Source organism: Meles meles, chromosome 2 (assembly GCF_922984935.1).
Source record: "Meles meles chromosome 2, mMelMel3.1 paternal haplotype, whole genome shotgun sequence".
In the NCBI taxonomy this organism is placed as follows: domain Eukaryota; kingdom Metazoa; phylum Chordata; class Mammalia; order Carnivora; family Mustelidae; genus Meles; species Meles meles.
The window spans coordinates 12,188,015-12,325,566 of NC_060067.1; the positions used below are offsets into that span (position 1 = coordinate 12,188,015).

At 36.1% G+C, this 137,552-nt stretch overlaps 2 protein-coding genes across 6 annotated transcripts; one reads left to right on the plus strand and one right to left on the minus strand.

Moving 5' to 3' along the window:
- Window positions 1–31,834: 31,834 nt before the first annotated feature.
- On the minus strand, window positions 31,835–33,057 carry LOC123935118 (glyceraldehyde-3-phosphate dehydrogenase-like). Its single transcript, XM_045995588.1, has one exon. The coding sequence runs from the start codon at window positions 33,040–33,042 to the stop codon at window positions 32,110–32,112; it is 933 nt and encodes a 310-aa protein (XP_045851544.1). The 5' UTR covers window positions 33,043–33,057; the 3' UTR covers window positions 31,835–32,109.
- A 16,346-nt stretch (window positions 33,058–49,403) lies between these two features.
- On the plus strand, window positions 49,404–116,464 carry LOC123936298 (UDP-glucuronosyltransferase 2A1). Of its 5 annotated transcripts, XM_045996930.1 has the most exons (7): window positions 49,404–50,119; window positions 63,094–63,725; window positions 103,027–103,175; window positions 105,638–105,769; window positions 107,517–107,604; window positions 108,878–109,097; window positions 114,824–116,464. In XM_045996930.1, the coding sequence occupies exons 1-7, from the start codon at window positions 49,404–49,406 to the stop codon at window positions 115,101–115,103; spliced, it is 2,217 nt and encodes a 738-aa protein (XP_045852886.1). In that variant the 3' UTR covers window positions 115,104–116,464. The 5 variants fall into 5 exon arrangements, with proteins under 5 accessions (XP_045852886.1, XP_045852900.1, XP_045852890.1 ...); XM_045996944.1 differs by lacking the exon at window positions 63,094–63,725 and having other exon boundaries at window positions 49,404–50,121; XM_045996934.1 differs by lacking the exon at window positions 105,638–105,769.
- The last annotated feature ends 21,088 nt before the right edge of the window (window positions 116,465–137,552 follow it).

Consider the following 137,552-nt stretch of genomic DNA (forward strand, 5'->3'; position numbering starts at 1 on the left):
GCCCCAATTCCCTTTAGTGAAAACTTGACCCAGGACTCTCTGTTCCACTGTTGTCTTCCGGGTCTCAAATTGCTCCCTGAGTCATCGCTTGTCTTATCACAGTGCCACTATTTGGATAACACAGCTCGTGTCCTAGATAATGGGATTCAGGTTTTGGAAATGTTGTTCCTATACCTAATTTCTTTGCATCCAAAATTTAAATTTCTGAGCATCTAATTTCTGGGTCTCCCCAGATGAAAGGTCTATCTATATTGGTCTCCCTAAGTTTCTTCCATGGGAACTGCAATTCTGCTCTGAGAGCCTGGACTGAGGCTGCGACTTGCTTCCTGTGGAGTATCCTCCCTAATCTCAACAGCCTCTTCTCAATTGCCCTGGGATTGTCCCCATCTGGGAACTTCAGTTACCTCGTTTTGTGAATTTTTTTGGTGGAATTTCCCAAACTGGTACCTCAGGGGGGGTGTCTGGGCTAAATCTCCACTTTGCCCTTCAGACCCCATATCCCTTCTGTGTACCATCCCACACATAATGGCTATCAACTCGGGCTCTTTGATAAATGCTTCCTGGGAACATTTGTTTCTCAGTTCCAGCTCTGCTTTAGATGTAGTGATCTATACGTCCATGTGCAGCAAGTTCTTTTGCCTGCAGGAACTACCGACATGTGCCAACCTGTAAGCCACACCCACACCCCCAGACTCAAGCTTGGTTTGAGCCCCCTGGGCCTAACTTGTTCTGGAGAAGAGTTCTGACACATGATAGACCCCCTGAGCCATAACCGAGAGAGGTAGGATAAAATCGGTGACAGTATTTTGCCTTCACAGGTGAATTTGCAGATGGAATAGTGCCTCAAGCACGTATCTTCTCTCTTCCCTAGCTCCAGCAGGGGATTCATCTAATGCCAGCTGCAAACCTCTGGGAGTGAGATACACAAATATATTAAAATATATATATATATGTGTATATATATATATATGATTTTGGAGACAGTTGTTTTGATAGGTTTATTATAATATGTATTATAAATTATTTCAGAGTATGAAATTTATTTTTAAGTTCCTTAGAAATATGTTTAGTGGTAGTTAATCTTGAATACCTAAGGGTATTGTGAACTAGTTCCAGTTTTCCGAATGCTCTTGACAACAAGGAAGTAAAGCCAATCATGGATGTATTTGCCTTATTTATTTTGATTATTAAGTTACTGTGACACAAACTTCTGATTATATGGTTTACTTTTGAAAAATAAAAAAGTGTCTGTCTGAACCAGTCTTTAATCTGGGTGATAGATAGGCTGCACTAACTGCCTTCCCTAGTAGGATAGGATAATTTCTATTTTCCCTAATTTTCCATTGTGGAAATAGTTTCTGTAACTAGACTTTATTCAAAAAAAATTGAGTAAGTTTTAACTATGCCCCAGGTATTTTTCTAGGCATTGTACATAGAGTAGAAAAACAAATAGAATTTAGATTTTCCATTATGTTTCTTATAGGTTGTTGCCAAATGCCAACATACTTTTTGCTCTCATCAACTCATGTTTCACACCACATGGTAGCACTCCTACTAGAATTCCAGTTTCAAAAGTATGTGATATCCTTTAAAACCATTTTTAAAAACTGCAACCAAATTAATTTTCCTAAAATAATGTTTTATCATTATTTTTCCTATTCAACAATCATCTATATAATTTTCAAACAAACAAATCACAATAATCTCATTCTATTTTTCTCTTACCAAAGCAATACTGTAAGGATAGTAATAGCAAATATCTATGATGAAATTACTCCCACATCCATGGCCCGTCACTAACTCAAAAACTATCTTCCAAGAAATCAAAATGTGTCTTAAAAAATTGTTTCACAAAACAAACTGGGGGTTGCTGGGGGGAGGTGGGATTGGGAGAGGGGGAGGGGGCTATGGACATTGGGGAGGGTAAGTGCTATCGTGAGTGCTGTGAAGTGTGTAAACCTGGCGATTCACAGACCTGTACCCCTGGGGATAAAAATACATTATATGTTTATTAAAAAAAAAAATTGGAAGGGGAGGTGAACCATAAGAGACTATGGACTCTGAAAAACAACCTGAGGGTTTTGAAGGGTCAGGGGTGGGAGGTTGGGGGAACAGGTGGTGGGTAATGGGGAGGGCACGTTTTGCATGGAGCACTGGGTGTTGTGCAAAAAGAATGAATACCGTTACGCTGAAAAAATAAATAAAATGGAAAAAAAAAATTGTTTCACATCAGGGCATTGGAAGCAAGTACTAGCACTTGTTCAGAGTAAGTGCCATTATTGATAAAAGGAAAAGAGCCACAAAACTCCCAAGGGAAAGGCATTTTAAACATGGATTTTTTTCCTTTCGTCAAATGCTTAAACTTTGGAAAACCAAGCAAATCAGATTTTAGTTTTCATCTGTAATATAATGTAATTGGTTCATGCTTCCTCCATATTCTAAAACTCAATGGCTATACTTACCTCCTGCTTCCATAACCAAACTGTTTTAATCAGCGTCTGAATGTTGTTTGTGTTTCCTGTACCAGCGCTTCTGTTCACATCAGGACTTTTTCCTTCCAACCTCATTCTCACAAACACCCAGAATTCCACATTTCCACTTCTTTAGAGTAAAAGCCCAAATCTGATTTCACTTCAGCCAAGAGTTCTCTTACCACCCTTTCACAAAGAAACTTCTTCCTTCTGAGTCTTTGGTATTTGTCCCCTGGATAGTTTATCCAAAAGTTACTAACTAAAGTGGTATTATCCTAAAGCACCATTATTTCTTTGGAGCGACCTACCTATCAGCAAATTAAGCTTTGTTCATTGAAGAAAAGGATGGGCTTTTACCTATAGTGCTTCCACAATGCTTGGCTCCATGTTCTGAATGATGACATTTAGAGTCACTTGAATTCATCTAATAAAGTTCATTTGTAAACCTCTTTTTTGCAAATTCATAAACTATTCTAATACACATCAAATGACATGAATAAAACAAACATAGCATATATGTATTGCATTAAAGATCAAGGCACTTTTCCATGCTAGATTAAATTATAGCCTCAGACTCCTTCTTAACACAACACTATATTGATACATTAATTCACTGAGGTTGGTATATGTGATAATCAGTTTTATACGTCAAGATGTCTAGGCTATGCTACCCAGCTATTTCACCAAACTTGGATATAGGTGTTCTTGTATAGGCATTTTGTAGACATGGTTAATATCTACCATTAGTTGACTTTATATAGGAACTTATCATTGATAATCTGTGTGGGCTTGATCCAATCAGTAGGAACTGAGATATCCTGAGGAAGAAGAAATTCAGAAATTCCATTTAAGGAATGCAGTATCAGCTCCTGTCTTAAGGTCTGAAGGTCTGCCTTACAGATTGCAGACTTGCCTAACTAGATCCTATACAAACCAACTCTTTGCAATAAATCTCTTAATATATACATATATGTGTATGTGCATGTATGTATATACACACATATGTGTATAACACACATACGTAATGTATGTATTTCTCTCTGTTTGTGTATATATATCCCAATTGGTTCTGATTTATGTGACAAAAATGAAACGTCAAAAATCATCAAAAGAATAAAAAGTGTTAACAATTTATTGGATGACAACTCTGTTAGGTCTTCCTTCCTTGTTATTTGTTCCAAGCAAAGAACTGAAGTCCATCTGATGTTGAAATCATTTTCTTCCCAAGAATTACAATACTTTGTCTTAATTTCTAAGAAGGATGAAAGATCTCTATGCTAAAAACCATAATATTCTGATGAAAAAAAATCAAAGAGAACACAAATAAATGAAAAGGCATCCCATGTTCCTGGATTTTAAGAATTAATATTGTTAAAATGTTAATACTACCAAAAGCCATCTATAGATTCAATGCAATCTCTATTAAGATCTCTGTCACGATTCCAATGGTATTTTTTACAGAAGTAGAAAAAAAAATGCTCAAAGATTTATATGGAATGACAAAAAATCCCAAACAGCCAAAGCAACCCTGAGAAAGAAGAACAAAGCAGGGGATATCACTCTTTTTAATTTCAGGTTATACTATAAAGCTATAGTCATCAAAACAGTATGATACTGGCATAGAAACAGACCAATAGACCAAAGGGACAGAATTGCAAGCCCAGAAATAAACCCAAGCATATATAGTCAACTAATACTTAACAAAGGAGCCAAGTACATTCACTGGAGAAAAGATGTCTTTTCAACAAGTGGTGCTGGGATAGATATTCATATGTAAAAGAACGAAACCAGACCTATGTTTTACACCACTCATGAAATTAACTTGAAGTGAATTAAATCTTAAATGTAAGACCTGAGATCATGAAACTCTTAGAAGAGAATATAGGAACAATTCTCCTTGCCATGGGTCTTGGTAATGAATTTTTGGAGATGACACCTAAAGCAGAAGTAATAAAGCAAAAATAAATAAGTGGGAAGACAGAAAATTAAAAAGCTTCTACACAACAAAAGAAGCCATCAGTAAAGAGAACAGACAACCTACAGAATAGGAAAACATATTTATTAACCATATATCTGATAAAGGATCAATATCCAAAATACATAAAGAACTCGTACAACTCAACAGCAGAATAACAACAACAACAACAACCAAGAAACTAAAAAATAATCCAAATAACAGATGGGGAAAGCACCTGAATAGACATTTCTCCAAAGAAGATATACAAAAGGCCAAGGAAATATACTCAACATCATTAGTCCTTAAGGAAATGGAAATTAATTTAATGGAAATTAATATAAGAATAAGATCACCTCATGTCTGTTAGCATAGCCATCATCAAAAAGATAAGAGATAACAAATGCTGTTGTAGATGTGGAGAAAAGGGAAACTGTGCACTCTTGGTGGGAATGTAAATTGGTACAGCCACTATGGAAAACAGTAAGGGAAATCCTCAAAAAATTAAAAATAGAACTATTATATATGATCCAACAATTCCACTTCAGGTAATATATCCAAAGGTAACAAAAACACTTACTTGATAAGATATCTGTACAGCATTATTTACAATGCACAAAATATGGGGACAACCTAAGGGTCCATTGCTTATGTATATAAAGTAAACATTTTTTTACAATATTTACAATAGGCAAGACATGGAAAAACCTAGGTGTCCGTCAACAGATGACTGCATAATGAAAACGTGATACACACACACACACACACACACACACACACATATATACATACATACACTGTATAGCCATAAAATATAAGGAAATTTTACCTTTTGCAAAAACATGGATAGAATTTGAAGGCATTATGCTCAGTGAAATAAGTCAGACAGAGGAAGACAAATACTTATGATCTCACTTATATAAGGAATCCAAGGGAAAAAAACAAACAAACAAACTCATAGCAAAAGAAATGAGATTTGTGGTTACCAGAGGCAGAGAATGGTGGGAGAGGGAATTATAGGAAGGTGCTTATAGGTACAAACTTATAGTTATAAGATAACTAAGTACTAGAGATGTAATGTGCAACATGATAACTCAGCTAACACTGCTTATTATAAATAGGAAAGTTGTTAGGAAAGTATATCCCAAGAATTTTCATCAGAGGAGAATTTTTTTCCCTTTCTTCTTTTTATTTTCCTTTCTTCTTTTCTTTCTACTGTATGTATATGAGAATATGGATCTTAACTGGACCCACTGGACTTATTTACATGATATGTAAATCAAACCAGCATGCTGTATGCCTTGAACTTATGCAGGGATATATATCAATTATTGCTTAATAAAACTAGAAGAAGATAAAGTGAGAAAACTGAAACTTAAATTTAGGACTCAATCTAAGTCTGTTTTACTCCAAAATGTCATCCTTAGCAATTCTGAAAATACATAGAATTATATATAAATAATCTCATTTGGATATTAGATATAGATTGACTCTCAAAATACTATCATAAACATATTCATGTAAAGATGCCCAAGCTGACAATGTAAACATTCCAAGCTCTTTCCCCTTTCAGAGACCTACTGTTGCAGAGACACTGCCTGCAAACCTGTGAAAGATTAGATTTGTGAGAATGTCTTCCCCATATAAGCTATGGTATAATTGGTATTTACCAGTTTTTAAAATTTTTTAAAAATCATTTTTAAAAAGATGGCACAGTTCAAGCTCATCTAAATTAATGTATGTTTTGAAAGTTGATTTAAAAACTCGTTAATTAGAAAGGAATGTTTCTGGTACAATGCATAGAGTCCAAATACATGACTAATAACATAGTTTTTGTAATGCAGCCTATTCATAAGATGAGGACTGACTGTACTCTGTCCTGTTCTCTCCTATTCAGGGAGGAAGAGAACATGCTGTCATAAATCTTGTTGAGAAACTTCTAATGCAAATTTGAATAGGGGAGGAAAAAGACAAAATATTTCCTTGTAACTTGTATCCCTTATATCTCCTCTCTTTCTCTAGTCCTAAGAACAGGAGTATCAAATTTCTTGAGTATATTGAAAACATTTATAAAGAAAGTAAAAATTCTTGTGGTTCTCCTTAGAGATTCTAAGGTAGCCTAGACAGTGAGCTCGGACTATGAATTTTATTTAAATACCAAAGGTAATTCCACTGAATTACCTATATTACCTGTTGCATTTTCCAAGTGATGAAGGCAAGCTATTGTTTTCCAAGTAACTACCAGATGGATAGATGATAGATAGGCAGATAGGATGATAAATGATAGATAAATAGATAATAGATGATATAGATAATAGATTAGGTGATAGATGGATAGACAGATAATAGATGGGTCATACATACAGATAGATTATAGAGATAGATAATGATAGATGGATGATGCATAGAAATACATAGATATAGATAGACGACAGATGATAGAAAGATAGATAGATGATAGATTGATAGATGTAACAGCTATCAAGACATTCTTGTACTGACTGGATTTATATTCGGAAATGTAAAAAAAATTAATAAAACTTAAAACTGGTGATTTAATATAATTTGAAAGGAAGAAGCTTAGTGAATTTTTTTTTGAAGTTTAGTGAATTATACAGCTCTACCACAGGCCTTTAGTCAACTGTATACTACATATCAAAATAAACGAAATTAGTAACTTTTCCTGCACAGTTTGCTCAATGTGTGACCTATACACTAGCTTAAAAAACAGGTGCAAATTCCATTTCATTAGCATTTTTGTTTATTTCCTGTGTATTATTCCTTCCATGGAATAAAAGCTAAATTTCTTTTTTCTTTTCTTTTTTTTTAAGATTTTATTTATTTATTTGACAGACAGTGATCACAAGTAGACAGAGAGGCAGGCAGAGAGAGGAGGAAGCAGGCTCCCTGCTGAGCAGAGAGCCTGATGCGGGGCTCGATCCCAGGACCCTGGGATCATGACCGGAGCTGAAGGCAGAGGCTTTAACCCACTGAGCCACTCAGGCGCCCCTGGTCCTCACATTCTTTACGGCTTTTTTCCCTATATGGAACTTTTAGCCACATTTCGAATCCATGTGACTTTTCAGAGCAAATGAGCTAGCTAAATAGTTCTCTCAATACCACTTAATTGATCAGATCACCCTTCCCTCATTGATTTAACAACCTCATCTTTTTCATGTCACGTATTTTACACATGCACATTTCTGGATAGATAGAAGGAAATGTAAAGGAAAGTCACAGTCTTAAGTATGAAAATTTCTATATACATGTATGTATCAAGTGTTTATGTTGTCCTTTCTTGTTGAAACATAGAGCACATTTTTTAACCTCTTGTATTTCTTACCACTCTGGATTATGCATTGATACATAAGTAATTTGTTTTAATTGTCTATAAATGACTATCTCTTATCTATTTCTATTTTTCCCCCAGTTCCTAGCACAGTAAAGTCACAAGCTAAGCATTCACTAAAGGGTTGTGGAATATATTTATTTAAACTGCAAAGATATTTATAAATATAAATTGGAAAAGTGATTATGGTACTATTCATATATTTTGTTGATTCTAGAATATAAGACAATTGTCTTGTTGTTTTGTTAAACTTTGAGATAAATATATTTCCAAATTTTTGTTGATAAGAGTCATAAATGGGTTGACTTTAACTTCTAAGTTGGAAGCTTTGTCTCCTGGGTTTTATTGGTAGAGGTTTTGAGAAAAGATGATGCTGGCAAATACCCCCCCAAAATCTTTCTGCTATAATGAACCTCTAATATATGGTTATACAGATAGTGAGTTTAGACTTACCTGCAAGTTGCATAGTTATGTTTGTAGTGGCATTAAAGATTTAAATATGCTTACTCAATAGCAAAAGAAAGTCTAAGCCCAAGCTTTGGCTCATAGAAGGTGGACCAGAGTATGAGGGGTGGAGTAATTCTTTGTGCTGCATGGGAACTATCATTTGGATTTCCCTGTATCCCTGTCATTCAGAATTTCACACCACAAAGTCAGATACAATTAAAAAACTTCTTCTTCTTAGTTTTATCCAAATACTGATCATGTCAGGAATCATGGCCTTTAGATGGGCACTGTCAATGATTGCAATGATTACAATGACAATCAGAGGAGATATACCTCCATGAGTGGGGAAGAAAGAGAGGAAATCAGAAACTACAACAGGAGCCTGGGACCAGAAAAATCCTGGAGGAATGTAAGAGCAACTATAGTTCTTGCAAAGTAGATGAAATGAATAGAGAAGAAATAGTGTTCTCATAACGTGTGTTTAACACTTTCTTTACCCCTATGTTATTGTGGCATAAAATAGGTATAATCTATATTTATAAGCATAATCTATATCTATGTTTCATTGTGATGATTTTCACTTGAATCAAAATGGTTATCAACTTTTAATATAATGGGAAGCAGCAGACCCTCCCTAGTTCATAGGAGATATGTAGTTATTTAAACAAATTGGTGTTCCTTTCATTACATTGAAGAATTATATACAAAATGTTTAATTTTTAGGTATAAAAAGTCTTTTTGTCTCATTTTTGCATCCTTAATATAATAATTCACTTTTTAAAATGGGACTAATTATTGTCTGCAATGAAGTGGAAAACTTGAATTTCATGTCTGGAATTTTACTTTCAAAGTATTTTGTTTAGCCAGCAGAATTCTTGGTGTTGTCATTAGTGCTGGGGTTTTGTTTCTTTGATCCTTGTTTTTTGAGGAATTTGAATATCTGTAGTTGGAGCATATAGTCTCCAGTTCAGCTCAAGCCCCATTACTCCCTCTTGTTGCTTTACACATATCATTTTGGCTTTTTGCTTATCTACAAACATCTCATCTAGATTTTTCTCTAAGAAAACAAAAATATGATTGACTTGGTATAAATGTACCTAAGAACACATTCAAAAAGAAGAAGAAGAAGAAGAAGAAGAAGAAGAAGAAGAAGAAGAAGAAGAAGAAGAAGAAGAAGAAGGAGGAAAGAAAGAGAAAGAAAACAAAAAGGAAAAAGAAAAGAAAGATGACAAACACAGGCATGCTTTCGACTTCGAACTGGGAGGCATTTCTGAATTGCCTTAGGCAAAGTCTTGTTTTGTAGCTGGGCTGAATCTGTCCCATTCAACTACCAAGGTGTGTTTGGTTGAAAGCATTTCTCCCGTGAAATTTCCCAGATAGTGAGAACGTCCTGACATAATTAATGAGATATTTTGTGATGTGATTGCCAAAAAACAATGATATAGCAGCAAACTTTTAATACTCCCCATCTTCTGAAGAGTAAGTGAAACCGCTAAAATAAACACATGTCAAATTTTATGTTTTGTGACTTACTTTTAGAAACAAAAGAACCTGGGATTCTGAATGCCAGTATGATGAGTTTCTGAAGTGAAAATATAATGAAACACTACAGAGGTATGAATGATTTTTAAACTGAATTAATGCAGATTGTCTCTTTTTGACTTGATAATCAAATGCCATGTGAAATAATTAACAAAGTCATGATACAGATGAATAAGGGCTGTTTGTAAAAATTCTAAATGGAAGAAAGTTTCTTCTTTTTTTTTTCCTTTTCAATTTTTTTTTTTGTCCCACAGTATTAGTGCTGGTGCCTTCCTGTCCCTTCCATCTCACTAAACATACATTTGACTCTATAATCTAGTTATAAATAGTTGAATTATTTATTGCAATAGTTGACATATATTCATACATATTTAGAACACATACATACACTGAGGCAATTGTTGTCTATTACCTATTCTTATGTAACAAGCTATTAAAAATGTACTGGTGGAAAACAGAACTATATTATCCTCAAAGTTGCTGTGGATCAGGGATGCAGACAAAAATAGAGTATGGCTTCTTTCTACTCTGTGATGTTAGGACATTCAACTGGGAAGACTCAGATCTCAAGTAGCTGGGTGCTGAAATTTCCTTAGGGCATTTTTAATCTCAGATTGGGAGCCTAGGTTGTGTTGACTTGAAGACTAAACTCAACTTGTAAGGAAAACCAGGGAGCTACATGTTCTTTCCTTGTAGCTTGGGCTTCCTCACAGCATGGCAGCCTCATTGTAGCTTTGATGAAGTTCTAGAACATAGGTGAAGTTCGGTGGGGTGAGGTTCAGAGCCAATGACCAAGAAAGAATTCTTGAGACATCCTTGGTGCAAAATGGTGGTTTATTAAAACAAGGGGACAGGACCCATGGGTGGGAAGAGCTGCTGCCCCAGGGATGTGAGGAGTGCTCTATTATATACTGGTAAGTTGGGGAGGGGGTTAGGGATGGTGTAAGTCTCTAAGGAATTTTGGAAGCAAGGTTTCTAGGACCTTGAGGGGCTCTCTCTTGCCTGGGGAAAAGGTTATTCATTACCAGTAATAAAACCTTCTTGTGAGTCCCTTTATATGTATATCAGTGGGCCATATGCTTGGGAATGATTGTCGACACCATCTTGGAGGTTTAGAGATAAAGTTTCCAAAGGAATTGTTAAAGTAAACTTACAGGATCCTGGATGGGGATGGGGGTTGGTCAGGCTAGGATTGTCCTTTGCCCTTAGCCAAGCCTTAAGGTGGGGATAGTTGAGTCCCTAGAGGAGAGTCACTCTGCCTGTTTTAAGGGCTTAACAGTAGGTAAGGAAATTTAATAAATTTTCTTCTGCCTCTGTTTCCCATATCAGCTTGACTTCTGACAGATGACACTGCACATGACAGTGCAGAGCTCTAAGAGCAAGTATTCTGGCAAACAAGGTAGCAGTTATATAGGATTTTATGTTTTGGCATCCAAAGTGAAAATGTCAGGTGCCTGGGGGGTCAGTTGGTTAAATGTCTGCCTTCAGCTCAGGGCATGACCCTATGGTCCTGGGATTGAGCCCCACATCTGGCTCTCTGCTCAGCAGGGAGCTTGCTCTTCCCTCTCTTGGTACCCCTGCTTATGCTCTCTCTCTTTCTCTCTCTCTCTGTGTCAAATAAATAAATAAATAAATCTTCAAAAAAAGTTAAATAGTCTCATTTCCAATGTCTCTTTTTGGTTAAAAAGTCACAAGCCTACTAATACTCAAGGGGAGGTAAAGAATACCACTCTTACTGAAATGAATATTAAATGTTCACATCCACCTTCTCTAAAATCACCACAATAGTGTCAAAGATAAATATTGAAACAAAATTTCCTATTATAGGTGAAATCTTGATTTCCCTTTATTTCATTCATTGGGAAAAAAAATCCTTAGATTTTAAAAATTATGATGCTTTTTTCTATTGATTCTAAGTAAAAGAAGAACAACTGACTCTTTAGGAAGGATTATTGATTATTCCCCTGTATTTTCTCTTCAGTTTTGAAATCACAGCAAACAGTGGTGTGAGCTCTCCTTAGGAATAAAAATTTACAGGTAAGTGGTAAGGCAGCTGATTTTTGCTGTGAGGGAAGGAAGAGCAAAGTTCTGCTCTCCTAGACTGGGATTTCATGGAGCAACAGTTCCCTTCCTTTCATCTTCTCATATATTTCATCCTCCAAAATCTTCATCCTTTTAGTCAGTCATACGTTAGTTGGAAGAAATATATTCTTGGCCATTACTTGCTCATAAGCTTTAGAGAGCCATACTCTTGGCCTTTTTCTGGCTGCACCTTTCTCTATGTAGCAAGGAGTCTGGGGAGACAAGGAATCCGTCCCTCCTTCCAGACCATGTCTTAGGAGTCTTAAATCCTGGAATTCCCTGCCCATATAGTCCTCACTTACTCTCAGATCTATAAAAGTTCTTCCCAGGTCAGTCCTCCCCAAGGTATTGCAGTCTGTTGCAGGTATGTACACCCCTAGGCTTAGAAGTTGCCCAAGTGGTAGCTTTTTGCTAAGAGGGAGGGTTGTGGACAGAGCTTGAACTTGTGGCTTAGTTGGTCCAAATACATTTATATGAGGCCTTCTGGTTGGCAAATGGAGATAGGTGGAGCTGTGGGCCAGGGATCCTACTTGTGCTCTTGTTCTGGCCTCACAAAATGTTAGCAGTAGGCCAATTTCAGACTTCTTCTTCTTCTTTTTTTTTTTTTTTGTAAAAACTCAGAAATAGTAATTTATAAAATGGTTCTTCTTTCCTACTTTGTCTTCACATTGGTGTATTAATTTATTTTCCTGACATATAAGTTGGTAGAGATGGAAATGTTAATATATTTCAGCCTGTGTTGTTGTTTGTCCAAATAAAAAGTACAGGGTGTACAGTCACCAATAGAGACATCCACAATGCTTGGCACTTTCAAGTTGGAACTCTGAGCATACATTCCAGAGAGTTACTGTTGCACAGTGATTAAGACATATAGAATCATTTGTTATGTACAGTATTTCATGAAGATAATAATTCCTAGGAAAAGTGTTTTGTTTAGGCTGGGTGAGAACTATAGAAGAGGGAAGACCAGAAAATATGCTCTAACATACTTGATTTACAAATGAATTTCTTGGCTACAACTGATTTATACATGGTCGCTTATGCTGAAATAGATAGCAAAACAAGTTTATCACTTAAAATTTTTCTGATTAAAATAATACAATTTGGGGTGCCTGAGTGGCTCAGTGGGTTAAAGCCTCTGCCTTCCATTCAGGTCGTGACCCCAGAGTCGTGGGATCCAGCCCCACATCAGGCTCTCTGCTCAGCAGGGAGCCTGCTTCCTCCTCTCTCTCTGCCTGCTTCTCTGCCTATTTGTGATCTCTGTCTGTCAAATAAATAAATAAAATCTTAAAAAAAATACAATTTAACTTGAATTCATCTATATATACACAAACTTTTCAGAAGACTACAGTCTAAAACCAGAGAAATGGTGGTATTCCGGTTAAGTCAGCCAGTTTAAGTCTGGTTCCAGATGCTTCTGAGCTCCATGGGGGCCCTCTGAGTCAGAATCCTAACAGCTGAATACTTAAGGCTTTCAACATTTTTGTTGTCAATGATTACTTGTGTTTATGAGATTGTTGACTTATATTTGTGTCATCCTAAATCATATACTTCCTGCAAAATGCTAAAGCTAAATTTGAGATTTAAAAGCGTAGTGATAAAATCCAGTGCCCCCTTGATTAAACGTGAAGAAAGAAGAAAGGTATTTTCATACCTGGAAGTTTGCTGATCTGTTGGACACCTAGTTACTTTTCAGAACAATGTTCACTTGAAAAAAGAAAGGGCTTTCTCCTTATCTACACTGAAAGCAATAAGGAGAAGTATGCATGTCCATTATTGTTACAGGAGGCGTGATGTAAATTTTCACTTTTATAATGATTTTATTTTTTACTGTTCTCTTCAGGAATCTGAAGCTTATTCGAAGGCCTGGGGCTAGAGATCTAACCAAGGACTGCAAAAATAAGTTCTCTTCAACAGTCCCCTGAGGATCCTCAGTAAACTGGTGTGTCCCTAATGGATAAGAAGTCTTACTCAAAGTATTGACAAACAGCCCCAATATGTACAATCATTTTACATCAACATGAAGCCCTCACAAAATTGAACCTTGGTATACTTGCTGTAAAGGTCATGCAAATATAGTTGCCACATGTCCAAGTTGATTAAATATATTGCTTAATGTACCTTTCCCACCATACTGAATAACCTGAGTTAAAACATTTTTTTTAAATATTTTATTTATTTATTTGACAGAGAGAGAGGTCACAAGTAGGCAGAGAGGCAGGCAGAGAGAGAGGGAGAAACAGGCTCCCCACTGAGCAGAGAGCCTGATGCGGGGTTCGATCCCAGGACCCTGAGATCATGACCTGAGCCGAAGGCAGAGGCTTAAACCACTGAGCCACCCAGGTGCCCCGAGTTAAAACATTTTAACAAAAAAGAATACAAGGAGTGGGGGCTTAAAAAATAAAATGGAGAATAGAGCACAAGAAAACAGCAAAAGAGATGTGAAATCTCTAGAAGATTTTACCTGCCACAAGAGTGGCAGGTAGGGAAATAGAAGAAAACTGCTGCAGGCATGGTCATGGCCTTAACTTAAAATAAGACCAGTTACCATGGTAGTGTGTTTTTTCTTTAGTCTTGTTTGGGCACAAAGTAGGTGGAATGTCAAACTTAATCAGGGTTGGAATTTTGCAAAACAAGTAGGATGAAGGGTGAGAGAAGCAACAAAGATGAATGAATAAAAGGAGAGGGGGTTGGGAGCACCTGTGCGGCTCAGTTGGTTAAGCGTCTGCCTTCATCTGCTTTCCGCTCAGGTCAAGATCCCAGGGTCCTGAGATGGAGCCCCACCTTGGGCTCTTGGCTCAGTGACAAATCTGCTTCTCCCTCTTCCTCTGTGATCGCTCTCACTTTCTCAAATAAATAAATAAAATCTAAAAACAAACAAACAAAAAACAAGGGGGAGATTAGATGAGCTATCAGGAAGTGTTTAGTAACTGAAGTCTTTAGGATATGCTTATTAAAATCTTAAGTATAACAATATTATAACTAGTTTGGATTACTTTCTATATGACACGCACTGGACAGACCTTGTATCATTTCATTTAACCTTTAAAAAAACCTTTTTAAATAGGTTCATTATTAGGTCCATTTTATAAATGGAGAGATAAGCAATTAAACACTAAATCAGATAGCTCATTCACTTAGCGATTAAGTATAACATAGTCATAAAAACCAATAAGGAATCGAACTAGGATAAAATTAAAACTGTAAAATTTTAAAACAAGAAACAAACTAATAATATTTTGGGGATTGGAAAAACAAATCTGTAAGAAATATAGAAAATAAGAAATACATGTAAGTAGTTCTTAGAGTTCACAACTAAAATAGAGCAAAACATTTTGGAACCAGTTAGCCAGTGATTATTGAGAGTGAGACAAGAAAATGGGCAGCCTGACCAGCATAAGTAAGTTGTCATGAAAGAACACTTTTAGAGATTTAGTCCCTGCAAGCAGGAAGGCCACCTGAAAATACACCAACAAGAAGGTCTTCTCTTCCTTAAGTAATACTGAAGGAACCCACAGAACAAGATCCTACTTAAACAGACTTGATGGGGAAGACAAAACAAAAAACAAAACAGGAGATTTTAAAATATAATGAAAAAATTCTTAGAAATGTGACAAAGAACAATTAAAGAAATCATAGTTTCCTAATTTAAAAATTCAACAGTGAACAGAAATAGACACCCATAAATATCAAATTATCTTAAAAGTTAAATGAAAGAACTCTCCTATGAATAAAAATACCAAAGGAAAATATAAGTGACAAGATAAGGTATTGGAAAAAAAAAAAAAAAAAAAGATAAGGTATTGGAGAGATGGAGAAGAGATAAAGAGCACTCTGTAAGGAAAAATAAGGGAGTCACAAAGGCAAAAATAAACATGAAAAACAAAATCAGTAATCAAAAAATTATTTTAAAGATATTTTACTGTGTTGAAAATGAATTAAAATTTCAGATAAAATATTACAGTGAATTTAAGGTGGATTTAGGAAACAAAGGCTCACACTGGAAAGATTTCAAAAATTGAAGAAAAAAGCTTATGTCCTGTCAGAATAAATTGGTTGCTTTGATTCCAAAGGAAGGAAAATGAAACCACTTATGGATTTTTCATCTGTAACACTGGAAACTATAATGTTTACAGTTTAAAAAAAAAAAAAAGTATTTGTGCCCTAAGAATCTTAGCCCTTGCCAAAACACTATTCATGTAGTAAGATCAAAGTAAAATATTTGGGGAACATTTTTTTTTCTTTTAAAGATTTTATTTATTTATTTGACAGAGAGAGAGATCACAAGTAGGCAGAGAGGCAGGCAGAGAGAGAGGAGGAAGCAGGCTCCTTGCGGAGCAGAGAGCCCAATGCGGGCCTCAATCCCAGGACCCTGAGATCATGACCTGAGCCTAAGGCAGTGGCTTAATCCACTGAGCCACCCCATTTAATGGTTCAAATAGTGTTCCATTCATTTACATTTTGAGAAAATTATTAGAAGTAGGTATAATCAAAAAAAACCCAACCAGTATAAAGATCTCAAAATAAGAGAGGATGAAATGAGCAATGCTAAGCAGAAACTAGTAAAATGAATGATAAAGTTTACATGTTATCGTGCTTCGAAAGGATTCTTAAAATAGAAAAGATAAATGTAATATATTAATCAAAATATCTGTAACACATATGAATGTTAGAAGACTATTACTCAAAATATAAAAATTGACAAAACAAATCTTAAAAAGTGGGAAAAATATGACTAGGAAATTTTGGGGAAGGAGATATCCAAATGTTCCTTAAACTCACTCTAGTATAATTTCAGTGATCTTTGAACACGCTGGGATAAACAATCCATTGATTTTGCCTCTCATCAGTGTCGATCAGGTCCTCTCACATCCTTTTTATTTACCTAGCAGAGGTTTCATGGACCATTATATTAATCACTCTGTTGTACTGATCATATGCTCATAAGCTCGTCTAACCTCTCTGCACATTGCTCTGGCAAACGTCGACTGCTGACAGATCAGTGTGGTGGCTGCTGAATACTGAGGTGGCAGTGGTAATTTATTAAAATAAGATGACAGTCAAATTTTCCTCAGTGATTGACTCTTGCTTTCACTTGAACACATAGAGGCCATTGTAGGATTTTTAATTGGCCTACTTTCAGTATTGTTGTGTCTTAGGGAACAGGGGGGCTTGAGGAGACGGAGAGTCATGGTGGAATAGCTGGTTGATGGAGTCATCAGAACTCATATGAAATTTATCAGTTAAGTTCACTGTCTTGTATGAGCGTGGTTTGTGGCACCCCAACACAGTTAGAATAGTAACACCATAGATCACTGATCACAGATCGCAATGGTAAATAAAACAATAATGAAAAACTTTGAAATATTGCAAGAATGATCAAAATATGGCACAGAACAGATGCTACTGGAAAAGTGGTGTTAATAGACTTGATGATAGGGCCGCCTGAGTGGCTAAGTGGGTTATGTCTCCGCCTTCGGCTCAGGTCATGGTCCCAGGGTCCTGCACAATAAAGCAAGATACAATACAAGAAGGTATGCCTATTTTCCCAGTTGGTTCTTTTACCTCACTGCTTTCTCCCTCTCCATCTCCTTTGCTGATTTCCCCTCATCTTGACAACCTCTAAATACTGGAGTCTTCCAGAACTCAGTTCTAGGATTGCTTCTCTATCAACTCTTAACCCTGTAGATGAGCTCATCTGATTTCATTGCTTCAAAAATCATCTGCAAACAGATGACTTCTGAGTTTACATTTCATTCTGGACTTTTTCTTCGAACTTAAAACTTCTTTCTCCAAAAGTATATCTAGTATGTCTACCTGAGTGTTTAATAAGCATGTCAAATGTAATGTGTCCCAAACTCAACTTTTGAGTCCAACCTCCAAACCTGCATCCACCTCATCCTGCCTCATTTCAGTAAATGTTAACTCTGTCATGAGACTTGTTCAAGTAAAATTAATCATTCCCAGCTTTTCCCCAAGATTTGCAGCACTGCCTTCAAAATATATCCCAAATCTGATCTCTTTTCCCCACATCTCCCTCTAATACTTTTCTCCAAACTTCTGGTACTAATGGCTTTCATTGTAGCAACAATTTCCTAAGTGGTCTCTATGCTTCAGCCCTGCACTCTACACTCAACCCTCAGCTACACCCACCCAAAAGCTGAAAGCTCCCAGAAAGTCATGAATCCAATATTGCCACCCCCCAGCTTAAAATCTTCCTGTAACGTTGCATGCATCAGAGTAGAAACTAATGTTGTAATGGCCTTCAGCGATCCATCTATCTTTCCTTTGATCTCTCTGATCTCCTTGACTCTCCTCTCCAGTCTTGTCTGACCTCTTAAGATTCTTTTTTTTTTAAAGATTTTATTTATTTGACAGAGAGAAATCACAAGTAGGCAGAGAGGTAAGCAGAGAGATTGGAAGGGAAGCAGGCTCCCTGCTGAGCAAAGAACCCGATGTGGGGCTCGATCCCAGGGCCCTGGGATCATGACCTGAGCCGAAAGCAGAGGCTTTAACCTACTGAGCCACCCAGGCACCCTGACCTCTTAAGATTCTTAGAGCATTTTAAGCATTATCCTGCCTCAGGGTAGAGCTCTTCTCTGTAGTTGTAACCTGCTTGCCTCAGACGTCCAGATGACCCACTCCCTCAGTTGTCTCAAATGTTATTTTATGAGAGGACCTCTCTGAACACCCTATAAATCTAAGAGCTCACTCTCCAGGCCTTTTTCCTTGACCAAGCTTAATTTTTTCCACATCACCTATCATCATCTAATGTATGCTAATTTCATTATTTGTTTAGAGTCTGTCTTTCCCCCAAACAGTATAAACTCCAAAAGGGTAGGAACTTTATCTGCTTATATACTACTACATGCTCAGCATGTAGAAAAATAAGTAGCAGGTACTAAATAATATTAACTAAATAAACAAATGGACACAGAAAAGATGTTCAAGCACACTAATAGAAAACTGCTTAGTAAGAGAGTACAAGATCGTTTCACCTAATATCTTTATAATGAGAAAGAAATTTTTGTGGCATCTACTTATGAAGATAGAATACAACTATAACAGGCTTTTTTCAAAAAAGTTTATTATGATTAAAAATTAAAAATTAAAAATATGCCATATTTTTAACTCAGCAATGTCATTATAGGGAAATCTCTTTTAAAGAAATAGAAGCAAGAGTAACATTTGCATTGTTTGCATTGGTAACAAAAATTGCATTTTTGTCCACTGGTATGGATTTGGTACAAAATTGTAGTAAGCCTAAAGTATAGAATAGGTCAATTATATTGACTTTGAGGAAGCTCATGATGTATAGCAAATGAAAAAAGCAAATTGTAGAGCAGTAAGAGCCCCCTGTCAAAAAGGTGAGATCTGTTGGGGCGCCTGGCTTTCTCAGTTGGTAGAGAATTGAACTCTTGATCTTGGGGTTGTGAATTTGAGCCCTACACTGTGTGTAGGCATTACTTTTCTAAAAAGTGAGATTTGTTATTTCGAGAAGCTGGTTGGGTTTGTTTTAAGTGAATCGGAAAGGGGTCAGAAAGCAGGGGTTTGTTCTGTACTGGGCCAGTTAGAAGACTGAAGTGATTCTGTGATGAATATTTTGACATTTAATTTAGGTGGTAGGAGGGATGGAGTGAGGCTAAAGCTGACATTGATAGAGAATTACCAGTCATCCATGTTAGCTGAGAGAGAAGGATATTTAATTTTTCCTCCACGGTATTCTTGTTTTTGTCTGGGCTTAGATTACAGAGTGGTCACAGTTTTGTCTCACTTATCCAGTCACAGACAGACCCCATCTGATTTTGGTCTTCTGTGAAATCTTGTGTGTTCAATAGGAAACATGGCCAAGGTGATAGTAATAGGACAGACCAGCCGGCAGTTGTCAAAGCTACATTCTCAAGATTAATGGGCATAATGCGATACCTCTTTAATAAAAACATGTTATAGACAGCAAAACATGAACAAATCATGTATATATAAGTATGTGTGTGTGTATATATATATATATATGGACAGCATCTGCACACATACTTGTCCCTACACACATATACATATTAGAGTTGTGTGGGTACATAACAGTAGGAGTGTGTAAATAGTCAGAAAAAATACACAACAAACGATTAACATCAGCCATGGAATGCGGGAGTACAGAAAGCTTGAGAAGAAGAAAAAATTATCAAATTTTTCATTAAATAACTTTGAAATCCTTCACTGATTGCCATGATCATGTGTGTGTGATAGTTGTAAATCTGAATGGAAAGCTAATACAATTTGAAGACAAAGGGAAAGAACAATATAGAGGCCTAGAGAATGAGAAATACGTAATTGGTGGTAATTAGCTATAATTTAAAGTTTTCAGTTGCCAGGAAACTCTTAATTTCTCTGACCTTGATTTCTTCATCTATGAAATAAAGATCACAGAAATTTGTGACAATTCAGCAAAAAACTGTAAAGCACCTTTGGAACTATAATCTACAATTGTGTATCCCGTGGCAGCTGCGACTATTAGGCCTTAGGTTAAATTTGGATCCCGCTCGGATCCCACTTTTCCTTCCACTTGTCCATCTAGCTTTAGGATCTGCTGCCACCACGTGGGCAGTAGTGGGTAATGTTGACCCCGTGACCAGTCTGATTTATTAGGATTTTCCCAAGTTTGTTAATGGGATAAAAATAAAGTTCATTGAGATGTATTTATGTATATAATAGATTTGTTGTGTTTATATAAACATATAACACAAATATTCTTGTATATAACACAAATATATGATATCAAAAAATGTGTGTATGCCTGTAAATGTACCTAGATACATAAAACCAATATGAACATACACAACATATTTAATAGAAAATTTCATGGCTGTCCTCTCATCACTGGTTTCCTTGCTCTCTAGCAAGAAAGGCCTTTTTAGATTAGGGCCACTGCAATTTATAAGTCACAATAACACGTATATTAAAAGCTTAAGCAGATTTCATTAGCAACATAAAGGACTAACTGACATGTTAGATAAAATAATTTAAAGCAGTAAAATTATATAAATTATTACTTATTATTAGCTACTAACATTTCTAAAGATAACTTCATTACAATTTAACAAATACCTAAGATTGTCTAATGTAATTTTTGAGACTTTTGAAATAAAATTTAGTTTCAAAATTCATTTCACTGGTAGATTTTCACTCCCTAGTTCCATTAGATATCTAAAAGTCCAACAACAGTATTGAGAGCAAAGCAATGATAAACAAGGTGTCATTGTCCTAAATTATTCTGTTTCAATATGGCTTTTGGAAATCATTTACATTTGCAATTTTAATAAAAGAGAACATTTTCCAGGCCTTAGAAATTTGTTATTTCAAAACTGTTTCATTAAGAGTCTAAACAGATTCAAATTGCAAAAAAAAAAAAAAAAATGGTTTGGATATTCTCATAAATAAATTTAATATACATCTTACATAATCTTCACAATTCTATGACAAAATACTATTTCACATGCAAGGAAACTAAAGTTCTCATGTTAAAACTTGTTTAAGACTCTGTGTGTGTGTGTGTGTGTGTGTGTGTGTGTGTGTGTGTGTGTATAAGAATAATAGTAGTAGCAGTAAAGCTAAAATTTGAATATTTGTGAACTGACTACATATATTCCTTTGTTCTTTCTATTACATTGTGGTATGGCCAGAATTAAATGGAAGATTCTCTATTCATACTGGACAGCTACGTAGATAGAAAAATGGGTCTGCAGGGTAGTGTGTTTGTATGGGTGTTTGAGGGAAAGGGAATATGCATTGAATTTGAATTTGAATTTGACTGGAGTGGTTATATTTTCTCTTGAAAATATTTTGGGACAGGAAAATAAGGAGAGCAGAAATTCAGGAAGTCAGATTAATCAGTCTGGTGGGAGATTCCATTGTAAAGGAAAGCAAAGGACATTGTCACAGAACAGACTGATAAAGATCGATAATTTCTCCAACATTTAAATGATAATTCTAAAGTGCACACCAATGTAACCATCCTTCATTTTAGAACTGGAACACTTCTGGTAATTTTCAAAAACCTTTCATCACCAATCACTTCCTCCTCTTTTTCTTTCAGAGGTTACTATTACCTTCACTTTTTGATCATAAATCTTTTTGTTTTCATAATTTTATCAGATTAAAAATTCATCACTACACCTATTTGGCTTAATTTTGCTTGTTTTATCATCTTTAAGAACTATTTAGAAGAGTCTGCTTTTTGTAGATACCCTTTATCAGGTTAAAGAAATTCCCTTGAATCTTAGTAGTCTACATTTTTTTCAAATCATGAATAGATGATGAATTTTACTAATGGCTTTTTCTACATCTATAAAACTTCCCCTATTATTTTTCCTCCTTTAATCTGTTAATGTTGTGGATTTTATTATTTGATTTTTAAGTGTTAAATTTGAGTTCTTGGAATAATCCTGACTTGTACTTGAAGATTATTACACATAATTTAAAAAGTTTTGCTAATATTTGTGTTTTTAATTGCCTTATTGGTGTGATTTTCCTGTCATTTTTCTTTTTGTACTATATGTAACGTTTTGGTATCATGATTACCTACCCTCAGAGGGGAAATTTAAAATGACCCGTTCTTTGAGTATTTGGTAACGCTTGCTCAGAAATCTGGTCTGGAACTGAAATGTTTTTGGAATTTATTTAATTACTGATTGAATTTCTTATATGGTTCTTGGGACAAATTCATTTACTCTTCCTTATTATATCAGTTTTGATTAATTTATTTCTTCATTTTTAAACTTTCTTATTAAATTTATCAATGCATAAAATTAATCAGTATTTCCATTTTTCTCTGGAACAATAAATTATCCTATGGCACTTGAACTCCATTTGCCCTTCATGACTCACATGCCATTAGTCATTAAATATTTCATTTCTTTTCCCTTTATGTTTTTCAACTTCATGAGGGTTTTTCTAATATTTTATTCAATTAATGGTTAGCTCTAACCATATGTTAACAATTTTCTTTGCTCTACATATAAAACACATGTATGCATATATGCACACACATATCAAAAGTAACAATATTTAAAGATTTTTAAAATATAAAATAACACTATATGTTATTTAATAATAAGAACAAAAATAATAGTAGTACAAAGAAATTCAAGAGAATGCAAAGAACTGAATTCACGGTCATAAGAGCAAATAACAAGAAATGAGATTGTGCTGTCTTCTTGATAAATTAACACTTTAAATTATAAAGTGAACCTCTTCGTCCCTAATAATATTCTTTACCCTGAAAATCTACTTTATCTAATATTAAGATAGCCACTCCAGCTTTTACTATATTAACATAATCATGGTGCATGTATTCAACATTTTTCTTTGTAAAGTGGGTGTGTGTTGATAGCATACAGTTTTATCTTCCTTTTTAAAAAATCCAATCTGATAATATCTAACTTATAATTAGGAAGGGTAAATGATTAATGTTTAATGCCATTATAGATGATTAATTATATATTAGATTACAGATAATTAGTCACATTAAGTGTGATTATCTATATGTTGAGTTCAAATTTGCCATTTTGCTATTTATATTCTTTTTATTTTATCTCTTCTTTTTCCTTCTTATTTCATTTGGACTAATAGAGTATTCTTTATGATTCTGTGTTATCATTTTTATTGGCTTATTAGCTATATCAATTTTGTTTTGAGTGGCCACTCTGAAGTATATAATAAGTATCATCTTTAGTATAATAACATTAAGCAGTGTACTTCCTGTACCCCTTCACAGAGTTTGTACTATTTTGTAATACAATTTATTTCTACATGCTACAAATTTCACCATACTTTGTTATTATTTTAGTTTTAAATAGTCATTTAACTTTTAGAGATATTAAATAAAATAAGAAAAAAAAGTCTTTCATATTCACCCATATATTTACTATTTCCAGTATTCTTCATTTATATAGAAATAAATTTCCAGTGGGGATAATTTTCCCTCTCGAACATTTCTTAATTCTTGTAGCTACAAAAAAAAGCCTTTAATTAGTCCTTATTTTAAAAAGTGAAAAAAAAGTATTTGCTATAAAATATGTTTTTCTAATTTTTATTTTTATTTCATTTATTATATATTATATATTTGATAGATAATATACCTATAATTAATATATAATTATATCACACAATTAATATATTAATATAATTAATATTATACAATCAATAAATATATTTATCATATATCACATATATTATATAATATATAATTAATAGTATAATCATACATAATATAGAATTGGTATGATTATATTATATTAATATAGTACCAATATCTTATTATAACAATATAATTAATTCCTAATTAATTAATAATAAAACAATAAATTTTATGATAAAATAATTCATAAAATATTGATAGAGAATTAATTATATATTATTATATAAAATTATCATATGATTGATTATTAATGTGTAGTAATATATAAAACTTTTAAAATGCAGAAGTTTTAATTTCTTTTACTTCTTTATAGACATCACTCTACTGTTTTTTAACTTATATTGCTTATAATAAGAAATGTGTTTTAATTCTTTTCTTTGTTCCTTTGTTAGATAATTTTTTAAATTTTTCCTGATTTGGGGATTTTTTTTTAGTCACTAATGGTCAACATATTAATTATGAGGCATTAGAGGTGATTTTTTTTCTTTTTTTTTAAATTTGATTAATTGACCTCTTGGATCTATGTGTGTATGTGATTTTTCAAACTTGAAAAAAGATTGGCAATATTTATTTCTATATCCACTTCTTCCTTCAGGACCATAATTCCATAATTATCTGTATGGCAGGCTGCTGTGTTTTCTTTTACTTTTTCTTTTTTTTAATGGAGAATAGTTAATTTTATTTGCATTTCATTTTGTGTAATTTCTATTACTATGTCTTTGCATTCATTTTATTTTCTATACTGTGTCTAATCTTCTATTAATCCATCCAATGTATTTTTATTTTTCTTAAATATTTTATTTATTTATTTTAAAGAGAGATAATAGGGAGAGCACAAGTGGGAAGAAGGGTAGAGGGAGAGAGAGAATTTCAAGCTGCCACACCAAGCCATGGAGTTTGATAGGGAGCTGGATTCCACGACATTGAGATCATGACCTGAACGGAAGTCAAGAGTCGACTACTCAACTGATTGAGCCACCCAGGTGCCCTCCATCCAATGCGTTTTTCATTTTAGATGTTGTATTTTTCATCTCTAGAACTTTAATATGGGTCTCTTTAGCTTTTGTACTCTCTCTTCACTCGGTTATGTTTATCTTTATATTTTTGGCCATGTGCCAAAATATATAGTATTAGTAGTTGTGTTAGTTTAGTCCTTGTCAACCAATTCTATCATCTGACTTTATCTACTGAATGGGAGACTATACAGTATATGCTGTAAGTCATATATTTATACTTGGTTAAGTGTTTCATAACTTTTTATTGTGAATTTACCTTTTTAGGTGATGGAATTTTATTTTCATTATTTGTTTCTTTTTTTTTTTGATATACAGGGTTTTTGTTCTAGAAGAGAGACACTGGGAATTTGAGCCATTAGAAGCTTGCTATGAAGTTAATTAATTCATCTTCAGAACATATTTATTTTAGAGTAAAATTTACCCCACCACTGAGGTAACACAATTTTAAGGACTCTGCTTGAAGTGTTTGCAGGTTTTCCCAGTCTGGTGGAGGAAATAGGGACTACTACCATACCACCTGCTGTTTCTCCAGTCCTTCCCCAGTCTCAGGAGGCTTGTCACATGCATGTGAAGATCCGTATTCAGCCAAAGATATGAGAGGACTCTTATTTTTATTATTATTTGTAATTTTAAGAGGCTCTTCAGAGGCAATGTGTCTCATATTTATTATAAAAATAATTTCATTGAATGTTTAATATGTCCCAGTAATCCTGTTTATTATCATTCATTTTGTCTTAATATCATGCTGCACTATGTCATTGAAACTTCTGTCATATTTTATCATGACTCTCAAGTATCTTTTGCTTAAATTTTTAGCAATTCAAATAAAATAAGTTTTTATGAAAAAATCTTTCAATTCTAGAGAGAAATTGAGCTATTATAACTAATTGCTATGGTACTTTAGAGCATTATTTTTTTATTTTATTTTTTTAAATTTATTTGACAGAGAGAGATCAGAAGTAGGCAGAGAGGCAGACAGAGAGAGAGGAGGAACCAAGGCTCCCTGCTGAGCAGAGAGCCCGATGTGGGACTCGATCCTAGGACCCTGAGATCATGACCTGAGCTGAAGGCAGAGGCTTAACCCACTGAGCCACCCAGGTGCCCCACTTTAGAGCATTATTATACCTTATCAGAATGTAATGCCAAATAAATTGCATTGCCTATCAAATTACATTGTTCTTCCTTGCTGGAATTTTTAATATAGATTTTTTAACTTCAAAGATTTTGTTTAAATTCAAATTAGTTAACATATGTGTAGTAATAGTTTCAAGAGTAGCATTTGGTGATTCATCACTTATATAAAACAGAGCTCACCCCAATAAGTGTCCTTCTTAATGCCCATTACCCATTTAGCAGTCCCCAACCTCCCCTCCTCAGTTTGTTTTCTATACTTAAGAGTCTCTTATGGTTTGCTTCCCTCTCTGTTTTTTCATATTTTATTTTTCCTTCCCTTCCCCTATGTTCAGCTGTTTTGTTTCTTAAATTGCACATATGGGTGAAATCATATGGTGTTTGTCTTTCTCTGACTCACTTATTTCACTTAGCATAATATACTCTAGCTCCATCCACATCATTGCAAATGACACAATTTTATTCTTTTTGACGTCTGAGTAATATTTCATTACAGCTGTATATATACCACCTCTTCTTTATCCATTCATCATTTGATGGACATTTGGGCTTTTTCCATAAATTGACTATTGTTGATAGGACAGCTATATACATTGGGGTGCATAAGAGCCTTTAAATCAGTATTTTTGTATCCCTGTATAAATACCTATAGTGTAATTGCTGGGTTATGGGGCAGCTCTATTTTTAACTTTTTGAGGAACCTCCATACTGTTTTCAAGAATGGCTTCCCCAGTTTGCATTCTCACTAACAGTGTAAGAGGGTTCCACTTTCTCCACACTTTTGCCAATATCTATTGTTTCCCGAGTCATTAATTTTAGTCATTCTGACAGGTGTGAGGAGGTATCTCATTGTAGTTTTGATTTATATTTCCCTGATAATGAGTGATATTGAGTATTTTTCATGTGTCAGTAGGCCATTTGTATGTCTTCTTTGGAGAACTGTCTGTTCATGTCTTCGGCCCATTTCTTAACTAGATTATTTTTGGGGGGGTTGATTTGTAAAGTTATTTATAGATTTTGGATACTAACCCTTTATCCAATGTGTCATTTGCAAATACCTTCCATTCCGTAGGTTGTCTTTTAATTTTGTTGATTGTTTCCTTCATTAGGCAGATTTTTATCTTGGTAAAGTCCCAGTTGTTCATTTTTGCTTTTGTTTCCCTTGCCCCTGGAGATATGTCTAGTAGGTAGTTGTTATAGAAGAGAACAAAGAGGTTGCTGTCTGTGTTCTCTTCTCGGATTTTTATGGTTTCCTGTTTCACTTTTAGTTCTTTCATCAATTTTTAATTTATTTTTGTGTATAATGGAAGAAAGTGGTCAGTTTAATTCATCTGCATGTTTCTGTCTAATTTTCCCAGCATCATTTGTTGAAGAGACTCTCTTTTTTCCATTGGACATTCTTTCTTGCTTTGTTGGCTGTCAGTTGACCATATAGTTGTGGGTCTGTTTCTGGGTTCTTTATTCTATTTCATTGATTTATGTGTCTGTTTTTGTGCCAGAATCATAGTGTCTTGATAATTATAGCTTTGTAATGTAGCTTGAAGTCCAGAATTGTGATGGCTCCAGGTTTGGTTTTCTTTTTCAACATTATTTTGGCTATTCAGTGTCTTTTCTGCTTCCATACAAATTTTAGAATTGTTTGATCGAGTCTGTGAAAAACACTGGTGTTATTTTACATTTTTTTTTCCAGCTCTGTGAAAATACTGATGAAAAACATTGGTGTTATTTTGTTTGGTGTTATTTTGTTTACATTGAATGTGTAGATTGCTTTAGGTGGCATAGACATTTTAATAGTATTTGTTCTTCCAATCATAAGTATGGAATTTTTTCCATTTCTTGTTATCTTCAATTTTTTTCATAAGTGTCTATAGTTTTCAGAGTATAGATCTTTGGTAATGTTATTTGCTCTTTGGTAATGTTATTCTTAGGTCTTTTATGGGTTTTGGCATAGTTGTAAATGGAATAAATTCCTTGATTTCTAATTTTTCTGCTTCATTTTTGGTGTATAGAAAAGCAACAGATTTCTGTATGTTGATTTTTATATCTTGAAATTTTGCTGAATTCATGTATCAGTTTTAACAATTTTTGGTGGAGTCATTTGGGTTTTTAACATGCAGTATCATGTCATCTGTGAATAGTGATAGTTTGACATCTTTCTTGCTTTTTTAGTTGCCTTTTCTTTTTGTTGACCAATTGCTAAGGCTAGGACTTCCAGTACTATGTTGAACAAAAGTGGTGAGAGTGGGCATCCTTTTCATTTTCCTGATCTTAGGGGAAAAGCTCTCAGTGTTTCCCTGTTGAGGATGATATTCACTGAGTGTCTTTTGTATATGGCCTTTATGATATTGAGGTATGTTCCTTCTATTCCTACTTTATTGAGGGTTTTCTTCAAGAAAAGATGCTCTATTTGTGGAATATATAGGAATAAATCCCTCTTGATCAGGGTGAATAATCCTTTTAATGTACTATTGGATTCAGTTAGGTTTGTGTCCATGTTCATCCAGGATCTTGGCCTATAATTCTCCTTTCTAGTGGAGTCATTTTCTGGTTATGGAATCATAGTAATGCTAGCCTTATAGAATGAGTTTGGAAGTTTTCCTTCCCTTTATATTTTTTGGAACAGTTTCAGAAGAATATATACTAATTCTTTGAATGTTTGGTAGAATTCCCTTTAGAAGCCCTCTGGCTCTGGACTCTCATTTGCTGGAAGATTTTTTTTAAAGGATTTTATTTATTTATTTGAAATAAAAAAATAGAGAAAGAGAGAGAACAGAAGTAGGCAGAAAGGCAGGCAGAGAGAGAGGGGGAAGCAGGCTCCCTGCTGAGCAGAGAGCCTGATGTGGGGCTCAATCCTAGGACCCTGAGATCATGACCTGAGCTGAAGGCAGAGGCTTAACCCACTGAGCCACCCAGGTGCCCCTGTTGGGAGATTTTTGATAACTGATTCAATTTCTTTGTTTGTTGTGGATCTGCTTATATTTTCTATTTCTTCCTGTTTCAGTTTTGATAGCTTATATGCTTTTAGGAATTTATTTATTTCTTCTAGATTGCCTAATTTTTTGGCATATAATTGCTCATAATATTCTCTTATACTTATTTGTATTTCTGCAGTGTTTGTTGTGATGTCTCCTCTTTCATTCATGATTTTATTTATTCAGTTACTTTCTCTTTTCTTTTTCATAAGTCTGTCTAGAGGGTTATCAATTTTGTTGAACCTTTCTTTCAGAGAATCAGCTCCTAGTTTCATTGATCTGTTCTACCATTGTTGTTGTTTTTTAATTTCTATATCATTCATTTCTGTTCTAATATTAATAATTTCCCTTCTTCTGCTGGTTTTAGGCTTTATTTCCTGCTCTTTTTCCAGCTTCTTTAAGTGTAAAGCTAGGTTGTATATTTGAGACTTTTCTTGCTTCTCAAGGAAGGCCTGTATTGCTGTCTACCTCCCTCTTAGAATTGCTTTTGCTGCATCCCAAAGATTTTGGATTGTCATGTTTTCATTTTCTTTTGCTTCTATGTATTTTTTTTATTTATTAATTTCCTGCTTGATCCACTCATTCTTCAGTAGGATGTTTTTTTATCTCCATATATTTGTGGTGTTTCCAAATTTTTCTTGTTGTTGACTTCAAATTTCATAGCTTTGTGGTCTGAAAATATGCATGGTATGATCTCAATCTTTTTTTTTTTCTTTCAGATTTTCCATATTCATTTTAGAGAGAGAGAGACAGAGAGAGAGAGCATGAGCAGGGGAAAGAGGCAGAGGGAGAAACAGTGGGGAGCCTGACACAGGGCTCAGTTCTATGACCCAGAGACCATGATCTGAGCCAAAGACAGACCTTAACCATCTGAGCCACACAGGCACCCCAATCTCAATCTTTTCGTACCATTTGAAGCCTGATTGTGACCCAGTGTATGGACTATTCTGGAGAATGTTCCATGTGCTCTCAAAAAGAATGTTTATTCAGCTGTCTTAGAATGGAATGCTCTGACGATGTCTATTAAGTCCATCTGCTCCAGAGTGTTATTGTTGGCTTGTTGATCTCCTGCTTAGATGATCTGTCCATCCATTGCTGGGAGTGGGGAGTTAAAGTTCCTTACTATTATTGTATTATTATCAATGAGTTCCTTTAAGTTGTTATTAATTGATTTATATACATGGTTGCTCCAAAGTTGGGGGCAAACATATTTACAATTTTTAGATTTTCATGTGGTTAGACCTCTTTATTATGATATAGTGCCCTTCTTCATATCTTCCTATAGTCTTTGGTTAAAAATCTCATTTGTCTGATGCAAGTACACATATACCAGCTTTCTTTTAATGTCTATTAGCAAGGTAAATTGTTCTTCACCACCTCACTTTCAGTCTGGGTGTGTCTTTGGATCTAAAATGAGTGTCTTGGAGTCAAGATGGCGGGGAAGTAGGAGGAAGCACCGTTTCAACCTGTACCCTAAAGTGAGCTGATTACCTACCAAAGAACTCCGATCACCCATGAAATCAGCCTGAGATCAGAATTATATACGGTTGGATCTCTACAGGAGCAGAAGATGCCAGTGGCAGGTAAAGCAGAGTGGAAACATCGGACTGAAATCAGAAGATAAACAAAAAGGGGGAGGGAGCCACCAGAGGTGACCGATTGGAAAGTAATACCCCAATATGAGAGTGCCCTGTGTCTGGGGACCAGCATTAGGTTGGAGTCCAGTTGAAAGCATGCAAAAAAAAAAAAAAAAAAAAAAAAAAAGAAAAAGAAAAGAAAAAGAAAAAAAGAAAGAGCAAAGGATCATGGGGGGCTATTGTGGGAATCAGGGTGGTTAGAGACAGGGGCTTAAGTCCCCGGACCCAGGACAGCCTCCCCTGGTGCTGAGCCAGAGAGAGTGCGGCAGAGAAACCAGGTCTTGGTCCCTGAGCCACCAGCGTACCTGAGCAGCCAGCACGCCCGAGAATGCGTGGGGTCCGGCTCCCGTGAGGCACTGGGAGCCTGGCCAGACGGCATTCCTGAAACAGGCGCGTCCCACACCCTCCCCTGGGAGAGGTGCACACAGGTGCTAGCCTGGAGCTCTGGCATCCTGAAAAACCAGGCATTCCCAGCCCAGGCCAGCGGGAAAATTTCAGTGTGTGATCGCTGCTTGGAACCTCTCTGGAAGTCTAGAGCTGCCCAGACAGCTGCCATGGATTTGGGTACAAGGAGGAGATCCTGCATCCCCAGGGACCATGACTCAGAACCTACTCTGCCAGCAGCTCTGCAGAGCATTCCGAGGCTTCTCTCTGAGAGGGAGGTCGGGGTGCAGTTTGCTTTCCTCTAAACCTCCAAAAACCATCAAAAGCTGTCAAGGGGAGAGAAAACAGATGAAAGAACATAAAAACCTCCAGAGAACAAAAGCCTGAAAAAAACGGTTTCTTCAGAGCCCACCCCCTTGAGGGGGGCAGGAGGACCTAACTCAGGGAACATCATTATCTGAAAACCCATGTGGCAGGCCCCTCGCCCAGAAAACCAACCAGGAAGGGAAAAAAAAAAAAAAAAAGATGACAAGAGAACAACCACCACTACTTCATAAATACAACTTTTATTTTTAAATCTTTACCACTATTCTGATTCATTTTTTAAATACATATAGATAATTTTTTAACCTATTTACCTTTTTTTTTTTTTTTTTGGCTGGGTACAGTATACTTTATTGATGGTACATGACAAGGTAGGGCTCCCCAAGCACCTCCCCTTCTTCAGGGGGTCTGGGATGGAAATAGTGGAGGTTGGGAGATTCTCAGTGTTTTAGGGGATAAGTTGGGGCAGGGATTCCCCAGCAACTGAGGGCCTCTCTCTTCCTCTTGCTCTGGCTGGGGCTGGTGGTCCAGGGAGCTCTTACTCCTTGGAGGTCATGTGGACCATGAGGTCCACCACCCGGTTGCTGTAGCCAAATTCATTGTCATACTAGGAAATGAGCTTGACAAAGTGGTCATTGAGAGCAATGCCAGCCCCAGCATCAAAGGTAGAGGAGTGCGTATCACTGTTGAAGTTGCAAGAGACAACCTGGTCCTCAGTGTACCCCAGGATGCCCTTGAGGGGGCCCTCTGATGCCTGCTTCACCACCTTCTTGATGTCATCATATTTGGCAGCTTTCTCCAGGCAGCAGGTCAGATCCACAACAGACACGTTGGGGGTGGGGACATGGAAGGCCATGCCAGTGAGCTTCCCATTCAGCTCGGGGATGACCTTGCCTACAGCCTTGGCCGCACCAGTGGAAGCAGGGATGATATTCTGGGCAGCCCCTCGGCCGTCACGCCACAGCTTCCCAGAGGGGCCATCCACAGTCTTCTGGGTGGCAGTGATGGCATGGACGGTGGTCATGAGTCCCTCCACGATGCCAAAGTTGTCATGGATGACCTTGGCCAGAGGAGCCAAGCAGTTGGTGGTACAGGAGGCATTGCTGACAATCTTGAGGGAGTTATCATACTTCTCATGGTTCACACCCATCACAAACATGGGGGCGTCAGCAGAAGGAGCAGAGAGGATGACCCTCTTGGCCCCGCCCTTCAAGTGAGCCCCAGCCTTCTCCATGGTGGTGAAGACCCCAGTGGACTCCACAACATACTCAGCACCAGCATCGCCCCATTTGATGTTGCCGGGATCTCGCTCCTGGAAGATGGAGATGGACTTCCCATTGATAACAAGCTTCCTGTTCTCAGCTTTGACTGTGCTGTGGAATTTGCCATGTGTAGAATCATACTGGAACATGTAAACCATGTAGTTGAGATTAATGAAAGGGTCATTGATGGCGACAATATCCACTTTACCAGAGTTAAAAGCAGCCCTGGTGACCAGGCACCCAATTCGGCCAAATCCGTTCACTCCGACCTTCACCATCGTGTCTCAGGCACGCGGCTGGCACTGCACCTGAAGATCCGGCAGTCTGTCGAAAGGGGAAGTTCATCACATCACAGTGAGATGTCCAGTACATCAAATTCCTTAGTAACCTTCTAACCTGAACTTTTTGATACATACACCCGTGTTTTTCTTTTGCTTTTCTATTTTTAAATTTTTTTAAAATTTTAATTTAGTTTAGTCTAGTTTATTCTTTTTTAATTTTTATTTTCTAATATACATATAGAGTTAAACTTCAAGGTAATCCCCTTTCTCCAATCAATGCTACCCCTATAGGCAAACCAATTTTTAATCCCCCTTTATCTTAGGAAAATTGAGTCCCTTAACAAAAACATCAAGATACATCCAGGAAGAATCAAAATGACCTTCCTCGCCCACACTAAGAATTTACAACCACTCTCCCATCTTTTCCTTCTGCCAGTGTTTCTGTGTATTTGTGTTTGTCCTGATAGTATATAAATATTATACTTGGGGTTCTTTCTGATGAGGTTCTTCCCTTTTTTTTGCTTATATATACATATTTTTTTCTCTTGTCATATACTTTTATCAGTCTTTTTGTTTGTCTGTTTTTGTTTGTATACTTCATAAATCTTACCTTGGGGCATATTTGGGCTGAGCCTTCTCTTTTATCTTCCCTTTTTTTCCTGCCTCTCTCGCTCTCTCTTTTTCTTTTTTCTTTTCTTTTATTTTTTTTCTTTCTTCTCTATTTCTTTTTCTTTTCTTTTTTCTCTCATTTGGGTGGGGAATCCTGATTGCACAGAAGCATTCCAGGTGCATCTTGACTGCACCACAGTCGATACATCCAGCTACATCTGTTCAGTCATCTCTTACCAAAATGACTAGGAGGAGGAATGCCCAACAGAAGAAAAATACAGAGGATGGACCTTCTGCAACAGAGCTAATGACTATCGACATAGACAATATGTCAGAAAAGGAATTCAGGCTAACAATTATCCAGGCAATAGCTAGGTTGGAGAAAGCCATGGATGACCAAACAGAATTGATTAGGGCAGAACAGAAAGCCACCAGGGATGATGTTCACAATGTTAGGCAGAACTGAAAGCCACCAGGGATGATGTTCAAAATGCTCTCAATGAATTCCAATCTAATCTAAATTAGGGTAACTGAGACAGAAGATAGAATTAGTGATCTGGAGGACAAACAGATAGAGAGAAAGGATCAGGAGGAAGCCTGGAACAAACAGCTCAGAAGCCACGAAAACAGAATCAGGGAAATAAATGATGCCATGAAACGTTCCAACATCAGAATTATTGGAATCCCTGAAGGAGAGGAAAAAGAAAGAAGTCTAGAAGATATAGTGGAACAAGTTGCCTATGAAAATTTTCCCAATCTCATGAATGGAAACGTTCATGTACTAGAGGCAGAGTGGTTTCCCCCCAAGATTTAGATACTCGAAAGTCCTCACGACACCTGATAGTTAGAATGAAGAATTATGATTCTAGACAGACCCTCTTAAAAGCAGCTAGGACAAAGAATCTCCTTACATACAGAGGAAAGTCCATTAGAATAACGTCAGACCTGTCCACAGAGACCTGGCAAGCCAGGAAGGGCTGGCAAAATATATTCAGAGTACTAAATGAGAAGAACATGCAGCCAAGAATACTTTATCCAGTAAGACTGAAATTCAAAATGGATGGAGAGATAAAGAGTTTCCAAGACCGGCAAGGCTTAAAAGACTATGCAACCACCAAGCCAACACTGCAGGAAATATTAAGGGGGGGGGGGTCCTATAAAAGAGAAAAAATCCTAAGAATATCATTGAACAGAAATACAGAGAAAATCTACAGACAGAAAGACTTCAAAGGTAACATGATGTCAATCAAAACCTATCTATCAATAATCACTCTCAATGTGAATGGCCTAAATGCACCCATAAAATGACACAGGGTTACAGATTGGATAAAACAATAGGACCCATCCATATGTTGTCTACAAGAGACCCAATTTGAACCTAAAGATACACCCAGACTGAAAGTGAAGGGATGGAGAAGCATCTTTCACGCCAATGGGCCTCAAAAGTAGGTCGGTGTAGCAATTCTCATATCAGATAAATTAGATTTTAAACTAAAGACTGTAGTCAGAGATACAGAAGGACACTACATAATTCTTAAAGGGACTATCCACCAAGATGGTCTAACAATTGTAAATATCTACACCCCCAATATGGGAGCAGCCAATTACATAAGAAAACTATTAATCAAGATAAAGAGTCCTATTGATATGAATACATTAATAGTAGGAGATCTTAATACACGTCTCTCAGTTAGACAGATGATGGAATCAAAGTTAATAAAGAAATAAGAGCATTGAATGAAACATTGGACCAGATGGACCTCATAGACATATACAGAACATTCCACCCTAAAACAACAGAATACTCATTCTTCTCAAGTGCACATGGAACCTTCTCCAGAACAGACCACATACTGGGTCACAAAGCAGGACTAAACTGATACCAAAAGACTGACATCATTCCCTGCATATTCTCAGATCACAATGCTTTGAAACTGGACCTCAATCACAAGGAAAAGTTTGGAAGGAACACAAACACCTGGAAGCTAAGGACCACTTTGCTTAAGAATGCTTGGATCAACCAGGAGATCAAAGAAGAATGGAAACAATTCATGGAAACCAATGAGAATGAAGACACTTCGGTCCAAAAGCTATGGGATACAGCAAAGGCGGTTCTAAGGGGGAAATACATAGCCATCCAAGCCTCCCTCAAAAACATTGAAAAATCCAGAATACACCAGTGGTCTCTACACCTTAAAGAACTGGAGAATCAACAACAAATCAAACCAACTCTACATGTAAGAAGGGAAATAATCAAGATTAGAGCAGAGATCAATGAGGTAGACACCAAAGATACAGTAAAACATATCAATGAAACTAGAAGCTGGTTTTTTAAAAGAATCAATAAGATCAATAAACCATTGGCCACACTAATCCAAAAGAAAAGAGAGAAAGCCCAAATTAATAAAACTATGAATGAAAAGGGAGAGATCACAACTAACACCAAGGAAATAGAAACAATCATCACAAATTATTACCAACAGTTATATGCCAATAAGCTAAGCAACCTAGATGAAATAGATGCATTCCTGGAAAACTATAAACTCCCAAAATTGAACCAGGAAGAAACTGACAACCTGAATAGACTGATATCTAGTAATGAGATTGAAGCAGTGATCAAAAACCTCCCAAAGAACAAGAGCCCAGGACCTGACGGATTCCCTGGGGAATTCTACCAAACTTTCAAAGAACATATAACACCAATTTCCTTAAGCTGTTTCAAAAAATTGAAGCAGAAGGAAAACTTCCAGACTCTTTTTATGAAGCCAGCATTACCCTGATCCCCAAACCAGGCAAAGACCCCACCAAAAAGGAGAATTTCAGACCAATATCACTGATGAATATGGATGCTAAGATTCTCAACAGGATCCTAGCAAACAGGATCCAGCAGCACATTAAAAAGATTATCCACCATGACCAGGTGGGATTCATCCCTGGGTTGCAAGGTTGGTTCAACATTCGCAATCAATCAATGTGATAGAACAAATCAATAAGAGAAGAGAGAAGAACCACATGGTCCTCTCAACAGATGCAGAAAAAGCATTTGACAAAATCCAGCATCCATTCCTGATTAAAACGCTATAAAGTATAGGGATAGAGAGAACATTCCTGAACTTCATAAAATCTATCTATGAAAGACTCACAGCAAGTATCATCCTCAATGGGAAAAAGCTTGCAGTCTTCCCGTTGAGATCAGGAACACGACAAGGATGCCCACTCTTACCACTCTTGTTCAACATAGTATTAGAAGTCCTAGCAATGGCAATCAGACAACAAAGAGAAATAAAAGGTATCCAAATTGGCAATGAAGAAGTCAAACTCTCTCTTTTTGCTGATGACATGATTTTTTATATGGAAAACCCCAAAGACTCCACCCCCAAACTACTAGAACTCATACAGCAATTCAGTAACGTGGCAGGATACAAAGTCAATGTACAGAAATCAGTGGCTTTCTTATACACTAACAATGAAAATACAGAAAGGGAAATTAGAGAATCGATTCCATTTACTATAGCACTAAGAACCATAAGATACCTGGGAATAAACCTAACCAAAGAGGTAAAGGACCTGTACTCGAGGAACTACAGAACACTCATGAAAGAAATTGAAGAAGACACAAAAAGATGGAAGACTGTTCCATGCTCTTGGATTGGAAGAATAAACATTGTTAAAATGTCTATACTGCCTAGAGCAATCTATACTTTTAATGCCATTCCAATCAAAATTCCACCGATATTTTTCAAAGAGCTGGAGCAAATAATCCTAAAATTTGTATGGAATCAGAAGAGACCCCGAATTGCTAAGGAAATGTTGAAAAACAAAAACAAAACTGGCGGCATCACATTACCCGATTTCAAGCTTTACTACAAAGCTGTGATCACCAAGACAGCGTGGTACTGGCATAAAAACAGACACATAGACCAGTGGAACAGAGTGGAGAGCCAAGATATGGACCCTCAACTCTATGGTGAAATAATCTTCGACAAAACAGGAAAAAATATTCAATGGAAAAAAGACAGTCTCTTCAATAAATGGTGTTGGGTAAACTGGACAGCGATATGTAGAAGAATGAAACTCGACCATTCTCTTACACCGTACACAAAGATAAACTCGAAATGGATAAAAGACCTCAATGTGAGACAGGAATCTATCAGAATCCTAGAGGAGAACATAGGCAGTAACCTCTTCGATATCAGCCACAGCAGCTTCTTTCAAGATATGTCTCCAAAGGCCAAGGAAACAAAGCGAAAATGAACTTTTGGGACTTCATCAAGATCAAAAGCTTCTGCACAGCAAAGGAAACAGTCAACAAAACAAAAAGGCAACCCACGAAATGGGAGAAGATATTTGCAAATGGCAGTACAGACAAAAGGTTGTTATCCAGGATCTATAAAAAACTTCTCAAACTCAACACACACAAAACAGATAATCATATCAAAAAATGGGCAGAAGATATGAACAGACACTACTCCAACGAAGACATACAAATGGCTATCAGACACATGAAAAAATGTTCATCATCACTAGCCATCAGGGAGATTCAAATCAAAACCACATTGAGATACCACCTGACACCAGTTAGAATGGCCAAAATTAGCAAGACAGGAAACAACGTGTGTTGGAGAGGATGTGGAGGAAGGGGAACCCTCTTATACTGTTGGTTGGAATGCAAGTTAGTGCAGCCACTTTGGAGAACAGTGTGGAGATTCCTGAAGAAATTAAGAATAGAGCTTCCCTATGACCCTGCAATTGCACTGCTGGGTATTTACCCCAAAGATACAGATGTAGTGAAAAGAAGGGCCATCTGTACCCCAATGTTTATAGCAGCAAAGGCTACGGTCGCCAAACTGTGGAAAGAACCAAGATGCCCTTCAACGGATGAATGGATAAGAAAGATGTGGTCCATATACACAATGGAGTATTATGCCTCCATCAGAAAGGATGAATACCCAACTTTTGTAGCAACATGGACGGGACTGGAAGAGATTATGCTGAGCGAAATAAGTCAAGCAGAGAGAGTCAAGTATAATATGGTCTTACTTATTTGTGGAGCATAACAAATAACATGGAAGACATGGGGAGATGGAGAGGAGAGGGAGTTGAGGGGAACTGGAAGGGGAGATGAACCATGAGAGACTATGGACTCTGAAAAACAACCAGAGGGTTTTGAAGGGGCAGGGGGGTGGGAGGTTGAGGAACCAGGTGGTGGGTAATAGGGAGGGCACGTACTGCATGGAGCACTGGGTGTGATGCCAAAACAATGAACACTGTTATGCTGTAAATAAACAAACAAAAAAAAAAAAAAGAAGAAGAACCATAAGATACCTGGGAATAAACCTAACCAAAGAGGTGAAGGATCTGTACTCAAGAACTACAGAACACTCATGAAAGAAATTGAAGAAGACACAAAAAGATGGAAGACCATTCCATCCTCTTGGATCGGAAGAATAAAAATTGTTAAAATGTCTATACTGCCTAGAGCAATCTATACTTTTAATGCCATTCCGAGGAAACAAAAGAGAAAATGAACTTTGGGAGTTCATCAAGATCAAAGCTTCTGCACAGCAAAGGAAACAGTCAACAAAATAAAAAGGCAACCCATGGAATGGAAGAAGATATTTGCAAATGACAGTACAGACAATAGAGAGGGCACGTATTGCATGGAGCACTGGGTGTGGTGTAAAAATAATGAGTACTGTTACGCTGAAAATAAATAAATAAATAAATAATAAATAAAATACAAAAAAAATAAAATAAAAAGAGTGTCTTATAAGCAGCATACCAGTAGGTCTTATTTTTAAAATCTATTTTGATATGTTATGTCTTTTAATTGGAGCATTTAATCCATTTACATTCAGAATAATTACTGATAGAAATGAATTTAATGCCACTGTATTAACTGTGTCTTGGTGTTGACCTGTTTTTGTTGATTTTTCTGGAGAATTCTCTGTGGCTTTTGGATTTAAATGCCTGTTCCCCAGATTAAGGAAGTTCTCAGCTATAAATTGTTCTGCTCCCTTTCCTGCTCTTCTTCTTCTGGGGCCCTTATGATATGGGTTTATTGCACTTTATGGAATTACTGAGTTCCCTAAGTCTGTATTCGTGATCTAATAATTTTCTTTCCCTTTATTTTTCAGCTTCATTATTTCCCATAATTTTATCTTCTACCACCACTTCCTTCTTTTGCATCTTCTGTCTTTGTTGTGATTGCATCCAGTCAGTTTTGCATCTCAGTTATAGCATTTTTTATTGCAGCCTGATAGTTTTTAGGTCTTTTTATCTATAGCAAGTGTTACTATGGTGTCTTATGCTTTTCTCAAACCCAGCTAGTATTCTTAGGACTGTTCTAAACTCTTGTTCAGATATATTCCTTATATCTATTTTAACTAAGTCTGTGATTTCTTCTTAATCTTCTTTTGAGGAGAATTCCTCCATCGTGTCATTTTGACTAAGTTTCTGCCTTTTCCATGTTATGAAATCTTGTTATATTTCTTGCTCCTGAGAGTAATGTGATATCAACAAGCGGTCATACACTATCCAGGGACTGGTGCTTCTGGAAGTGTTTCTGCTGTATGCTGTATACACTCTATGCTCTGTTTTGGCTGCTCTTTTCTACAGGTTAGTCCCCTACAGAGTTCCTCCTTGCTTGCAGTGAGGAGTGTTTGAGGCTTTATCTAGGTGTATTTTGATATGTTTGTTAAAATAATCCTGATTAAAACAAACAAATAAGCAAAATCAGAAAAAACCTGGTCCAAGAAAAGAGAAAGGACAAGAAACAACAAAAAAAGCAAACAAACAGATAAACAAAAAAATATAAGCCTGCTTCCAAAGGAAAATTAAGGGGGGAGGGGCTGGTCCTATTTCCATCAGAACTAAAGGTGACACTTTGGAGCAATCAATGATCAGTAGACTTGGTACACATGGGGGCCTGTGTTGGTTCTCTGGGAAAGAGATCCACTGCACAGGATCACAGCCAGACCTGCCCTAGTAAAGATGCCCCTGCAAGGTGCAGGGAGGTAGGCAGTTCCAGCGTCCACTGGAGACACTGTGTTTCTGTGGATGCCCAACCATGTTGGGGGAGGGGTGGCATTGGAAAATGGCACAATTCCACCCTCTCATCCACAAGGATAGGACCTAAACATTGCCACTGTTCAGGAGGCACTCGCAGAAAAACAAAAAATCTCCCCTGCTGTGTCCCAGACCTCAGTAAGATCCCTGCCCTCAACCTGTCCATGCCCAGGCTGACTGCATGCCGGGAGTCATAGTCCTGTGTTTTATCTCTGGCTGGTGGCTGGGATTAAAAACCCCACATCTTAAAGGACCCAGCAAGACATGGACCTGTTCCCCTCCCCCGCAGGAGAGCCGCACAGTGCAGCACCCACCACTGTTCTATCTCAGAAAAGCAGTCACATGGCCACAAGGATGTCTGGAGTCTATGGTAAAGCACAGTGAAAGGCTCTGACCAGATTATCTGTCTTTTGCACGTGTCTCTGTTCCTTGTTATTGAATGGCTGCTCAATGGTGCCCCCCAATCCCCAGGTGCCTTGTCCTAGAGAAGCAATATACCCTCTTCCAAATGTGCTCCAAGAAAGGGAATGTTCTCTCCCAGTGTGACCCGGGGGGGAGTCACACACTATACTGTTCACCTTCCACTCCTAGGCCTCTGTCTTCCCTCTCCCCAGGAGCACTGCTTCCTATCTGGCTGGACGCTTCAGAACAATTTCCTAATTGTTCAAAATGTTTTGATGTTGATCTGCTTTGTTCAAAAATGAGGCAAGCCCAGGGCCTTCCATCTACTCTGCTGTCTTGACTACTCCCCCATAGGTTTGTTTTTATTTGAAGTTTCCAGTGTTCCCCCAAAGTTACCTATATAGCCCCACCATGTGTCATGGGATGATAGTTGGGGACTTGTCTCTGTTCTTCTTCCCACATTAGTAAAAAGTGCCCATTATATTGATGTTATAATATCAACGCATAAAGATTTGCCTCTGCTGCAAGACACACTGCAGGCTTTGCTGGAACATCTGTGAGGGAAAAGATGAGAAATGAATCCACAGAAAACTGGAGACCCAGACACCACAGTAAGGTTTGGGTGTTGTCTGGTCTAGTAAGACACATGTTATTCCGAAAGTTATGATTGATAATATGCAAGTTTATCCCAACACTTAAAATGCTAACGAGGTACAAGCCTTTGTAAAGATTTGGGTTTTGGAAGATTTTTATTCCTCACCAGGCACAATGCACCTCTGTCCCTTATACTGCCTGGTCAATAAAAGATACATGTAGAACTGGGAATCAAAGCAGCAAGCTGCTTTTGAGAAAGCAAAATACTGGTGAAACACATTGACACTCTGGCCGTCTCCTAAGCAGGGTTACCATTTGAGTTAGATATGAATGTGACTTTTTAAGGTATGCATTGGACATTGTGGCAGAGACAACAGAAAGGGAGAATACACCTGTGACTTTGGCCGCAGCTCTGGAAGGGGGCAGAAACCTGATATACCCCCATAGAACTATAGCTCCTAGCAGGGCTCCTCCACCTAGAGTCTCTCACACAGCAGCAGATGCAGCAGCCAGTGGGCTGAGCTCAGAGCAGTCTGGCAGGTGATTTGTTGTTAACTCTTTGCACTGACAGTTGGGCTTTTCTAAAGGGATTAGCCCTATAACTTGGACAATGGAAAATTAAAGTGTGGATGATCATAAGCCAGCCATTTTGGGGGGGAAATGTGTGGAAAGACATTTGGGTCTGTCTGCAAGAGCCTGAGGCAGCCGTCATAGTTTTCCCCATCCCAGCTCGTAAGGTACTGACAATCAAGAAGCTGATGCCTTAGCTCAGGTACAAGTCTTAGCTGCTGACCCTTCAGTAGATACAGCAGATTGAGGTCATCAGAGTGCCTGAATAGGATGGTGTATTGCCAGGGAGGTCAGATTGTTCTTGCGGTACAATGACTTAGTTAATGCAGTAGAGCATGTCCTATGTATTCTGAGCAGCCAAAGCAACTGCCAAAAGAATATTTTAGTTCCCAGCTGGTGAGGGTTTGGCAAATTCATCATGGCCCTCTCCTTCAGAGTGCAGGTTCTAAATTTGCCTTGGTTTGCATCTGATCTAACCCAAGATTTCCCTTACCACCATGCAAACCAGGCTGCCACCTCTAGTTATAGGAGAAACTGACTACCATGTATGGATAATGATCTGTGGTTACATTTCAAAGGTCATGATTTGCAAGAATGGGCAATAGTATATGTAAGTGGAGGGTCCATCTCCCCTATAACTCACACTCAGCAGGGTTGATAGGAAAGGAAAATGAAATATTAAGGCGGCAAATCAAATTGCTAACAGGTAAAACCACCTCAGCTGAGTGGATTTAAATATTGCTCCCCTTTAACGCATTTGAATGATCAACTAGTAGGGCCTATTGCACTATTTGCCAGATCAGGAACCCCTGCCAAAGTGCCCAGTACAGTACAGATATGGAAATCATGGGAAACAAACACTTCCCCAGCTCTCACTGTGGATCAATGTGGTATGCTACTTGGAAAAGGTGTCATCTACTGGAATTTACAGTGGAACATCCCACCAAGATGGGTGTTACTTCCCACTCCTGGGAGAGGAGGAAGTACTCAATCTCCTCTGAGATCTTATTGTCCTGCTTCAAGCTGCACCTGCTAAAATGCAGGATGCCTGAAATGGAACATGCACCATTAAGAGAGAGGAGATGGGGGCCCTGATGTGGCATACCCACCCAGAACTCATTTTTCTCATACCTGACAGTGCTGTATCCCCTGGCCAACATGTAGTGTATGTACAACCAGTTCAAGTTTCTAAAGCTGCCAACTTCCCTGTCCTCAGGACCGGTAGGAAACACTCTGTGTTTTCACTGCTATGATAGTTTAGCTGCTTTCTTCTCTCCATTGGCCTGGAGGACATTTTTCAAAAGATTTTATTTATTTATTTGTCAGAGAGAGAGAGAGCAAGAGAGAGAGCATGCACAAGCAGGGGAGGGGCAAGCAGAGGGAGAAGCAGGCTCCTCAATGAGCAAGGAGTCTGATGGGATCATGACCTGAACTGAAGGCAGACACTTAACCGACTGAGCCACCCAGGCATCTCAACATTTTAACATACATAGGGCATTTTAACACATATAGAAGTCCTTACTAAATTCATGCAGTAAACCCTAAATGATACCTAACAAATCCTGTCCTTACTGGACACTGAAATGTCTCTGATGAGAAAATCTGTTTTCCAAAATAAAATGATCTTAAACATTATCACTGTCTCACAAGGAGACACCTGTGCCATTATCCAAACAGACTGTTGTTTGGTCATACTTGATGAATGAGCCTACTAATCTATCAGATGAGGACACAAATGAATGTCCTGAGTGATCTGACCTGCAGCTTAGGGGAACTGAAAAATCTATAGTTCAGATCAACTTTTGTAGAAAAAGTTGTCACTGACTTTGGCAATTATTGTTCTAAACTGTGTTTTCTCTTAGATGTGCCTATATTGTTGCTATGGCGTTTACTTCCACCACAGCCAAACAGCTGCCAAACCAGTTACCCCCATGCTAGTGAAATCCTTGACTGCCTGTTCAGGGCCCGTTGCAGAAGAAGGGCCTGTGATATTGCAAGATCCAGTCGTGAGAGGTGGAATATTTGGGGAAGATCATAGAAAGGACATGCCCGTCAGGTAGTCTGTAAGCTGGACCCCAACACACAGAGGTTCCTCACCTTGTCCCCTATCGTTGGAATGTGGGTTCCACTTACTGTTCTAAAGATGTTGCCTTGAGATAATTATGTAGTCTTGGAAAATCCTACAGGATATATGTGACTGACCTCAGTTAAGACCTCTTCATAAACGTTTAAGATTCTGCAGGTGGCTGCAAGGATCCATTCATCTTGCTGCCACCCAAGAGAAGCTTTATGTGTAAATTCCTTTTGCTTATTAAAATTGCCACCTGTTAACCTGGAACGAACTGCCTCTTTTTCTTTGGTCTCTCCCTGCCCTCTGAATACAGGGGCCAATTTCACATTATGCCACGGAAGCTCTTGAGAGGGTTATGAACCAAAATAAAATAGTACCTTTTTAAAAAAAATAGATTCAAAGATCAATAAGAACAACAGAATTTTTCTGAGATGTTTCTTCCTTATACAGAAATTCAGTTCTGGAGTAGCTCCTACTGTGTGAATTAACATAATCCCCTCTGATCATTACACAAGTCAGGAAAAATCTCAGTTAAACTTATTTTCATAATTAGTAGTGACAATAATAATTTTATGTTGCATGGGTATGGATATGGGAGATATTTACCATATCTCTTATTAATAATCAATGATTATTAATTGTTACGAGTCACTATTTCATATATATCCAGACATACTTGGTTGGGTGGGGGAGGGTGAAGGGCTGCAGAGACCATAATAGCAAAGGCAATATTTAATGCAAATAGTTGCCAGAAGACCAATAGAAGGGAACACCTTTAACACAAGGTTAATCTACTTAATAATGTAATGGAAGTGGAATGCCTTAGGAGTAAACAAATCTGTTCATTCTCTTCTTTAAGATCATATTTCTCACCATATTATGTTTACTCAACTAGCATCTATTTAAATTCAACTTTCAAATAGCAAATGAGTATTATTAAGGTTCTGGCTGAAAACTTCAGGTAAGAAATTTAGAAACCTTATGACAAGTAATATAAAAGCAATGTATGATGTATATTTGGATTTATATTTTCTTCTAAAAAAAATCAATCATTACAAGGTTGTGGCTTAACTTTTAGCTTGTTTCATTACTTTAAAAAAGTACCCATTTCTATTTTTAAATAATTTTGGTTCTCCCCAGGTGTTATAACTCAGAATAATTTGATATTGAGGGAACTGTTTTATTGAGCAGTAAGGTGAATGCTCTATCCCAGTGTGAGCTCATTGGCTTCTTTATTTTTTATGTTTTAAAGATTTTACTTATTTATTTGAAAGAGAGAGCATAAGCAGGGGAAGGGGCAGGGAAGAAACAGACCCCCCGATGAGCAAGGAGCCCAATGCCAGGCTCAACCTCAGGACCCTGGGATCACGACCCAAGCAGAAGGCAAACACTTAACCAACTGAGACACAGAGATGCTGGCTCACTGTCCTCTTTAAAGGTTTATCTATTACCTTTAGTTCCTACAGTGGAAAGTTCATTTGGTCCTTCACTAGGTAATACATAAAGTGAATACAGAAAGTATTCAAAAAATACAAAATGATTCTCACAAGTGACTACTACAGTCTTTAAGAGAGCATGGCATAATAAGAATCAATATGTCATTCTTTGGTGGGTATTTTATTTTCTTAATATTGCGTAATGGATTTTTTATGTCTATATATTTGATATTTATATATTCTAAATTTATATATATCAAATAAGTTTTATGCAAAGTCAAATTTATTTATTTAAAAAGGGATATTTAAAGTTTCTGTAAAGAAAATCCTGATGTAAAAGCTATAACCAGTTTTGGTAATGTAAATACTCTGTGTGCCCCTTTTTGTTCAATTAATTGAAGCATCTTTTATTATCATGACCTAGGATAAAAATATTTGTATATAGTAACTTCTTTTTAATTACATTAGCTTTTCCTTTGAACTCATCAAATTTCATTAATATATTAGTCATATTGTTAGCTATAATCTCCAAAAATTTTTTGGAGAGAGTAGATTAACATTTCAGTGATCCTAAGGTCAGACTAATTAAAATCACGTTTTTAGTTTTCAGAAAACAACCCGCTTAAGTCTTTATGGCCCATATAATTTCTTCATTTAGCTTTCTATTAAATTTAAGAACACAAATCAAAAATTAAACTTCAATAGTTTGAGAAGTTTCTTAATACTGTTCCATTATTTTTTTCAAAAATTGAAGTTTATTTATGATATAACACTGGTTTCCTTTATGCACATTGCTCATCACTCATGTCCAGTCACTTCAAACTCCAAGATGAGCATCAAATACCACATCTCTAATGAAAACTTCCCTATCTTCACCTCCCGCCTTCAGCTTCCAAACAACAGAAAGCAATCTCTATAAGAGCTGTGATGGATTTTACTTGTGTCATTTCATCTGAAGGCACCTGTCATTTTCTCTAGTTAGGAGAAAGAATTAAATGAGGAAGACAATAGATTTTAAATATGTCTTTTATTCCAGGTATTATGCTTGTAGATTAATCAATATTATTTTATTTATTTAAATATAACTTTTATCTTATATACTGCTTATATTATCACATAATTTGTAGTAGTTATTGAACAGTTATGCATTTTATATATTAATTGTTTCTAATTTCTATTTTATAGATGAGAAAAGTGGGTCTCATCAATATTAAGCAGCTTAATGTTAAATTAAAATTCTTTGTTTTTGATTCTAATATCTAAATTCTTATATTATCATGCTGACTTAATACTATGCTGATTTTTACTGTAGTTACATATGCAATTATCCACTGAAAGCATAAGATAGATGTAAGAATTATCTCTTTGACTCATCTTTCACTTAGCTGTGAGTTCTCTGTCTAGTAGGCACCCAATAAACCCAAATAAACTGAACAAAGACTATATTTTAGTTGTTTAAAACTGAATCTATTCTCTTGTAGTGAATAAAATGAGTAATAAAATGAGATAATAATAGTGAATTGTGAACAGTGAAACAAACAATTGTGAACAGTGAAACAACAACTGTTGTAAGGTATCCTGGCAAGTAACTCTGGATCAGGTTGACACAAGCAGCCAGAAATTTTGTGCATATTATAAAATTTTAGTATATGGAGCCTTGAATTGAAATCCATACCATGAACTGTATGATTACTCTGCCAAACTCTGAATAGTACTTTGTAAAAGTTAGTAACTATTTTAAAGAAGCAATCAGGGTTTCACTATAGATTACCTTTGGTGATAGGGGAGCTCAGAAAAAACGTCACTAAAAAATATAAGATTTCTAATTTCAACAGGTCTATTAAAACAAAAAACTCCATGCATACATGGACATATGCATACACATGCGCAATTTTCAGAGATTATTTTACTCCTGATTTGTCCTACATTACCTAGTGTGAGTTACACAGACTTATAGTGTGCATTTTATATTGTGTCAGCATGTTTGGGATACTTTATGGTTTATATGGGTAGACTCCTTACAACTGGTAAGGGGACATGACAGACTCTGATAAGACTATGTATCCTAGTGGTTAATACAGTAGACTCTGGAAGCCAAAGAGCCTAAAGGCTACTACTACCACTTGTTTTCTTATTCTACTATATGACTTTGGCAAATTACTAAACTTCTTTGAGCAATGGCTTCTTCTTTGATGTGAGAATATAGGATCTACTTCATTGAATCTTTTTTTTTTAGTAAGAAATAAATGAGCTTAACATGTAACACACTTTGCATAATGTCTGACACACAGTAAGGGCTTAATTAATACTAGAATTTATGAAAGGTTTGGTCTAAATATGTAGTAGTTGCTCCTCACACAGATCAGCTGGTTTTGAATGGCACTTTCCACAGAAGAAAGGTTGAATTAGCAATTCTCCTCAAAGACCTCCTATTGATTAGTAACATTACCCATCATCTCTTGCATATATACTTACACACAGTTTAGTCATTTACTTATAATTTTCTCTCAGTGATTATTAACACAAAATATTTTCCTAAACATGGGGTACCTGGGTGACTCAGTAGGTTAAGTGTTTGCCTTCTGCTCAGGTCATGATCTCGGGGTCCTGGGATTGAGCCCCCACATTGGGCTCCCTGCTTCACAGGAAGCCTGCTTCTCCCTCTCCCACTTCCTCTGCTTGTGTTTCCTCTCTTGCTATGACTCTCTGTCAGATAAATAAATAAATAAAATGCTTAAAAAATAAAAATAAAAAAAAATATTTTCCTGAAGTATTATTAAAGTAGTAATAAAAATTACACTTTCTCTATTTGCTTATACTTCACATTTTTATAAGTATTTTCTTTGCCATAATCTTATCTATTAATAACCAGTTACTACAGGGATACCTGGTGGCTCAGTTTTTTAAGCATCTCCCTTCAGCTCAGGTCCTGATCCCGGGATCCTGGGATCAAACTCTGCATCAGGGTCCCTGATCAGTAAGGAACATGCTTCTCCCTCTCCTCTCCATTCCCTCTCCTCCCTGTACCTGCTCTCACTACCTCTGTCTGTCTTTCTTTCAAATAAATAAATAAATAAATAAATAAATAAATAAATAAAATCTTTTAAAAAAAGAACCAATTACTACTCTAATGATATTTAATTGTTGCTAATGACATTGTATTAAATGTATTAAATATTGGAAAATCTATAGCCTTGGTATGTCTACATTTCTGAGCAAGTTCTGGCCTAATCTGATATTTCAGTACCCAGGCCTGAGTGTAGAGTTAAGATATAGAGTGACTTCAAGGAATTTAATACTAAGAATTTCACAAGTATTAGATGCAATGAAAGGTTTGAAGGATCATGTTAAAGAAAATGATCAGAGAGTGAGAATCATAACCCAAGCTAAAGCAACAGATAGAGAAGTAAGACACATGTTAGCCCAAGCCTGTAATTATCATAAAATAGGTGCTACCATGAATAATATTATTTGGTCAAGAGAAGGCTCTTAAGGGTATCAATTGTTCTGAATCAAAACTGAAAAATAATTTGCCTTTTCTTTTTGCTTGAAAAACAGAGAAATTCGTTTATGTCACATTTCATCAAGTCTTCTCATCAAGATACATCATGTTAAACAAGAACATTCTGCTGTTTTCTCTTAAGATTAGTCTCTTAGGAATCACTCTTGGTGGCAATGTTCTGATTTGGCCAATGGAAGGGAGTCATTGGCTGAACGTTAAGATAATTATAGATGAATTGATTAAAAAAGAGCATAACGTGACTGTCTTAGTTGCCTCTGGTGCACTTTTCATCTCGCCGGCCTCTAAACCATCTCTGATGTTTGAAATATATAAGGTGCCCTTTGGCAAAGAAAGAATAGAAGGAATCATCAAGGACTTTGTCTTGACGTGGATGGAAAATAGGCCATCTCCTTCAACCATTTGGAGATTCTATCAGGAGATAGCTAGAGTCCTCAAGGACTTTCACATACTGTCTAGAGAAATCTGTGATGGTGTTCTCAAAAACCAAAACCTGATGGACAAGCTGAAGAAAAGCAAATTTGAGGTCCTAATATCAGATCCAGTATTTCCTTGTGGTGATATAGTAGCTTTAAAACTGGGAATTCCATTTATGTTCTCCTTGAGGTTTTCTCCAGCTTCAACAGTGGAAAAGCATTGTGGGAAGGTACCATTCCCTCCTTCCTATGTACCTGCTATATTATCAGAACTCACCGACCAGATGTCTTTCACTGACAGAGTAAGAAATTTCATCTCCTACCGTCTGCAGGACTACATGTTTGACACTCTTTGGAAATCATGGGATTCCTACTATAGTGAAGCTTTGGGTATGTAATTTTTAAAATTAATATCTGAGTTTAAACAGAGTTTTGTATCGCCTTTTAATTTCCTTGTAGTTTTTTTTCAATCCTACATATTGATAACTATCTATTAGTATCGTTTGAGAACAGGAAGGAAGATAAAAAACAATATGCTTTGTAACTATAGTGTGTTGTTTTCCAATTTTATGGACTCAAAGATACCAGCTAAGTTCTTTTATGGATGACATATAGCAAGTTTTAAAACAGGACTGAATTCTCATTCAGATATTGCATTGACGATAGAAATTGCCTAGAAATTTCAGTGGTGAGTAGAGAAAACTGGAAGAGATTAGACTTCCTATAAATCCATTACTAATATAGCCGTGTGTGTGTGTGTGTGTGTTTAAAAACTTACATGAGTATGAATAATCTCTGATCATTGTTTCATTGTTCATATATTTCCTACTGTTTACTAGGTGCCCCCTAGGTAGGGAAGTTACAAAAAGGACTAAGATGAAGATCCTGACTTCAAGAATTTCGGTCAAGCAGAGAAGTCATACAAGAGAGGGAATATTTACAGTATGAACAATGCGTAATGAAAATATGTATAAAGAACAGAGAGTATAAAAGAGTTAGGCAGAATGTAATAGGAGAGAGTGACATTCTGAGAAACTAGAGTTGAGGTGATATAAAAGAAAAAATTTAAATAGTTAATATGAATCTTTCTGCAACACCAGGGTGGAGAAAGAAACTGTCCAATGTGGAATCTGAAAGTAGCATTATGTGTGCTGGGTTTTACTGATGATTCTTTATTTAAGAAGGTCAAAGTGCAAGGTGGGGAGGCATGAAAAAGAACAATGAAGATGTCGGGCTTGCAAAAATTAGTTAATTCAAATAAATATTTCAAAATCTCTTGTATGTCATGCTAAGCATTTTGGTTTTGTCTACTAAACAACTGAGAACAGTTTAAAGGGATGTATTATGACTAGATTGCATCTTATATAAAATATCTGGATAGATGTGGACCTGGTGTGAAAAGATGGTAGCTTACAAGCTTCTGCATAACTCCTGGAAAGATGTGGTAAGAGCATGTACTAGTGAAGTAGCTTATAAGTGGAGAAAATAATGCGGATGAGACTCCCATTGTAAGGCAATCAGGAGCACAGGCTCTTGATAAACAATTTCCACTTACAAGTGTGTGACCATGGAGAAGCAATTAATTCTCTTTACACCTGCACTTATTCACCCCATCTCTAACAGAGCTACTGTAAGGACTAAGTTAGTTAACATATAAAAGGATCTTACAATACTGTCTAGGAGCTAGAAACCATTCAATTTGCTTTAGCTGTTTATCATGAAAAATTAATAAAAGCTAATGGCTAATTGGTTAGGACATGTTAAAAGGCATGAAGAAGAGATTAAGATGATTTCTTTTGGGGTGTTATAATTGGTATATAATATGTTATTTTCTGGTGTAAAACACAATGATTCTATGTATGTATAGATAAACAAATGATCACCACAGTAAGTCTAGTTAACAATTGTGACCATACATAGTTAAATTATCTTTTCTTGTGGTGAGAACTTTTATGAGGTACTCTTCTAGTAACTTTGAATATACAATATAGTATTAACTATAGTCACCAAGCTATATATTACATCCCCAGGATTTATTTATTTTGTAACTGGAAGTTTGTGCCTTTTGACCCTCTTCATCCATTTCCCCCAGCCCTACCCTTCACCTCTAGCAACCACCAATCTGTCCTCTGTATCAGAGTTGAGGTGCTTTTTTTTTTTTTTTTGCACATTCCACATATAAATGAAATTATACAGTGTTTGTCTTTCTCTGACTTATTTCACTTAGTGTAATGCCCTCAGGGTCCATCCACATTACCATAAGTGGCAGGATTCTCTTCTTTTTTATGGTTGAATAAGTAAGAATTTATTATAATTTATAATTTTAATCTCCATTGTAGATAAAAATAATGCTGTAATGAAATGGGGATATAGCTATCTCTTAGAAATAGTGATTCTGTTTCCTTTGGGTATAATCTAGAAGTAGAATTACTAGATCATATGGTGGTTCTATCTAATTTTTTTAGGAATCTCTGCTGTTTTCCATAGTGACTGTGCTAGTTTACACTCCTGTCAATAGTGCACAAGGGTTCCCCTGTTTCCATATCCTTGCCAATACTTGTTATACCTTGTCTTTTTGATAATAACCATTCTAATAGGTGTGAAGTCATTGACAACACAGGAAACAACAGATGTTGGTGAGGATGCAGGGAAAGGGGAACTTTCTTACACTGTTGGTGGGAATGGAAAATGGTACAGCCACTTGGGAAAACAGTATGAGGTTTCTCAAAATGTTAAAAATAGAGCTACCCTATGACCCAGCAAATGCACTACTAAGTATTTATCCAAAGGGTCCAGAAATACTGATTCAAAGGGTCACATGCACCCTGATGTTTTTAACAACATTATCAACAATAGCCAAATTATGGAAAGACCCCAAATGTCCATATATATATAACTGAGCCATCAAAAGGAATAAAATATTGCCATTTGCAGCAACATGGATGGAGTTAGAGTGTATTTTGGTAAGTGAAGTGAGTCAGTCAGAGAAAGACAAATGCCATATAATTTCACTCATATGTGGAATTTAAGAAACAAAACAGATGAACATAGGGGAAAGGAAAAAAAGGGAAGGAAACAGCCCATAAGAGACTCTTAACTACAGAGTACAAACTGAAGGTTGGTGGAGAGGCAGTGGGCAGGGGATGGGCTAAATGGGTGATGGGTATTAAGGAGGGCACTTGTGATGAGCACTGGGTGTTATATGTACGTGATGAGTAATTGAATTCAACTCCTAAAACCAATATTACATTATATGTTAGATAACTGGAATTTAAATAAAACTTAAGAAAAATCAATCAATAAATAACAGGTGTGAGATGATATCTGGTTGTGGTTTTGATTTGCATTTCCCTGATGATGAGTGATGTTGACCCCTATTCATGTACCTGTTGACCATTTGTCTGTTATTTGGAAAAATCTCTATTCATGTCCTCTAGCCTTTTTTTTCTGCTATTGTGTTATATGCGTTTTTATATACTTTGGATATTAATCTCTTATAAGATGTATGATTTGTAAATATTTCCTCCCATTTGGCAGGTTGCCTTTACATTTGTTGATGGTTTTCTTTGCTATGTGGAAGCCTTTCAGTTTGATGTAGTTGCAATTGCTTATTTTTCTTTTGTTATCTTTGGTGTCAAATTCAAAACATCATCTCCAAGACTGATGTCAAGGAGCTGACCACCTATATTTTATTCTAGGAGTCTTACAGTTTCAGGTCTTATTGATCAAGTCTTTAAATCATTTTCAGTTAGTCTTTGTGTGTGGTGTAAGAAAGTGATCCAGTTTCATTCTTCTGCATGTAGCTGTCCAGTTTTCCACTTATTTTTTTTTTAATTTTATTTATTTATTTGACAGAGAGAGAGATCACAAGTAGGCAGAGAGGCAGGCAGAGAGAGAGGAAGAAGCAGGCTCCCTGCAGGGCCCGATGTGGGGCCCTATCCCAGGACCCAATGCGGGGCTCGATCCCAGGACCCTGAGATCATGACCTGAGCCGAAGGCAGCGGCTTAATCTACTGAGCCACCCAGGCGCCCCTGCCAGTTTTCCACTTATTAAAGAGGCTGTCTTTCCCCATTGTGTGTTCTTGGCCTTTTTATAATGACTTAATTGACCATATAAGTGTGGTTTCTTTGGCTGGGATTGTTAAAAGAAGCATTACTTGTGGGGCACCTGGGTGGCTCAGTGGGTTAAGCCTCTGCCTTCATCTCAGGTCATGATATCAGGGTCCTGGGAACCAGCCCCGCATCGGGCTCTCTGCTCATCAGGGAGCCTGCTTCCCCCTCTCTCTCTGCCTGCCTCTCTGCCTGCCTGTGAGCTCTCTGTCAAATAAATAAATAAAATATTTTTTAAAAAGAAGCATTAATTATAATTGGCTCATCCTCTTCTCCGGGTATGCTAAATACTTGTCCCCAAATTCAAAAATATATGTTTCTCTCCTGGGATATAAATGAAATCTGAGCTGTTCTGTTATTCAAAGAAAATAAGCATAGTTACTATACTGATTATACACTAGCTTACAAAGATAGAAGTGAATGGTCAATATTGTAGGGCTAAAACTTGATCTTAAAAATGAAGAAAACAGATGAAGAAATGGCAATTTTATGAGGTAATCAAGCTGTCAGGATCTGCAAAAACTCTCTAATCTGCTCATAGGTGTAGTAAACAGAGACGACTGAATATGTGCAGCATCTATGTTAATGAAATAGAGGAGTGTGTTCATAACACTTTAGTCACGACATAGGTTTACATTTTTATCTCATTACTTACGTTTTTATGAACGACTTGTTCTCAATCTTGGAATAATAATTATCATGATCACAGTGCTTCTTATTCATATTAGTGACATTATTCCCCAGATAAACCTTACTCATGCTGGCAGTCTCAGAATCACATGTTCTGTTGTATTGTGCTTGTAAGTGAATACTGGTAATGAAACCACACCATTTTTCCCAGTCACAAGACATGAGACTAATCTTTCTTAACAATTTGTTCATGGGAATGTAATGAAGTTTCTAAAAATCTTCTTATCCTCTGATTTTGAAAATATCATGTTTCTAATCAAATTACACTCTTTTGACTTAAAATGACTATTTAAGTTTGTTTTATGAACGATATTCTTATTGATGTCAGGGACATGAGCACTCAATGAACACTCATATTCAAAGCACCAGGTAAGAAACAAAAGTACTGAAGAGACAGAGTGATTTATTTTCATGAAGCCTTTGTACATGTAGAATGATAAATGAAAATGATAAATGGAACTGACTTTTAAAAATCACTTCTTTCCAATGTATAACTTGATTTTTTTTTTTTTTAATGTTCTAAACAAAGTCATTGCAATGAACCCATATCCACTCAGGTCTCAAATTGTCACACCTGAGTAAATAAGTAGGACAACTTTCTGTAAGATTACTTTTCTGCAGTGGAATGCAATAATCTGAGAATGAGTCTTTAATCTCTGCTAATTGCTAGGAATCAGATATTATAATGCCTAAATGTTTCTTTTATTTCAGCATTTGGGTATTTGGTTCAAACTCATGGTTCAAAATCATGATAGCAATAACAGTATTTATTGATTTCTTCCTGTGCACTAGACACTGTAATAAGCCCATCACATGTTATATCTCTTAATTTTTGCAATGAATTTGTGAAGAGAAAACTATTACAGATGAGATTATTGAGGTTGTGAAATATCAATTGCTAAGATAAAATTATATAGTGACTAGTAGGAGAAAATATTTTCAGATGAAATTCAGATACCAAAACTGCTAGAAAATTTTTTTCTCTTTTTTAAAATTACGAGTGTAAATCCATCAATTATTCAGAATATTTTAGGTTTAAACATTCTCAGTTACTTTTCCTCTTCCTAGATTTAGCTTTTGAAGTCTGCTGTTCTATTACTTATTTATATTAAATTTGCTAACTGGAGTTTAATTGGTTTGTGTTATCACTACGTAACTTGCTGTTTCTTTAGGCAAAAGTTTCCACTTGACTGTTGCTTGGGGCGAGTTGCCTGAGGATAGGTATCTGGTCCTAACAGAGCTTAAAACGCTGTGCTTAACTGAAAGTAAGAAAAGTCTTCGGCAGACTTCAGATATGTTTATTTAAAGTTGAACCAGGTAAATTTTGTTTTCATATACATATTAACAACAAAAAAACCCACCAAAATTTGGAAACATTTAAGAAAAAAAATAATGTAGCATTTTAATGCCAGTAAAAATATTTATAATCCATAAACATTACCTATTGCTATCAACAGTGATATCCTTTGGCCAGTATAGAAACAAACAGCTTTTTTTATGTGAATAATCTTTATACGCTAGATTTATATGAATACATAATGTATTATTACACATAAATAATTAGATGATTGCTCTCTAAGAATTAACACCATCTATAAAAAATAGCAGACTTTCCTTTAAATATATTAAATAGAAAAAACAACACATCTTCAAAAAGTTATGACTATAATATTCAGATCTTTACATGAACTAAACACTGATCAAAGGTAATTAACATAAAATAAAGTGCTAGAAATGAAACAAATGTGAATGTGCATATCCCCAAAGTGCTTGATTTCCAGTAGTCATTTTAAAGGAGAGAAAAATGTATTGGGGTTCTTTACCTGAAGAGTACTACATATTAATTTAGGACTTTTTTCCCCCTCTTTCTTCCCAGTCTTTTTCTTGCTCCCTCTATCTTCTCTTCCTTCCTTTCTTCCTCTATTTTTTGATGTAAATTAATTTTGTTTGGTTAGAATCTTTCAAATGACCTCTGGTAGCATCCCCTTTTTCATAAAGACCCATGAGTGGGAGGACAGCCATAAGCATGCCATCCAGGATGGAATTTGCTATGGGACATGCACAATTTCAAGGGCACTGTCACTTTTTGCTGTCACTCAATGAAAGGGAATGGAGGTGATCATTTTTATGGAAATAATTTTGAATTTTCTATGTGTGTATTTCTTAAGTCACTTGTGAACCTTGGTACTGAATACATTGTTAGTAACATACCATTTTTTTAAAAGATTTTATTTATTTATTTAAGAGAGAGAGAGAGAGAGAGAGAGAGAGCATGCACAAGCAGGGGGAAAAGCAGGCAGAGCAGGCAGAGGGAGAAGCAGGCTCCCTGCAGAGCGAGGAGCGGATGAGGGACTTGATCCTTGGACCCTAGGATCATGACCTGAGCTGAAGGCACCAACTGAGCCACCCAGACATCCCATAACATATCATTTTTGATGTGCCTCAATATTGAGCATGACTGACACCTATAGAGGAACTTGTGGTGTTTAGGAATACCTGCACCAAAACTCGGGCACCATAGAGGACCATTATCTGAGAAGCAGAAGAAAGGAAGTGCATCTAAGTGATAAGATCTGTTTAAACTGTAGCTTTTAAAGTAAGAGTCTCTCCTTACATTATCATATATAGTTAACGTTTATTGAGCAAGGATGATGTTTCAAATAATGTATGCAAATTTTTTTTTCATTCAGTCCTCACATCTACAAGAAACAGGCACCACCATTCTCTACCATTTTGAAGGCTGAGAATCTTGCCTGAGGTACAATGAAGAAAGTGGTGAAGCATTTGATGCGAAACCCTGAGCTAAAAGAAAATTCTAAAAAGATACTCCGTTAATATACAATAAAACAAAGGGGAAGAAAAAGTACATTTACATTTTCTTTTTTTTTTTTAGTTCCTTGAATGCATTTAGTTAATGCATTCTTGAAAGCTTAAATGCTGCCTCCAAGCGCTTTTTTTTTTTTTAATTTTTATTTGTTTATTTACAGCATAACAGTGTTCATTGTTTCGGCATCACACCCAGTGCTCCATGCAGTACGTGCCCTCCTCATTACCCACCACCTGGTCCCTCAACCTCCCAACCCCCCCACTCCCCCGCCACTTTCTAATTGGTGCTCTCTCACATGTGGCACAGCTCGCTGTGGCCAGTTTAGGAGCCCACGTCTAAGAAAAACTCCCCACAGATCTACCCGCTGGGCTTGAGTCCTGGGAGGGAGACAGGATAAAAGCTTTAGAGCTGAAAGGGGCTTCAGCCATCTCACAGGAGACAGGGCCAGCAGGAACTCCCAGTAGTACAATCCTCTGAAAGGCAGCTGTCGTTCTATCTGCCCAAATGACAAATGCATTTGCCCTCTGACCCAGCAATCCCACCAGAAGGAGTTTATCCTACAGATAAACCTGCAAACACTATACTAACACAAATGCGAAAAAATGTAGCAGAAACTGTGCTGTGCAGAGGGGTGCATGGGAACTCTGTGCTTTCTGCTCAGTTTTTTTTTAACTGTTCCTATTAATAATTTTTAAAAACCACCTAGAACTTATGAAAAGCAAAAAAAGGCAGCTTTGAAACCAACCTGTTTCACATGCAGTAACCTGTAGGCCTGAGGCTTCAGTGTTCACAGCCAGATTCAGACCACCCCCCTCCGCCCCCCGTGCAGCACGCAGACCTCCGTGTCCTTCCTCTGCATATGTTGTGGTTTTGGTTTTTTTGTTTTTCATTTTCTTAAGTAGGCTCTACGCCCACAGTGGGGCTTGAACTCATGACCCTGAGATCAAGACCTGGGCTGAGATCAAGAGTCAGAGGCGCAACTGACAAGCCATCCAGGCGCCCCCTGCATGTACTTTGTCGAGGGGGAAGAACTTTCTCTTCCATTTATTCCATTTAGGAAATGTATTTTGTACCACATGGGACTTAGACTATTTATGTGGATAAATTCTGCAAAATGAATTTTGTATTTTTTCAAGACAAAAAAGCAACTTGTTAAATAAAATTGAAATGTTGAAATTCAAAAAAAACAAAAATTGGTGAGAGAGCACCAATTAGAAAGCGCTTGGAGGCAGCATTTAAGCTTTCAAGAATGCATTAACTAAATGCATTCCAGGAACTAAAAAAAAAAAGTTGAAGCTCTAATGCGAAGCTAAAACTCTAAGCTTACTAAGGAGTTGATTATGTTTTGAAAAACAGTATGAAAGGTGGTTTCCAAGCCATCTTTGTGACATCTTTATGGCCTTTGGGACAACCTCCCAGTCCCAGAGACAATGAGAAATGAATTCGCATAGTTAAATTCTAGCCATTCATTGAAATGCTTACAGGAAAAGGAGACCTTTAACTCATGGTATGTCGTTGGGGGAAAAATTGTAAGAACTTACATACAAAAATGTTTTAAGGATTCCCAATTCAAACTGATAGCATTTTGTATATTTTAAAGAACTTTAATCTTAGTTTCATACAGATGAACTACACATTTTCAAACTAGTGTTATGTACACTGTTAAACAACACAAATTCAACTGAGTAAATTTGAATATCTAATCGGCTTTATTAAAGGATTCAGAGATAAGACGCATCTCATCTAGCAAGTAGAGGGGAACTCTGTAGAGCTGTAGAAAAGGAAGATTTAAACAGAGCGTATTGGAGGGCATCACTGGCAAAGAAAACAATGTTTTAGGCAAAATTTCTTTCCTAAGAGGAAGAGAAAAGTCAGCTGATTACCTCTTAAGGTTGACCAGGAAATTCCAGTTGGCAGGTAAATGTTATATGCCTGGGGGAAGGCGGAGGGTTGAACCTGCAGGTAGATTAGATATTAAATCTTGGTTTACTGATATGGGACATTAACATAACTTTGTTTTGGGCATGTGCCTCTTTTATAAACAACAAAAATTTTATTAAATACGATTCTGAGAACTTTATATCTGTTTTATTACCATTTGGAGTACTTCCTTTCAAAGCAAGCAGAGTAAGAATGAGAACGTGACTCAAAGTATAAGGACAATATTCTAGTTGGTGCAAACTTTCTCTGGCTGACTTATTTTTCATTCATGCTACTCACATACTGATGTTTCATAGATGTATTTAAAATATTATTTTCTAGACTCTCTATGTTTAAGATGTCATATTATCAAATACTCACAATTATAAAATGTAATGGTTTTCTAATTTTTGTTATTATAAACTTTATTTTACATTTTAAAAAGTAGAAAATAGAAGAAAGAATATTGGGCTGGGAACTGGAATACTTAGGCATTCCTAGCTACTGCCACTTACTAGCAATACAACTTTGAGGTTATTTAAAACTTTCTTGATCTGTGTTCTTATATATAAAAGATGGAGTTGGACAAACCGAACTCGTGCTCTTTCCAGAATGCCAAACCCACTATACTCTTACTCACTTCTTACTCAGAAAGCTATTAGGGAACTCATGAAGCAACAAACATGAGACCGTTTTAAATCACTGAAGTTCATTTTTGTCACAAAATCGGGCATATTTGGCAGGAGTTATTATTTTTCCCACTGATGGAAGTCAAAATCTAAGATTATGGGGCACCTGGGTGGCTCAGTGGGTTAAGCCTCCGCCTTCGGCTCAGGTCATGATCTCAGGGTCCTGGGATCAGGGCCCTCATCGGGCTCTCTGCTCAGGAGGGAGCCTACTTTTCTCCCTGTCTCTCTCTGCCTGCCTCTCTACCTACTTGTGATCTCTCTCTCTCTCTCTGTCAAATAAATAAAATCTAAAAAAAACATAAGTAAATAACAAAAACAAATATAAAAGATTATACCTACATATGTCCCCAAACATAATTTATTTTTTATCTTCTTAAAATGTTTGAATTTACAATAATATATTTCAGGCATACAGGGAAGTGGGGAATGGATATAACAGACATCTACATTGGCACAGGCAAAATTAAACACTGTAACACCTAAGTATATTCTGAAAACAAAAAACAAATATGTTAGCTATTAATAAATTCTATTATCTGCAAGTTCTCTTCAGTAAATTAGATAATTATGTTACTGTCCTGAAAAGGCCACTTAAAAGGTGGCAAATGGACTCCTTGAACTCTTCTTTCTTCTTTTATTAAGAGGGTACATTAGGACTGCCTACATATATTCGATTTGGGGATGTACTTAGATAAGCTTTTAAGTGCCAATATAACTATTGCTAATGAAAAATCCCTAATTAATTATTATATTCTACTTAAATGGACCTCAATAATTGGACAAATCGAAGAATCATATAGATAAACTTTTGATTATGCCTTATATGATGTTGTGCTTTGTCCCTTTTTTATTGGAAGGCCATGACAGCAACAGAATTATGAAAATACATGAAATTCTTCTCACTACACTTATTTTAATGGTCATGGGGATTACTCATACTCTTCTTCTCTTGCTGTTGTGCTTCAAAATCTAATTAATTTCAAAAGTAAAGACATTATATTCAAATTGAAGGTGACTTTTGAAAGGACACAAATGCAACAATTCTAAAACCATCATTTCTCTATCTCTTCTTCTCCTTTTTCTGTCTTTCTGGTCTTTTTGTTACTCAAAGGCCTGTAATTAGTCGGTTTAAGGGCAACAGAGTATGAAAAGAAAACAAATCACTTAATTTCCATTCTCAACTCCTGGTTTCTATCCTTTTAATCACATTATTTGTTCTTATTTTCTCTTTTTAATGGCAACTCTTAGCTTCTTTGATTTCCTTAACTTTTAAAATAGCATCAGTATATAGTTGCCCTTATAGAGTTTGGCATTTACTAAAAATCTCAACAGACAGATATCATTATATCTGTGTCTAGCTGGTCATTCTGTAGCTAACCTGTTGGTTTACTGATCAATCTTCAGGCAAATTTATTAAACTACATTACTAAACTTTTCCTTTGAACTAAACAGTTTACAAAGCAACTTTGCAGATATTATTGCTAATCCACAAAGTAATATAACATCACTCTCTCTCATTTTTGCATGAAAAAACCAAGGCTGAAAGGTTCCAGGTAATATTCCAGGGTCACAAATCTTGTAAAAGAATAGTTTTTTAATCTGGGGTGATTGAACTCTAGTATCCACCCAATTTAAGCCACTACATAGCTCTGAATGAAAAAGCGTGCGACTTCTTGTGGTGCTAGACCCTATTTTCTTAATTTGTGTATGAAAATATCATATGAAAGAAAATGAGGGGCGCCAGTGTGGCTCAGTGGGTTAAACCGCTGCCTTCGGCTCGGGTCATGATCTCAGTGTCCTGGGATCGAGTCCGGCATCGGGCTCTCTGCTCAGCAGCAAGCCTGCTTCCCTCTCTCTCTCTCTGCCTGCCTCTCTGTCTACTTGTGATCTCTCTCTGTCAAATAAATAAATAAAATCTAAAAAAAAAAGAAAGAAAGAAAATGAAAAATTCCCTGCAAAGAGGAGATGATTATCAATATGCTTTATCAGAAAAGAAAACGCTCCTCTGACAAATGTGTGAAATTTGTTCTATAATCCAATGAATTGAAAATATCTTGTAATCTTTGAGAAAATCTCTTCTAAGTGAAGGTTGTTTCTAGTTTTTCTTCCTAAATATGAGCCATGGAGAAGTAATAATAACGCTTGTCATTGTGCATTGCCAAAGCTTCTAAAACTTACAAAGATGAGGCATAAGACCATGGAAATCTAGCAATTCTCAAATGATGTTATGATAATAGTCTCAGTTGCCCTATTTTGTAATATGTTTTGGGATATGCAACTCAATATTAATTTCATTATCTATGAAATACAGCAAGTAATGTATGATGCACAAGACTCTGGAAAGGACTGAATTAGACAATATAAAAATGCCTTGAGGGGCGCCTGGGTGGCTCAGTGGGTTAAGCCTCTGCCTTCTGCTCAGGTCATGATCTCCTGGGATCCAGCCCCACTTCGGGCTCTCTGCTCAGCAGGGAGCCTGCTTCCTCCTCTCTCTCTGCCTGTCTCTCTACCTACTTGTGATCTGTCTTTCTCTGTGTCATATAAATAAATAAAATCTTTTAAAAATTGCCTTGTAATAAGATATCCAACTTAAAGTTACTATAAGTTTTAAGACAGTGGTTTTAGCAGTAACAAGTGGTATTATTTTTTGTTTAACCTAATTTTAGGAAAGATAAATTAAAGATACATTTTATAATTATTTATAATTTATATATATTATATATAATTATACATAAATAATTATATATAATTTATTATTATTATCACCGAGTACATAGACACCAGACTTATAACTAGACTTCTTTTGCTTTCAAATAGGATTTGATTTACTTCTGTTGTTAGAATAATAATATTATTGCATATAATGGTTTGAATTATATTAGTTTCCTTTTAATCTATAGATCAAGTGACTTATGAATGAGTATACCCATCACATTAAACATCATTTATTTGAAAAAAAAATCTACCTAAATAAACTTTGGAAAATTTCTTTTTATCTTAAAAGATCTACAGTAGGATGGTTTTCATAATGGATATCACCATGCTTAAGAAGTTTGTCCAGCTGCTGATTTTCAATTTGACTTTGACTCAAATTGTTCTAAGTGGAAATGTGCTAATTTGGCCAACGGATGGTAGTCATTGGTTAAATATTGAGATCATTCTAGAAGAGCTGATTCAAAGAAATCACAATGTGACTGTACTGGCTTCATCAACAACTCTATTAATCAACTCTAACTCTGATTCTCCCGTGAATTTTGAGGTGATACCTGTCTCCTATACGAACAGCAATATAGATTCCTTAATTGAACATATGATAATGCTGTGGATGGACCACAGACCAACTCCTCTCACACTCTGGACTTTCTATAAGGAACTAGGAAATCTTCTAGATACTTTTTTCCGAATCAATGTACAAATCTGTGATGGAGTATTACACAATCCCCAGTTAATGGCAAGACTTCAGAAAGGTCGTTTTGATGTGTTAGTGGCAGATCCAGTAACTATCTGTGGGGACCTGGTTGCTCTGAAATTAGGAATTCCATTTGTATACACATTGAGGTTCTCTCCAGCCTCCACAGTTGAGAGACATTGTGGGAAAATCCCAGCTCCTGCCTCCTATGTACCTGCAGCTTTGTCAGAGCTCACTGACCAGATGACCTTCGGTGAGAGGGTTAAAAATACTATCTCTTATCCTCTGCAAGACTACATATTTCAGTCCTACTGGGGAGAATGGAATTCATACTACAGTGAAGTTCTAGGTAAGTCTCTAAAATATTCTCTTAGTAATGTCTCCAGATACCCCATTTATTCTTGCTAGTAAAACAGTAAATGTTTTAAAACTCTGTCCCACTGCACATGCCAGGCTGAGGTAAATATACTTACTATATATAATACTCTCATACAAGATGATTCTTTTTGGATAAATTTCTTAAAAATGTAATGGTGGTATTAATATGAATGCTAGTGCTTCACTGCAAACAAACTTGTCCCTATTTAGACAATGGCTTTTCAATGAGTAAATCGACCTTCAAATATAAATGAAAGTGCCTTTACTTAGATGAATTACGGTACTGCTAAAAAATACCTGGCAAACATTTTGAAGTGATGCATGACTTCCTTTCCCTCCTTCATTTTCATTCTTTTCTTTGTCTGCAGAAAACTTCAAAAAGCCTAGGATTAGGCATTAGAAACCTGAGCTAATAACCTCCCGCATTTCTCACTCTCTCTCGTCCTGAGGCTCCTTGGGTGTTAGACTAGCTCCTCATCTCCAGCTTAATTTCTCTTTATCCTTGGGTAATCCTCAAGTTTCCTTTTCTCACACGTTCCTATGAGGATCAAGTAAATAATGCAAACAGCTTTAGAGGGTTGTTTATCTTTCTGATTCTCATGAACCTTCCTTCATTTTTCTATTTTCTTCTCTCCTGAAGTTTTTTTTTCTCTCTAGATTTATTAGTAGTAAGCACCAGGTATATTAATTAACAGCAGAAATTAACCGTTGATACTACCAATGGTACTTTCTCACAAGTATAATCTACAAAATATTGTCCTTTACATCCTTTCAGCCCTCCTCCCTCCCACTCTTTATTTTCCTTTCTTTCTCCTTCCCCTCTTCTCTCCCTCCCTCCCTTCCTCTCTCCCTTCTTCCCTTTCTTCTACCACGCTTTCTTTGTATAAAAAATAAAAGTACTTATTGAACACCAACTCGTTACCTGCCACTTTTCTAGGTACAGTTGGCAAAACAGATCAAAATCTCTGATTATTTTACTACATAGGGTATATCACAGTAGTGTATATGCTATGTATATACGCTATGTAGTAAAATAAGAGGAGGAGGGTTACACTTTTAAACACAGTGGCTAGGGAAGGTCTCAAATGGTGACATTCAAATGAAGACCTGAGGGCAGTGAGTGTGAGAGCCATTGGGATCCCTGGAGGAAAAGCATTACAGACATCCATAAGAACAAGTGGAAAGATCTGCAACAAGTCATAGAAGCTGGAATATCCTCACTGTAACGTGACCTTAATCTTACATTTCACAAGCAGAATTTGTGTATATATTTTTTCTTTCCTGGATTTTGGAATATTCTTCACCCAATTTTTCATCACTTAAACTTTTAAATTTCTTCATGGAGTTGTCTAGATGGAAGATGTTAAACATACCACACATATGTAAATTAAAAATATGCAAGATAATTGAAATTTGTATATACAATTAAAGATATGGTAATTAGAATTTTGAAAGTAAAATGTGTTTTTATACTCACTATAATGTCACTTAACTATATTTTATTTTTCTTTGGACTCCAAATTTCATAAGCCTCAATGACATATTTTGATTTAAATTCAGATTTTTTTTCCCAAGACATTTGATATATATGTGCTGCCAAAGCGAGCACTTCCCAAGACATTTGAAATGTGTCCTATAATAGTTGTGTCTGCCCATAGGTGCATCACATACCAACTACTGCAGGTATTGAGTGAGATAAGTCTCTATTCCTTAAGTAAGAGGATTACAAAAAGTAAGATGGTGAAGGTTCTTGGAAAGCACATGAGGTTCTGGGTTCAAGTTCCATTTGCTGTGTAATTTCAGGCAAGTGATTTAAACTCCGAGTCACAACATTTCTACATTTTTAAAAGGGGGTAATTATTTTACTGTACTCTCTGGGATGATCATATGGTATATGGGTATGCTATGTCAGTTATAAGGAATTGTACTTATGTTAAATGTTGTTTACTGCAAACTACATAAGAACTCTGAAATGACAAAAGCCCAAAGTTTGAAGCTTACTAAGTAGTCAGTAAGATAAACAAAGAATAAAGGGCCTCTGGAATGTACTAACTCCAGATTATATAATGTATGGAAAAGCCTTTGTAAAACAGAATGTTCTTGTCTTCTCATTTTCACAGGATCATGACCTAGTTTCAGAAATCCCATGTCCCGAGAAATTAGATATCATACTTACTTCAATCATTTATGCTCCTCATGTTACTAAACATACTTGAACAACAAACATTGTCTTGCATATTTTATTTCCAATTGAAGTGTTGGGAATAGAATAATCCAATTTGTCTTTGATTGCAAGTACATTCTTAAAGTATTAGTGACACCTGGTAGCTGTAAACCGAGAGTGAAGTAGGTCAGGTACCTTCCATTTAATATTATTATCAAACAGAGGAGAACACAGGAAATTTAATAACATCAGATTTCAGGAGAGTTTCCATCTCCATATTTATTCTTTATTTCTCTGGGAAAAATCAACTAGAAAAATAGCATGTTTAAGTGTGGTTAAGAAAAATCCCAAATATCTCTATTGAAGGAAACAAATAGGTTAGAAGGAAATAATCTAACTGTACTGGTTAAAAATCCTGTTTTACTTGCCAGTGAGATCTTAAATTTAATGGATGAAGCAAATTAAAATTCATCAATTCAATTTTAAATGTGCTTCTAACACCTAATGGAACAGGCCTATCTGGAAATATGACAATCATTGCTATTCATATAAGGGAGTGAATCTCTAATTAATCTTGTTCAAGCCCAGTGTTCTGCAGGGTGCCTTCAAAATGCACCGAGCTCGATCTCTCCAGCCTCTGAGCGATCTGCTGACTGGCATGTAGCTAGCTCTAATGTGGATAGGATTTGGGACTTGCCTTCACTACAGCTATAGGACACGCCTTCACATAAGGCTTCTAATTCCTTCTCACATGCAGTTTTCCTGGGGTCAGTGCTGTAAGGTTTTTAAAATTCTGTGTAACCTATCTTTTGAAGTAAGACCTAAATCCCAATTTTACAGCTTACTGAAGTTTCACAGCGTGAACCTACCCCTGCAACCAGCACCCAAATCAAGAAACAAAAAATTATACCCAATGCCTCTTTCTCCTCACACCAGTCCCTACAACTCCTAAGAATAATCACTTAACTTATAACACTACAGATTAATTTTGCCTGATTTTAAACTTTGTATCAATGAACCACACATTTTGTACTCTTTTGTATTTTGTTTCTTTTGCTAATGTTTTTTATATTCACCCAAGTTGTTACATAGAGGTATAGTTTGTTCATTCTCAGAGTTATGTAGATTCTATTGAATTAACATACTACATTTTATTTATCCATTTTGCTGTTGATAAACGTGTAGACTATCCTGGTTTGGGCTATTTATGATAAACATTGCTATGAACATTCTTGTACATGTCTTTTGGTAAGTATGCTTGTGTCATACTAGGTGTATATATATACTAGAGTATACATTTGTTTACTTTTAGTACATACTGCTAAAATCTAGTTTCTCAAGTGCTCGTGCCAATCAATAATCCCATCAGACATTTACTAGGATTCCAATTGTTCTTCATTCTCACTAACACTTAGTAGTTATTATCTTTTTGTCTTTTGAAAAAAATTATAACCTTGCTATTGATGTGTAGGGTCATCTCATTTTTAGAAAAAGATCAGGAGCGAATTTATACATGGTAAAAGGAAGTGCATTAAGTATACAGTGTGATTTGTTTTGTCAAATATATGTATTTCTTTAACCAGCACATCAAACAATTTCTGGGATCCCTTTTCTAAAAAAGCTGCTCTCCAGACCTTTTCAAATTCAGTAATTCCTACCACATAGTTTTCGTTCTTCATTCTGATTCGTTTCCATTTTCCTTTTGTGGGCTTTTAAAATTCATTCTCTAATAAGTTTAACTCTAAAAGTAACATGATTACATTGTCACTCATATTCAGTTTGTGCTCCATCAAGCAGCTCTGATCTAGCTCTATTCAGTGATTCTGTAGCTAATGCCCTTGCTAACTGCACCATTTTTGCTATTAACTTAATAAATAGCTACTCTTAACTAAACACCTACCAAGAGCTTTCATTGATACAATGCATGCATTATTACTAATCCAACACACAAGCTAAGAATGATCATTATCTCTTACCTTGGAGCCATCAAAATTCAGAAAGATTAAGCTACTTTGCTAAAATCACCAAATATGTAACTGAACCAGAGAAGACCCTATGTATATTGAATCTACTACATAAAGAAATTCACATTCCCAGCAATAATGACCAGTCCATAATTTCCAGGATTTTAATTTGAGAAGTCACAGATAGGGAAAAGAAAAAAACAAAGTCTGTCTGCCCATCTCCCATTGTTTGCTTGGTGAGCTGGTGTTTCCTGTGAACATTTTCTCACCCAACTTTCTTGAGGGCACTGCTGTGACATTATTTCAACTTTATAGACATTTTTTGTTTTTCAAGTTAAAAATCTTTAAATATTTTGGTGCAAACTGTCTCTTTTGTCACAGAGAATTTTGTGGTCCTGAGTTTTGTCTTTAGGGAATGACATACAAGTCCTGGGTACCCTTGGCCTCTCCTGCTTGCTTATGGTATTATAGAAACAATCTTAACTATCTCTTGAGGAAGAAAAGACTAGTGTTATTTGCATTGGCATACAAGTAAGTGCAACTATTTGGTTTAAACTGACCTATTTTAAATTTTAATTTAAAGTTAAAATTTGGTTTAAACTGACCAATTTAAAATTTTAATTTTAAATTTTAATTGTCACCATTCCAAGGATATATTATTATTTTAAAAAATCATCTGTGTGTCTTTTGGAGTGTTTACCAATGTTTCTTATATAGGTTTTACATACTTGTTAAATTTCAGCCAACTGATTTGTTTTGTTATTGGCCTTATAAATGGGTTCCCTCTTCCTTTTCTTTTCCATTAGTCATAGTTTGTATACATAAGTTCTAGTTACCATTCAATTTCAATTTCATATCCTGGTATTTGTCCATATTATCCTATGCTTTACAGTAGTTATCCAGACACATGTTCATTAAACTGATACTAGAAATAAATTACATCTCCCTTTATAATTCTTATGTCACTGGTCACCTTCTCTTGTCTAATTTTACTTCTGATAAAATCAGACTTATTTAATAATAATGAAGATAGTTGCCTTCATCTTTTATTTTAAAATTTAGTTGAAATGACTAAATTTTATTCATTAATTAACTTGCTTGTTTATGAGCCATATGAAGAAAATATCAATGACTTAATTTCTATTACACTTAGCATTTTCTTTTGTAAATCAGAACTGCGTCAAGTTTTGTCAACTTCTTTTTCCACCTATGGCAAGATATATTTGATTTTCTGGGCAAGTTAATAGATGAATTATATGAATAGATTTCCTATTACTGAATTATTTCTGGAATGATTTTATAATAATTTTTGTATAAATCATTGATATTTTGCCAGGTACATTTTTATTGATAGATGAAAGGCTGGATAGAAATAGAATAAAAAATATTACACTTGTGTGCAATCTCTTTAAGATTTTAGACCCATATTATAGACAGTTCATGAAAATAACCTTTGTTTCCCTTCTTTTTTGTGCTTGTAAAACTTCTAAAACTTTTTAATTTTTTTATTTATTTATTTTTTTATTAGCCATTTATATTTTTATTTATGTATCTTTTTTTTCAGCATAACAGTATTCATTGTTTTTGCACAACACCCAGTGCTCCATGCAAAACGTGCCCTCCCTATTACCCACCACCTGTTCTCCCAACCTCCCACCCCTGACCCTTCAAAACCCTCAGGTTGTTTTTCAGAGTCCATAGTCTCTTATGGTTCGCCTCCCCTTCCAATTTTTTTTTTTTATAAACATATAAGAAATGAAATCTTGCCATTTGCGACAACGTGGATGGAACTAGAGGGCATCATGCTTAGTGAAATAAGTCAATCAGAGAAAGACAGCTATCATATGATCTCCCTGATATGAGGACATGGAGAAGCAACATGGGGGGTTAGTGGGATAAGAGAAGAATAAATGAAACAAGATGGGATTGGGAGGGAGACAAACCATAAATGACTCTTAATCTCACAAAACAAATTGGGGGTTGCGGGGGGGGGGGGAAGTGGGGTTGGGAGAGGGGGAGGGGGTTATGGACATTGGGGAGGGTATGTGCTATGGTGAGTGCTGTGAAGTGTGTAAACCTGGCGATTCACAGACCTGTACCCTTGGGGATAAAACTTTTTTATTTTTGATATTTTAAAGTTTAGTACAATTTTCTGTTTTTTCTCCAGATTTACTGAGATATAATTGACATATAATACTGTACAAATTTGTGTACAAAGTAATCTTTTGATAGATGAATATATTGTGAAGTGACTACAACAATAAAGTTAGTTAACATTTCTGTCACCTCATATAGCTACAGTTTTTTTTGTGTGTGTGTGTTGTGTGTGTGGTAGAATTTACTGTTTTAGCAACTTTCAAATATAGAGTTTTGTTAACTATAACCATGATGTTGTAGAGTATATCTCCAGAACTTATTTATCTTGTAACTGGAAGTTTTTACACTTTGATCATCTTCACCTATTTCCTCCACCTCTCAACTTCCACCCCTGGCAACCACCATTTTACTCTCTGATGAGTCTGGCATTTTTTAGTTTCCATATACAGGTGAGATCAGACAGAATTTGTCTTTCTCTGTTTGACTTGCTTCACTTAGCATAACACTCCCGAGGTTCATCCATGTTATTGAAAATGGGAAGTTTCCCTTATTTCTCATAGCTAATTTCTGTCCCATTGTGTGATACATATATCACAACTTTTTCATTCATCTGTCAATGGACATTTCAGTTGTTTCCATTCTGTTGTAAGAATGCTGCAATAACCATGCGAGTGTACATGTCTTTCCAAGACAGTATATTTTCCTTTGGATATATACCCAGAAGTGAAATTGCTGGATCATATAGTACCTCTACATTTAATTTTCTGAGGAACCTCTATACTATTTCCCACAATGGCTACACGAGTTTACATTCCCATTAACAGTGCATAGCTTTACCAACACTTTCCTCCACAGCTTTGCCAACAGTTATCACTTGTCTTTTTTATAACAATCATTTTAACAAGTGTGAGATGATAACTCATTGTGGTTTTGATTTGCATTTCCTGGTGATTAATGATGTTGAGCACCTTTTCATGTACTTGCTGGCCATTTTTATGTTTTCTTTGGAAAAACATCTCTTTGGGTCCTCTTCCCATTTTTGGTGAGATTATTTGGGGTCTTGTGCTGTGAGTCCCATACTTATTTTGAATATTAATCTTATCAGATATGTGGTTTGCAAATATCTTCTCCCAAAATTTTCACTTTCTTTCTTTTTCTGTGCAGGAGCTTTTGAATTTAATGTGGTAACACTTGTTTATTTTTGCCCTTGTGTTTTATGGTTGAGGTATCACATTCGTAAAATCATTTTCAAAACAACAGGTTATCAAGACACTTTGATTCTATGTTTTCTTCTAGGAGATTTATGGTTTCAGGTCTTATATTTGTCTTTACCATTTTGTGAGTGGTATAAGATAGAGATCCAATTTCATTCTTTGGCATAAGAATATCCAGTTTTCCTAACTTCATTTATTGAAGATACTATATTTTCTCTATTGAGTATTCTTTGTTTCCTTGCCAAATATTAGTTAACCATATATGCATGGGTTTATTTCTGAGTTCTCAATTCTGATCTACTGATCTATGTGTCTGTTTTATGTCAGTATCATATTATTTTAATTCTTGTACCTTTTAAATATAGTTTAAAATCAGGAAGTGTGTGGCCTCCAGCTTTGATCTTTTTTCTTGGGATTATTTTGGCTATTCAGGATCTTTTGTGGTTCCATAAAAATTTTAGGGTATTTTTTTTCTATTTCTGTAAAAAATGCCATTGGAACCTTAATAAGGATTACACTGAATCTATAGATTGTTTTGGGTAGTATGGACATTTTAACAATATTAATTTATATGATCCTGGACACAAGATATCTTTCCCTTTATTGGTGTCTACTTCAATTTCTTTCATCAGTATATTAAAGTTTTCCATGTACAATTAAAGGTCCAAATGTGAGACCTGCAACCATAACAATCCTAGAAGAGAGCACAGGTAGTAATTTCTCCGACATTGGTCATAGCAACATTTTTCTAGATATGTCTCCTGAGGCAATGGGAACAAAAACAAAAATAAACTATTGGGGCTACATCAAAACAAAAAGCTTCTGCACAGTGAAAGAAGCAATCAACAAAACTAAAAGACAACTTATTGAATGGGAGGAGGTATTTTCAAGTGATATATCCAGTAAAGGGTTAGTATCCAAAATATAGGAAGCCCTTATACAACTCAACACCCCTAAAACAAATAATCCAATTAAAAAAATGGGCAGAAGACATGAATAGACATTTCTCCAAAGAAGACATACAGATGGTCAACAGACATATAAAAAGATGTTTAACAACACCAATCATCAAAGAAATGAAAATCAAAACCAGGTGAGGTGAGATATCATTTCATAGGTGTCAGAATGGCTAAAATCAAAACCACAAGAAAAAATTGTTGACAAGGATGAAGACAAAAAGGAACTCTCGTGCATTTTTTTAAAGATTTTATTTATTTGACAGAGATCACAAGTAGGCAGAGAGGCAGGCAGAAAGAGAGGAAGGGAAGCAGGCTCCCTGCTGAGCAGAGAGCCCGATGCGGGGTTCGATCCCAGGACCCTGAGATCATGACCTGAGCTGAAGGCAGAGACTTTAACCCACTGAGCCACCCAGGCACTCCATTGCACATTGTTAATAAGAAAGCAAACCGGCATAACCACTGTGGAAAACAGAATGGATGTCTCCCAAAAAATTAAAAGTAGAATGATATGATCCATATGATACCATAATTCCACTATGAGTATTTACTCAAAAAATATGAAAACACTAATTGAAAAAAAAATATGCACCCCTATGTTTATTGAAGCATTATTTATAATAGTAAATTATGTAAGCAAACCAGGTGTCCATTAATAAATGAATGGATAAAAAAGATGTGGCATACATGTGTGGGTGTGTGCGCATGCACGTGCACACACACACACACACACACACACACACACAAGAATGTTATGCAGCCATGAAAAAGAATGAAATCTTGCTATTTGCAAAAATCTGGATGGCTTTAGAAGGTATAATTCTAAGTGAAATAAGTTTTTTTGTTTGTTTTTGCTAAGTGAAATAAGTTAATCAGAGGACAAATACCATATGATTTCACTTGCACGTAGAATTTAAAAAAACAAAACAAAGTAAGAAAGAAAAAGGAGACAAAAGAAAAAAGAGATTTTTAACTATAGAGAACAAACTGATGGTTACTAGAGGGGAATTATAGGGTGGTGGACGTAAGACGTGAAGGGAATTAAAAGTGCATTTATCATGATAAGCACTAAGTAATATATAGAATTGTTCAACAACTATATTGTATACCTGAAACTAATATAACACTGTATGTTAACTATATTGGAATTAAAATTAAAAAATAATAAAGTTTTCCATGTACAGATCTTTCATTTTATTAGTTAAATTTATTCCTAAGTATTTTATTATTTATTTTTTTTTGGTGCTGTTTTGTAAATAGGATAAAAATAATTTTTAAAATTAATTTTACTGCTATTTTGTTGCTAGTGTATGAAAACAACTTATTTTTGTATGTTGATTTTGTATCCTGCATCTTTACTAAATTCATTTATTAGTTCTAACAGATTTTTGGTGGAGTCTTTAAAATTTTCTATGTATAAAATGTCATCTTCAAGCAGAGAAAATTTTACTACTTCTTTTCTAATTCAGGTGTCTTTTATTTCTTTTCCTTCTCTGACTGCTTTTACTAGGTCTTCCAATACTGTGTTGAATAGGAATGCTAATAAGGATGAGAGTTGGCATCCTTGTGGTTTCTAGTCTTAGAGGAAAAACTTTCAGTCTTTCACCATTGTGGATGATGTTAGATATGGGCTTGTTATAATTTTCTGTAAAATATCTTGAGTTGAGGGATTTATTCAGGAGAGTGTTTGGCAATATGTATACTTCTTAAAATTTAGACGCTTTCTTTTTTTGACTTCTGTCAATTTTGGCTAATGTTAAATAGATGATAGATAGATAAATAGAAATAGATAGATGATAGATAGATAATATAATTTTATCCACCCTTAAGTTGTCAAATGTATTTACTTAGAGTTCTGGTAAATGACTTTTTAAGTGTCATTTATTTAGTGATTTATTTATTAGAGAGAGAAAGAGAGATCACACATGAGCCAGGGGAGGGATAGAGGGAGAGAATGCGGGAGAGGGGAGGAATCTCAAGCAGACTCCCTTCAGAGACCTATGCGAGGCTCCATCTCATGACCCTGAGACCATGCTTGAGGTGAAATCAAGAGACAGTTGCTCCACTGGCTGAACCACAAGATGCCCCTTAAGTATCTTCTTTATATCTACTCTTTTTTACATTTTTTAAAAGATTTTATTTATTTATTTGACAGACAGAGATCACAAGTAGGCAGAGAGGCAGGCAGAGAGAGAGAGGAGGAAGCAGGCTCCCCGCTGAGCAGAGAGCCTGATGTGGGACTCGATCCCAGGACTGGGGGATCACGACCTGAGCTGAAGGCAGAGGCTTTAACCCACTGAGCCATCCAGGCGCCCCTCTTTTTTACATTTTTAAAGCTCCTTTTTATTATGATTTTTCTGTTTTCCATGTAATGCATTCCCATATGAAGTCATCTCTCATGCTCACTCTGGTCTTGGCTATTTGTCTTGCTTTGGCCAATGTGACTTTAGTGAATGTAATACAAGTGGCCTCTTCCAAGCAGCTTACTCTCACTGCTCTGTGACATTTTAAAAATCTATATATTAATGGAAATATTTGTTTAGAATAAGAAACTGTTACAAGATATTGATTTTGTAAAAACTGACTAATACCATAAGCATCACAAAATTTTAAAAAATCATATTTTAAATTTATTTCCTGGAATTTCTTTATGACCTTTTCTCATAACTTCTTTGGCTAAATATTTTTTGATTACCTTATTCACATGACATTTTATATAATTCTATTTTCTATAGAGAATAAGGATAATTCAACCTGCTCTCTGGCATGGTTGATCAAAATTTATTTTTTACCATTGATAATTAAAGAAAAAAATTTTCTGCTTTATAACTTGCTTTTGGGTCATGTCAGGTAACCTTTCAAGATTATTGCCAAATTTGAGAAAATCTCTGTCAAGTTTCCTTTAAAAGAGTTATAAGGGCTTTTTTTTTTTTTTTTTTTTTTATTTGACAGAGAGAAATCACAACTAGGCAGAGAGGCAGGCAGGGAGAGAGAGGAGGAAGCGGGCTCGCCGCTGAGAAGAGAGCCTGATGGGGGGGCTCAATCCCAGGACTCTGGGATCATGACCTGAGCTGAAGACAGAGGCTTCAACCCACTGAGCCACCCAGGAGCCCCAAGAGTTATAATGTTTGAAAGAACATTTCATAGACCAAATTCTGGCTCTGTATAATTTTTAAATTTAAAAAAATTATTTTTATTTTTTAAAGTGTGGTATAATTAACATACAATGTTATGTTAGTTTCAGGTATACAACATAATGATCTAATATTTGCATATATTACAAAATAATCACCACAATGTCTAGTTAACATCTATCTGTATACATAGTTACAGAATTTTTTTGCGTGATGAAAACTTTTAAGATTTACTTCCCTAGCAAATTTCAAATATGCAATACAGTATTATTAATTATAGTCACCATTCTGTACATTACAGCATGCATGGGGCATGCAGCATGGTGGCTATAATTAATTATACTGTATTGCATATTACATAACCAGAAGTTTGGAGCTTTTGACTCCCTTTACCCATATCACCCACCTGTACCTCCAATAACCAGCAACTATTCTCTGTATACAGAAGCTTGTATTTTTTTCTTTCTTGTTGTTGTTAGATTCTACATATAAGTGAGATCACATGGTATTTATCTTTCTCTATCCTATTTTACTTAGCACAGTGTCCTCAAGGTCCACACATTTTGCTGTGAAATTTTTTCCTGTGATTTAACCTTCTAGCATGCTGAATGGCAAGGGATACACAACTCAGGATATTTGCCCACAAAGATATGAGAAAAACAACTGCAAAACACTCGTGTGATGACCACGTGTGCTAGCCCTTTGATGACTCAGATTCACATGTGCATGAAAAAGGTCAGCCCATAACAGCTCTCCCTAGACTAGTTCAGAATTTTGAGCAGAGTCAGAGGTAAAGAGAAAGTTGTTTTAAGATAATAAGGCTTTGGATGGTTGGTCATTTGATAATAGATAACTAATAAAGAAACTTTGAGTTTTGAGGTTTGAGATTTAACAAACTTCATTTGTTAAATCTTGGATCTCTGTTTTGCTTCAACCTCTACATATGCACTTTCTTTTTTGCACTTTTGTATCCAGTGATGGGCTATAAGTGTTTAACAATTGGCTTTCTGTGGTATAAAAAGAAAAAAAATAATTTTGTGTAGCATTTATTAATATCTGTGGTGTAATTCCTTCCACCTTGACTAATTTCAAGCTATTGGTAACATAATAACCAGCTTGGAAAGATACATAGAAATTAACAATTAACTTTCATGAGCCTGTAATAGTTAGGTCCAGATAATCTCTGGCAGATCCACTTATGACATAAGTTTTGATTAATTAATATGTCCAAAGTTCATAGACACAAGTTTTATCATGTAGAAAATATTATACTCTCCAACACATGCTGCAGAGTAGTATCTGGGCCTATAAATATTATACCCAGATACAAATATAAGCATAAACAAATTCTTTGCTTAGTAAAGCAGAAACTTCTCTCTCTTGGAGATATCTATTGCCCAAGAGAAATCTTGAACAATAAATACATGCCCTCCTCTGTAGTTCATTTTTATAGCTACAATGCTCTCCACTTAATATATTATCAATATATGCATTGCCAACATACATAATTTTTTACTCTTCAGGAAAATTGTTACCTTTTAAATATTTCTAAAAAGTCAAATGGATAGAATAGCTCTCCTTTCCCAACATCTTCCAAGATACTACTAAAAAGTTTACCTTCTAGGAAAGATCATTCTCTAGGAAAATAATATGCCATCTAATAATCTTAAATACTGCAAGAAGATGCTTGAAATTTCAATGAAATGCCTCTTCTGCACTGGATACCTATATAAAAGAGAAAAAAAGAAAATGAAAAGTAATAATTGAGTGTCTCATATAGTATTCATGAATTTCTTTAAAAATTAGTAATTGCTTTTAGAATTTAGTATGGCTCAGGCCTTTTACCGCTTATATATTTCACTGATAAAATAAACGTGCACTAAATATGAAATTTCAGACCATTTGGACACTATTAAAAATGGAAAACACAAAGGCTATTTGTTTTTGTTTTGAGGGAGAAAGATGGGGGGATAGAGGCAGAGGGAGAGGGGTAGAATCATGACAATTAACCAACTGGGCCACCCAGGTGTCCTGTTGGCATGCTTTTTATTAACTTTTGACAATGGGGCATCCAAAGAAATACTGGATCCCTGGTATATCACACTTTTCTAGCCCTTAGTAAAGATAATAGAAATTAGACACCTGTCCATGCTGTATGTCTCATGAAAATAATATTTCAAACAGAAATTTGAAAAAAAAATTGATCCACTTGTCAACTTAATGGTGCAATGTTAGAATGATACTACTTATAGATTAGGAAGGAATTCCTCTAATTATGAGGAAAAAATTTCTACATTTTAAATACATGTGCCTCATTAACCTGACATAGTTCTTTTTAACTTTGTAATATGCTGTCTTCCCTTCTGAACAAAATCCATGAAAGAAATAATTTTTAAGCTGGACTTCATTAAAATTGAAAACCCCCATTGTGATGGACAATGTCAAGAGAATAAGAAAACAAACTGTAGACTGGGAGAAAATATTTTCAAAGGACATGTTTGATAAAGAACAGTTATAAGTGTAAAAAGAACTCTTAAAACTCCACAGTAAAAAAACATATAGCCCAATTAAAATATGGGCCAAAGACATTAACAGACACATTATCAAAGAAGATAAACAGATGGCAAACAAATGCATAAAATGATGTTCCACATTGTTTGTCATTAGAGAAATGTAAATTAAAACAATAATAAGGTACAACTACACACTTATTAGAATGGCCAAAATCTGGAACACAGACTACAGCAAATGCTGGTGAGAATGTGGAGTAACAGGAACTCTCATTCACTGTTAGTGGGATTGCAATATGGTACAGTCACTTTGGAAGATGTTTGGCATTTTCTTACAAAACTAACAATCTTACTCTATGATCCAGGATTTATGCTCCTTGGCATTTCCCCCAGGAGAGTTTAAAGCTTATGTTCACAGGAAACCCTGCATACTAATTTGTTAACAGATTTATGCATAATTGCCCAAACTGGAAGCAACCACCATGTCCTTCAGTAGGTGAGTGCATAGATACACTGTGGTAGATCCAGGAAAAATGAAATATTATTCAATACCAAAAAGAAATGAGATATCAAGCTGTGAAAATACATGGAGGAACTGTAAAGGTATATGAGTAAGTGAAAGAAGCCAACCTGGAAAGACTACATATGGTATGATTCCAACTATATGATATCAAGGAAAAGGTAAAGAATAGAGACAGTGAAGTTTTAGTGGCTGTAAATGATTGGGGGAGAAAAGGATGAATAGCTAGAGCACAGGGGATTTTTAAAGCAATGAAATGATTCTGTATGATACAATGGTAGATCAATACAGCATGGCACAGACACAAAAATACACACATAGATCAATGGAACAGAATAGAAAACCCATAAATGAACCCACAACTATATAGTCAATTAATCTGTGACAAAGCAGGAAAGAATATCCAATGGGAAAAAGAAGGTCTCTTCAACAAGTGGTGTAAGGAAAACAGGACAGAAACCTGCAAAAGAATGAAACTGGTCCACTTTTTTACATCAAACACAAAAATAAGTTCAGAGTGGATTAAAGACCTAAATACGAGACAGAAAACCATAAAAATCCTAGGGGAGAACATAGGCAGTAATCTCTTTGACATTGGCCATACCAACTTCTTATTAGATGTATCTCTTGAGGCAAGGGAGACAAAAGCAAAAATAAACTATTAGCAATCATCAAAGTAAAAAGCTTCTTCAAAGTGAAGGAAATGACACAGAAAACTAAAAGATAACCTATGGAATGGGAGAAGATATTTGCAAACGATGTATCTGATAAAAGGTTAGTATTCAAAAAACATGAAGAACTTTAAAACTCAATACCCAAAAAATGACTAATCCAGTTAAAAAATGGGCAGAAGACATGAATAGATGTTTTCCCAAAGACATCTAGATGGCCAAGAGACATAGTGAAAACATGCTCAATTTCACTGATGATCAGGGAAATACAAATCAAAACTCAATGAGATACCACCTCACACCTGTCAGAAAGGCTAACACCAACAACACAACAAACAATAGGAGTTAGGAAGGATATGGAGAAGGGAACACTCCTGCACTGTTGGTGGGAATCCAAACTGGTGCAGCCACTCTGGAAAACAGTATGGATGTTCCTCAAAAAGTTAAAAATAGGGGCGCCTGGGTGGCTCAGTGGGTTAAAGCCTCTGCCTTCAGCTCAGGTCATGATCCCAGGGTCCTAGGATCGAGCCCCGCATCAGGCCTTCTGCTGAGCAGGGGGCCTGCTTCCTCCTCTCTCTCTGCCTGCCTCTCTGCCTACTTGTGATCTCTGTCAAATAAAATCTTTGGGAAAAAAAAGGTTAAAAATAGAACTACCCTACAATCGAGCAATTACACTTCTAGGTATTTACCCAAAGAACAACAACAACAAAATCCTAATTCAAAGGAATATATGCCCCCTGATGTTCATAGCAGCATTGTTTATAATAGCCAAATCAAATGTCTATCAAGTGATGAATAGATAAAGAAGATATAGTATATCGGTACAATAGGATATTACCCAGTCATCAAAAGGAATGAAATTTTGCCATTTGCAAAGACATGGATGGAGCTAGAGAGTACTATGCTAAGTGAAATAAGTTAGAGAAAGACAAGTGCTATATGATTTCACTCATATGTTGAATTTAAGAAACAAAACAAATGAGCAAGGAGGAAAAAAAAAAGCAAACCAAGAAACAGACTCTTGACTATAGATAACAAACTGAGCATTACTAAAGGGGAGGTGGATGGGGGAACAGGTGAAAGAGGTGCTGGGGATTAAAGGGGCACTTGTGATGAGCACTGTGTGTTGTACGGAAGTGTTGAGTCACTATATTGTACAGGTGAAATTAATATTACACTGTATGTTAACTAACTAGAATTGAATAAAAACTTAATTTTTTAAAAAATTTAAAAATCATCTTATATGTACTGTTCCTTTTAAACTCGAAGTTTTGCATTTTTCTAGATATTTTCTCCACATCTTTCCAAACTCAGCCAGCTCAATAAAAATCAACATCTAACTTTCAGTCTTAATTTCTATTTTCCATACTAAGCATATTTTTCTTATCTGTCAATTTTTATTGATTTTATGATTATGTTAATAATACTATTGTTTGAAATAATATTATGAATTCTGTTATACTTTGGAATGTGTAAATGTCATTAATCTATGTCTCAAAATCAATGTCCAAGTGGTTAATCTGTGGATGGGTTTCTTGTGGCACAACCTTCAGTTTAGTATTTAAATCTATGATAATTTATTTAACCCTCCACTGAAACACCTTTCTAAACATTTGTTATTATTATGATTTTCACAGTACTCTAACAAAATATTATCATTAACTCCATTTTATGGATAATGAAATACAAGCTGAAAAATTAAGTGTCTTATTCATAAACATCATTTTGCACGATACATAAACATAGGTCTATTTATTCCCAAAGTCCACACAACTAATTTCACTAAATATCTTTTTTTTTTTTAAATGAAATCTATGTATTCCTTTTATTAAGGATTGGGTAAGCTGACATAATGAAAACACAAAGAAAACAAATTTACACTGACCGTATGACGACTGTCCTAAGCCATTACAATAGATGCGAGTACAGTGAAATACCCCACTATCTTTTAAGATTTATTTTCCTTTAAAAATTCAGTAGAACATTTCTATACTTTTGCCAGCCTGTCCCTCCAGCTAAACAAGTGCTCTATTCTTACTGTGCCCTTGGAAGGTCTGTATGGAAAACAAACCTGAAATTTAGCTGTAGAATAAATTTGCTAAAGAAAAGCAATGTACTTGATAAACACATAAGGGAAAAAAACCTCCAATTTGTTTGGTCTTTGTTGAAGAGAAGACACTATCTGCTATAATCCCCAGTGCCTTGAACTCTCTTGGAGGAATAGCATTTTAAAAAAAATCCAACAAGTAAACTTTGAGGTGCTAATGAAAGAAAAGGAAGATGAGTACTTGTAGTTTGCGCAGAAATAGAGAAAGTGTCTGTCTCACAAGAGATGGCTTCATCTACCTGAATGGGGTCTGGCCGCTTTCTACCAAAGACATTTAGAGAAGTGAGTCGAGTCAGGGTGATGGCGAATACTACATACTAAAAGATGGTGAAGTTCAGAAGTGACCACGTTCATCACAGATGGCCGTGAATACCACGCTCTTAATTTCACTAAATATCTTATAGAAATCCTTGTGGTTCTAGGATTAACTCAAGCCTTAGTTCCCTATTTTTAAAAAAGGAACTCAATGGGAAGACAAAAAAAAAAATCATTTGATATTAAATTGGGTAACACTGATTTTCTTTTCCTGAGTGGAAAATGATAATAAATTCCTTCTAAAGCAAACAGCAGAGAAAGTTACATTGTTTTTCTATAACTGTGGAGTGAGGGATCCCAAACAGAAAGGCCATGCCAGTTATTAATAGTGTTTACTGTCACTTAGTCATGGATTCTTTGGTAAACACCACAATGTAGTAATTTTGCACATAGATATATGTTTAACTGGTGTGTATTGTAATTGTGTGTGCTGGTGTGTGTGCATTGCAGTACTGGTTCTTGAGTGATTTCTCTCAGCTATAGGATTGCATTCATGGTTTTGTCCTAAGTAATACCATGCTACTAACCAAATAAAATATTTGAGGTGTAGATTTTTAATATGTCCTTGACAACTAAGCTATAACCACTGGTTTTAATTTTTTAATCAGTTTAACTATTGAAAATCTATCATTTTATTTGCATTTCTCTTGGAGTTTTTTTAGATGCTTATTTCATAATTAACTGTTTATAAATTTTTCTACTTAGAGTGAGGGAGATCAATACTTGAATTGATTTGTAGGAACTCCAAATGGAAAATGCAAATATAAAATCTGCAGAACGCTAATGAAGATTGTAAAAAATAGGAGATGGCATAGTAGTAGTGTAAGAAAAGGATAAATGACAAAGATAGCTTTAACATTGTTAGCTTGACTGTAATGGAAGGAAGTGGGAGTGGAAAATCATGGGGAGTTAAGAGGACCCAAAACACCCCTGGGGAAAAGGAAACTTTGTAAGGATCTGGATGCGTGTGGTTCCATTTCAGCTGCCCCAGAAGTACAGGAGAGAAAAATGCAAGAGGAATGTCCATGTGTAAATCAAGCTGTTATTATTGGTAAATCCTCTTTAAAACAAAGAGAAAGTTTAGCCTCTGCTAGAATAAAGTCTCATAAAAGTTCCAACTCATTAGGTACTATTTGAGCTCATTTTTTTCTATATAATCCTCAATATCTACTCAAAATCACATTTAAATCTGGGAAAGAAATTAAAATATAATAGTTCCATCTATATTTGGAATATTTGCTCTACTTACATACTTAAGATTATGGGGTATGGAGGAAACATTTTACAAAGAAATTGACATTGCAATCATGAATTGCATTGTTTTACTAAATTATTCATAATGGCTTACTTGTTATTCTTACGACTTTCTGATTTCCAAATCATCAGTATTAGATATGTGTGTATATCTATATTCATAATGATGTTGATAGTTTTTTAATATTTTACTTTATTTTATTTTATTTTATTTTATTTTACTTTTTAGAGAGGGGGAAGGGGCAGAGGGAGAGAGAGAGAGCAAGAATCCTAAGCAAGCCCCGCACTCAAAACTGAACTTGACATGGAGCTCCATCTCATGACCCTGAGATCATGACCTGAGCAGAAATCAAGAGTAGAACATTTAAGGAACGCCTGGGTGGCTCAATCAGTTAAGCAGTTAAGTGTCTGCTTTTGGCTCAAGTCGTGATCCCAGGGTCCTGGGATTGAGCTCCATGTTGGAGTTCTCTGTGTTCTCCCTCTGCCCACCATTCCTGCTTGTGTGTGTGTTCTCTCTCTCTCTGTATGTCAAATGAATAGATAAAATACTAAATAAAAATATTAAATAAAATACTAAAAAAAAAAAAAAAGAAGAAGTAGGCCATTTAACTGACTGAGCCATTCAGGTGCCCCAATAGTGTTTTTTTCTTTCAAACTGGAACATACCTATCTATATAAAGTGGTATTACATATTATATAATATATATAGTTAAATATACATATGTTCAACTTAAAAAACAGTACATAGGTATAACATCTGAAATCATAATACATGTAACATTATTTATATCAAACATGGTATTATAAATTTATAGCATTACATGTTTAACGTTTCTATATATATTATATATAATATTTATAATTCATAATACTTTGTATATATAAATTGAAATCTTGTCTCTCTCTGTGCAGAGTTGTAAACTGGCAGTGACTGTATGTTTCTTTGAATTACAATATAGGCTATTAGAGCATTTAAAGTTATGACAGTCATAATCTTTTTAGTTCTTAGGTATTTAATATATTACTCTTGTGATGACTGAGACTTTCCACTTAATATTAAATAGAAGTGGGCATTCTAGGGCAATCTCATATTTGATTTTAAAAGGAATACTTTTCATTTTTTCCTTTCCTTTAAAGCAAAGTTAAATATATAACCATTATATTAGTTCAAAGAACTAATTTATAAGAAATGTTTTTCATTGAAAATTTAAGGTTTTACCAAATGCTTTTTTTATTAATGAAATGTTAATGTCTTTCTTTTTCTTTTAATCTGCAAATATTTTTCATAACACTGAAGAGTTTTCTTCATTGAATTAATCCTAATGCAATACTGATATTTTATATTTCTTCCTCATCATTGAATCCATTTTGCTCCTGTTTTGAAAGCTATAGAAATACTCACCTTTGTTTTCATGAGTGATTATAGGTCCTTGTCGGGTTTGGCTAGCAAACCCTGAAACAGAATAAAAAGATTACTCCAGACATCTTAGTAGGAGACAGGAGAGGGCCTCAGGACCAGATGCTTTCGTGGCAAAACGTCCTAAGCCAGACTCTGCCTCCACCTTTATTGTGAATGTTATCAATACAACAAGGGAATAAGAAAAACAAGACGGAATATGAAGCTGTAATAATCAGGACAGTGGCAATAGGGAGTATTGTGTGAATAGAACAAGCTGTGCTCTTGATGGGCGTGCAGGCAAGGAGTGTGTGGAGAGCATGACCTCCAGAAATAAATGTTCCTCCTGAGTCAAATTTTTACTCTCTAGATGAGCGCATTGAGCCCCAATGAGACTCTGGCTGTTTTCAGCCCAGAAACCTCAAGCGGCCCAGTTTTCCAGACACTCCACTCCCTTTCATCCAGGAAGGCATGTGTTTATTAACTCCTCTAACCAGGCACTGAGAATTCTCACAGATCCTGTATGCCATGACTTCTGTTTGTATGTGGGTTCCACCCTAAGAGAATCCAAAATACGTCGTCTACTTCTGATGAAAAACTCCCAGGAGAATGTGAACTCTTGCTTTATATTTCCTATGCGTAGAGCTAGGCATGAATTTTAGATCAAGAATTTCTTTCAGTCCAGTAAAATGGAGGGAGATCATGCACGCAGATACACGTGTGAGTGTGGTCCTCCCCATCGTCCGGAGTGTTTTCTAAATGTTCACAGGTGTGACCTGTACATACTTGTGTGTGGGGCTGACGGGAGCTGTGGGTTTGTTCCCACTGGGCGTGTTTGCAGGCTTCTTGAGGATGTGGTGTAGCAAGTTTTCTGCCATTGTGCTATTTCTTCCTGAGACCAATTTGTTACAGTTCTTTTAGTGTGCATTCTCATAAATGGTGATCTCGTATTAAAACAAGACATTTTCTTTCTGTAAAAATGATTTCTAAATATAAATGCATTCAGAGCGTTGGCATTATTTCTTGCTGATGTCAACAGCCTCTTAGAAAAGTAAAAGTTTTGGGGCACCTGGGTGGCTCAGTTGTTAAGCGTTTGCCTTTGGCTCGGGTCATAATTTCAGGGTCCTGGAATCAAGCCCTGCTTTAGGCTCCCTGCTCAGAAGAGAGTCTGCTTCTCCCTCTGTCCCCTGCTCATGCTCTTTCTCTCTCTTTCGATCAAATAAATAAAAGTCTTAGAGTTTTAACAAAAGAAAAAAAATGTATATGTTTCTCCTTCATAAATAATTATAATAAACAACTTCTTAAATTCCAATTAATAACGATAGAATGAATGATTTTTACTATATTTTTAATATTAACCTTTTAAATTATCATAATAAAATGATCAAAGCTAGGAATTTTTATTAAAACATTGTCAATCATCCTACTATATTCTTTTTTCTTTCTGATATACAATCCAGACTCCCTCTTGATTTTATTTGTTCAGTGTCCTTACTTTTTCAAACTTGTGACAGTTGCCACAGTGTTTCTTTGTCTCTTGCTTATGAAGAATAGTGGCTATTTTTTTAAGAATATTTTTTTAAGAATATCCTTTAATTTGGTTTTTCTGACATTTTCTTTTTTTTTTTTAAGAATATCCTTTTTTTTAAGAATATCCTTTAATTTGGTTTTTCTGACATTTTCTCATGATTAGAGTGAGGTTATACATTTTTGGTAAGAATACCACAGAAGCAATCTTGTGTCCTTTACAGTGGGGCATATCAGGAGGCACATAATATATAGTCCTAGTGACAATAATTCTGATCACTTAGTTAAGATGGTGTTTCTTATAAACTTTCCTATGTAATTAATAAATATCTTGCAGGGAGTTACCGTGAGACTATGCAAATCATACTGATCATATATTTACACATATTTTTGCAAACCTTTACAGTAAAATTCCAATTAACAACTACAGAAGGAATAAGGAAAATAGTAAATCATCATTTGGCAAACACCATAGTAATAATCACTGCGGGAGGGGCACTGGGTGGCTCAGTGGGTTAAAGCCTCTGCCTTCAGCTCAGGTCATGATCCCAGGGTCCTGGGATCAAGCCCAGCATCAGGCTCCCTGCTCGGCAGGGAGCCTGCTTCCTCTTCTCTCTCTCTCTGCCTGCCTCTCTGCCTACTTGTGATCTCTGTCAAATAAATAAATAAAATCTTTAAAAAAAATAATCACTGCGGGATATGTGGAAGTCTCTATACTTCATTTGTAACTTTTTTTGTGCCTAAAATGATTATGAGAAAATAAAAGAAACTGGGAGATTTTGTTGAAAGAACTTAAATATAGACTTAGTTGTGTAGGCTGGTTGCCTGAAAAGGGACCAGCTTTACTACCATATAGAGTAGAAAGGGAGTTGAGAAAGGAGACACCAGGTAGGTCAAACCAACAATTGGATTTGGATATTAGTCTATTCTCCATATCTCTTAACTGTTCTATCATATTTCCTATTCCATGTTTTTTATTCAGAACTTAATTCTGAATGATATCTTTAGATTTATCTTCAGGGATACTGTTTATTTCTACAGTTGTGTCTAATTTACTCTTTTAATTTCATTTGTTGAATTTGTAATTTCCAGAAATTCTCTTTGGCTCTTTAGCAAACTTTCACAATTATTCTTTTTAAACTCTTGTTCCTTGCTTTCCTTGCTTATGTTTTCAGGTTTTTCTTTCATACTCAAACGTATTGAATGAAATAATTTTATATTTTATTTCAAATAATAGTAATATTTCAAATCACTGTGTTAATATCTGTGGTTTCTGTTGGTTTTGTTGGTTCGCAGTCATAAAGACTTGTTTCCTTATAAACAAATTCTACTTGCTCAGGGCTGATTGGAGATTTGACCCTGGATTTATCTTTGCATCTTCTAAACAATTCTACTTTGGATCTTCTCTTTAGCACACCGAAAAACTTTCAAGGGATTTAAAATTTCAATATGTCCCTCTCAAGTATTTTGATATAATTATGTAATTGAACATAACATTGATATAACTCTGTCATACTTCTTAGAACACAGACACATTAGTGTTCTTTTTAACTTCCAAGTGATATTTTTCAACTTGCTAAATACCACTCTTAAAGACTTAGCTAAAGCATCAATTCATCATTTTCTTCCTCCACCAAGCAACCTCCTTCCTGTGCTTGCCATCCTCGATTCATCCTGACCATCTAAGATCCATCTCCCTCATGTTTGTAGAATACGTACTGGTTTAACTGACGTTTTCTGCAGTAATCTATGAAGTCATTTTGAACTGGAAGTGATCTTTCTTGTTTATGCCCTGTGCACAGTACAGAAACTGGCATAAACTGTGTGTTAGAAATTGTTTTTTGTTTGTTTGTTTTTGGTTTTTGTTTGTTTTTAATTAACATTTAATGTATTATTTGGTTCAGTGGTACAAGTCTGTGATTCATCAGTCTCACACAACACATAGTGATCACCACAGTCCTACCACCCTCAATGTCCATCATCCACCACCTCTCCTCCTCTCCCTCCTCCCCTCCAATAACTCTCAGTTTGTTTTCCGAGAGTAAGAGTCTCTTATGGTTTGTCTGCCTCTCTGGTTTCATCTTGTTTCATTTTTTCCTCTCTTCCCCTATGATCCTCTCTGCCTTGTTTCTAAATTCCACGTATCAGTGAGATCATTTCATAAAAATGATTTTTGAAAGTGTGAAGTATTAAAGGATTTGTAGAGGAATTGAAACTGGGTTAAATATAGATGGATGACTGCATGTAAAAATCTGTATTTCTAAATTTTATCCTTCCCTTGAGATTTTAGTGTTCACAGAAAAAAATCGATATTTCCACAAACATGTCCAATTATTAACTCATACACTGCAGGTCAAAAATCATTCCGTAGCTACTATTCTTTTAGAACACCATGGTTTTGCTTAGTCATTATCATACTCAGGTTGCTCAAACTATAAACTGAGCACTTCCTCATTGTTTAATTACCAGTCATCTCTCACTTCTCATCAATCATAAAGCCATCATTCTCTGCTTTCCTTTCACAAACCAGTATTATAGTTTCCCTGATACTCTCATCAAACTTGCTTTCTTAAAAAAAAAAGAAAAAAAAAGAACTTGCTTTCTTAATATTTACTTTTAGCCCCTTACACACTGTTTTTTCTCTAACACTCAAATCCCATTTAGAAGCTAGAATAGTTTCATTATAGGACACATATGATCATTTTTCAAACCTGATTTGTAAATCTTATTATACCTCTTTGTGGAAATTAAAATTGAACCCAAAGTATAGCATTCAAGACTCTCCAAACTGTTTTGTTTTAACTAGTATATTCCTTGTCTGTACTGTTCTGTGTTAGTCTTCACTCTAAACATACTGAACTGATAACAGTATATGTAAATGACCATTATTTCCATATCAGCATTCATTTTCTCCTTTTCTTCCATTCTCTTTCAAAATGCTCCTTCTGTCACCTTTGTTTCTGGTCTCAGGTGAAATGAACCCTACATCCTGAAGCTTTGTGTGATTTTTTTTTTTTCACATTGGAGTGACAACATCTTCTGGAGCCCTGAAATGCTGTACCTTAACATACTTAGTATATTCTTCCCGTTATTATGTGATGCATGCATCTTATCTATATACTAGCATTTGACCAACTTTATGTCAAGACCTACATTTTTGTTTCCCCAAAGTATCAGTCATCATGTTCCACAAGATATACCATATTATCTACTAGACTTAATTAAATGAGTTCTTCTATTATATTTAAAAATTGTTAATTAAAATATATCATTTTTATTTTAATATATTTAAAACTAACTCCAAAAATGCTGCAGTCATTTCTTCCAAAATATTTAAATATTTCATATCTCCTCCTGAACAAATATTGTATAGTACTATGCCCTGTCAACAACATTGACAAAGTTCTCCATGCATAGTCATTTCCTAACTCTAGAAATTAATTTTTAACTTGATCCGTATCTAAATTGCCTCTTCCCTTCCATGCCCAGCAAACATTTAACCTCTATAGAGCAGTGTGTGAGGGAACTGCTGTCATGGTGTCTAAGAAATGGATTTCAGCAATTGTACTGCTGCAGTTCTGCTATGCTAGCTGTGGATTTTGTGGGAAGGTCCTGGTGTGGCCCTGTGACATGAGCCATTGGCTCAATATGAGGATTACTTTGGAGAAGCTCACAGAAAGGGGCCATGAGGTAACTGTATTGGTTTCTCCAGAGAGTTTCATCATTGACTACAGCAAGTCTTCCACATTGAAATTTGAGGTAATCCCTATACCACATAACAAAGAGGAGGCTGAAGAAACATTCCATGCTTTTTTAGACATGGCTGCTAATGTTATGCCAACATTGTCACGATGGCAGTCAGCCATAAAACTGCAGGAATTCTTTGTTAAGATAACTGGAATATTAAAACTCCATTGTGAGAGTGTAGTCTACAACAAGTCATTCATGAAGAAACTCCAGGAAACCAACTACGACGTAATGGTCATAGATCCTGCATTACCCTGTGGAGAGCTGATTGCTGAGTTACTGCAAGTCCCTTTCGTGTACACACTAAGGTGTTCTATAGCTGACACTGTGGAGAAATACTGTGGGAAACTTCCAGCTCCACTTTCCTATGTGCCTGTTTCCATGGCAGGACTAACAGACAGAATGACCTTTCTGCAAAGGGTAAAAAATGTAATGTTTTCCATCTTCCTTAACTTCTGGATTCACCAACTGGACACTCAGGTTTGGGACCAGTTTTACAGTGAAGCATTAGGTAAGAGACAGCTTTCCATTGTAAAGTAACTTTGTAAAGAAACTTAGGTGGTTTAAGAAAAGTCTAGGAAAGTGTGAAGTCTTAAAAATTTCAGGCCCACATAAAACTTTATAGGTGATGGCAATGAACTATTATTATCAATAACTAATTGGGAGGGAGAGGCAAGAAAGATATTGTCATGTTCATCTTTTTCTTACAGTCATCTAACCATTTTGTAAGATACCTCAATACATAATAGACTTATCAAAGCAAAACAAAATATAAAACACATTAATAAATGCCAGTCTAATGGAAGATTATGTTTTTAAATCAGATACAGGATATTACAAATAAGTCTTGTATACTGAGTTTTCATAGCAGAGGAGATTTGACTTTTTATTAATCAAAAAAAGTGTAATGTTTGTTGTAAGAGTAAGATAATATCCTTGCCTGATTCCAGTAATAAGTTGAAACCTAAACTGCCTTAGTGATGGGATTAACTTTGGCATATGGTTTACTCGGACTTTTGACCCATGAATTTTGAGATTCATGGATTATTGTATTCAAAATGTATATTATTCTTCTGTTGGACCAGAGTCCTTTCCATTCTTATCTCTTTCATAAATGTGGGATGAAACTTCACTAAGTCTTATGTGAACTGTTTCATCACAGCTGGTCATACTGAAAAGTTTTCTAGATGTTTTATACTTTCTAAGGGAGTACTACACAGAAACCTGAAAAATTAAATAGAAAACTAAAAAAAGTTTATAGCTTGAATTGTTGAAAGACAGCATTTTTTTTACTTCACTATTTATACATATTCTATTTTTAATTGCTTCCTTTTTCTAATAAAGAATGGTTTTGCTTTGCAAGTTTTATATATATAACTCTCATTTGATTCCATCAACTGAGGTTGGCTTCTACTCCAACTCTTTTTGAGAATCATGAAGAAACATGAACTGACAAGCAAAAGTTGGGTATTAGAAATATTGACTAACTTAACTCCCTGATCATATTAGTTTGCTGTCTGCCACAACTAAATACCACAGACTAAGTGTCATAAACAACAAAAATTTGTTTTCTCATAGTTCTGGATGCTAGAAGTCTAAGACCAAGGAATGTGTTGCCAGAGATGGTGGTTTCTCTGGAGGCCCATGCTCCTAGTTTATATGTGGTCTGCCTTCCTCTCTCTCTCTCTCTCTTTTGATATATCTTTTCATGGTCTTCCCTCTGTCCATGCATAAATCCAGTGTCTCTTCCTCTTCTTATGAGGAGACCAATGATATTGGATTAGGGCCTACTCTTAGGACCTCATTTGAATTTAAGAGTTTATTCTAACATTACAGGACCTATCTCAAAATATAATCATATTTCAACATGTAAATGTTAGAGGAACACAAGTCAGTCCATAACACTGACTTTCCAATAGATGCTTTGTTTCACAAGCTAAATATTCAAAGGAATCCATTTTAAAAATCCTTAGCTTTATACATGATTTAAATTTATACTATTCTGATTTCACCATAAATAATTTAAGAACCAGGAAGCACTACCTGAATGTAGGCAGTGTGTAGTGCTGTATGGATTTAAAGTAAAGAAGACAGGATTTTGGTCTCAATTCTATTCTCAGAAATAATTGTACAACATAGAAAGATAAATATATCCTAATAATTTGAGATGTTTCCCAGTTCTAATCAATAAATTTTCAGGCCATTTGTCATAGTATGCATAAATAGGGGAAAGTTGTAAGATTCTGTATTTATAAATATTATGAAATAGATGTAGTCCTTAGGATCTATGGCAAATTTTTAATTCTATCATCACTAAGAGGTTTGTTTGTTTGTTTGTTTGTTTGCTGTATGTACTTTTCTTGATTTTTAATCCTGCATTCCCACCTGTTCTTTATCAGGGAATTCTGAATCATCATGAGTATAACTTCATTCTCAATTTTATAATAAAAATAACTAATACAAATGGCTAAAAAATGTAAACAGAACAAAACTATATATAATGAATGATAATGGGCTTCATATTTCTCCTACGTAAATAATTTTAACTATGCTTGTATTTACATCAAGACATTATCTATGCATCACTAAACAGAAGTATTTATATACAACTTTTTTCTTTGACAATAGGAGGGATTACTAAATATTCATTTTCATTAATTATTTTTATTAACATATAATGTATTATTTGCCCCAGAGATACAGGTCTGTGAATAGCCAGGCTGACACACTTCACAGCACTCACCATATCACACACTCTCCCCAATGTCCATAACCCAACCACCTTCTCCATTCTCCCCCTTGCCTCAGCAACCCTCAGTTTGTTTTGTGAGATTAGGAGTCTCTTATGGTTTGTCTCCCTCCTAATCCCATCTTGTTTCATTTTATATTCCCTACCCCCTAAACCCCCATTCTGTCTCTCTAATTCCTCATATCAGGGAGATAATATGAAAACTATCTTTCTCTGATTGACTTATTGCGCTCAGCATAATATCCTCTAGTTCCATCCATGTTGTTGCAAGCGCCAAGATTTCATTTCTTTTGATGGCTGCATAGTATTCCATTGTATATACCACATCTTCTTTTTTTTTTTTTTCTCATTTTATTTATTTTTTCAGCACCCAGTGCTCCATGCAAAACATGCCCTCTCCATTACCCACCACCTGTTCCCCCAACCTCCACATCTTCTTTATCCACTCATCTGTTGATGGACATCTAGGTTCTTTCCATAGTTTGGCTATTGTGGACATTGCTGCTATAAACATTCAGGTGCATGTGCCCCTTCAGATCACTACATTTGCATCTGTAGGGTAAATACCCAATAGTGCAATTGCCAGGTCATAGGGGAGCTCTATTTTCAACTTTTTGAGGAATCTTGATACTGTTTTCCAGAGTGACTGCACTAGCTTGCATTCCCACCAACAGTGTAGGAGGGTTCCCCATTCACTGCATCCTCTTCAACATCTGTCATTCCCTGACGTGTTTATTTTAGCCATTCTGACTGGTGTGAGGTGGTATCTCATTGTGGTTTTGATTTGTATTTCCCTGACGCTGAGGGATGTGGAGCACTTTTTCATGTTCCTGTTGGTCATCTGGATGTCTTCTTTGCAGAAATGTCTGCTCATCATGAGAGACTAGGGACTCTGAAAAACAACCACAGCGTTTTGAAGGGGTGGGGGGTGGGAGGTTGAGGAACCAGGTGGTGGGTAATAGGGAGGGCATGTATTGCATGGAGCACTGGGTGTGGTGCAAAAACAATGAATACTGTTATGCTGAAAATAAATTTAAAAAAGGGTAAAAAATATAAATAAATAAATTAATTAATTTTAAAAAATGTCTGTTCATGTCTTCTGCCATTTCTCAATTGGATTATTTGTTCTTTGGGTGCTGAGTTTGATAAGTTCTTTATAGATTTTAGATACTAACCCTTTATCTGATACGTCATTTACAAATATCTTCTCCCATTCTGTCACTTGTCTTTTGGTTTTGTTGACTGCTTCCTGTGCTGTGCAAAAGCTTTTGATCTTGATGAAATCCCAATAGTTCATTTTTGCCCTTGCTTCCCTTGCCTTTGGTGACATTCCTAGGAAGAAGTTGCTGTGGCTGAGGTCAAAAAGGTTGCTGCCTGTGTTCTCCTCATGGATTTTGAAGGATTCCTTTCTCACATTGAGGTTCTTCATCCATTTTGAGTCTATTTTCTTGTGTGGTGTGAGTAAATCATCCAATTTCATTTTTCTGCATGTGGCTGTCTAATTTTCCCAACACCATTTGTTGAAGAGACTGTCTTTTTTCCATTGGACATTCTTTCCTGCTTTGTCAAAGATTAGTTGAGCATAGAGTTGAAGGTCTATTTCTGGGCTCCTTATTCTGTTCAATTGGTCTATGTGTCTGTTTTTGTGCCAGAACCATACTGTCTTGATGATGACAGCTTTGTAATAGAGCTTGAGTCTGAAATTGTTATGCCAAATTGTTATGCTAAAGAATGTTTAGCATTCTTTTTCAACATTCTTCTGGCTATTTGGGGTCTTTTATGATTCCATGTAAATTTTAGGGTTATTTATTCAAGTTCTTTGAAAAAATGATGGTATTTTGATAGGGATTGCATTAAATGTGTATATTACTTCAGGTAGCATAGATATTTTCACAATATTTCTTCTTACAATCCATGAGCATGGGAGGTTTTTCCATTTCTTTGTGTCTTCCTCAATTTCTTTCATGAGTACTTAATACTTTTCTGGGTGCAGATTCTTTGCCTCTTTGGTTAGGTTTATTTCTAAGTATCTTATTGTTTTGGGTGCAATTGTAAATGGGATTGACTCCTTAATTTCTCTTCCTTCTGTCTTGCTGTTGGTATATAGAAATACAACTGATTTCTGTGCATTGATTTTATATCCTGGCACTTGACTGAATTCCTGTATGAGTTCTAGCAGTTCTGGAGTGAATTCTTTTGGGTTTTCCATATAAAGTATCATATAATCTCCAAAGAGGGGAGTTTGACTTCTTCTTTGCTGATTTGGCTGTCTTTAATTTCTTTTTCTTGTCTATTGCTGATGCTAGGACTTCTAGTACTATGTCGGATAGCAGTGGTGATAGTGGACCTCTCTGCTGTGTTCCTGACCTTAGCAGAAAAACCTCAGTTTTTCCCCATTGAGAATGATATTTGCTATGGGTTTTTCATAGATGGCTTTGATGATATTGAGGTATGTACCCTGTATCCCTATATGTTGAAGTGTTTTGATCAAGAAAGGATGCCCCACTTTGTCAAATGTTTTTTCAGCATCTATTGAGAGGATCATACCGTTCTGTTCTTTCTTTTATTAATGTATTGTATCATATTGACTGATTTGCAGATGTTGAATCAAGCTTGCAGCCCAGGAATAAATCCCACTTGTGGTGAATAATCCTTTTAATGTACTGTTGGATCCTATTGGCTAGTATTTTGGTGAGAATTTTCATATCTGTTTTCCTCAAGGATATTCGTCTGTAATTCTCCTTTTTCATGGGGTCTTTGGTTTGGGGGATCAAGGTAATGCTGGCCAAATAGAATGAGTTTGGAAGTTTTCTATCCATTTCTATTTTTTGGAAGAGTTTCGGGAGAATAGGTATTGATTCTTTTTTAAATGTTTAGTAGAATTCCCCTGGGAAGCCATCTGGCCCTGAGCTCTTGTTTCCTGGGAGATTTTTGATGACTACTTCAATCTCCTTACAGGGTATGGGTCTGTTCAGGTTTTCTATTTCTTCCTGGTTCAGTTTTGGTAGTTTATATGTCTCTAGGAAGGCATCCATTTCTTCTAGACTGTCAAATTTGCTGGTGTATAGTTAGTTGCTCATAATATGCTCTTACAATTGCTTGTATTTCTTTGGTGTTGCTTGTGATCTCTCCTCTTTCATTCATGATTTTATTAATTTGGGTCTTTTCTCTTTTCTTTTGGATGAGTCTGGCCAGAGTTATCAATCTTATTAATTCTTTCAAAGAACCAGCTAAGTTCATTGATTTGTTCTACTGTTCTTTTGGTTTCTATTTCATTGATTTCTGCTCTGGTCTTTACTATTTCTTTTTCCCACCTGGGTTTAGGCTTTCTTTACTGTTTTTTCGCCTGTTCCTTTAGGTGTAGGGTTAAGTTGTGTACTTGAGACCTTCCTTGTTTCTTGAGAAAGTCTTGTATCGCTATATACTTTCCTCTAAGGGATGCCTTTGCTGTGTCCCAAAGATTTAGAACAGTTTTGTTTCATTTTCATTTGTTTCCATGAATTTTTTCAATTCTTCTTTAATTTCCTGGTTGAACCATTCATTCTTTAGTAGGATACTCTTTAGCCTCCATGAATTTGAGTTTTTTTTCCAGCTTTCCCCTTGTGATTAAGTTTTAGTTTCTGAGCATCATGGTCTGAAAACATGCCGGGAATGATCTCAATCATTTAGTACTGGTTGAGACCTGATTTGTGACCCAAGATGTGATCTATTCTAGAGGATGTTCTATGTGCACTAAGAACAATGTGTATTCTCTTGATTTGGGATGCAATGTTATGAATATATCTGTAATGTCCATCTGGTCTAGTGTGTCATTTAAGGCCTTTATTTCCTTGTTGATCTTTTGTTTGGATGATCTGTCCATTTCCCTGAGGGGAGTGTTAAAGTCCCTTACTATTATTGTATTGTTGTTGATGTGTTTCTTTGATTTTGTTATTAATTGGCTTATATAGTTGGCTGCTCCCATGTTAGGGGCATAGATATTTAAAATTGTTAGATCTTCTTGTTGGACAGACACTTTCAGTATGATATAGTGTCCTGCCTCATCTCTTAATATAGTCTTTGGCTTAAAATCTAATTTATCTGATGTAAGGATTGCTGTCCCAACTTTCTTTTGATGCCCGTTAGCATAGTGAATGGTTTTCTACCCCTCTCACTTTAAATCTAGAGGTGTCTTCAGGTCTAAAATGAGTTTCTTATAAACAGCATATTGATGGGTCTTGCTGTTTTATCCATTCTGATGCCCTGTGTCTTGGGCATTTAGCCCATTCACATTCAGGGTAACTATTGAAAGACATTAATTTAGTGCCATTGTATTGCCTATAAGGTGACTATTACTGTATATTGTCGCTGTTCCTTTCTGGTCTACTACTTTTAGGCTCTCTCTTTGCTTTAGGACCCCTTTCAATATTTCCTGTATGGTTGGTTTGGTGTTTGCAATTTCTTAAAATTTTTGTTTGTCCTGGAAGCTTTTTATCTCTCCTTCTATTTTCAATGATAGCCTAGCTGGATATAGTATTCTTGGCTGCATATTTTTCTCATTTAGCACTCTGAATATATCATGCCAGTCCTTTCTGGCCTGCCAGGTCACTGTGGTTAGGTCTGCTGCCAATCTAATATTTCTACCATTGTAAGTTACATATTTCTTGTCCCAAGCTGCTTCCAGGATTTTCTCTTTGTCACTAATACTTGTACATTTTAGTATTAAATGATGGAGTATGGACCTATTTTTGTTGATTTTGAGGGTGGGTTTTCTGTGTCTTCTGGTTTTTGATGCTTGTTCCCTTTGCCATATTAGGTAAATTCTCTACTATAATTTGCTCCAATATACCTTCTGCCCCCCTCTCTCTTTCTTCTTCCTCTGGAATCCCAATTATTCTAATTTTGCTTCATCTATGTTATCACTTATCTCTCGAATTCTCCCCACTCCCATGATCCAATAGTTGTTTGTCTCTCTTGTGCTCAGCTTCTTTATTCTCCATCACTTGGTCTTCTATATCACTAATTCTCTCTTCTGCCTCATTTATCCTAGCAGTAAGAGCCTCCATTTTTTATTGCACCTCATTAATAGATTTTTTTATTCAACTTCGTTAGATTTTAGGTCTTTTATTTCTCAAGCAGGGGATTTTATTTCTCCAGACAGGATATCACTAATATATTCCATGCCTTTCTTGAGCCCAGCTAGCACCTTGACAATCATCATTCTAAATTCTAGATCTGATGTATTACCAATGTCTATATTGATTAGGTCCTTAGCTGTCAGTACTGCCTCTTGTTCTTTCTTTCTTTTTTTTTTTTTTGTGATGAGTTTTTCCACCTTGTCATTTTATCCAGATAAGAATATATGAATGAGAGAATAAAATACTAAAAGTGTTGCAAAGAGCCCTGAAAAATGTATGCTAAACAAATAGAAGAGACCCCAAATGGGGACAAAAGAAATTTAAAAAAGAAATAAAAAAATTTTTTTTTTAAATATATATGTGTTAGACTGGTGAAGCAAACAGAGCCACCCAGTTGATTTTGGGTGTATTCTGTTTTCTTAGAGGAAACTACCTCCCAAAGTTTAAGAAAAAGAAAAACTTATGTATATACAAAAATAAGGATAAACACGATGAAAGGATGGAATATGACTATAAAGATGAAAACTAAAAAAATAATTCTAAAAAAAACTAATTTATATGTTAATGTGCTCAGGCTGGAGACTAGAACAAAGCCCTGTGCTAGATTTAGGGGATATTTTGATCAAAATTGTATTCCAAAATTTTTTAGAAAAAAAAAAAAAAACTATATGTATACAAAAAAAATAAGGTTAAATAAAATGAAGGATAAAATATGACTATAATAATGAAGGTTCAAAAAGTTTTTTTTTTAAAGAAAGGTATTGTTAAGATGAACTAGTTAAAAAAATTAAAGGAGGAAAGATGAAAGTTAAAAAAAAGTTGGGATAAGAAAAAAATAAAGTGGAAAAAATTCAATTTAACTTTGCAAGACTAAAGGATCTTGGGGAGAAAGCCATGAATTCCATGAACTGCTTTCTTCTAGCTCTAGAGTTGTGCTGTTTTCCTTGATCAGTGAGCTTGGTCTTGGCTGGATGTTCTTGCTGATCTTCTGGGGGAGGGGCCTGTTGCAGTGATTCTCAAGTGTCTTTGCCTGAGGTGGAATTGCATCAGCCTTGCCAGGGTCCAGGCTAAGAAATCTGCTCAGGTTCACTCTTGGGAGCTTTTGTCCCCTAAATGTTTTCCGTGGAGCTCTGGTGGACAGGAATGAAAATGGTGGCCTCCCAATCTCTGACCCAGAGGAGCCAAAAGCTTAGGGCCACCCTCCTCCATGTGACCTCAGAAAAAAGCAGTCAATCACTCCTGTCTCCCTGTTCTCCGGCTGCGCTCTTTGCTCACCTGGCCTGTGACTGAGTGTTTCTATCTCTGGTGCACAACCCCATTTGGAGTCTCCAAACCCAGAAGATTCCTGCTATGCTGCTCCTCCAGAGGAGGAAGGTGAGTCTCCCCAGATCTGGCACTTATGGAGTCCCTGCTCAAAGAGCAGTGGCCCAACTATGCAACGGTCACAGTTTAAAGTAACCACAAGCTGAGAACTCACTCCTTGGCTCTGTCTCTGTAGTTGGCTTCCCTGCTCTGATGCCTGGCAGCTCTGTCGCACTCAGACACCCCCGATCTTTCTGTGACCCTGCAGGACCTGAGACCACACTGTCCCTGTGAGGGCTCCACCCCTACTTAGCCTCTCAAGTGATGTCCCTCTTGAGTGAAACAGACTTCTAAAAGTTCTGATTTTGTGTCCACTTCTCCATTGCTTGCTGGGAGGTGCCCCCCACCCCCGCAGTCTATCTTCCCGTTGCTTCAGATTCACTTCTCCGCAGGTCCTACCTTTCAGAAAGAGGTCAATTTTCTGTTCCTAGAATTGCTGCTCTTCTTCTCTTTGATATCCTGTTAAGTTTGTAGGTGTTCAGAATGGTTTGATAACTATCTAGCTGAACTCCTGTGACCTGTTGTCATTTCAGTCTGCTACTTCTCTGCCATCTTGCCTCTTCCCCCTAAATATTCATTTTTGCCTTTTTTTCACCAAATCTGGATTTTACATCTTTCTACAAAATACTTCAAAATTTACATTGTTCTTTACATTCACATAATAGTATTCATTTTAATGGATATAACAAATCTTTGAACTAGTCTAGTCATTAGAGCTACTTGGGCGGTTCCTACTCTGGTATTACAAAACATGTTGTCCTAAATTTTTTGCAGTTATATCCTTGTCATAATGTTCTCTAAAACTGATGAATCATTTAGCCTTTATCCTCAGACCTTTTCTGAGGTGAATAGCAATTCCATTTTCTTTAGGTCTGTTTATCTTACTGACTTGTAACTAACACTTGAATATGTATTACAAATATATGCAAATACAAATTCCTTGAAAAATGCAATTCCTTAAAAGACATAATCTGTCAAATCTCATATAAGAAGTATACAATCTATAAAGGCTCATATCTACTAAACTGAATTAATAATTACCCTTTCAAAACAGAATGCATTGGGCTCAGATATGTTGTTAGTGAACTCTACCAAATATTTAATAACAAAATTATACTAATTTTCTACAATCATTTTTAGAAGATAGAAGCAGAAAGAATACTTCTTAACTCATTCTATGGGGCCAACATTACCCAAATATCAAAACCAGATGAATACCTTACAATAAAGGAAAAGCATAGACCACTATTTCTCATAAACATAAATCCAAAAATCCTAACAAAATGTTAACAAATTGAATCCAAAAATGTGTATAAAAAATTATATACCACCATCAAGTAGGATTTATTCTGCGTATGCAAGACTGGTTCAACATTCAGTAATCTTGATTTTTACTTGATTTTACTGCTTAGATTCCCCCTCAGATGGGTCATTTTTATGTAAATACCTTCATGCCAGTGGAAGGAGGCTGATGGTCCATTAACCAACCTAAAACTGCAAGAAAATCCCTGTTTGCCTCTGCCAGCAGTAAATCCTAAACACAGAATTGAGAGGTCATAGCTGCCCTGAGCTTTAACTAATGTTTCAGAATGTTGCTGATGAATAAATTTGTCATTATTTGACAAAATCCAAAAACCACTCATGTTTAAAACTTTCAGTAAATTAGGAATAGAAAGGACCTTCTTCAACTTGATAAATAATACCCACGGCTAGAAAAACAAAACAAAACAAAAACCTATAGCTAGAAATACACAACAGAACAAAACAAAAAACCTACAGCTAAAATTATCTTTAATAACGGGGCACGGAAAGCTTTTCTTCCAAGATTAGATAAAGGCAAGATGTCATCTCTCTCTACACCTTGTCAACATAATACTGAAAGTTCTAGCTAAGGGAATAAGACCTCTTTCTGTGGTCTTAGGTCAAAAATAGACCCAAACAAGGTAGTCAATTGATTATTGACAAAGAAACAAAAGTAGTGCAATGGATAGTCTTTTCAAGAAATGATGGTGGAACAACTGGACATTCACATGCAAAAAAGGAATGTAGGTACAGACCTTACACCTTTCACAAAATTTAACTAAAAATGAATCATAGGCCTAAAGGTAAAATGAAAAACTATAAAACTCCTAGAAGATAACCTAGGGAAAACTCTAGATGATCTTGGGTATAATAATGACCTTTTATACACAACACCAAAGGCACACAATAAAAATAATGAATATGCTGGACTTCACTAAAATTAAAAACTTCCATTGTATAAAGGACAATGTTAAGAAAGAATTAAAGATTAACAACACCAGGAGTTAACTATAATGTAAACTATGGACTTCAGATGATACAATGTGCCAGTGTAAGTTCATTAATTATAACAAATGTATCACTATGTTTGGGGATTTTAATAATGGAGAGTCTATGCCTGTGTGAAGGCAAGGGGATATGAAATATCTCTACCTTTCCTTTAATTTTACTCTGATCCAAAAACTGTTCTGAAAAAGTAAAGTATTAATTTTTAAACAGTGATCCAGATTATACATGTTAGTTTCCTCACATGTCTTCAAAAAGAAATGAATAACTTTAGCCTTGAAAGGTTTTCTCTAGATATTTACCCAGCTAACATGACTTATCTCTGAGAAACTGGTAAATATCCTCCACTGAAATTCACTCCTATCTATCTGGCTTACTGTAAGGCATTTTGCTATAAAGTCAGGCTACCTCTAAGAACTCTGTGAAATTAAAAACCACCAGAGCACTTGGGTGGCTCAGTGGGTTAAAGCCTCTGCCTTCGGCTCAGGTCATGATCCCAGGGTCCTGGAATCGAGCCCTGCATCGGGCTCTCTGCTCTGCAGGGAGCCTGCTTCCTCCTCTCTTTCTGCCTGCCTCTCTGCCTAGTTGTGATTTCTCTCTGTCAAATAAATAAAATATTTAAAAAAAAACCTTAGTAGACTTATCATGTAGGTTTATAACTCTATATTAAAACATTAATAATATTTACATGGTAACTCAAATTTAATATATCATTTATATAATTCTCCACTGTGTTCGTAATATGACTTGTGTGAATCACTTAACTATAGGAAAAGCTTGGTGGTAAATTTTAATTCTATATTTTGTTTTATAATCCCTCGATATAACATTTAAATTGTCTTATGAAATTATTTGCCAAAATTTGCATACTTTTGTTCAATTTTATTCTCTTTACTTTTCATTGACCTTATATTGGTAACCATGCATCACTGCTTCAAATATAGAATTTTAGTAAATACTATAAGTATTTCTCAAAATGTGGTCTATAAGTTATACACAATAATTTCATCTAAGGCACTGGTAATCAAAAAAGGGCATCACACACATGGGACAAACCTCTAAAGTACTTAAATGTATTGATGTAGAAGCAGTGAAGTGGTGTTTTTATCCAGTCTCTGGCAATTTCAACTTGAGTGTCCTTGAGAAATTCTTCTTCATTATCAAATTAAGACATTTGAATTTATAACCTCAGATGTAAATTCAAACTCTACAAAGCAATGACTCTAAAAAGAGGCTATCCAGTCTGTGTTGTATATGATCACCAATTTTGTTTGTAATCTTTAAGAAAGGAATAAGAAATTCTTATATGAGTTTTTATTTACTTAGATGCAAAACATGTTTTCTGTGTCCAAATATGGTTGACTTGCTCACTTGCAAATATTCATTCTTCCCCTCTGTAAATCTTCTAAAATTAATACTTAGAATTTCCCTTTCAAAAAACATCATTTAAAGGTAACACTGAAATAACTATGACATTGATGGTATGTATATGTATATTTCACATTCCAAAGGGGGTTGTATTGGGTATGAATTACTCAGGGAATTTCAACTAAGAAACTAGTGGCAAATCAATTGTGGTGGAAAGTGATAGGACTTGATTTAGGAAGATGAAGCAAACAAATGCTGGTGGGGATCTTTAACATTGTGAGTGAACCAGAGACTATAACAAGCCGGAAGGTGGAGATACATTCCTAATTAGAAGTTAGAAACCATTGAGAGGGAATTTGATGTTGATACAGTGGGGCTAACCTATTATCTGCCATTTAATTGGAGAGAAACAATGAGTATTAAGTTCATCAGTAAATGGAGTTCTTCTCAAACTACATTTGCACATTACTTTCTCTACCCCAAAATCCTCTCAACCTTCCTCTTTGTCACCTCTCATCCTTCTTCTCTTACTTCCTTTTTCTTCCCTCCCTCTCGCTCTTCCTCCTTCCCTCTATTCCTCCCTCCCTCTCTTCCTTTCTTCCTTCATTCTCTTTCTTTTTCCCTCCTTAACATTTTAATTTTCCCTTCCTTTTAACAGCTAGATGAGATAAATAATCTAGAAGACTTAGATTTATTTTTTCTTTCTTGAAGCTTGTCAGTAAATTAGTGTAAATTGTATCCCCAAAAGTGTATATACTAATAACCTTCACACAATTTTTTTCATTTTCTCCAGGAAGACCCACTACATTATGTGAGATTATGGGAAAAGCAGAAATTTGGCTAATCAGGACATACTGGGATTTTGAATTTCCTCGTCCATATTTACCTAATTTTGAGTTTGTAGGAGGGCTGCATTGTAAACCTGCCAAACCATTACCTAAGGTAGGTCTATTACGTGGAGGATTTCTTTTGTACCTTATGATATAATGTTTATTTTTCTTTAAAGTGTACTGCCTCAGTAACAGAGAAATGTTATTTACTACTCCAATTCTACAAATCATTGGGGTCTCTTATGACTGATATTACCTTTTTTGGACTTCACTTTGATATTTTGGCTAAAGGAAGAAGTGATTCAAGTGGCAAGTTAAAATATCAGTGTGTCTACAGTTTGGGTACCGGACTGATGCAACAGGAAGCTAAGGTCTTGGAAATTACTTAGGAGATTCCTATAGTTTTCCTAACAAGGATGATGGAGTTATGAATTGGGACAGTTACTATGATTGCTTAAGTGATAAAGATGCTTTCATGAGAACTCTCACATAGATTCCAGAGTTTCATCAGTAAGAAGTAAGTGTTGACAGAAGATATGAGATCAGGTAGCACTTCTTGGATAATAGTAATTGTTACCAAGATAAAAATTAATTTATGGAAAAACTTTTTTGAGATGAAAATGATGAATTCAGTTTTGGACCTATTCACTTTAAGGAGCCAAAGAAATTTTCAGGTGAATATTTCTAGTAATCATTTAGGTAATACAAGGTCTAAGTTTTAGCAAAAAGCATTAGAAACAGATTAGGAGTCATAAAAATAAAAAAGTCATAGGACAAAGAGACCTGAACACTGAATTCTTTCTTTAAGACCATGATGTCTGGTTTTTCTGAAATGAAAATGGTACCACATTCCAAAGTCACCAACAAATAAATGTGGACAGTCAAAAATGTTGGAAGAGGCCATATTGAGAAGTAAAAGAAAATAGATGAACATGGTAAAAAATATTGTATTTAACTATTTTATCAATAACTACCGTTATCAAAGGATTGAGGATGCAGATACTCATTTGCTTGGGTTGTAGATAAGTGAACATAACCTCTGTAGAAGACTGTAGGTTAAATAGTGTTCTCAGGAGAGTTTTTTTATTTCTATTTAGGGTAAGATGTATATTTAAGTTTAAATTTTATTTTGATTCTGAATATGCTTTTCTTACCAGTGAAGTTATAGCTGCAAGTCAGCTCTATTGAGTGTTATTACAGCAAAAAATAAATGAATATCTAAACAAAGGTATAGAAAGACGGCATATTTTTTGGTTCAGTGGATAATACCCCATGCCACACTATTATATTCATCCTCCCATCTTCACTTTTCCTCTACATAATTTCACAAAACAATTCAGACATGTTTTACAAGAGGGGGAAATTATTCCATTCCAAACACAGTTACTAATACAAACACTTGGGCAATATGAACATCAATCACAGCTTATACCTCTGCCAGTCACTGCACACACAGAAAAAAAGCAATGAAAGACAGCCAAAACAAGAATCCAACTTCTAGATGTGTAAGTCTTCATATACGTGTGTGTGTGTGTGTGTGTGTGTGTGTGTGTGTGTGTGTGTTATTCAATCACTCTCTCTTAGGGAGAGGAATCAAAATGGCAAAATACCAGTTCCTGGGACTTCAAAGATATTCTCCTAACATTATATAAACTAAAAGAGCAGTTAGCTTTCATTTATGACATCATCCTTCCCCTAGTAATTTTATTAGCCTTACATTGAGAAATACATTGATAAATAAATAAATATAATTGAGAAATGTAATAAATAACTTGAGAAATATTGCAGGGAAGCCCCAAATAATTGCACAAGAAATGCATGACACATCTCTAGAAGTTGACATTCACATAAATTAGAATGCAAAAGACCTCAGACCGGACTTTGCAGTGCCCAACTTGCACAACTGTAAGTGGAGACCCAGGGTATTTTATTTGTAGAGAAGTTTCAAATTAAGGTACGTCAGCTACTTGTGGGAAGGTAGAGAAACACTGTTTCATAAATGTTATGATTTAAAAAATGGGAGTTTACTTTTAACATGTATTACTATATATCCCAATTCTTTTAAAAAAATCCTTTTTAGCCCCATTAATCAGAAAAAGAATAAACACGAGAAAAATATCCTGAATGCCTAACAGGGAGTTAGATTGATTTATTCATAATTTATTGGATATAAACTGACATGATACACATTTTAAAAACCTAATTAGGACCCTTTTTTGGGCTTCCTTACAAGGAATATTTTTGAATTGGCAAACATCTCTGCTGTGTCATAAAATTAAGCCTTGAGGGTAAGATTTCCATGAACCATGAGAAGAGCTGTCTCTTATTGCCTATTCACTTTGTATAATGGTTTGGCTCTATGTCTTTATTTGTGATCACTTATTATAAATTTAAGCCACAGTTTTCCAAAAACATATTTCCTCTTAAAGATACTAGATGGTTCTCTGTGGCAGAAGATAGAACCAGTCTAACATCTCTGACACTTTTCTTGACTCTGCCTATTTAGATCAACTTCACGGCCGCCCCCCTCCCCCGCCCTGTGATCCTGTGATAAAGAAAATTTTACCATTGTAGGAAATGGAAGAATTTGTCCAAAGTTCAGGAGAAGATGGTGTTGTGGTGTTTTCTCTGGGATCAATGGTCAAAAACCTCACAGATGAAAAAGCCAATCTCATTGCCTCAGCCCTTGCCCAGATTCCACAGAAGGTCAGTACAACTTTGGGTCCTGGTGAATAGCTGATTTGCCAGTTGGAGTGAAAATGTGACTAACAGTACTTTTTCAAGATCAGAGCTGAAGCACTGAGCATAACTGGTACCACCTTCAAATAAAAATTCCTTAAAACATTAAAATGGTGTATTGAGGCACATTTAATCATTTGCTTAGTAAGTCTTTGCATTACTATGGAAATACATCTTCTTATACAATCATTTATTTTCAGTGAGATAGAGATGAAAATGTTAAGATCCCAATAACTTTTTACTATTTGAAATCTTATGACCTGCATTGAGTACTCCCCCAAATTCTCAAGTGTATTAGCTCCAAGGTCCAGGAAAAGAGAGATGTTATACACAGAGTAGATAGGAATTATGTTCAAGGATATATTTTATATTTTTAAGTTTTATTGACAATATATCAGGATCTAGTTGATTTAGAAGTAGAAGCCTAATCTTTCTCAATTGAAATTTCTACAGTTAAAAACAGTTAAAAATCCTAATATTATTATTATAAAACAATATATGTTTTCTGATTTATGATATTCAATTTTCTTTAATTTTGCTGTCATTATAGTTCCAGATTTCTACTCTTTATATACACCTATTTATGGAATACCCTAGAACTTTTCATGTTGGTATATTAGTTCAAATATATAAAACTCCATAAAGATGAGCATACTAATTAGGTCTGTTAACCCTTTGAATTTTTATTTCTAAACTTTTTTTTAAAAAAGTTTGTCACCTGAGAATATGGAGAAAAAGGAACTCTCTTGCACTGTTGGGAATGCAAACTGGTGCAGCCCCCGTGGAAGAGTACAGAGATTCCGCAAAAAGTTAAAAACAGAACTATTCTATGATTCAGTAATTGTGCTACTGGGTATTTACCCAAAGAATGCAAAAATACTAATGCAAAGGGAAACATGCACCCCAATGTTTATAGTAGCTTTACAATAGCCAAATTATGGAAACATTGTATTTATCCATGGACAGATGAATGGATAAAGAAGATATGGTATTATGTAAGTGATGAACCACTAAATTCTACTGAAACCAATATTACACTACACTATATGTTAACTAACTAAAATGTAAATAAAAATTTGAAAAAAAAGAGATGTGGTATACATACACAATAGAATATTTTTTCAACCATAAAAAAGAATGAAATCTTGCCATTTACCAAGACATGAGTGGAGCTAAAGAGTATAATGCTAAACAAAATAAGTCAAGACAGACAGATACCATATGATTTCACTCATACGTAGAATTTAAGAAACAAAACAAATGAGCATGGGGTGGGGGGGAGAGAAAAAAAACAAGAAACAGACTCAATTATAGAGAACAAAATGATGGTTATTAGAGGCGAGGTGGGTGGGGGGATGGGTTAAACAGGTGATGGGGATTAAGCAGTGCATTGTCATGATGATCAGTGGGTGAGGTATGGAATTGTTGAATAAAATAAATACTTAAAATAAGTTTGCCATCTATTAATATTTAATCTGAACTTAGTCTTACAAAGCTTTCCCCACCTGCAAAAAGTATATAACAAAAGGCTAACATCCTAACAAGATACTTCATTAAACAGACCTACTATATCTCCGTGTTTGCAAACTAACCCTTATGTCCATTTCTCTCACTATCACATAAAGTAGTAGCCACATGATTTATAAACTCTATAGCATTAAGATGACCTCACTGTGTGTTTTTACTTGCAAAATTAAAGCCCTGTCTTTGACAGGTTTTATGGAGATACAAAGGAAAGAAACCAGCCACATTAGGAGACAACACTCGTCTCTATGATTGGATACCCCAAAATGATCTTCTTGGTAAGACTGAGGGAAAGAAAAGCTGTACTTTTGGATAATGGACAAGTAAAGCAACTGTTCAACAGCAAATAATTCAATAAATATTTAATAGTTAAAAATGTCACATTTTAGGTTAAAATAAAAAACACAAAAAACAACAAATGTAGAGGATATGAGAAAAAAGAACTCTCTTGCATTGTTGGTGGGAATGAAAACTGGTGCAACCACTGTGGAAAACAGTATGGAGTTTCCTCAAAAAGTAAAAAAAAAAAAAAAAAAAATAGAACTACCCCACTATCCAGTAATCACACTGCTGTGTATTTATCCAAAGAAATCAAAAACACTAATTCAAAGGTATATAGGCACTCCTATATACTAGCAGCATTATTTGCAATAGTCAAGATATGGAAATAGCTCATGTCCATTGACTGATGAATGGATAAAGGAGTGATATAGATAGATAGGTGATATAGATAGATGATAGATAGATAATAGATATATAAATCTATTGATCGATCTATATATGTAAATAATATTATTCAGCCATCAAAAAGTTTGCATATGCAAGGAAATGTATGAAGGTAGGGTACAACAGTAAGAGAAATAAGTCAGAAAGACAAATACTACATAATTTCACTAATATGAAGAATTTAAGGAATAACAACAACAAAAGAAAAGAGCAAAGGAAAAATAAAAGAGAGAGAAGGATAAATCAAGAAACAGACTCTTAACTATAGAGAACAAAATGATGGTCATCAGAGGGGATGTGTGTGGGGGTATGGATAAAATAGGCAGTGCGGATTAAGAAGTGCACTTGTGATGAGCACTGGATGATGTATGGAAGTGTTGAATCATTATAGTGTATGCCTGAAACTAATAAAACAATGTATGTTAACTATACTGGAATTCATAATAAAATTTAAAAAAGCTAGAAAAAATAAAATATCATATTTTACTTGCAGTTTTAAAGCAGAAATAATTTGAAAATTGAGTTAATTTTATAGATTCAATGCTTTCTTTGATTCACAAAAAAGCATTTCAGTTAAGACTCTCATTACTCTTCAAGTTTCAGTCTCAGTTCATATATTTCCTCCTCAGTAAAGTCCTTTCAGACAATGGAGAGGAAGCTAATTCCTCCCTACTTTCCTGGGGTCATAGTTTTCTGAGATAGCAATAGCCCATGTGCTCTCAGAAGAAAATGCTTTCTTCGTTGAGTTAATACTTAATTTTTCCCTATCTCTCTCTAAAATTGTTACCTTATTATAATGAAATCCTCACCCAATTCCTAAACTAGGTCATCCCAAAACAAAAGCTTTTATCACTCATGGTGGAACCAATGGGATCTATGAAGCTATTTACCATGGGATTCCTATGGTGGGAGTTCCTATGTTTGCTGATCAACCTGATAACATCGCTCACATGAAGGCCAAAGGAGCGGCTGTGGAGGTGGACATAAACACAATGACCAGTGAAGATCTGCTCAATGCCTTGAGAACAGTCATTAATGAACCTTCGTAAGTACTACAGTTTTTAAAGGCTTACCATTGATTATGCTACCCATCATACTTGGAAGTGTTCAATGTCTCATGACTTTGTTAACAAATTTAATTTCAAGTAACAATTATAACATGACCAATATGAAAACCACTTTATTATTTCATTTCCCAAACATTGAAGTAATTTGCTGAAATTGGGGAAAAAATACTATTACTTCAAATATTTTATCAACCCTTTTTTCCCAAATCAATCATTTTAATTATCACATAAATTCTTAAACATTTTTTGAACAATCTGCTTGTTCATATAGACACACACATGTATACCTATTTAAATATTATAGCCATTCAGTAAGTAAAAATTGGAAGTGATAATTCACTTTGATAATGATAATTCATTTATCATTCAAAAATAGCCATCATTAACAGTGACTATATATTATTCATCAGTATATGCATATACAGAGGGAAGAGAGATACTGAGTAGGTAAGAACTTTATAAATACTGGTTATTACTATGTATTAATTCTTAAACAAAATTTTGAATTTTGTCTTAGTCAAAGATTAATTGTATAAACTTGTATTTAACTTTAGGTACATATCACTATATCTTGTTTTTTTTCTCTGAAAAATCTCATCAAGATTAATAATACATGAATCCAGTTTTAAGCTTTCATCTTTATGTACTTTTGATTTTAGCAACAGTTGAACTGCTCATTTCCAAATCTCATTTTCAAAAAGTAGAAATAATCTCGTCTCTAATATGTATTACTTAAGATTTTAATTTGTCAATATTTAGCTACTTATTTTCCTCAAATTTAGCCTTTTTGCTTTATCTTAAAGGAATCAATACTTGCCATTAATTCTGAGATTCTTTATTCTAAAATATTTTAGATTCATTCTTAACAGAATATATCATATGAAATTTCCTTTCAATAAAGACATGGATATTAAATTTCCCGAGATTCTGTTTAACAATATTTTCTGATTGCCTTGATATAAGAATGGTATCTCGGGGCTCAGTCATTAAGCATCTGCCTTCAGCTCAGGACCAAGCCCTGGGTCGGGCTCCCTGCTGCATGAGCCTGCTTCTCCCCCTCTCCCTCTGCCTGCTGCTCTCCCTGTTTTTGTTTGCTCTCTCTCTCTGTCAAATAAATAAATAAAATCTTAAAACAATAAAAAGGAAGATATCTCACCTCTCTGAATGTAAGATATTTAGCTCTCTCTTTTCTTGTGTAAATATGACTCATGGTCTCTGGCTTTAAATCCTTCTATAGGAATTTGAAGCATGTCTGATCATTTATGTTTGTTTCTTTTTCAGTCTGGAAAAAATAATTTTTTTAAAGTGCAGAAACCTAATTAATGATGTATTTTGATACATTATTTTCTACATTCCCCCTGGGTTATAGTATGTTTTTTCAATACTGTTAATTTGGAATAAAAATTATTTTTCTTCTCAGAAAACGTTTTTTGTTATTTATCAAAATGTTTGCTGGTTCCACTTTTATGTCTATTTCAGAGACACCAAATATCAGCATTCTATATGTTAAAATATTTTGGTTCTTGTTCTCTATCATTTTCTAAGTGTCCTAATCATTTTCTACTTTTCTTAATTCACTGGGATTTCCTCAATCCATTAATTAGTAAATTTACTTTTTTGACATTAGAAAATTACAGTTTCTAATTTCATTATTAATCCTTTAAGAGGTATTTTTGCCAATTTATTTCAACAGCTCACCTACGCCCTTTATCATCAGTTTTTGTTTTACAAACCAATTTTTAAATCTTTTATTCATAACACCTGCATTCTTTTTTTTTTAATATACTAATAATATTTATTTATTTTTTTTTCAGTGTAACAGTATTCATTCTTTTTGCACAACACCCAGTGCTCCATGCAAAACGTGCCCTCCCCATCACCCACCACCTGTTCCCCCAACCTCCCACTCCTGACCCTTCAAAACCCTCAACCTGCATTCTTTTTTAAAAGATTTTATTTATTTATTTGACAGACAGAGATCACGAGTAGGCAGAGAGGCAGGCAGAGAGAGAGGAGGAAGCAGACTCCCTGCTGAGCAGAGAGCCTGATAGGGTGCTGGATCCTAGGATGTGGGACTGGATCTCAGGACCCTGGGATCATGACCTGAGCTGAAGGCAGAGGCTTTAACCCACTGAGCCACCCAGGCACCCCAAACGCCTGCATTGTTATTTTACTTCAACTCTCCCTTTTTTTTTTTTTTTCCCTTTTTATTTATTTATTTTTTTTTCAGCGTAACAGTATTCATTCTTTTTGCACAACACCCAGTGCTCCATGCAAAACGTGCCCTCCCCATCACCCACCACCTGTTCCCCCAACCTCCCACCCCTGACCCTTCAAAACCCTCAGGTTGTTTTTCAGAGTCCATAGTCTCTTATGGTTCGCCTCCCCTCCCCAATGTCCATAGCCCGCTCCCCCTCTCCCAATCCCACCTCCCCCCAGCAACCCCCAGTTTGTTTTGTGAGATTAAGAGTCATTTATGGTTTGTCTCCCTCCCAATCCCATCTTGTTTCATTTATTCTTCTCCTATCCCCCTACCCCCCCATGTTGCTTCTCCATGTCCTCATATCAGGGAGATCATATGATAGTTGTCTTTCTCCGATTGACTTATTTCACTAAGCATGATACGCTCTAGTTCCATCCACGTCGTCGCAAATGGCAAGATTTCATTTCTTTTGATGGCTGCATAGTATTCCATTGTGTATATATACCACATCTTCTTTATCCATTCATCTGTTGATGGACATCTAGGTTCTTTCCATAGTCTGGCTATTGTAGACATTGCTGCTATAAACATTCGGGTACACGTGCCCCTTCGGATCACTATGTTTGTATCTTTAGGGTAAATACCCAGTAGTGCAATTGCTGGGTCATAGGGTAGTTCTATTTTCAACATTTTGAGGAACCTCCATGCTGTTTTCCAGAGTGGTTGGACCAGCTTGCATTCCCACCAACAGTGGAGGAGGGTTCCCCTTTCTCCACAACTCTCCCTTTTTTTTGAACCATGTATTATGCCTAATTACATTCTAAGCCAATCATTTTTATGGTTCTTTCCTAATATCATATGTTATCAAGGCATATTTTTCTTCTAGATTTCCCAGTATTTACTCTGAATGTGTATAAGTGCCTTATATTTAAATTTGTTTCCACGTTATCTCAGACTCAATTATTTTCATTGAGAGCAAAAACTCAAAGGATAGTTCAAACATTCCATTTGTATGACTGAATGCTGAAATTCAGGAGGTAGATGAGAAGGTCAACTCAAATGCAATTTTGTGTAGCTTTTTTTTTTGGTGGAACTGATCTATGTAAAACCATCTATTCTAAGCGAGCCCTAGTTGCAGAGTTTTTTTTTTTTTAAGATTTTATTTATTTATTTGACAGACAGAGATCACAAGTAGGCAGAAAGGCAGGCAGAGAGGAGGAAGTAGGCTCCCTGCTGAGCAGAGAGCCCGATGCGGGACTCGATCCCAAGACCCCGGGATCATGACCTGAGCTGAAGGCAAAGGCTTGAACCCACTGAGCCACCCAGGTGCCCAGTTGCAGAGTTTTTTAGACAAAGAGGTCAATGTACTGCTCCCCAAAAGGGAATCTTTGCCTTGCTTCCAACCTAAAAATTCAGTGCTAAGTTCTGTTGCTTCCTCTCACACACATTCCAATCAAATGACTTTTATTAAGATGAATGTTAAGTCATAATTTTCAAAATTTCCAGGAGCTGGAACTAGTGTTAAGAGCTTCAATTAGGCCGACTATGATTTTCTGTTTCCTGTAAATGATGATTTTTTTTTTTAATTTTTTTTTTTAATTTTTATTTATTTGACAGAGAGATATCACAAGTAGACAGAGAGGCAGGCAGAGAGAGAAGCAGGCTCCCTGCGAGCAGAGAGCCCGATGCGGGACTCGATCCCAGGACCCTGAGATCATGACCTGAGCCGAAGGCAGCGGCTTAACCCACTGAGCCATCCAGGCGCCCCTAAATGATGATCTTGATATCTAATGCATTAGACTATTACTGAGTTGTTACTGCTGATAATTTGGTTCATTTTACTAAATAAGAGTAAGTTCCGTAATTTTTCAGAACTCTACCTTACTTCATGGAATGCCATTAAATTTTACTGTTGATTTGAAAACAATTGATGCAAAAGACAGAACCATAAATACTCTTAGGATTTTCCAAGAAAATACCTAAAATTATTTATTTTAAAATATCTTAACATTAACTGTAAAACTAATTCTAACTCAGAAATCATCTGGGAACAATAGAGTTTGGTATAGAGTGTATATATGGATGTATTTCTGTTCCATTTATTACTCCTTAGTGGAATTCAGGAACATGAAAGATTATGCTTTAAAACCTAAACCATAGTAATTTTAATTACTTATAATATTTTAAGGTAACAGACATATAACATTAGTGTACAATAAAATGTTAAATAATCATTTTAAATATGAGCATAGACCTTTCTTGTCTTATTTATAGGAAAGTGTACTTTATTTTTATTTAGATTCACTAGTAAAAGTTTATAGCTAATATAAATGTATTTCAGATTTTAAATCTCTAACTGTAAAAGGAGAAAAACTTGAACAAAAATATGATTTGGAAAGACAGTCTTTTACTGCCACTGTAGTGTGCCTGGAATGTTTTAGGGTAAATCAGGTGAAATTACTGCTTTAACCCTACCTATATTTCAATCCAGTTAAAAGAGTATGACTGTTCTTTCTCACTGCATGCATAAAAGAACACAAGTAAATTATTCCCTCCCCCTGGATCTAGCATACCATGTTCGCTGGCGAATGATGATCACACTTTTCACTTTTTCTCCAGTCCCAAAAATGGCTAACTCACACCTGGACACCTCTTCACAAATCACTCACATTCCATCATCTTCATGTCCCCAAGCTGGAAGGCTTATTTATAACAAAACCAAAAGGAAACACACTAATTCTGGCTCATCAACTAAGAAATGTCAAGTGAAGATAAAACCTGCCTTTCAAACACATACCATAACCATTATTGTTTGAGAGATTAGAGTTAACTCCGTATAACCATTGCTACTTTGATGCCTCATTGATTGGGGACTCTAATTCTAGTAAGATATTTCTATTTATCTTAAAAATTCAAAGTTCCATATCCTCGCCTTTTCCAAAATTACCCTAGTATCTTTACCAATCTTGATATTACCAATATAGACACTGTCCTTTGCATTACAAAGACACAATGTGTGTAATGGGGGAATTATCACAGTGCCAAGATATTAGACCCTGCAGAAATGGTTTACTAATGTCAATTATCAGCTTCTTGTCTGTCATCTTGAAGTAGTCAGAGCTTAAAAACCATGTTTATGGAACTTCCTGTGGATATTTCAGCACAATATTGGGTTATTCAGTCTTGATTTTGGAATGATCCTGGAAACTACACACAATATCAAAAGTCCTCCTTGGAAAAATTAACCATACATGTGCAACTACTCATTTCACTTTTTATGCCTGCATTTCACCACATTCGATTAAGAATGTATTTCTTCTACATCCTCCTTCCACAATTCTTATAAGATGCTATGCAACCAACAAATTTCATGTCTCAGCAAGAGTAAATTTTTTCTCAATTATTATCTATGGCCTTTGGCTTACATAACATATAACATGTATCAGGTATTATCCATAATGAAAACAAAAACTCTCTAATTTCTATATTTTTGCCTACCAGTTATAAAGAGAATGCTACAAGGTTATCAAAGATTCACCACGATCAACCTGTAAAGCCCCTGGATCGAGCAGTCTTCTGGATTGAGTTTGTCATGCGCCACAAAGGAGCCAAGCACCTGCGGCCTGCTGCTCATAACCTCACCTGGTTCCAGTACCACTCTTTGGATGTGATTGGGTTCCTGCTGGCCTGTGTGGCAACTGCTATCTTCTTGGTCACAAAATGTTGTTTGTTTTCTTATCGAAAATTTGGTAAAACAGGAAAGAAGAAAAAGAGGGAATAGATCTTTTTAAGTGTGACAAAAGCCTTAATGGGCAATCCTGTTCATTCTAGCCACAGTGACCGTAATGAAAACAGATTATCTCCATCCTAGTTTCAAAATTCCCATTCCTCTACCTTAGCCTAGAGATAAAGCCTAGAATTCAATACAATCATTAACTAGTGAACATGTCCCAGTCTTCCTTTGTTTTTTCCCAGATGCCTATACCCTCTTATTTTTCTGACACAGGGATGCTAATGATTTTATGAATCTTCTATTTCATTATGCTTAACCTTAAGAATATGCTGACTAACAATATGCTGAATCCTGAGGAGTGCACGAAATGTTAGTTGAATGTGATGGATGTAGGGAATATAGAAGAATAAAATTCACAACTTCCCCAAGAATATACAAATCAAGGAACCACCATAGAAGATTAGTATGCTATAAGAAGAGTGATTATTTCTTTTTTCATAAAAAACAAGCCCTTCTGCTTGTCCAAAGTTATTGGGGTTAGAGACTATATTGATAATAACTGTAATATTGCATCAAAGTATGGAAGGTCTACAAATTGCATTCAGTCATAGATACTTATGGCCCGTGTACCTGCCTGCAATCAACTAAAACTCTTGTGTGCCTTTTAATACAAGGGTCTGGGGACTGCCCTCAAACAAAAGAGATTAATTGAGTTATTATTTTTTCTCAGGGACAGAGAATGTCAGGAATATGTTAAAGGTGATCAGATCATTTATAGAGGAAATGATTAAGAAATATAGAAAAAATTATGTGAAATTTTTAATTAACATTGATAACATTAAAGTTAAATGTCAGTTTATTATATTGAAAAATCACTAATGTCCATAATCTATAATCACTCTTTATAATCAAAGATTTAGTTTTCTAACAAAAACAAATATTTACTTGGAATGTAAGATCATTGTATTATTTTTCAGTCTGTATCATTTACAAATTTAAATTTATCAATTAAGTATTATGCCAAGGAAGTAAGATATTAGCAGATTTGCTTGACTAAAGCATGCTTTAGTAAATATTTATCATGGAAAACACTAATTAAAATTCATGTTTGAATCAGCTCTGCATTAATTTAACAAATGAAGGCTGTGCTTACTTTACCCCTTATAAACTTAATGACATATTCTAATGAAAGTTTTAATTTCAGTATTTCTTGTATAATTGAGGTGATAAATGACATCCATTGGCTTACTGAACATTTTGAAATTCATAGTCACATTAATATGGCATATTGAAAATTACTTTCAATTTAAAAATAACTGCATGACTTATAGGAATATGTATTTGTTTTGGAATATGTACATTACCAAAAATGCAAATAAATTCTTAAATTTTTTTGTGAAGGTTAAAAATGTATTTGTTAAATGTTAACATTTTTAAAAGGTGATTCATGTTGATGTGTTTTGACTTTTACGATTTGATTATGTCCTTAGAAGAGTTGTTTATCTTTGCTTTATCCCTAGTATATATTCTTTTTTTTTTTTTAAGATTTTATTTATTTATTTGACAGATAGAGATCACAAGTAGGCAGAGAGGCAGGCAGAGAGAGAGAGGAAGAAGAAGGCTCCCTGCGGAACAGAAAGCCTGATGCGGGGCTCGATCCCTGGACCCTGGGATCGTGACCTGAGACGAAGGCAGAGGCTTTAACCCACTGAGCCACCCAGGTGCCCCCCTAGTATATTTTCTACTGGAACACAGCAAATGGCTTAAGATCCAATGAGAGGTGGACTAGCCATTCATGGTGTTGAGCACCACCCAAGTTCACGCACCCATTTGGTTTCTGAGACTGGCTACCCACAACACAGAGATTTGTTTCTGCACAGATATAGTCCCTGCTCACCTGCTTTCTTCCCTCCTGCTGATTATCTACAGTTTTCTTCCTTTGCCTGAATAACACCAGAAGGCAGCTGGCAAAAATTCCTGGGTGATACCAACTGCATTTGTCAGTCTAACTGCAGCATATATTTGGATAATAAACAAAGAAATAAATAAAAATAATATACACATATGTATATGCACAGTGGAGTTTCGTTAGCAGTCATTTGCAAAACTGTTCATATGAAGAAACTCTCACCCTTAAGAAGCAGAAACCAAGTCTCATTAACCAGAGGACTGTTACATAGCTTTTACATTCTCAGGCCTTGGAGCTATTCAGGAGGCTGCACTTAATACTTTTACTTATTTTGTTCATAGACATTCCTTGTTCCCATTATCTTCTGGCAGCATCTCCTCTGGTTAGGATTCTTTACCTGACAGAATGATCCAAAACTTCAAGCACTCCAAATAAATGTCAGCAGCCAAATTTATCTTTGGTATTTTGAACCTGTGACCACAGACAAGAGAGTAAATCCTTCTTTGACTGAATTATGAAGCAAAGGAACTTAAAATAATCAAGCTCAAAATAATTCACAATTAGTAATCTAAGTAAATCATGGGTCTATCCCTGGGGGGATTCATTCCTCCCTTGGAAATGCAACTTCCAACCACCTGTCTCCAGGTTGTAATAATGAAAAACAAATTTGTCTAAGGGAAATAGTGAGGCATACTTGTTAAGGGACTCTTTCCCACTTTCAACCCCTTGAGAACACATGTATTCAAGGTAAAATACAAAAGGCATATATATTAGGTTAATGATTTGAAGCGTACATTGCATCCTTTAAGACAAGACCTAAAATATATAGGATATTGTCTCCCAGCTAAAACCCTGAAAAGCTCTCATTAGCTAAGGGGGAATTTGGTAAAAATCAGCAAACTCTATGAATATTAGACTGTTGCATTTCCTTCCTTGTAAAAATGTTCCCTGGTCATGCACAATATTAACATCAACATCAACATTTTTACTAAGGTTTCATGTGCACAGTTTGTGATCTGGCAGAAATACTACAGAGAAGGTGAGGGGAAAATCTGTTATTTGGAAATTCTAACTACTTCTACGAAGAAAAAAAAATGGTGCATCTCTAGGATGGAAGGTAAACAATGCAACTTTTCTAGTTTTTGGCTAGCTAGAACCCTTGGGAGTTTACTATATTGGGAAGGAAGTGGGGGCGATCCCTGCTATTGACAAATTAAGCTGGAGTAACCAAATGAGCTTTGGTGAAGTGAAGTCTATGCTTTGCATTCATATATAGTTTCCACCCCAGCCTCCACTACTCCTTTGTGCATGAGCTTTAAGATCAAATTCTGAAGTGTCTAGAAAAAGACCAACATTTGCAGGACTGCTCATCCAAACCATCTCATTATTTTTTTTAAAGAGATTGTTTTTATTTATGTGAGAGAGAGTGTACAAGCATGGTAGAGAGAGAGGGAGAGGGAGAAGCGACTCCCCAGTGAGCAGGAAACCTGAAACAGGGCTCTATCACAGGACCCTGACACCATGACCCAAGCCGAAGGCAGATGTTTAACTGACTGAGCCATCCAAGCACCCCCAAATCACATTATTATTGAGACCGTTGTCTGTAGCACATGGATTCTGGAGGGAATTTCCAAAGAATATGAATATATTAATAATCTGTGCAACCTCCAAAAGGTTTATTCACATACTTCTACCTCAAATCTTCTTACATTTAAACTTCCCTGTAATTATTCCCAAATCTTTGACAAACCAGTCAATCCACTAGTCTCTGCCATGAATCTGTAGATCTTTAAAGCAGCCCACCTTTTTTCTCCATAAAAATGGAGACATTGATATTCTACTGATTGTAAAGATTTTGCTCCACTACTAACATTCAGAGGCCACCTTGAGGGGAGCTGGAACAATGACTACTTTCTGCTGCTGTGAGAATATCAGGTGTACTCACACATAAATTGGGATGTATGAGAATGTTTTCCCTATTTTCATTTTGGAATCCTCCTGTGAATCTGAAAGTGGGGATTGACAGGTTTATCTAAAAATACTGGTAGGTTACATGGGAGTCTAAGCCACCTACAGAGACAATTTACGTGTATTGCTGGAATTGCTCTGACCTATTCTCACTATATTATATCTATTTAATTGTAGAATGTTGCTGCTAATGTTCTGTCATATTTTTGTTACCACAGCATAGACCATCACAAGTAGCATGGTCATTTGGTGCCTATGGTTAGGTATTCAGTCTCAGCCAGGGCTCAATAACAAGCCAGGGGTTGTTTTTTGTATGGACAAGAGATACCAAGAAAATAGGTCATAGTTTTGTTTCAAAATCTTAGGATTCTCTTTTGGGAGTTCATCAAAAGCATATTTAACATTGCTATCTGCTATAGCATGGAAGCTACCCTTGGATTTTATTTTTCTCTCTTTTTTTTTTGTTGTAATCAAAAATAATACATGAGATCTATCTTCTTAACAAAATTTTAAGTATACAGTACAGTGTTACTAACTAGAAGCACAGTGTTGTACAACAGATCTCTAGAATTTGTTCATCTTGCATAAGCAAAATGTTATACTTCTTGAGCAGCAAATCCCATCGACCTATCCCTCCAGCCTCTGGCGTCTACCACTCTGCCTTTTACTTCAATGAGTTTGATTACTTTAGATGTCTCATTGTAAGTGGAATCATGCAGTATTTTCCCTTCTATGTCTGGCTTATTTCACTTAGCATAATGTTAAGTACCTTCCATTGTATATGACAGGATTTCTGTCTTTTTTAATGCTGAATAACATTCATATACCACACTTTCTTTATCCATTCTCTATCAATAGACATTTAGGTTTCTTCCACATCTGATTTATTGTGAATAATCCTACAATGAACATGGGGATACAGATATCTCTTTCAGATAGTGATTTCAATACTTTTGGATAAACATCCAGAAAAGGAATTGCAGTGTTATATTTAAAAATTAATTTTTAATATTTTGAGGAAAGTCCATACTATTTTCAATAGTGGGTGCACCATTTTCCTTTTCCTATGTATTATATTACATACATTTACATTACAACAGTGCTCAAGGATTTCAATGTCTCCATATCTTTGCCAATGTTGCTGCTGCTGCTTCTTTTTTTTTTTTTTTAATAATGGCCATTCTAACAAGTGTGAGGTGATGTCTCATTGTGGTTTTGATTTGCATTTCCCTGATGATTAATTATGCCAAGAATCTTTTCATATACATGTTGGCCATCTTCTTTGGAGAAATGTTTATTCAGATCTTTTGCCCGTTTTTAAATCAGATTCAATCACTCAGTTTCCATATGGATAATGAAAGTCACCTAAAGTGTTTCAACAGGGATATTTTATTTTTTTATTTTTTAAACTTAAATTCAATTAATTAACATATAATGTATTACTTGTTTCATGGGTACATGTCTGTGATTCATCAGTCATATAATGCCCAGTGTTCGTTACAAAATATACAGTCTGAATATCTATCATCCATGGCCCCATCCCTCCACCCCATCCCTCCCAGCAACTCTCGGTTTGCTTCCTATTATTAAGAGTCTCTTATAGTTGATTTCCCCCTCTGACTTCATCTTGTTTCATTTTTACCCTCTCTTCCCCTATGATACTCTGCCTTGTTTCTTGAATTCCACATATTAGTGAGATCATATGATAATTGTCTTTCTCTGTTTGACTTATTTCACTTAGCGTAATATCCTCTAGTTCCATCCACATCATTGTAAATGGCAAAGTTTCATTTTTTGATAGCTGAGTATACCACATCTTCTTTATCCATCCATCTGTTGATGGACATCTAGGTTCTTTCCATAGTTTGGCTAGTGTGGACATTGCTGCTACAAAAATTTGGGTGCATGTGCCCCTTTGGATCACTACATTTGTATCTTTGGGGTAAATACCCAGTAGTACAATTACTGGGTCATATGATAGCTCTATTTTCAACTTTTTTGGGAGCCTTCATACTGTTTTCCAGAGTGACTGCACAAGCTTGCCTTCCTACCAATAGTGTAAGAGGGTTCCTCTTTCTCTGCATCCTCACCAATATCTGTTGTTTCCTGAATGGTTAATTTTAACCATTTTGACTGGTGTGAGGTGGTATTTCATTGCAAACAAAGACGTTTTAATGAAAAGAATACTTATCAAATATCTGGACAGTATGAAGGGAATTAAATGGAATGGTGAAATGCCCAGACTAAGAACAGTGTAGGCCATTACTAGCCTATTAGGCTACAATATAAAGGAAAGCAGTAATGTTCTCAGAGACTGGTGAAAATAGGAACTGTGGAGTAAGAAACCAATGGTAAGAGATATAGTACTAGAAGGAAAAAGCAGTTGCTTAAAACAATGTCCCAAGCCAGGAAGGGAACGCAAAAACTATAATTGCTCTCTTCCACCACTACCTGAATCCAACCAGATGCCACATGGCAGAGGAATTCACATGATATAATCCACAGAGATTAGCCTCCTGAGACCCAGAACTAGAAAAGAAAGTTGAGGACAATAGGTCTGGGAAGATAAATGAAGAATAGTCACAGCGTTTCAAGGCCTCCATTGAGAACAGAGACAGAAAAATAGAAGACATAAAGTGAGAATAATAGATACTAGGCACTAAGAGCAAAACTGGGGATTTTATGGTTAGGGAAACTAGAAAATGGTGTTTCAAGGAGAGAAACAAAAAGTATGAAATTATTGAAGTATTCTCAATGATATGTGGTGTCAAACCAAGAAACCTTCTACAACACACTAACTTTTAAAATGCACATGAGTTATTACTGAGGAGATTGCATCTGTACAGATATAATTGTTTACCTAAAAAATCTAAACTTATTTAATTGAATAATTATAGGAATTAATAGCAGCTAAATAAAATAAGCAGATACTGAACATTCTATGAGTGCTTGAACTTACTGAATATAAACTTTTGCCAGGTATTTTGTTAGGTGATTTATACATTTCTCTAGTACATAACTCCATGATGCAGACATGTTCATCTTAGAATGAGTAAGAAAGCCATATGCACTGAAGGTTATTTTATGGGGACATTTTGTTTATTTCTATAAGCCTTTCCTTGTTTCTTACTGGCAATTTAGAAGTAAATACTGATATTTTCTAAGGTGAAGAACTAAAGGGGAGCAGTTGTGAGGAAAATAATGTGTTTATATTTTGGCATGTGGAATTTGAGGTACAAATGCAATGTAGATAAGCAACTATTAAATCAGTGTCTTAATCTCAGGGAATCAGCCTACACAGAGTTTGTGTTTTTTTTTTTTAATTGATAGATTATTTTTAGAGCGAAATTACATTCACAGCAAAATTGGGCAGAAAGTTCCCACCCTTCACCTGCCCCTCTCCCACACAGTTGCCCCACCATAAATACCCCACACCAGTGTGGCATATTTGTTACAATCAATGAATCAATGTTTACATATCAGTATCAACCCCTTTCCTTAGCTTAAAGTTAACTCTGTGTGTTACACATTTTGTAGGTTTTGATAAATATATAATGTCGTGTATCCACTCTTATAGAATCATACAAAATAGTTTCACTACCCCAAAAATCTCCTGTGTGTCAGTTATTAATCCCTCCCTATCTCTAAATTTCTGAGGATTATTTTTTATGGCCTCCATAGCTCTATCTTTCCCCTAAGCAGTAGTTTTACTTTCTTTTTTTCTTTTTTTTTTTTAAAGATTTTATTTATTTATTTGACAGATAGAGATCACAAGTAGGGAGAGAGGCAGGCAGAGAGAGAGAGAGAGGAGGAAGCAGGCTCCCTGCCAAGCAGAGAGCCCGATGCAGGACTCGATCCCAGGACCCTGAGATCATGACCTGAGCTGAAGGCAGCAGCTTAAACCACTGAGCCACCCAGGCGCCCCTAAGCAGTAGTTTTAAATTAAGAATGCCATTGAACAAATTGACATGATTTTGTTTTGGGTCCTCACCATGAAAATTAAGCTACCCAGAGTAAAACCAGAACTTAGGTGGAGCACAAGAATAAGAACCAGATGCCTTGTGAATGGGAGATGTTCCTACAAGCTTGACAGTTGGAATTAGGGAGCATGGGTCGTTAGTAGTACAGATTAAAAACATAATGTTGAGGATAATTTTTTAAAGCATACAAAAGGAAATGTTTGGAAATGTGGTCAAAAGAGAGGAAAAAATAGATCAAGCCTATACCTGGATCCTCATTAATATAGGTATGATAGAATGAGTAGAATATACTTAGAGGAACATAGAGGAAACCCAATTTTCAGGTAAGACCAGAAAGTATTTGGAATACTCTCTGTAAAGACTGAGAGTTATTTAGGAATTTTTATTTTTATTTTTAATAAAAATATAATGTATCATTTGATTCAGGGATACAGATCTGTGAATCATCAGACTTACACAATTCACAGCACTCACCATAGCATATACCCTCCCCAATGTCCATAATCCAGCCAACTCCTCCCTCCCCTTCACTCCCCAACAACCCACAATTTGTTTCCTGAGATTAAGAGTCTCGTGTTTTTTTCTCCCTCCCTGGTGGCATCTTGTTTCATTTTATTCCCTCACTACAACACAACCTCTAGCTTGCCTCTAAAATTCCTCATATCAGAGAGATCATATGATTATTACATTTCTCTGATTGGCTTATTTCACTTAGCATAATACCCTCTAGTTCTATCCACATCATTGCAAATAGCAAGATTTTGTTTCTTCTTCTTTTTTCTTAAAATTTGTTTATTTACAGCATAACAGTGTTCATTGTTTTGGCATCACACCCAGTGCTCCATGCAGTACGTGCCCTCCCTATTACCCACCACCTGGTTCCTCAACCTCCCACCCCCCCGCCCCTTCAAAACCCTCTGGTTGTTTTTCAGAGTCCATAGTCTCTCATGGTTCATCTCCCCTTCCAGTTTCCCTCAACTCCCTCTCCTCTCCCTCTCCCCATGTCCTCCATGTTATTTGTTATGCTCCACAAATAAGTGAGACTATATGATACTTGACTCTCTCTGCTTGACTTATTTTGCTCAGCATAATCACTTCCAGTCCCGTCCATGTTGCTACAAAAGTTGGGTATTCATCCTTTCTGATGGAGGCATAATACTCCATTGTGTATAAGGACCACATCTTCCTTATCCATTCATCCGTTGAAGGGCATCTTGGTTCTTTCCAGAGTTTGGAGACCGTAGCCATTGCTGCAATAAACATTGGGGTACAGATGGCCCTTCTTTTCACTACATCTGTATCTTTGGGGTAAATACCCAGCAGTGCAATTGCAGGGTCATAGGGAAGTTCTATTCTTAATTTCTTCAGGACTCTCCACACTGTTCTCCAAAGTGGCTGCACTAACTTGCATTCCCACCAATAGTGTAAGAGGGTTCCCCCTTCTCCACATCCTCTCCAACACACGTTGTTTCCTGTCTTGCTAATTTTGGCCATTCTAACTGGTGTCAGGTGGTATCTCAATGTGGTTTTAATTTGAATTTCCCTGATGGCTAGTGATGATGAACATTTTTTCATGTGTCTGATAGCCATTTGTATGTCTTTGTTGAAGAAGTGTCTGTTCATATCTTCTGCCCATTTTTTTGATATGATTATCTGTTTTGTGTGTGTTGAGTTTGAGAAGTTCTTTATAGATCCTAGATATCAACCTTTTGTCTGTACTGTCATTTGAAAATATCTTCTCCCAATTCATGGGTTGCCTTTTTGTTTTGTTGACTGTTTCCTTTGCCGTGCAGAAGCTTTTGATCTTGATGAAGTCCCAAAAGTTCATTTTTGCTTTTGTTTCCTTGGCCTTTGGAGACATATCTTGAAAGAAGTTGCTGTGGCTGATATCGAAGAGGTTACTGCCTATGTTCTCCTCTAGGATTCTGATAGATTCCTGTCTCACGTTGAGGTCTTTTATCCATTTCGAGTTTATCTTTGTGTAGGGTGTAAGAGAATGGTTGAGTTTCATTCTTCTACATATCACTGTTCAGTTTTCCCAGCACCATTTATTGAAGAGACTGTCTTTTTTCCATTGAATATTTTTTCCTGTTTTGTCAAAGATTATTTCACCATAGAGTTGAGGGTCCATATCTGGGCTCTCCACTCTGTTCCACTGGTCTATGTGTCTGTTTTTATGCCAGTACCACGCTGTCTTGGTGATCACAGCTTTGTAGTAAAGCTTGAAATTAGGTAAAGTGATGCCGCCAGTTTTGTTTTTGTTTTTCAATATTTCCTTAGCAATTCGGGGTCTCTTCTGATTCCATACAAATTTTAGGATTATTTGCTCCAGCTCTTTGAAAAATACCGGTGTAATTTTGATCGGAATGGCATTAAAAGTATAGATTGCTCTAGGCAGTATAGACATTTTAACAATGTTTATTCTTCCAATCCAAGAGCATGGAACAGTCTTCCATCTTTTTGTGTCTTCTTCAATTTCTTTCATGAGTGTTCTGTAGTTCCTCGAGTACAGGTCCTTTACCTCTTTGGTTAGGTTTATTCCCAGGTACCTTATGGTTCTTGGTGCTATAGTAAATGGAATCGATTCTCTAATGTCCCTTTCTGTATTTTCATTGTTAGTGTATAAGAAAGCCACTGATTTCTGTACATTGATTTTATATCCTGCCACATTACTGAATTGCTGTATGAGTTCTAGTAGTTTGGGGGTGGAGTCTTTGGGGTTTTCCATATAAAGAATCATGTCATCTGTGAAGAGAGAGAGTTTGACTTCTTCCTTGCCAATTTGGATACCTTTTATTCCTCTTTGTTGTCTGATTGCCATTGCTAGTTCTTCTAATACTATGTTGAACAAGAGTAGTGAGAGTGGACATCCTTGTCGTGCTCCTGATCTCAACGGGAAGACTGCAAGCTTTTTCCCATTGAGGATGATATTTGCTGTGGGTGTTTCATAGACAGATTTTATGAAGTTCAGGAATGTTCCCTCTATCCCTATACTTTGAAGCGTTTTCATCAGGAACGGATGCTGGATTTTGTCAAATGCTTTTTCTGCATCAATTGAGAGGACGATGTGGTTCTTCTCTCTTCTCTTATTGATTTGTTCTATCACATTGATTGATTGCGAATGTTGAACCAACCTTGCAACCCAGGGATGAATCCCACCTGGTCATGGTGGATAATCTTTTGAATGTGCTGCTGGATCCTGTTTGCTAGGATCTTGTTGAGAACCTTTGCATCCATATTCATCAGTGATATTGGTCTGAAATTCTCCTTTTTGGTAGAGTCTTTGCCTGGTTTGGGGATCAGGGTAATGCTGGCTTCATAAAAAGAGTCTGGAAGTTTTCCTTCTGCTTCAATTTTTTGGAACAGCTTCAGGAGAATTGGTGTTATTTCTTCTTTGAAAGTTTGGTAGAATTCCCCAGGGAATCCGTCAGGTCCTGGGCTCTTGTTTTTTGGGAGGTTTTTGATCACTGCTTCAATCTCATTACTAGATATTGGTCTATTCAGGTTGTCAATTTCTTCCTGGTTCAATTTTGGGAGTTTGTAGCTTTCCAGGAATGCATCCATTTCATCTAGGTTGCTTAGCTTATTGGCATATAACTGTTGGTAATAATTTCTGATGATTGTTTCTATTTCCTTGGTGTTCGTGGTGATCTCTCCCTTTTCATTCATAATTTTATTAATTTGGGCTTTCTCTCTTTTCTTTTGGATTAGTGTGGCCAATGGTTTATCGATCTTATTGATTCTTTCAAAAAACCAGCTTCTAGTTTCATTGATATGTTCTACTGTATCTCTCGTTTCTACCTCATTGATCTCTGCTCTAATCTTGATTATTTCCCTTATTGCATGTGGAGTTGGTTTGATTTGTTGTTGATTCTCCAGTTCTTTAAGGTGTAGAGACAGCTGGTGTATTCTGGATTTTTCAATGTTTTTGAGGGAGGCTTGGATGGCTATGTATTTCCCCCTTAGATCCGCCTTTGCTGTATCCCATAGGTTTTGGACCGAAGTGTCTTCATTCTCATTGGTTTCCATGAATTGTTTAAGTTCATCTTTGATCTCCTGGTTGATCCAAGCATTCTTAAGCAAGGTGGTCTTTAGCTTCCAGGTGTTTGAGTTTCTTCTGAACTTTGCCTTGTGACTGAGTTCCAGTTTCAAAGCATTGTGATCTGAGAATATGCAGGGAATAATGTCAGTCTTTTGGTATCGGTTGAGTCCTGCTTTGTGACCCAGTATGTGGTCTATTCTGGAGAAGGTTCCATGTGCACTTAAGAAGAATGAGTATTCTGTTGTTTTAGGGTGGAATGTTCTGTATATGTCTATGAGGTCCATCTGGTCCAATGTTTCATTCAATGCTCTTATTTCTTTATTAATTTTCTGCTTCGATGATCTGTCTATTTCTGAGAGAGGCGTATTAAGATCTCCTACTATTATTGTATTCATATCAATAGGACTCTTTATCTTGATTAATAGTTTTCTTATGTAATTGGGTACTCCCATATTGGGGGCATAGATATTCACAATTGTTAGATCATCTTGGCGGATAGTCCCTTTAAGAATTATTTAGTGTCCTTCTGTATCTCTGACTACAGACTTTAGTTTAAAATCTAATTTATCTGATATGAGAATCGCTACCCCGGCCTTCTTTTGAGGCCCATTGGCATGAAAGATGTTTCTCCATCCCTTCACTTTCAGTCTGGGTGTATCCTTAGGTTCAAAATGAGTCTCTTGTAGACAACATATGGATGGGTCCTGTCGTTTTATCCAATCTGCAACCCTGTGTCATTTTATGGGCGCATTTAGGCCATTCACATTGAGAGTGATTATTGAGAGATAGGTTTTTATTGACATCGTGTTGCCTTTGAAGTCTTTCTGTCTGTAGATTGTTTCTATATTTCTGTTCAATGATATTCTTAGGATTTTTTCTCCTTTATAGGGCCCCCCTTAATATTTCCTGCAGTGTCGGCTTGGTGGTTGCATAGTCTTTTAAGCCTTGCCAGTCTTGGAAACTCTTTATCTCTCCATCCATTTTAAATGTCAGTCTTGCTGGATAGAGTATTCTTGGTTGCATGTTCTTCTCATTTAGTACTGTGAATATATTTTGCCAGCCCTTCCTGGCTTGCCAGGTCTCTGTGGAAAGGTCTGACGTTATTCTAATGGGTTTTCCTCTGTATGTAAGGAGCCTCTTTGTCCTAGCTGCTTTTAAGAGGGTCTCTCTTGAAACATAATTCCTCATTCTAACTATAAGATGTCATGAGGACTTTCGAGAATCTAAAATCTTGGGAGGAAATCTTTCTGCCTCTAGTACATGAACGTTGTTTCCATTCGTGAGATTGGGAAAATTTTCATAGACAACTTCTTCCACTATATCTTCTAGACGTCTTTCTTTTCCTCCCCTTCAGGGATTCCAATAATTCTGACGTTGGAACGTTTCATGGCATCGTTTATTTCCCTGATTCTGTTTTCATGGCTTCTGAGCTGTTTGTTCCAGGCTTCCTCCTGATCCTTTCTCTCTATCTGTTTGTCCTCCAGATCACTAATTCCATCTTCTGTCTCACTTACCCTAGCTTTTAGAGAATTTAGATTAGATTGGAACTCATTGAGAGCATTTTGAACATCATCCCTGGTGGCTTTCAGTTCTGCCCTAACATTGTGAACATCATCCCTGGTGGCTTTCTGTTCTGCCCTAATCAATTCTGTTTGGTCATCCATGGCTTTCTCCAACCTAGCTATTGCCTGGATAATTGTTAGCCTGAACACCTTTTCTGACATATTGTCTATGTCGATAGTCATTAGCTCTGTTGCAGAAGGTCCATCCTCTGTATTTTTCTTCTGTTGAGCATTCCTCCTCCTGGTCATTTTGGTAAGAGATGACTGAACAGATGCAGCTGGATGTATCGACTGTGGTGCAGTCAAGATGCACCCTGGAATGCTTCTGTGCAATCAGGATTCCCCACCCAAATGAGAGGAAAAAAGAAAAGAAAAAGAAATAGAGAAGAAAGAAAAAAAAAGAAAAGAAAAGAAAAAAGAAAAAGAGAGAGCGAGAGAGGCAGGAAAAAAAGGGAAGATAAAAGAGAAGGCTCAGCCCAAATATGCCCCAAGGTAAGATTTATGAAGTATACAAACAAAAACAGACAAACAAAAAGACTGATAAAAGTATATGATAAGAGAAAAAAATATGTATATATAAGCAAAAAAAAAAAAAAAAAAGAGAGAAGAACCTCATCAGAAAGAACCCCAAGTAAAAGATTTATATATTATCAGGACAAACACAAATTCACAGAAACACTGACAGAAGGAAAAATTGGGAGAGTGGTTATAAATTCTCAGTGTGGGTGAAGAAGGTTATTTTGATTCTTCCTGAAGGTATCTTGATGTTTTTGTTAAGGGATTCAACTTTCCTAAGTTTCAGGGGGATTAGAAACTGGTTTGCCTATAGGGGTAGCATTGATTGGGGAAAGGGGACTACCTTGAAGTTTAACTCTATATGTATAGTAGAAAATAAAAATTAAAAAAAGAATAAACTAGACTAAACTAAGTTAAAATTAAAAAATAATTTAAAAAATAGAAAAGCAAAAGAAAAACATGGGTGTATGTATCAAAAAGTTCAGGTTAGAAGGTTATTAAAGAATTTGATGTACTGGACATCTCAGTGTGATGGTAAATAGGTTAAAAATTATCTGTATGTATATAAAAAAAGAACCAGAATATTGGTAAAGAGTTAAAAATAAAAGTTGTATTTATGAAGTAGTGGTGGTTGTTCTCTTGTAGTCTTTTTTTTTTTTTTCTTCCTTCCTGGTTGGTTTTCTGGGGGAGGGGCCTGCCACGTGGGTTTTCAGCCAATGATGTTCCCTGAGTTAGGTCCTCCCGCTCCCCTCAAGGGGCTGAGCTCTGAGGAAACTGTTTTTTTCAGCCTTTTGTTCTCTGGGGGTTTTTATGTTCTTTCATCTGCTTTCTCTCGCCTTGACAGCTTTTGATGGTTTTTGGAGGTTTAGAGGAGAGCAAACTGCACCCCGACCTCCCTCTCCGAGAGAAGCCTCAGCATGTTTTGCAAAAGCTGTTGGCAGAGTCGGTTCTGAGTTACTGTCCCTGGGGATGCAGGAGCTCCTCGTTGTACCCTAAACCAGGGCAGCGGTGGCTGTCTAGGCAGCTCCAGACCGCCAGAGAGGTTCGGAGCAGAGATCACACACAGATTTTCCTGCTGTCCCGGGCTGGGAATGTCTGGTTTTTCAGGATGCCAGAGCTCCAGGCTAGCGCCTATGAGCACCTATCTCAAGGGAGGGTGTGGGATGCACGCGTTTCAGGACTGCCGTCTGGCCAGGCTCCCAGCCCCTCACGGGAGCCAGACCCCACTCGTTCTCGGGTGCGCTGGCATTCAGGCGCACTGGCGGCTCAGGGACAGAGACCTGATTTCTCCACCGCACTCTCTCTGGCTCAGCGCCAGGGGAGGCTGTCCTGGGTCCAGGGACTTAGATCCCTGACCCTAACCGCCCAGGTTCCCACTATTACCCCCCGCGATCCTTTGCTCTTTGTTTTTTGAGTGCTTTCAACCAGACTCCAAGTTAATGCTGGTCCCCAGACGCAGAGCACTCTCATGTTGGGGTATTACTTTCCAATCGGTCACCTCTGGTGGTTCCCTCCCCCTTTTGTTTATCTTCTGATATCAGTCCGACGCCCCCAGTCTGCTTTACCTGCCACTGGCGTCTTCTGCTCCTGTAGAGATCCAGACGTGTATAATTCTGATCTCAGGCTGATTTCATGGGTGGTTGGAGTTCTTTGGTAGGTAATCAGCTCACTTTAGGGTACAGGTTGAAATGGTGCCTCCTCCTACTTCCCCGCCATCTTGACTCCCCAAGATTTTGTTTCTTCTAATGGCTGCATTGTGTTCCATTATGTATGTATACCACATCTTCTTTATCCACTCAGCTGTTGATAGACATCTATATGTCTATCTATATGATAGACATCCATAGTTTGGCTATTGTGGACAGTGCTGCTATAAACATTCAGATGCACATGCCCCCTTTGAATCACTACATTTATATCTTTAGGGTAAATACCCAGTAGTGTGATTGCTGGGTCAGAGGGTAGCTCTATTTTCAACTTTTTGAGAAACCTCCATGCTGTTTTCCAGAGTGGCTGCACAAGCTTACATTCGCACCAACAGGGTAGGAGGGTTCCCCTTTCTCCTCATCTTCACCAACATCTGTTATTTCCTGACTTGTTAAGTCTAGCATTCTGACTGGTGAAACTTGGTATATCACTGGGGTTATGATTTGTATTTGGAGAAGGGAACAAGAATTGAAATCCAGAAGGCACAGAGAAACCCCCAAAAACAATAAAAATAGGTCAACACCTCATCACTTAATAATAAAACTTACAAGACTTGGTGACAAAGAGAAAATCCTGAAAGCAGCTTGGGACATGAGGTCTGTAACATACAATGGTAGAAATGTTAGATTGGCAGGAGACCTATCCACAGAGACCTGGCAGGCCAGAAAGGACTGGCATCATATATACAGAGCACTTAATGAGAAAAATATGCAGCCAAGAATATTATATCCAGCTAGGCTGTCATTCAAAATAGAAGGAGAGATAAAAACCTTCCAGGACAAATGAAAACTAAAAGAATTTGCAAATACCAAACCAGACCTACAGGAAATATTGAAAAGGGTTCTTAAGCAAAGAGAGATCCTAAAAGCAACAGACCAGAAAGGAACAGAGACAATATACAGTAATAGTCATGCTACAGACAGTACAATGGCACTAAATTATTATCTTTCAATAGTTACCCTGAATGTAAACAGGCTAAATGTCCCAATAAAAAGACACAGGGTATCAGAATGGATAAAAAAGCAAGATCCATCAATATCAATATGCTATCTACAATAAATTCATTTTAGATACAAAGACATCTCCAGATTTAAAGTGAAGGGTGTAAAACAATTTACTAAACATCAAAAAAAGGTGGGGCATCAATCCTTATATCAAATAAATTAGATTCTAAAACAAAGACTATAATAAAAGAAGAGGAAGGATGCTATATAGTACTTAAAGTGTTTGTCCAATAAGATCTAACAATTTTAAATATCTATGCCCCTAACATGGGAGAAGCCAATTATATTAACAAAATAACAAAATCAAAGAAACACATTGACAATAATGCAATAACAGTAAGGGACTTTAACAGTCCCCTCAGGGAAATAGACAGATCATCTAAGCAAAAGATCAACAAGGAAATAAAGGCCTTAAATGACACACTGGACCAGATGGACATCACAGATATATTCAGAACATTCAGTCCCAAAGCAAGAGAATATACATTCTTTCTTAGTGCACATGGAACATCCTCCAGAACAGATGACATCTTGGGTCGCAAATCCGGTCTCAACCAGTACTAAAAGATTGGGATCATTCCCTGCATGTTTTCAGACCATGATGCTCAGAAACTAAAACTCAATCACAATGGGAAAGCTGGAAAAAACTCAAATTCATGGAGGCTAAAGAGCATCCTACTAAAGGATGAATCGTTCAACCAGGAAATTAAAGAAGAATTGAAAAAATTCAAGGAAACAAATGAAAATGAAAACAGAACTGTTCAAAATCTTTGGGACAAGGTTAAGGTGTCCCTCAGAGGAAAGTATATAGTGATACAAGACTTTCTCAAGAAATAAGGAAGCTCTCAAGTACACAACTTAACCCTACACCTAAGGAGCAGGAGAAAGAAAGCAAAGAAAGCCTAAACCCAGCTGGAGAAAAGAAATAGTAAATATCAAAACAGAAATCAATGAAACAGAAACTAAAACAACAGTAGAACAAATCAATGAAAGTAGGAGCTGGTTCTTTGAAAGAATTACTAAGATTGATAAACCCCTGGCCAGACTTATCCAAAAGAAAAGAGAAAGGACCCAAATAAAATCATGACTGAAAGAAGAGAGATGGCAACCAACATCAAAAAATACAAGCAATTATAAAAGCATATTATGAGCAACTAACTATATGCCAGCAAATTTGACAATCTGGAAGAAATGGATGCCTTCCCAGAGACATATGAACTACCAAAACTGAACCAGGAGGAAATAGAAAACCTGAACAGACCTATAACCAGTAAGTAGACTGAAGCAATCATCAAAAATCTCCCAGCAAACAAGAGCTCAGGGCCAGATGGCTTCCTAGGGGAATTCTACTAAACATTTAAAGAAGAATCAATACCTATTCTCCTGAAACTCTCCCAAAAAAATAGAAATGGAAAGAAAACTTCCAAACTCATTCTATTTGGCCAGCGTTACCTTGATCCCCTAAACCAGACAAAGACCCCATCAAAAAGGACAAATTACAGACCAATATCATTGAGGAACACATATGTGAAAATTCTAACCAAACTACTAGCTAATAGGATCCAAAAGTACATTACAAGGATTGTTCACCATGAAAAGTGGGATTTATTCCTGGGCTGCAAGTTTGGTTCAACATCTGCAAGTCAATCAATATGATACAATATATTAATAAAAAAGAACAAGAACCATATGAACCTCTAATAGATGCTGCAAAAACATTTGACAAAGTGGGGCATCCTTTCTTGATCAAAACTCTTCGAAGTGTAGGAATACATGGTACATACCTCAATGTAATCAAAGCATCTATGAAAAACCCACAGTGAATATCATTCTCAGTAAGATAAACAGAAAACTTTCCCCCGAGGAACATCACAGGAAGAAAACTATCACCACTGCTATTCAAAATGGTACTAGAAGTCCTAGCCTCAGCAATAAGACAACAAAGAGAAATTAAAGACAGTTGAATTGGCAAAGAAGAATGCAAAATCTCCCTGTTTGCAGATGATATGATACTTTATGTGGAAAACCCAAAAGACTCCACTCCAGAACTGCTAGAATGCATATAAGGATTCAGTCAAGTTCCAAGATATAAAATCAGTGCACAGAAATCAGTTGCATTTTTATATACCAACAACAAGACAGAAGAAAGAGAAATTAGGGAGTCAATTCCATTTACAACTGCACCCAAAACCATAAGATACCTAAGAATAAACCTAACCAGAGGCAAAGAACCTGTACTCAGAAAATTAAGTACTCATGAAAGAAATTGAGGAAGACACAAAGAAATGGAAAAACTTCCCATGCTCATGGATTGTAAGAAAAAATTTTTGAAATTGTCTATGCTACCTAAAGCAATCTACACATTTAATGCAATCCCTATCAAAATACCATCAATTTTTTTCCCCAAAGAAATGGAACAAATAATCCTAAAATTTATATGGAACCAGAAAAGTCTCCAAATAGCCAAAGGAATGTTGAAAAAGAACAGCAAAGTTGGTGTCATAACAATTCCAGACTTCAAGCTCTATTACAAAGCTGTCATCATCAAGACAGTATGGTACTGGCACAAAAACAGACACATAGATCAATGGAACAGAATAAAGAGCCCAGAAATAGACCCTCACCTCTGGTCAATGAATGTTTAACAAAGCCAAAAAGAATGTCTGATGGACAAAAGACAGTCTCTTGTTGCGGCTGGCACTACAAATCAACCAGGAACATGAGGGTAAGAGGATGGTGAAAAGAATAAGTTCAGAGATAAAGAGATGGGACAGGAGGAGCACTGAGGAGGATGTCCAACAGTGCCAACTTTATTCAAGGCAGCAAGGCATTAATATAGCTAGCAGAAACAATTACAAGGAAGTTTCTTACTTGACTGATTGTAAAGGAAATTACTACATGTACATGCTAGCCCTCCAGGCCTCCCCTTGTCCTGTTTCCCATGCCCTAGCAACAGACCCTCTAACGCCAGTGATCTTTGTCTTTAAGTAATCTATTAACCAGGTACACTATCTTCCAAGTAACTCATGATCTTACAATGGCATGATTTATGGTCCGTGCAAGAACAGTACAAACCCACAATAGCTTAGTAGCCTAGCTAAAGACATGCAGGCAGTCATGTTGGGGAGTCTTGGAATCCATAGCTCAGGCCCCTTCTCAAGCATACTCTACTTTTACACCCACAAGGTTATTAACCCTTGAGCTTCAAGGAGGCACGAGTTAGGGCCTGGTTTGGTCTCCTGACTCCAGCTCAGTCCATGGCTGCCTACATTTCCCCCTTTTTTGTTTTTAGATCCAAAAAGTAAAATTGAGCCCTCATTCTGAATCGCTGCTGCCTTGCGTGAACGTGTACAATGCACCATACCGAAGCAAAAATTATTAATACAGTGAGAAGCCAGATAAATAAAAGGCAATGTTACAGGCAGACAATTGGTCAACACACAATTGTTATAATGGATGTTATACAACAAATGTTCCCGTGAAAAAGAAGTTGAACTTATTGTCCCCAAACCCACTAACAGCAAGAAAGGTCTTGGGACACATGCACAGAAGGTTAGGTTGAAGTCTCTGGTAGAGCTCTAACCATTCCTACCTTCCTGCACCCTGATAGGTCCCATGGTAGCAACTAGCTTCCAAAGTCCTATATGGAACATTCCTCCAGTTGCAGAGAAGATTCCTCCTGGAATGGTCACATTATGCATTGGGAAGCTAGGAGGGAAGGCAATGTCTCCCAGAGGTTCTTCTCTATCCATTCTTGACCAGTCGGTGATGGAGAAATCAGGGAGCCGTGAGGAGAGATGATCAAAGGCTTCTCCTGGAGACATTCTGTCCAAATGGGGCCTGGATTAGAATGGAGGCATCTCCTCTTCTCTGTCTGTTCTGGCTGTTCAACGTGAGGTAAGCCATCCTTTGTTGGAGATGCGAGGATTCGGCACCACCTCTCTGGAAGCCAGCGCGGGGTGTCCTCATCCTGAGGGAAAACACAAACAAAACCATGCCCTCTGCGGAGGACAGGATCAGACCCTTCCAAGTGCCTGTCAGGGGGTCCTTCCACCTAGCATAAGGAAAAGGGGAGAAGTCTGGATGCCAAAAGCGTTCAGCTGCTGTGCGACCTATTTCATCAACATTCAAAAAATTTAAAACATAGAGAGTTAAAGTTAAGTGCATATGAAGGGAATATTTCATTGCTCACTGTAGTATCTCCCCCTCTTTTAATTTTTTGAGATAGGATTTTAGGACTTCATTAGCTCTTTATACAATGGCTTGTCCTTGAGAATTATAAGGAATACTCATCGAATGCTTAATTTGAAAAGTTTGGCAAAATTTTTGAAAAGTCTTGAAGCTGTAAGCAGAGCCATTGTCTGTTTTAATCGTTTTTGGAGGCCCTAGTTGGGAAAAGGCAGAAAAGAGGTGGTTTTGAAAGGTTTTCCTGAATGTGCAGTAGCATGTACAAATCCTGAAAAGGTATCAATAGAGACATGTATATATTTTAGACGACCAAAAGCAGGGAACAATGTAACATCCATTTGCCACAAATGATTAGGCACTAGTCCTCTAGGATTTATTGAATATGTAAGCTGGAGGTGTGGATTGGACAAGCAGGACAGCTTTTAACCATCTGAGGAGCCTCTTCACGAGTAACCCGGAATTGTCAGCATAAGGCCGAGGCATTTTGATGAAATTTGGCATAACTATTTATTTTTCTTTTAGGACAGCCAGGGGTGCCTGAGGAATGTCACACATATTACTGAGGGGAGCAGGTGGAGAGGGGATGCAAGGTGCCAGCTTTTGCTTTGTCCTCAGTCAGCCTCCTGCTCCCACATCATTCCCCCCTGATCAATCTTGACCCTTAAATCTTTAAGGTAGTTGAAGGTGGAAGGTCTCATCTTCTGTAACTTCTTCCTGCTGAATAGGGGCATAGAGCTGTCCCTACCTACTCAGGTCAACATTTACTAGTTGAGGAACATATAGGGGAGTTACAAAAGGTGGAGGCAGCTGAATCCAGTGCTGACAGTGAAGAAGTGTCTTTGTGCATGGTAAGGATCATCTGTCGTCGTGAAGTCATTGCAGCGATGGAGTCTCGGCACCAACTAGAGAAACACTGAACAAAGCAACACATTAAGATTAATAAGGCTATAAGAATGAGAAGCCCGGAAAGGAGATTTTTAATTGTTGGCCATAGTCCTCCTTGAAACCAGGAACTTAACCAATTACTGAGAGAGAGAGAAGGATCTTGTAGAGTCTTATGCCATCCTCAGTATAGTAATAAGTAGGGTTTTGTAACTTAGGCCCATATTACTAAATCTGGTTTAGTCTGAATGTAGCCTTACTTCTTGAAATCCATTTCAGTTCCAGGATTTTAACATATCAAAGACCTGTATTTGTCCTGAAAGCCCTTTATATGAATCTTCTTTAAGGTGAAATTCATCTTATAAAATAATTAAAACAATTACAAATGACAAAAACTCAGAATAGATATGGTTAAATTACCAGGTGATGACCTTATCAAAACATTAAAACTTTAGGAAATGTATAGAACCCTTAGAGCAGTTACAGCACTTACCCAAATGCAACCCAAGGTTTATTATTGGTTTAGCAGTACTTACTAAGTAACTTAGTATACCAAGGAAGAGCCTTATGAGTCAAAGAGATCTCATTTATAATTTAAATCTTGTCAACAATTGCTGAAACCTTAGAAAGTTTTAAAACACATGCCTAAATATAATTAGGGATGTTAAACACCTGATAAAACAAAACATAGAAACTGGGTTTTCTGGCCAGGTATAGAGAAAACCATAACAGATCAGTT

What these genes read in the sequence shown, in the direction of transcription:
- LOC123935118 (XM_045995588.1), bottom strand. Translation starts at nt 33,042, where the DNA reads ATGGTGAAGGTCGGAGTGAACGGATTTGGCCGAATTGGGTGCCTGGTC.
- LOC123936298 (XM_045996930.1), top strand. Translation starts at nt 49,404, where the DNA reads ATGTTAAACAAGAACATTCTGCTGTTTTCTCTTAAGATTAGTCTCTTA. An exon ending in TCCTACTATAGTGAAGCTTT is followed by an intron (nt 50,120 to 63,093) that starts GGGTATGTAATT and finishes AATTTGGCCAAC; the next exon opens with GGATGGTAGTCATTGGTTAA. An exon ending in ACAGTCATTAATGAACCTTC is followed by an intron (nt 109,098 to 114,823) that starts GTAAGTACTACA and finishes TTTGCCTACCAG; the next exon opens with TTATAAAGAGAATGCTACAA.